This window comes from Sebastes umbrosus, chromosome 2 (genome assembly GCF_015220745.1).
Source record: "Sebastes umbrosus isolate fSebUmb1 chromosome 2, fSebUmb1.pri, whole genome shotgun sequence".
NCBI classification, from domain to species: domain Eukaryota; kingdom Metazoa; phylum Chordata; class Actinopteri; order Perciformes; family Sebastidae; genus Sebastes; species Sebastes umbrosus.
Genome location: NC_051270.1, coordinates 13,300,477 through 13,422,372, shown reverse-complemented (window position 1 = coordinate 13,422,372; position 121,896 = coordinate 13,300,477). Strand labels below are relative to the sequence as shown.

Here is a 121,896-nt window from a genome sequence, read left to right as displayed (position 1 = left end):
AGATGTAATCGATTCCCTCCAAGCGTTCCTGAGATATCGCTTTCACGAGAACGGGATGGACGTAAGGTCACAGTGACCTTGATCTTTGACCACCAAGATCTAATCAGTTCATCCTTGAGTCCAAGTGGACGTTTGTGCCAAATTTGAAGAAATTTCCTCCAAGCGTTCCTGAGATATCGCGTTCACAATAATGGTACGGACGGACGGACGTACTGTACATACGGACGGACGGAAAACTCTGTGCTGGCAACAGATGTCACTGGAACCATAACAAAAAATAAAAAATCACACCGAGCCCCGGTTTCTTCTTTTTTTGATGTTTATTTACAGAAGAGTAGTTTTCCACAGACATCTTGAGAGTTGCTGTGTGAGTTTTGACATTTTCACATATGGTAACACAGTGGAAATATTTCTACAAACCACAAGTACTACCTATCCTGTGATGATCCCACTGAACAAGCAATGCTTCTATCACAAATCATGACTACGGTCGCCATGACTAACACTGAGTAATCCATCTGTCGTTTTACAGACTAAGAAAATTGCACTTCTAGAAAATGTAAAGATGATCCAAAGTTGCTCATGGCCCAAGAAGAAGTGCTAATCTATTAAGTGCTCCTACAGTAGCGTCTTTTTGACATGGATGAGGTCTTGTTCAGCACGCAATGATTACAAAGGTGTCTGAGTAGCTGCAGAACGTCGCTGGTGGCACATGACCACAGAGTCGGAGTCTGTGCTTTCACATTCTGAGAAGCACGACTGAGCTGGTGCACACAAAACTAGAGAAGAAGACGTACAAAAAAATGCACAACAATGTGACATCACTGGACAAAGCAGCTCACCACCAAAGCACCAGAATGTACAGAGAAAAGCCAGAGAGACAGAAACACACTGAGCGATTTGTACAAAACAAAATCTTATTTATGCATAAAAGATTCCTTGATTTACTTTCCAGAAGAACAAAATGAGGCGTTGTTTGACAACAAATGACATGTATCTGAGTCGGATATGCTGGCGTGATCCTCTACAATTTTATGCAAAGATGGGGCACCTGAGTAGAGAAGAGACAATTACTTTTCAATGGCTGTCTGCACTGAGAGGTATGACCTGCCAGGGGAGGATGTCCCTTTAGTCCTTCTCCCTGCTTAGCACTTCAGTCGCCTGGGTTGTGTTAAAGTGGCGTTCTACCAAATAGTTTTGACTGTTGTGAAGCCTGTGGTTTACACTTGAAGCACGAGTACCATTTGAGTGAACCCATGCTTTAAGCTCTGTAAAAAGCTCGGTAATAACTACTATTGCAGAATAACAATGTAAAAGTCAATTTTAGGTTGCTTCCACTACTCCTCTTCCTCCCCTCATTTATTACCCCTTCACCACTACACTGGACCACGCAGGCCACCGTAATGAGTAGAACTCTCACTGAGGTAAAATGAAACAGTCGGTCCTGTCCTCTCTTGGCTCACAAATCAACAGGATGCTTACGTATATACGCTCTACTCGTTACAAAATGTGCAGTATAAAGAAACTGATCAGAATCAAATCAACAAGTTACCAACATGAGGTATACTGTTTTAATAAAACCCTTACAAAAGAGAATGAAATAAACAAAATGATCATCTCTACAAAATGGGAGCATGAGTAATTTTCCTCCCCCCAAAAAATCTGATTGTTCTACAGCCAACAGAAAGACGAACAAAAGGAAGAATGTATCTAAATGATAATGGTTAAAAGAGTTAATAGAGCTCCTATAAGGAGAGCATACATCCTTTATGCTGGAGGCAGGTTTTATGCTAATCCCCATTTCAGACCCTTTGTGTCGGCTCCACATACCATAATAATCCACTACTGCATCAAGACTTGAAACGCGAGCAAAACAGCGTGATTTGACTGAATATTTGTGAAAGCCCCTCATTTTAAATACTGTGTTACTTAAATGTGTGACATTTTGGCAGCTACATTATCATTAAATCTAACTCCGGCATCACAGATGTGAGTGTCTACTTGATTACCAAATGGCCATGGTCTGTCTGCAGCGACAATAGAGGCTTTTTCACAGAATGGTTTTGAATACTTTCCACAGTGAAAGGGTGAACCGCTGCTAAGTGGATGCAAAGCAATTGTTGCCTTGCACCCACTTAGAAATATACATATAAAAAAAAAAAAACTTGTGAAGGATTTTCTTTTGAAAATGGCTATATTGGGTGAGAGACAACTTTACAAACTTTGTACTCAAAAGTAGGGATGCACCGATACCGATATCGGATCGGATATCGGGCCGATACGGACTAAAATAGCTGAATCGGATATCGGTGATAAAGGGGCCGATCTATTCAATTTAATTCTATGTACATTATATACTGGAATTATATAGTTTTGACCAATTTGTTGCTGCATTAAAAATGTTTACACTAGAATTATAATTTGTTAATTTTTAAGATTTTTTTACCAAGTTGCTGGTGCACAAATTATTATTTTAATAATTTAGTAAATTTATATCTATGTATTTATTTGTCACATTTTGTTTTACAAAGTTAGGAAAGCTATGTTTAAGTCAAGCCTGATGTTGCCTTACACATAAAAGACACTTCAACACAGTGAGCCATACAGCTTATTAATTAAACACTGGTATCGGATCGGTACTTGGTATCGGCCGATACCCAAAGCCCGGGTATTGTATCGGTATCGGGACTGAAAAAGTCGGATCAGTGTATCCCTGCTCAAAAGATTTCAACCATCACAAGAAAATGTTTGAAAGGTCAATTTCATTTTTGTCACAGTGACTGACAACTTACTTGAAACATTATCTTACTGGCTCTGATTCAGTGACCTCCATCCACTTGGTCGTAGTCCAAGCAGTTTTGCACACACTGCAGCTCAGGCTCCAGTATCTGCAAATGGTGAATGGAAGAACTGAACCCAGGTCTGCATAAAACCTATCAGAGCAGAGCAGTAACAAGAGTCTGGGATTTTAGCACTTCTCTTAAGGTTCATCGTCACGGCTGAGCTGGACTGAGAGAGGTATGTTTAAGGTATCAAACTGGAATGCTTTTGAGAATATTATGCTTGTTTCTGGACACATAGAGACTTTTGAGGATGATGAGAAACAGCATCAATATAGAACAGTATCAGAAAAAGAACCTGGATCAAAAATATACACGCATAGTTTTGGTGGTTTGCTTTAGCTTACTGCATATAAAGGGCAAATGATCATCAAACCACAGGGCGGAAAGCTGCGGCTGCATTGCTTTCTGTTCATTTAAATTGTCACTCAAATCAATGATGTCACAGCAGATGTTTTATTTTTAACAGCTGATGGAAACCTGCTCTGGCGTCACTGAGTTGAATGGGGCCACAAGTAAACGCTTGTCACTTAGATTGATGAGTTGAGTGGTGCAGCAGCAGTTTCCTGCCATAGGTAAGCTTGCTGTCGAATTGCTCATTTGCCAAATAGCACAGTACAGTCAGTGCCATACAATTTGTTTTTTAAGTCTAATATTTAATAAACATTTCTGTCACTGACAGTTGGATTCTGATTCTCCAAACTCCGCTCATTCACCCCCAAAAGACCTTGCAATTAATGTTTGACCCAGGTTTGCTAAGAACACATTCACTTCTGTCCCTATATGACTGCTACTGCAGCAAAAACATGTTAATCTTGTTGTTAAGTACATACATGGCAAGGCTAAAAAAATAATTCTCTTTGAGGTACCAACCATGCATTTTTGTTCGGAAAATCAAGAACAATATACGTTTTTAGAGAAAACACAATTATGTTGGTGAGAAACATGTTCAGGGTGTCTCAAACGAGGAACCGTTTACATTTCTGTTGCTGATGTGATTGAGTTGAGCTGGTGAGATTTTGACACTTGTATGGACATGGGTAGAAACATGGGCAGGATAGAAGGGGTTTATGTCCTTATCCCTGCTGGATGACAAGAAAGCCACCTGAGAGAGAAGATCAGACATCATGTACAACACGGCTGGACTCAATGATCTGCTTAATTCTGTTGATCTTTGAAGTGGATATTATTATCATTATTATTATTAACTGATGGCACATTTTGCCATTCTCTGAGAATCACACAGATGTACAACAATTTGATCTACAGTTTATATCACACTCATACAGAGTAACCCTCGTCCTTTCTTTCCATCACATGTGAAATGAGTTTAAGTATAGTATTAAAAATAGTCTTTTTGATGTGAAGCACCTTGTGAAACCAGCTTGTAACTAACTCACAAACTCACTCTTTCTCATCAGTACAGACAAGTCCAACGGGCAAAGAATGTTAAAGCTGCTGTAATTTTAACACTTCTGCCACCTGCAGGAAATGAGTGTTAACTGGCGGCCACACCACAAAATGACATTCACTCCGTCCACGTCAAATAGATGGGCTGGAAGCTTGGTGACGTAGTGACTACTCGCAGGGTTGGTTGTGGAATTGTTATAGCTGGCGAGCTAATCATTAACTCGGTAGCTGTCCTAGCCAGGCTGGCGCTAGTATCTAGTATAGCGCACAATATCTCCTGAAGATTCTCTCCATTTTCTCTCTACTGTTCCGTCAACTTCCCCCTGGCATTTTGTTCACCATTGCACACCATTTTTTTCAATAAAAAACTAGATCTGTCAATCGATTAAAATATTTAATCGCGACTAATTGCATGATCTTCCGTGATTAATCATGTTGATTATTTTTAATAATTAATTATTAATTAATCGCACATTTTTTATCTGTTCAAAATGTACCTTAAAGTGAGATACACCGATCAGCCATGACATTATGACCACTGACAGTTGAAGTGAATAACAATGATTATCTCGTTACATTGGCACCTGGCAGTGGGTGGGATATATTAGGCAGCAAGTGAACATCTTGAACTGTGAAATTTGTGTTGGAAGCAGAAAAAATGGGCAAGCGTAAGGATGTGAGCGACTTTGACAAGGGCCAAATTGTGATTGCTAGACGACTGGGTCAGAGCATCTCCAAAACTGCAGCTCTTGTGGTCAGGACCTACCAAAAGTGGTCCAAGGAAGAAAAACCGGTGAACCGTCGACAGGGTCAGACCCAAGGCTCATTGATGCATGTGGGGAGCGAAGGCTGGCCCGTGTTGTCCGATCCAATAGAAGAGCTACTGTAGCTCAAATATGTCAAGTATTTAATACTCTTATCAACATGGGAGTGGACAAATATGCTTGCTTTAAGCAAATGTATGTAGCCTATATTATTGGAATTCAATTAATAGCACAATGACAAATATTGTCCAGAAACCCTCACAGATACATTTAGCATAAAAAATATGCTCAAATCATAACATAGCAAACTCAAGTCCGACAGGAAACAACAGCTGTCAGTGTGTCAGTGTGCTGACTTGACTATGACTTGCCCCGAACTGCATGTGATTATCATAAAGTGGGCATGTCTGTAAAGGGGAGACTCGTATAGAACCCATAGAACCCATTTTCATTCACATATCTTGAGATCGGAGGTCAAGGGACCCCTTTGAAAATGGTCATGCCAGTTTTTCCTCGCCAAAATGTTGTGCAAGTTTGGAGCGTTATTGAACCTCTTTTGCGACAAGCTAGTATGACATGGATTCTTTAGGTTTTCTACTTTCATATGATACCAGTATCTTCACTCTAGCTTTATAACCTCCAAAAGGTTGATTGCGTTAATGCATTAAATAAATTAGTGGCGTTAAAACTAATTTGTGTTAAAGCATTATCTTTGACAGCCCTAATAAAAACTTATTGAAACGGGAAAATAAATCTCTCTGAGCCAACAAGCTTACAACCAGTCAGTTACCATGGTAGCTTTGCAGTTACTAATAGAACAAGAAGTTTACACAGTTTATTTATCCATCCCCTTAAAGGTCAGCACTGTCAAGACGACTTGCTATTGGTCAACGGCACAAATTCACATGTCAGGCATTTACAGTATTTTTTTCACTGTTGCTGTTTTCGCTGTGTTACTGGTTATCAAAAATAGAAGTATAATTATTTAAAATATTTAAAACATTCAACAGACACACTCGAAAACTGTAGCAGTAACACTCATTGCACTCAAGTGTCAAATTGCAGGAGCTATTACTTTCCTTGCCCATAGTTGGTGCTAGTTTGACTGGAACTTCAGGTCCAAAACTGCGATTGGATGAAATTGGCTGGACCTAGTTTCAGGTGCTTCGTATCAAAGAGACTGTGTGTTGATGTTTTCTGTAGGGATTAAACGGTAACATAATACTGAGTGACACAATCTTTCAGAGATCTGAGAGGAAGCTGCAATGCACTAAAGCGATATAAATTCCTTTGACATAACACAAGAACGTACAGTCAGTGTCGGACGATTATTTCTGCAAGTACCAAATGCTGTAAAATCAAAGTTGAGAAAAAGATTTTTAAAAAGGTACTAGTTACATAGAACTAATAAAACCACACTGGAAACCGTCCTGAAAAGAAATGAGGTAGTGTTGTTGATAAGGAGTAGGGATGCACCATTTACACTGCCAAAACCAATACTGACTCACTCAGCTTCACGTATCAGTCAGTTATGGAAAGCAATCTGATCGAATACTTATGCGTTGTACTGTTTTGGGGCAATGTAAAAAAAATTGGAGCACATTTGTTTTTATTTTTTTCCACATCAAACGCCTTTCCTATCTGATAAATGCAGATTGGATATCAGCTTATGTTGATTTCCAGTATTGTAGCAAGAGTATAGCATTGTGGAAATGTTCAAAAGAGTCAAGTTGAATTCCACTCTAATTAAAAACATGGCCAGCGTTTCACGTAAGAAAATGATTATACTGAGTTTAAATGACAATTAATGGCACAGTATGTTATTGGTGCATCCCTAATTGGGAGCCAAATCAGAAGAGTGGTCTACAGATGGGTTCTTGTAACATCTTCTCAAGTTCTCCCACCAACATAATTAAACCAGTACCAACATGAACATGTAAATACTTTGATTCCAAAATGAGATATCCACCATCTGAAATACAGAAAAAACACTTTTTTTACTTTTCAACTGAGTGTCCCTGGTTTACAAAAATCACACCATGTGGATATATGGCATTTTGGAAAAGAATACTTCATGTGTACCAAATCTGTATACTCCATATCTTTTTTTACATTTAAGTGTTTTTTCTTCATGATGACTTTGTACTTGTACTGAATAGAATCATCTATAGAAATATACAGAGGTTATAAATGCACCTACAATAATTAGGCACCTGAGACCCCCACACTCCAGTCAGGAAATGTGTGTGTTAATGTGTGTTTTATGGGTGGGATACCGTTGAATCAGCTGTACTTTAGCTTTCTGTGTGTGTTTCAGAGTGTGTGTGTGTGTGTGTGTGTGTGTGTGTGGACCCTGAGACAGCAGGAGACTAGAGAGAGACACAGGTGTTCTGCACTCTCAGAGTGTGCGGATATTCTTTAAGGCTTATTCCTCAGTGCCGCGGTAAAGTAGCATCCACGCGGCAAAGCCCAGGGAGACCCGTCGAGCCTGCGTTTTCCGATCCTCCCATCCATGATGACAGCCTGTCTCACTCACTCACAGAATATTGCAGGCTTTCTCATATGTGAGTGGAACGAAGCCATGCGCGACACAGTGGGAATAGCCTCCTTCAATCTACTTCCATATGCTTGGTTAAGTTAAATCTCTCTTTTCTTTCCTAAAGACAGGAAGAAAAAAAAACCCAGAGGAAAATATGGTTGCGATGCCAGAGAATGCATAACCATATACTCTACCACTAAAAATATGTGTATACTGTATATACACACGTATGAAACAATGGATTGCCTATAAAAACTTTGCACAGAAGAGAAAGGAATCCAATAATGAGGTGCATAAAAATAATCCGTAGGGATTCTTCCTGGGTACGTAAAAGAAAAAAAATCAGTCTGATGTCTGTATGTGTGTGTAAGGGTCGCTGCCCTACATGCGGGGGCTACGGGCACAGATAACTGTGTGCTGTTGAGGTAGAGTGGACCAGGCCGGAGCTGACAAAGGGGGAAGGGGACAGCCCGGCAGAGATGGTCTTCCCTGGTGCCGAAGGACAATGTCTGGAGTCCCCGTTCTCCAGGTGCTCTGACCTCAACACAGAACGCACCGTCTTTGGGGAGTGGAAGCCATTGGTTAGCCCCGTGTCCTGCCGTGGCTCTATGTCTGCGCTCGGCTGGTCTCCCGTGCCTTGAAGCTCCCCGTTGTGATTGGCCATCAGCTTTATCAAGGGAAGACTCGAGGGGCTTTGGGCCAGCGATAGTTTTTCGAGAGCATCCCCCTCTCCCGGTGAGCTTGGCTGACTCAAAGGGGAATACCTGTCCTCTGATAATGAGGGTGCCCTGGTGGTGTTAGAATCCGTCTCCCTTTCGCCGCCCTCCTCCTCCTCTTTCTCCCTCCCTGGTTCTGACAGCTCTGAGTGAACAATGACTTCTGCCTCCACCTGGTTACTGCACACGGATGTACACAGATGATCTTCTAGGTCCTGCAACGAAACAATGTTACTGTTACTTCAGGTAGTTCTATTAGTTCATCTACAGGGGTCACTCAAACATTCAATGTTTTTTGGGTTAAGTACATGTACATAGATGAACATTTTACATAGATATCAGCAATAATCACAATGGACTGTTCGCTAAACCCCTCCCCCTTACACCGATGGGCCAATCGTAGCTTAATAACTGTAACCGGCCTGTCAAGATTTGGATTTGGCCACATGTCAAAGGTGTAAGGAATGGATTAAACAGTGCTTTTATTTGCTCTCTAACTCTAAGCTCGCAACGGTTTACATGTCCGACTAACTAGCTTACTGTCTACTCTAGTGAGTAGTGATAAGTGTAAGTAGTGACTGACCCGCGGGTCGGGCGGGTTCAGGTGAGCTTATTGGAAAATATCGTGGGTTCAGGAAGGCAGGTCAACGAGTGACAAAGCAGCATACCGAGTAAGTTATTAATAACTTACAGAAATATTGGTGCAATAGTCCACTTTCTTTTCCCCTCTCTGTCTCTCTCAGACACACACACCAGCAGTGGTGGCGGCATGTAATTTTAACACATTCCGTGCCACCACTATGTAATGCGCTGTCAAGAGGTCGTGGTCATTTCACGTATTTCTGTGAGATCACACCCACACACACGCACGCAAAAACACTGTATTGATTTTTAATTAATAGTCTATATGCAAAGATTAACTTAGTCAATACTTTATTTGATTTGCAAAGAGATGTGTCCTCTGTGATAAATGCTAATGCAGATCCCACTGTTCTGATTACATAAATAGTAAACTTTGTTTTGACTTTGATTTTATGCATATCGCGGTGTTTTCTCATTACCATGACAGTTTTCCTAAATTAGATTTTTTTTTTTAAATCGCAATATATCGCCTTGCTCACTGTATCACAATATAATGAATCGTAACCCCTGTATCATGATATGTATCGTAAGATTCTTGCCGATACACAGCCTTATCTTCAGCACAATATCATATATGTAGCGATCAAATGTATATCTAAGAACCATTACAGATTTTTTGTTTTAAACCAGTCAGCTGGAAAGCAGCCAGCAACCTCTTACTGACATCAGGGAGCTATTGTTTCAAAAATGACTATACATTTCAAGTGGTAAATCTTTGCATATGTGCCGTGCAAGAACGGAAATCTTGACAGGCATAGCAACAGTAACTAAGGAGGGGGGGCGTGGTTTAGCAAACAGTCAATTAGAAATGTCATTTGACCCAGTGATGCTACAGCTATGATGTTTGTCAGAGACAGGTTGATAGCTAAAAATAGATTAGTCATTGAATTTTAGTTCATTCATTTACCGTGCCGTTATCAGTAATTAGCATGTTGAGAGCTCCATTAATGAGTGTTGGAGAGTCTTCTGTTATGGTGTCTCTGTATCTAGTGATTCTGTTGGCCCAGTTATGACTCACAGAGCCATTCCAAGCAGCCTGCAAGACAGTGGATGCACCAAAATTACAACTATTATCCCTCTTTCAACACGTGAAAAAATAACAAGAGTAACCAAGGCCCATCTGGAGGAGAGCTCCCCCCTTGCAGGTTTTGACCTTGGGTTCAGGTGCAGGGGTATCCTCCCCTTCCCCTGGATTAGCACTTGCCATCAGGCTCTGCTCCTCTGGGGCCTCTTCTAGCGGCTGACCAGACTCTTGGCTGCCTGGGGGCATCAGTGTCTCCAGCTCGTGGCTATCGCTGCACTCTGGCACGTTGGAGGGAACGGGGCAGCCTCCTCGCCTGTACTGAGGGGTCACAGCTGTGGAGTCCAGGCCCCCAGACACCTCCCTATTTGGATCAGAGATGAGAGGAATAGTAGAGGAGTTGGGCACTACAGAGGACTGAACGTCAATACAGTTGCCTGGGTTGTTTTCGCTCGCTTTTAGCTATTAAGACAAGAGTTGTTCCAAGTAAGTAAAACATTAAACATTAGGGCTGTCAAAGTTAACACGGTAATATCTCGTTGACGCAAATTTGTTTTAACGCCACTATTTTTTTTAACACATTTACGCAATCGATCTTTCAGAGGTTGTAGTGGGCTACAGTGAAGATACTGGTATCATATGAAACTATAAAACTTAGGAATCCATTGGTACCAACCATGTTATACTAGCTAGTCGCGAAAGAGGTTAAATAATGCTCCAAACATGCGTTGAATTTTGGCGAGGAAAAACTGGCTTGGCCTTTTTCAAAGGGTCCCTTGACCTCTGACCCCAAGATATGTGAATGAAAATGGGTTCTATGGGTACCCACAAGTCTCCCCTTTATAAATATGCCCACTTTATGATAATCACATGCAGTTAAGGGCAAGTCATAGTCAAGTCAGCACACTGACACACTGACAGCTGTTGTTGCCTGTTTGGCTCGAGTTTGCCATGTTATGATTTGAGCATATTTTTTTTATACTAAATGCAGTACCTGTGAGGATTTATGGACAATATTTATCAATGTTTTGTGTTGTTAATTGATTTCCAATAATAAATATATACATACATTTGCATAAAGCAAGCATATTTGCCCACTCCCATGTTGATAAGAGTATTAAATACTTGACAAATCTCCCTTTATGGTGCATTTTGAACAGATAAAAAATATGTGATTAATTTGCGATTAATCCCGATTAATCATGGACAATCATGCGATTAAATATTTTAAACAATTGACGGCCCTATTAAACACATTAAAATGTTCTACATGTACCGTACGAGTACTGACACTAGAGTTACCTTACCTGGATTTGCCGTTTCGAAAGCTGAAACACATGCAGAGGAGGATGCAAATCAGTCCGAGGCACACACCGACTATGATGCCCGTCACTGCATGGATGTCCAGCTCTGTTCAAATATCATGGAATAGGAGAAAAACAATGTTAGAATTAATATAAACAACAATGAGGCAGAAATGTTGCCATATGCCATATTGGTTTTCATATGTGATCTGTTTCCAGTAGCTATTATTTAGCTCATATCTAGAACTCTATTTTTAAAAAAATACTAAGAATTAAAATAGCATATCTAGTTTGACATATTATTTGTCTCAGGCCTGATGTAAAGAGACCCTGCATATTGATACCTTAATTTAAGACAAAGTAACAGTAGTGAAAAGATATGAGGCAACATTCAACAAGGGACGGGAGACCTTCATTGATATTCATGTATGCTGGGTATCTTTGGCAGTCTGGACATAGAGAGGAGAGGAAACAGATGGCGGGAGCTCTCACCCACCCACTAGCCACCTCACTCCCATTCACACTGCTCACTGGCAACACTATTACAGCCTATGTGAACAAAATAAACCTGTTACTCTGTCTTATTAAGGATTTGGGTACAACAAAAATGCATTCTCGCTGCTTATTGCATCAGGAAAATTAAATGTTCAGATATTCCAGATATATGATCCTTTTGACAATCAATCCCCACCCGTTATGCACTAAACAAAGAAAACAAAAAAAACAAAAATACTATATGTGTAAGTAATACAAGTTGGTGGATAGCATGTACACAATATTCCTCTTAGGTACGTATGAGGCTCATGTTGGATAATAGTTCTGTATTTATAACTCACTCTGTTTAAAGACAAAAGGGGCATTTAGTAATTACAAGTAAAGCTAAAATGCTGCGGATGGTATTAAAAAGTGCATAATGAGATTGTATGCTTAAACACAGTGACATGAGAGTAAAGAAAGTGCTTTTCACAGCAATTCTGTTAGGCACAGAGAGCAGTGATTCAAAGATCTCCCCCGGGGGGTCGCTGATGAGGCGCCCCTTTGATACCCACACTTATAATTCTCCTCAAAATGCTCCAGAATAGGAGAGGCGAAATTACAGTGTCCTGCCGAGCCACACTTTCTCTGCTGGCAGGGACAAATTACCCACTTTACTGAAATAGGAAATGTGTGTGTGTATGTGTGTGCATGAGTATGGGTGTGAAAACACGTGTCCCTGTGTGTGAATGCATGGTGTTTGCATGTGTCTGCTTATGGAAGCAAAATGACTGTGATATTTTGAATCTTAGAAGCAACTGAATATCTTATTGTGACATTTAACCACTACTGAATACTTATAGGGGTAATTTGTAAGATATGGCCGGCAGGGAGCTGTAAGGGCTTGTCAATCACATTGAAGGTTCAGGGTCCGTGTGCGTTCTGGTAGTTTGTTTACTGAATTAAATCCAAAGTGGCAGAAACGAGAAAATGACTCACAACCTCCCCATGGGGACCGTGTCATGGAGCTGCTGCACGCTCTCCTCCCGGCGGAGTAGTCTCTTGGCCACAGGAAGGAGGAGACAAAGGTGCGGGTCGTTTTATTGTTTCTGCCAGTTTATCAAAATGTACACAGACTGTACAGCCTCCAGTTAGTTGCACAAACACAGATGGCTAACGTAAACTATAGGCCGACACCACACATGAAGATTATAAGATAGCAGCAGTGTTACTTTTTACTGTCTCTCAAAGTTTCAGCAGTTTGTTCGAATTTTGCGTGTTCTTGCCCTGCTGTTAGTTAATAGTTGTTGTTTTTTATAACTGATGACTGTAAATGTAGATTGTAGGGACCCAGTAGTAGAGGTGAAATGCTGCCCCCTATTTGTTTGGAGCATGTGGCTAGGCATTACACAGTGCACCTTTAATGTTAAAATCTAAATACCACAGAATTTATAGCACTGAATTATTTTACTTTCAAAAACATAATTTTTCTGAATTTGTCAGATTTGAATTATCTGCTTTGACATTTCCAGAAGGTTAAAATTTGGTGCAATTTCAAAAACTTGGTTTTAATAAAACTGTAATCAAGTTGCTTAAACGCAGTTAGTCAAATTCTGACCTACAAAACTTGAGTCAAACCCCAAAAGTCTTGTCTCTCAAATTAGATTAGTGAAAATTCAGATACCTAAAATGAAGTTTTAAAAAATCCAAACTTGAACATCTGGACAACCGAGGAGAAGCAATCAAGCCTGAATAGAAATAATCAGACGTCTGGTTATGTTCTGTAAGTCATATGATCTGCGTCTCAATCTACAATACAAGAGGAAGAAGTATCCTGGGTAAATCAAACCACGTACATTCAGATAGGTGGTTAAATATGTCAATGCTATACTTTCAGTGTTATTTCTATTTCAAATTACACAGTAGTGATTCAATTTTGCAATAAGGTATTCAGGGCCTTCTAAATTTATAATTATTATGAATTATTTGCTTCCATATCTTCTTGTGAGAACATGAGACATTTTTGTGTAAAAAAGGATGAAAACAAACAAAACCAAAATTATTTATGTTATTTCTGTTTTCTATAGACTGAAAGTCCAAAATTAACAATTAGCGATCATGTAAGAAGAGAGAGGCCACATTTCCTCAACATTGCCCACAGCAACAGAAATGCCTCTGACCCTAGTAAAGTGATAAGTGTTGTGCCTTTCTCATTAAGCATTTTGCATCCCTAAACCCTCCAGACACTGAGACTGTGTCTTTCCCAATCCTTCTGCACCTATAAATGTGCGATTTGACACATACCATATTTCTGAAGGGGGATGTGAACATCCTTTACAGGTGAATAAGGCCCTGGCCCCACCTCAGTAGACGCTCCCAGCTTAAAAAAGTAACGGGTGCCACTGGACAGACCCTGGACTTCCACACTGGTAATGCTCCCTGAGACAGAGAAACAAGGCCCATCGTAAATCGCGCAGTTTCACTCAGGCATGACATTTTATTAAATATTAAACAACATTATATGATTGTAAGTTGCTCTTAAACTGAATTAAAAGCCAAAAGTTCAGTAATTAACAAGTGCGGTGAAGAGGAGTTGTGTCGTGCCAGCAAACACCCACCGTCCTGAGAGAGGTTTTCCCACAAGTGCTCCGGCTGGCTGAGGTTGCCACTGAACAAGATCCTGTAGCTGACGATGATACCGTTAGGCTCCAGCGGAGGGCGCCAGCTCGCCAGTGCAGAGGAGGAGTCCAGAGCGCTCAGCTGCAGCTCCTCAGGAGGTGTGGAGGGCCCTGAAGGAGAGAGGAGGACTGGGTCAGTAATTAGAGCCCAGAAATGAGGCCTCACAGCTGTGGAATGTATATTGTCTTGGTGGGGGATTTGACATGTTGTGTGACAACCATCTGGGTCCTCGTGTCCTCGCCACCTGGGTACAAGAGAAAGGGGACGAGCAGGGCAATGGGGGGAATGGGCTGGGGCTCAGGTGATGATACATGGCAGTGGAGAGCGTGACGGGGTGACTGGTGGTAATAATGTCATTAAAAGCAGCCCACTCTGCGCTCTCCACCCTCACTTGGCTTCAAGACAGAGCTGCTGGCCAACACGAGAGCCACTACTACACCTGGGTATTTCATTACAGCCAGTTATCAGCCATCAATGCCAACTACTAATTCCCATTTCCACTGGCCACTGGCCAGGCAACACACTGATCCACACGAGTGAGCACACACTCACTTGCATGCACAGGCACACCGCATATATTACAGTATCTGCAGGCTTCAGAATGCAACACCTTTACCTTGCTAGCAGGAGACCAAGGTTAAAATAATGACATAAAACCCGAGTGCAGCTAATCAGATGATGAAGATGAAATACATTATTTATAAGGGAGATGAGGTAATATATTTTGGCAGACAGAATGCAAAAGTATTAGGGGCGGGAAAAAAAACGGATTTATATCCATGATTATTTTTTTTACGATTTTGAAATTGATTTTTTTAATGCCAGAATCAATATATTTGCTTCCTTTGAGTCTATGCGGAGGTAGAAGGAAGTTACTGCTTTTACTGTTGTGTTTTTATTGACATGTCATATGTCATATCCGTTCTGTCACTCAAAACAAACAGTAGCGGGCCGGCCGTAGCGAGCAGAAACCAGCAGATACGACAGTGTTGAAAACGGCGGAGGGTCCGCGTGGATACGACATGTACTCTCACATTTTAAATCCAAAGTGGTAAACACTAAACATACAGTAGAGTATGGAAACGCTTTGGGTTTCACGCATTGCCAGGAAAAGCAGAGCAAGACATCACGGCTAAAACTGCATGCGGACTCTGTCATGGACAGGAAACGTTATCGTATTGCGGTAACGCGCGTTCAAGTCGTCAATCTCATCTCCATGGTCAAATCAGTCGACGCTACAACTGCAGAGCGCCCATATACTGACATTTATGTTAAATGCATTCAAATGGCCCTGATGGGCTGACCGTGGATGTTTAAAGAGAACGGAGCTAACTGTGGCGATGGACTTGGCGAAGTTAGCGGGAGTATACACGTGACTTTGTCTGGTTTTCAAAATAAGGTGTTAACAAAGGGAACTGTATATACAAAATACATATATGGAAATAAAATTGATTTGATTATATTCACCAGAAGTATAAAACATGTCCCTTATAAATTAAATAGAAAATACCACTAATTTATGAGGGAAACATCTTCATTCTTTAATTTTGGGGTTGCTGGAAAAAAATGTAATAATAATTCCTGACAATGACTGATATATTTGATTTCGGGACATCTCTGACTACATACATGCTGAATATCCAACATTTTTACAGTATCAATTTAGATATTTTCCAAAGTAAAAGTCCCCAGAAGTGTATGATTCAACTTTTTCCCATGATCTAGTGTTAAAAAGTTGACAAAAATTGCAATAAATCATAATATTGAATCGCAATACTTGTAGAATCGTAATACGTAAAAATCGCAAAACATATTGAATTGGCACCAAAGTATCATGATAGTATTGAATCGGGAGATAGGTGTATCGTCCCAGCCCTAAAAAGTATACGTGTGACATATTTCAAGACCAACTGTAAGTTTAAGAGTAGACAGGCTAAAATTCTTAGGTCTCTAATAACTGTATTTTGAGTTGATTTTAAATTAATTTAAAAGGACCAATACCCTGAAATTTGATCCCTTACTTTTTTATTTGACCTTTATTTACAGGAAAATGTTCCGACACATTTACACATAACTACACCTAGTACAGTAGCTGCCCAGTAGAACTTCACTCTTCAAGTTCCCCTTGATCTGTTTAGAAGTGAAGTGATGCTCAAGGGCACTGCAAAGGTTGTGAAAGCAAGGAGAATGTTTTCACTATCAAGTGAGTGAAAAAAAAAATTGAAGGCCAAAAAATTGAGTGAGTTTACTTACTAATTTCCTAACCAAGTAAATGCAACAAAAAAGAAATGTCATAGCGAGTGTCAAAATACCTGCACCGATCAATAATAACTGTATTTACACAGCAACCTTCAAAACAAAGTTACAAGTGCTTTTCACAGGAAAAAATATAACATAATATAATGCTAACAATACCAGGCATGTTTTCGAGGCCACAAAATACTACAGGAAAATCTTCAGGGACTTTGATCGTTGGGTCTTTAAAAACTAAACGTAGCTGACTGCACTGATAGGAGCACAGCAGGGACTCACGGTCAGACAGGGTCGACTCCTCCACTGTGCCGCTGAAGGGTCCCACCACGTCCACTCCATTAGATTGCACCGCCAGCTCATAGCGGGTGAAGGGCCTCAACGCCCCGAGCAGTATCTCCTGAGCAGAGCTGTAACACACAAACACAGGAGAGTGTGTGGTGTAGGTTTTGTATTCTGCGCTGACGGAAAAAAATAATTGACTTTGTTCAATTTAGTCTTGTTAGTTTGTTCAACCTGTTGGACCACTCTAGTCTACAATATGTATTTATATTGTTAACTCTTATTGCCTGCCTCCTGCTGGACAATTATTTACTGTATTATTTTGCAAGTATGTATTATCAAGTATGCATGAACCTCTTTAACCCAAGAACTCCATATCCTTACTTACATAATTCTTGAATATATATATATAAATAAATACTGTATATATACATAGAGTAGTAGTACCAATTTAAGTGTGGAGGGTAAAATCAATGTAAGGACAATAGTGCTTCATTTTAGCCGTTTTTTGACCGCAGGAACTTTCCCCCTGAACTAGGAACCTTTTGAGGACCAGGATCTAAATTAAGTTCAGGGGACATTTTACCCGCATAGACTGTATAAAATATGGACATAGTCTCTGTGACGTCACCCATATGTTTCTGAAGGGCCGCTGTAAAGCTCGCCATCTTGGCAGTGACGAAACAGCAATTGACTCGTTTTGGAGCCACCCTCAGGTGGCCATTCGAAAAACTTTATGGCACTTTCGCGTTGGCTTCATTTCTCAGCACCGGAGGATGCCACTTGTTTACCCCCCAAAAAAAGGCCCTGGTCGGGGGCTAGTACTTTCTGAAAGTACAGGAACTTTCGGGGTGGGGTTTGCAGGGATGACCGTCAAAACAACAAAGTATTCTAGTATCGATTAAGGACCATTTTAGGACGATTTCTCTTTGTTATATAAAATTAAAAGTAGTTAGGCTTTGCTGTCTGCCTCCTGACTCATTTTAAATAAGACAGAGAGAAAAGGAGAGAGATTGAGTGAGCTGAGACGGCACGCGATAGAAGAGACAGACAGTGCGGTGGTGCTGTGAATGAGAGAAAGAAAAGTTATTTTCTGATTGTTTCACAGCGGTTACATTCTAAAGCACAAATAAATAACCCTCAGACAGTCAGCAGATGATTTATTTCGGAGACAGACGCTCTTAGTTTAATTTTCCTCCTCTGCATTTCATTCACTTTATTCAACGTGCAGCAGTAAATACTAAGCAGCAGTAAATATCGTCGCAGTGAGACAAAACATATTTTTTTATCCAACATGTTTTTTTTAAATGAAACATGCAGGCACAATGAACTGAAGGCTGCAGAGTGTGTTTACCAGCAGCCCTCTTCACATCATGTTGCTTTTTCATACGTCAGCGGAGTAATTATCTTAATCTTTTCAGGTCTTAAGACCGCTTTGGAAACACAGACAACAATGGGCTGAAGGAACCTTTTAGTTCCTTGAAAAGTAGTCCTGTGAAAAGTACCAGGAACTTCCTGGCGGAAACTCAGCTTTTGATTACTGTATAAAGGATGGTTAATAATGGAGCTACTTGAAATATAATAGGACTCTTACAAGAAAAATGTGTTGGTTTGTTTGGGTGTTGGACATAAAACTATTCTTTTATGTAGAGAAATGCAGAGGCCAAGGTGCTCACCAGACGTGTCACCTAAAAGAAATGCCCTTCTAGCTCTTCCAGCAGAAAAGGTACAATAAAAGCCGGACAAAAAAAGGAATGTCCAACTAAATAAAGACAGAGTGCCTGAGGAATGCATCGTTTTGGTGACCAATTTTTATAAATAATATCATGCTACTTGTAAAGATGTTTATTTCAACACAGTTTAGGTTTGTATCAGGGATTGGCAATGTAGACATGAATACATAGGGAGTTATGCATGAAGCAATATTGTTCAAATGTTGACCACGGTGATAAGTTTTGCAACATCCAGAGACATTATCGCTTTAACATTGCAGACAATGATTACGTTTTTGATGTTCAACCTGGTTTCTGACCTGGTGTAATAGGAGACCAGAGAGGCGTTGGTGGTTCCCGCTGGGCTGCAGCGGACTGTGTAGTTGATGATGCGTACGTTGCTGAACCGTGGTTTCTCCCAGCGCAGCCAGATGGAGGTGGAGCTGTTGGCCATGGCTTGGATGCTACTCGGGGGCAATGGAGGGGGCCGCATGGGCGGCAACGATGCTTTAACACACACATACGCATTACTTGCCTTGATATAATTTGCCATTATTTATTAGCCCATAAAAGTGATGGAGGGTATCTTTTTTTTTTACAAGACACTCATTCATTCATTTATGTATACATGCACCCATGTAGTAAGATAAATCTTACTTTTGTCATGGACCTTGTCTGTCCTTCCCTTCCACACAGCAGCTGCTCCATCTATCTGCTTGTTGAACGCCCAAACTCTCACCTCGTACTGCCGGTCAGGGACTGACACACATACATACACACATACGTACATACAGAGAGAGAGAGAGAGAGAGAGAGAGAGACAAAAATGAAAATGGAAAAATCTTTTTCCAAGCCATACATGGCGTATACATACAGTATGTTACATATAAACCTAGGCAGCCTCTTACAAAAACAATACATTTAAGCATTGACATCAGGCCCGAGATATAATCTAAATGCAGTAAATCCATTTGGGGTCTGATATTCTGTACGTATAATGTAGCACAAATGGTAAGTGAGGTACAACCAGAGAAATCCAGAGTTAAATCTTAGCATAAACGATGCGTCTATTGACCAATGTCCACTTATCTTGGATAGTAAATAATCATAGACAAAATACATAAATAAGATGGGAAATGTTATTTCTGTTATTAAAAGATGTGCACAATTTTTGACACAAAACTCAGCTAAACAGGTGATTCAGGTTTTAATATTGTCCAATCTTGACTATTGTTGAGCAGTATGATCTAATGCTACAATGGAGAAAATAAAGAAATTACAAATGGTACAAAACAGAGCAGCGCGTTATAGTGCTCCGTTGTGGATACAGAACCAATGTTGTTGCAATCCGTAACTGTCTAGCTTGGTTACTGTGTTAAAAATAGATTACTCTATTCATTACTTGTATTTATCCGAAATATTTCTGTTCATATTCTGTAACTGCGGGACAATGGAGTGTAACGGACTACTTGACATTTCTCTGATTATCTGATTGTCAGGAGCTTGTCTTGTCCGAGTGTGTTTCAGTCTTGTGCTTTTTATTCTGTGATGTTATGTTATGTTATTCTGTGTGTGGGTTTTTGCTTTCTCCTGTTTATTCTTGTACTGTCACATTGTCAGTGTGTTTGTGGACCCCAGGAAGCTAACGGGGATGTTAACAAACTAAACTAAATGAACCTGCAATCAAATGCTTTTGAATGAAATGCTGAATTATTAATTACATTTCATGAGAGGTGTTTGTCTATTTCTGATCCACATTTTTAAAAAGATTGCTTGTGAAAGCAGTCTTTGAATGAAATACACTCTGTCTGGAAAGGACACGGCTAAAAAAGCATTTCCCATGCTCGGAATTGAACGAGGCTGTTTAAAAGCTGTGTATATTGTAAGTGTTCAAAAAAATTTTTTAGCAAACAAAAATTTCTAAAGCAAAGTGGCCATCATTTGATTTATTATTCAGTCAAAGGTAGTTGAATGCAAAAACAGAAAAATGACCATGAAAATATGAAAGCAGAACACACACTACATTTGGAGAGGCCTCTGTCAACAGCTTACCCAGCCCAGTGAGGAGGTGATACCTGGCCTTCTTACGGAGCCGGATGGTGTGGGTCTGCGTTGTTCTTTCTCCGTTGGTTGCTTCGTCAGCCTCCACCTCTCGACAGGACAGCTTGTAACCGGAGACTAGTGTGTGATTGGGCGAGGGATGCCATGTCACATTGAGTGTGTTCACTCTGGCTCTGACTTTCAGCTCAGTCGGGGCAAAGATCACTGAAAACGTTTGGAAAAGGAAAAAGGAAAAAATGATGTGACCAAGAATTTCACAGGATAGCATTATCATAACCACCGGACTTTCACTCCAGCTATATTTCCCATTTGTATAGTGTAGCGGTGGTGCGATATACTGAATCGATGATATTTAAAATATCATATGACATATGACAATATCGTGTTAATAATCCAGCGCCTCTTAAATCCCTTTATATATACAGTTATGGTTACAGAGTTTGTCTTCACCTCCCTACACTCGTATGTTGAGTGTGATTCATTTGCCAAAAAAGAGACAAACACAATGAACAAAGTTTACAAAGATGAATTTGATTGATAGCATTATTTTTTTCCAAGATATTGCGATAATATGGTTATTGTAAATCCCACAATAATTGTGTAGTGGCATTCTGACATTGTGACAGCCCTAGTAAACTAAGCAATTCGCATTCATTCTGTGTCTATCCAAAATGTGCCTGTGTTCAAGTGTACAAGTGTTACGTTATGTCAGTGGTTCCTTAACTAGGAGGGAGAGGAGACGTTGAAGGGTGGGTGCCAAAACGTATCTCTTCCCACCTGGACTATTGTAACTTATTCTCTTGTTTAAGTGAGTCTGCAATTGCTCGACTTCTATTGGTTCAGAATGCAGCAGCCATGCTTTTGACCAACACTAAACGAAGAGAGCATATTACGTCCATTCTTGGCTTCCTGTACGTTTCAGAATTCAGCTCAAGATCTTGCTGATCACATTCAAAGCCCTCCATGGCATGGCACCCTCTTATAATTCTGAACACATAACCCAATACTCTACTCCAAGATTACTCAGATCTTCTGGCCAATTGCTATTAAATATCCCACGGTCCAGGCTAAAAAACAAAGGGCAACCGTGCTTTAACCATTTTAGCTCAAACACTGTGGAATTGCCTTCCCCTCACTGTCAGGTCAGCTTTTAAAATCCCACTTTTATAGGCTGGCGTTTATATACGTTTGGTGCTTGCAAATCCTTTGGTTTTATTTGTCTTTTAATTGTTTTATACTGCTTTTATTGTTGAGTATCTGCCCTTTTTTCATGCTGTGTACTACTAAGTATTGTGAAGCACTTTGTAAGTTTTTACAGACGTTTCGACCTGTCAAACACAGGTGTATCCAATAACATTATTTTGCTGCAATGCATTGCAGTCATTTTTGAAATGGGTTATGATGTGATACGTTTCACCTGTGCTTTCACAGTTTCACAGTGAGATGTCATGTTCCCTGTATGGATTATAGCTTTCAAAAATGATACTACAACCTCAATGGGAACCCCGCTTAAAACAAAACAGGAATTTTAGGAATGAACATATGCTAAGAGAGCCAGGTCTGGTGTCTTGCTTACCCATGCTGTGGTCGCTGTGGTTGTAGTGGGCTAATGTTTGGTGCTGGGCCCACTCGGAGGGAACCCCGAAGCCAACGCCTGTCCCAGCTGCTATCCTCAGTCGGTAGGCCTGGTTGGGCTGCAGCTCTCTTAGTGTGAACTGAGTCTCATTACCCGCCACTTCCACTGAGAACACATTGTCCACTGTGGGAACACACAACACACACACATATCTATATATGTATCTACTAATGGGGTATCTTATTATTATGATGTTCTGGATCTGAATTATTATCAGAAACATACAAAATTAGTAAAGTCGGCTGTAAATATTTGTCCTTTTCTATGAAAAACTTTAACCAAACTGGGTAAATATCCTAAGTTATACTCAGCTTGTTGCTAAATTGGGCTTTCACTGTCAGTTCAGGTTAACTTGATGTGCTGCTGGGATTACTCACCCTGATCCAGGGTGCTGTACTCAATGCGGTAGCGGGTAACAGCTCCTCGACTGTACAGCGAGGACAATGGATGCCACATCAGCCTGATGTCTGTGGGGGAGGTGCTGGCTATAGACAGCTGAGGAGGTGCACTTGGCACTGCAGGAGGGAATAAAAAAGACATAGTGAACTGTTTGATGTTGCACATTCAAGGCATACCCTCCAGCCTAGAGCTGCACAGTTACTGGACAGCTTTAAGACACAATATGTCTATCTATGCTTAGTAAACCTTAAAAAGTGTGCACCAAATCAGGGTTTTCTTGAAAATCTTTGCCGAGGAAATGGAATAAATGTCAGTTGGATTTTAAAGCAAAAATGCACAGTTGAGTCTCAAGTGAGCTACTACTTTTTAAATAACTATACACATAATGAACTGATGAAACTGATGATTCATGAGCTCTTAAAAATCCTGAGGAGTTACAAGGTTGGCATGCTATGATGTTTTCCTCTGTGAGTCTATGAGGCATCCAAGCCAAGGCTGGCCTTATTTAACCACCAGTATTAGTTTGATTACTCACCGTCCTCCAGCATCTCTACCGTAACAGGCAGGGATGGGCGACTGGCACCCATGGGAGAGTAAGCCACCACAAAGAATGTGTAGGCAGTATGGGGTAGAAGCTCTTTGACGTGATACTCTGTGGTGTCATTATTCATCGCAAACTGGTACTCCACATTATCTGAGCCTGAAAATGATGAATATACTCAAATCAAACACAATTTTAAGAAAATGTCCTGGCTACACACACATATGGATAGAGACACACCTGCGGTGCGTTGGCAGTGCACAGAGTAGCCGATGATTTGGTCCGAGTTGTACTCAGGTTTCTCCCAGATGAGCATGGCAGTGGTGCTGGAGTAGGGCGTGGCAGAGAGGTGGCGAGGAGGGCTGGGCAGACCTTCCCTCACAATGACCGTCAGCTTGGCAGTGGCACAGGCCGTGCCCAGACCGTTGTCTGCTATGCACTGGTAGTAGCCCTCGTCCTCCAGCGCCAGCTGGTTGATGAGCAGGACTCCAGGGCTCTGGGTCTTCACCCGTCTGAATGACTTCATGGGCTTACCGTCCTTAAGCCAGTGCAACACTGGAGGGGGCTCCCCAGAGCTGTTGCACACAAACCTGGCTGTGTTGCCCCGGGAGAGGGACACGGTCTCAGGGGGTTGGAGAATCACTGGAGGGGCTGTTGGAAGTAGGAAACAAAGCGCTGACTTCAAGGGTATAGGTTTCGTTTCAACATTGAGGGGGGACGCGTATATAAGGGAAAATGTACAGTAAGCCGGTCATTGTTTGTGAAAGAAACCCCTTCAACGGCATCGCCCTGTCGGGGTTTCTTTCACAAACAATGACCCGCTAGCTGTTCATTATCCTGCTTATTCCATGGCTACTTACTTAAGAAATCAATAATTTGACACAAAAACGGTCCGACAGAGTCCGACATCAGAACTTATAAAGAAATAACAGACCGCAGAACGCCGTGATTGACCAATCAGAATCGAGTAGTCAACAAAGTTGTGTAATAGTACATAGTGTCAAACACTTAATTTCCTGCATTCTGGTGAATTTTTATGCACCAATTTATGGTGGAAATGTCTTTATTTATGTAAAGGAAAACACAAAATTCTAGCGGCAGGTGACAATTCAAATATAATGCAGTGAAGCTCTCAGGCATAGTGTATTGCTTTCAAAAATGTATTCTCCTGTATCAACTTTTCTTATTTAATGTTATCTCTGCTGAGTTGTAGGCATGATGTTCTCTTCCCTCCTCTTTTGTGTCTTTTGTTTGGGGAAGTAACATCTTTAAATGTGCATGTGGCACATATTCACGTCAATGATACATAATGAATTAATTTGAATTAATTTACAAACTGCGGGACTTTAATAGCTCGTACGTGTTTCAGCAGGATTTCTGCTCATGTTTAAGATTTTCTGCAAAACATATCCCACATATTTGTGTTCTCTGAGTAGTCCAGAATAAAATTGCAATATTTTGAGGAAAAAAATTTTAATATTATGAGAATAAATTCGTAATTTAATGAGCATTTTTGCTAAAACCTTACGATTTAAAAACACTTCTGCATAATTAGTCTCACGCCTGCGCAGGCACACTACTCATCCAGACAAATCTTACATTAAATAGTAAGGTTTTAGCGGAAATTCAAGTGTTTGTGAAGTACATGGACCCCCTTTACTTCAATTCATCAACACTTTTCTCTGTTTTTTTATTCTTTGTTAACTGTGGAGGCATGTGAGAAAAAGAAAGTTTTGTTCAAGAATTCATGGTAACACAGGGTTGGTATACAAATGGTAATTTTGTGGGTGAATTTTTCCTTTAAGGGAAAGCTGGTGACAGAGACTACTTTCAATGAAGCAGCTCTCAAAAATGTCTAAGCTGTCATTATATACAGTACAAAACATGAATCCTACCAGGCACATGCAGCTCAGCGGCAGCAATGACAAACTCTCTGGTCTTGGGCTTGTTGGCCCGGCAGACATAGACGCCGGCATGGTGACGCCTTGTGTCCCTAATCACCAGGTTTGTTGCGAGGACGACCACATCAGTGGAAATGGGCTTCCCATCTGAACAAAAGAAGAAAGCAAAGAACAGAGATCAACAAGACAGTCTCAGATCACACAGATGAAGACAACGAGAGATCGGCCTTGAGGAAAAGCGGAGATCGTTTCTTTCAGTTGTCTGAGAAACAACACAAAGGAGAGAGGCGGCAGAGGATTTGACCTGTAATCCCACAAGTTGACCAACAGATGGCTCTGTGACTTTTTAGTCTGGGTTCACTGAGATGTCTGCATTGGCACACTCCTGCTGTGTGTAAAATCCTTCACTGTTCACTATATAGATCACTATTTAGTTTGTCCGCCATTTTGTGCTGTTGTTAGATGCTTTACGGAGAATGATCACCACCTGCGTAGTGAATTATCTCACAATGCCATATTAAAAAAAGTAGGGACTAAGCACCAGCTACCACTTTGCATTGCACATGACATGAATAACGTAGTGCATGAATCAATCTATAATATTTCCTGTGTAGTGAAATGTCAAATGTAAATGAGGGAAGAACTTCAAATGCAGCACTAGACTCAAAACAAATTGCAGAGATGTTGCCAAGTCGCAGCATCGAGGGAGTCCGAAAGTTTCACATGACATCATTCCAACCAAGAGAGTGTGTGTGCATGCGTGTGTGTGTGTGTGTGTGTGTGTGTGTGTGTGTGTGTGTGTGCGTCAAAGCTGTGGCGGTGCGAATTAATGAATGTAACAAATCATCTTATGTAAAGCATGACTCAGTGCACAATAGAACGACTGAAGACTGGTGTAGAGGGGACCGCTATCATCACTAAAACAACAACTTTACAGCCACAGGTACGTGAATCTGTTCCTGACGTGTTGATGTTTGTTCTTTGTGTGAGAGTGACAGATAGTTAGAGAGCGAGACACAGATAATGGGAATGCGTCAGATGAAGTAAAAAAAAAAAAGAAAAGAAAAAGAAAAAACAAACAGGATGAGAACCACAGAGAGAAAGAAAGAGCGAGTAATAGCATTTGTCAGCGTTACCTTGTCTGCTCCAGGACACCAGTGGCTTCGGCTGGCCTTGTGCCATACACTCCATCACAGCGGGACGGCCGAGCACGACTGTTGCATTCTGAGGGGGTGCAACAATCGCAACTCCGTTCAAGGCTTCAGAAAAACCTATAAGAAAAAAAAAAAGAAATGTATACTTTGGTATTACGGACCAGTGTCAGTTTGTGATTGTAGCTGGAAAGTTGCCTGTTTGAATCCACTTTTTAAGCAATTCAAATACTTCATTCTTCACCGATGAAGTAAAACAAAACGGCAGTTCCTCCTGATTATTGGGCTACAGTGTTATCCCATCTCTCACCAATTACTGTTGACGTTTCCCTAACTATACCTTGTTTAAACCCCGCATGTGGACACTACAGTAAGGGTGAGCTGAAAAGCTTCCTGGCCCTTTTGGGTGTAGAATATTTATATAAACTAAGAGCTTGCGATCTCAACAAAACGCTGATGATTATAAATGATTGGGTTAAGAAAGATCTACAAAGCAAGAAATCTCTGTCAGTCTGTCTGTGTGTTATTCGCATATCTCGAGAAACGCTCATCTGCTCTACTTCACACTTAGTGGGTGTATTGCTGGGGACCCAAGCGAGGGCTTTTTTGAATTTGGTGCAATTTGGACATGCGACACCTTCAAAATTAATAAACAAGTAAACGGCGCTCTGTTCAGCAGCGAGGGCTGGGCTTCGGGGCTCTGCGGACTGACAAACATGTCGTCTGCAGCAGGCAGACCGTGGATCATTGACTGCTATTCAGTTTTGCTGCTGGATCCTGGATATATCCTTTCTTCCATTTGAGGACGAGTCATCGGAAACTATAGCGGGCCCCTTCTGTTCACGCACTTCAAGTTGAAGTTAACGACCACAACAAGGGCATTCCTTGCCCAGTGGGTGACAGCATGCACGTGTGTGTTTGCTTGAGAAATAAGTTTGCTCTTTTCTATTTGAACAATGTACAGACAAGACGCAGTAAGGAAAATACCGACTTTCTGACCTACAAAGGAAATTGCAGATGATAACCAAAATACTAATTTGCGTTAGTATTTTGCTAGCATACCCTTCAGATCATCAGCCAGTATTTCACAGTAGTTCAGATTCTTTCTAACACAGCAAGAAACTTCACCATAAAAATAGCCCCTGTAGACCTTTCCTTTGTATTTCCTGTTGCAATGTTTGCTGATATAGTAGCTGACAGGAAGTAAACTTGGACCAAAGCTGTTGCCCTAGCAACAGAATGGCAATGAAAAGGTCTACAGCAGTTGGCTGACTGGTATCTGGTTGAGGATAAATCAATTCTTAGTGGATGGTGAATATGGATACGACCTGAATAGGAAATCTAAGGGTTTGTGACACAAGAACGAGAGGGAGAAAAAAAGAACGCAAAAGAAAGAATCTTTCTCGTCAGATGAAAGCGCGGCCTCGATTATGGAACTGTGTCCCATCACTGCTCTTGAGTGACTAAAGATGCTATTCAAAACATATGCTTCATGGGTTGAACAGGCACCAGACACTCATTTCTTGAGTGTGTATCAGTCCCCAAGGTACCGCTGATGTGAGAGGGCCCTACTTCCCCGCAATTCTGCTCAGCCCAGGCAGTCTCAGCAGCACATAATGCTAATGACCTCCAGAGAGAGGCCCAGCATTCTGTAAACACATTATAAATTAATCATTGAGATTACATACAGCCATCCTTGGTTATGCATAAGGCTTTAAGTGGGTCAGTCCACCTTTGCGGGAACTGCACTGCAGGGTGCGCCTTCAGAGGAGTCTTATGTGGATGTGGGTGCAGCGTAAAGCATGTAGAAAAATGAGGGTAAAGTAAAGAAGAAATGGAAGAGACTAAAAACTGGAGGTTTAAGGCAGCTGGAGTACGTGTTAAGTACGTGGACTTGAGCACCTCAACATCAAGGATGTCGAGGTACCTTTTTCAAAGAAGTCTGAAGTGCAGGCAAGTCAAGGGGTGGAATAAGATCGGACATACAGTGTGCTACTTGTAATAGCTCACAATAGAGCCATAAGTAGTTTCCTTCTAGGGTTCAATGAAAGCATGAAAATCACCAAGGGAAAATAGCTGGGAAAAATCAGCCTCTTTCTCATTACAGGTGTGAAAATCCATTAAAATATAACTTATATATTCTGGCAAACTCATTTCCAAAAAGCTCCTTGACTATTCAAAGAGTAGAGCACATGTTTTGCAAAAAAAAAAGATACCTTACCCTGTGTAAGACAAGAAAACTGAGGACTTGAATGTGGCTGTAAAGATGATGTACAAACTTTTAAAAGTCCAAACGCTGTTTCTGACTCACTTCCTTTGGCCTCATCTGTCTCCCTCCCTCTTTCCTTTTGTCTTTCTTTTTAAAAGGACACAAAGGCTGTGACTCAAAAAGGACACAATGGCTCCCACAGAGCAGCCAATTACAGTTGACTGATCTCTAGCTACAGAGGCAGACAATACGACATGGCTTTAATGTGGGCTGCCTAATGGTGAAATCGCACCTCACAATACTATTCACTGATTCACTGCCACCATGTAATCCACTAATGCAAGTCCTTGTAGGAAGCAGTCACCCTGGGATTTTAATCAAAGAGAGAAGGGCCTACAAACACTGTGGAGTACATAATACTAAAAGATATGCTTTTATTCTGTAAACAGCATTACTCATTTAATTTAATTGACAGCCTTGAGTTTCACAGATTGGAGCATAATTACACCCATGTAACATTTATCCTTTGTTTGTCATATTATTCTGAACTGATCTACATGACATTTGGAGGTTTTTGATTTCTTCTTGCCTTTGGTATCAAGATAAGTAATACTTTTGATCATAGCAAATTGAGGTAAATTGCAGAAAACAAAGGCTATGTGGAGTCAGGCTTCTGACCAGCGCTCCAACTTAAGGATGTCCCATTGTCCTGGGTATAATAAAAATGGGTGGGAAAAAAAAATCGATTCGATTGGATTTTTTTTCGCCGATTTTGTATAAAGAGAACGGAGGTAACGGTAAGAGGTAACGACGGACTTGGCGAAGTTAGCGGAAGTATACATGTGAGACTGCGTCCGGTTTTCAAAATAAGGTGTTAACAAAGGGAACTGTATATACAAAATACATATATGGAAATAGGATTGATTGGATTATATTCACCAGAAGTATAAAACATTACATGCCCCTTATAAATAAAAAAGAAAATACCACTAATTTGTGAGGGAAATGTCTATTGTTTGATTTTTGGGCTGCTAGAAAAAAATTTAATAAATAAATGCCTGACAATGACTGATATATTTGACTTCAGGACATCTCTGATTACATACACGCTGAAAATCAAACATTTTTACCGTATTAATTTAGATACTTTCCAAAGTAAAAGTCCCTAGAAGTGTATGATTCACGGATGAAGAGATGAACAAACAGTGCCGAGCACTAATGGGAGGCTCAAATGAACTGTCAACACTATTTTCTTGATAACTGTACAGTATATGCTGCAGCAAATGAAGTCTGAAGGACAGGCAAGGTAAATGCACAGCACTTGCAGTTAATAGAAAAAAACGCCAGCGCCTTAAAGTGCTTTGCATAATAGAAATGCTTTAATGAGAAACGAGGGTTAAGTGTATAGAAATAATATATAAGTTATAGTAGGCTGAGGTAATATAGGCAGTTTTCAACGTCAAGTAGTCAGAGTTCAGAAAAGTCTCAAATCTTTAGAAAATGTGTTGTGATTACATAACTGAACTCTGCTTCACTTTGTTTAGTTTTAATTAAGTGAACAATGGAGAGCGACCTTGGGATGACCTGAGTGTCAGACATCTTTTCAGACAAGCAATTTGGCTCGCAATCTTTTCCTGATTGTTTACAATGAATTACATAGAAAAATGTTTTACCCTGAGCTGAAGATCGACTTATTTCAAAACATGTTTTTATCTGCTGTCCAACTTCATGAAAGCAGCGGCAAAGGTATGTTTTCTAATAGAAACAGTTAGTCAACTATTCCAGTCTCACATTCGCAGGAACCTAAGCCACATCATAATACACAGTAACGACCAAGATGCTCAAGTAACTCTATGTGGCTCTATTAATGTACTATTTTCATCACATTTTCCCCTCTTTCTGGTTATATTAGAAGGGAACGGATAGAGATTGGTCTAGATACTGTACGTTCCCCATTCACGGAAACCGTCCGTGTGTGCAGCATCAGCTGTTCTTACAGCTGGAGTTACTACAGTCCTTAAAATACTCAGAGGAAACACTCACAAATGCGTTATCAACGAGAACAGAGCCACTCTATTCTTTTGTAACGCAATCCATGATAATGCATCCGCTCCTCAAAATATGTGTTTTGCTTCACTTGAATGTTTGACCTCGATTGTGCAGAATTTGACACTAGAAGGCTGTTTTCACATTAATCCGCTGAGGAGGGAATGTTTCTCTGTGATGATTTTGTGTGTTTGGAAGACAATAATGGTTCAAAATGCAACTTACACAAGTGTGATGTGGAGACTTGAATCAAAAACAAATTATTATTCAAAGCAGAGTATTTTGTCTTAAAAACATGTCTGGAAGGGATATTTAAATATAATAGCAACCTGCTATTATCAGTGTCCAAATAATGCAAATTCAACATCTGTTATGCAAAACGGTTTATGCTACTTCAGTCCACAAAATATTTGCTATACACAATATTTTTGGGATTAGATTAGATAATCACAACAACACAAACACACACTACACTGTGAGAGAGTGACATTTTGTTTGCACTGGAGAGAGACCTAATACAATTCAAGCATCTAGTCCTAAAACTCACATTAGGTCTCTTGAGGTTGGCCTGGCAGCTCCCAGCGGGGCCCGGCTGCCTATTCAAACACTATAAAGCACTGCAACAGACCTCACCTGTGGTGACAGTGAGCCTGGCTTCATGACTGATGTCCTTCCTGGCAGAGTTGGACGCGACACAGCGGTAGGCACCCTCATCCTCCTTGGTCACCTCCAGAATCTGGAGCACCCCGTTGAGAAGGGAAATGAACCTGTTGTACACGGGGGCGAAATAGAGGAGAGGTGGCAGGGGGAGAGAGAGTAAGGAGGCGAATGACAGAGAGAGAAAAACAACTGAATAAATGGCTTAGTGCCCTGCAGCATGAAACATCCAGCTGATCAACTCCACGGGGATCCTGCTGAGCCCTCACAGGACTCCATCCTTCTTTATTCAGGAGAGAGGCTATTGTGTGCAGCCGCTACAAGGAGGGGTTGCATTTACAAGTCATGCAACTCAAAAAGTGAATTAAAGCAGCAGTGGGTAGAAATGGAGTAAATATGATTAAAAAAAAAAAGTTATTTTTATAAAACGGTCACTATATCCTGACAGTAGTGCATGAGACAGGTAATCTGAAAAAAAAGCATGTGCTTCGGCGTCCACCGGTGCTCCTAATAGCATCTGCAAGTTTTCACAGAACGGAGGAAAACAACCAATCAGAGCAGAGCTGGAGCCTTGCCGTCTCTGAGCAGCTGTCAATCACTCGCAAACTCCGATCAACCGGTCAAACTAGGCAGCGCTGATCAAATATGAATCAATATTCTGTTACAGTAATGCCTATTTCTCGCTTCAAATTTTTTCAGAAACATCTTGTAGTGTACTGTTTAGCTCAGTTGAGGAAATACCAAGCACCGCCCGCCAGTCGGAGCAAACTTCCTTTGCTTTCTTTTTCTACCTGTGCTGTGATTGGCCAATGTCTCCTGTCAAAGCCTGAAAACAGAGCCATGAGGAGGGGCAGAAGTCTAGTTTTCTCTCAGAACACTTGAATAACAATATGCTGAAAGGTTATTATGGAATTTTTGCCCAATGATGCCAAAACATTCTGCCTACTGCAGGTTTAAGGGATAAAAATATGAAAGTTGTTTTCTAGACAAGCTCTCAAGCCTCATAGAAGCACAAAAAGCAGTATATTAAAAAAATGATTACATTTGTGTATGTTATCTTTTTGGTTACAATGTCTTTTTGTGCTGTTGATATCTACTACTTCTACTTTAATCTTACATATCTCTACTTCTCCCTCTCCTTATGGAGGTCATGTTCCAGACATATTACTCCAGGCCTCTGGGGCCTTGGCAATGTAATGCCATCGCACAACCTCTTATCGTCTTTATCACAGCCTATTAATCCCACCGAAATGTGACCAGTGGTAGCCTGTTCAGAAGGGAGGAAGAGGGAGACGTGGAGAGGAGTGGAGGTGAGAAAAAAGAGAGAGGCAGAATAAAGAGGCAGCGGATGGGAAAAAGAAAGAATAAGGAAAGAAAGAGATAATGAGAGGAAGACGGGGAGGCATGAATGAAGAAAAAAGGGGATAGAAGAGTAACAGAAATAGAGATGTAAAGGGGATGACAGTGAAGAGAAAGAGCAAGAGATGGCAGACGGGCCAATAGAGAAAGAAAAAGGCACATTAGAGCAAGGGAGAGAACGGAGAGAGAAAAAGACGGTGATGTATCAGCCATCCCTTGGCTCATCTTTGTGAGAAGCCATTAACAGCGCCTGAGGTCGGAGAACCACATCCCACCAATAAGATCTCATAAGCAGCGAGCTGTTTGCGGGTCAGGCAGGGCTACAGCAGCCATTAGCACTTAGTCCTGCAGCAATAAGGCTGGAAACAAATTCTAGGCGCCGGAGCCAGTAGAGTCACACTGAAATGTCAATATCGTTAAGTGGCCCCGTAAATGAGACTATCTGTGCGAGAGAGCTGACGGAGAGAGATCTGTCGAGAATGTGGTGAGGCCGTACAGTGTGAAAATGTTTTTTCTTTTTCTGTAAGAGCACAGTAGGTTCATAGTGAGCATCAAGGTGATTCTACTATTCTCTTCTGATAGTTGAATTCCTGAATATTTCATTTGAAACAGTCCCGTAGGCAGAGGAAACTTCTTGGATCGGCATCTGATTTTGCCAGGCAGCGGCCCTTTTTTTAAGCATTTATTAATGGAAAATAATGAAAATATCATAGCTATTTACATTTAATTTCATACATTTAATTTTATATATATTGTTTGACGGAACTCAAGAAGGAAGATATGAAATAAATTGAATTTTGTGTGAGGCTGTTAGATTATTTTTTCAATTTAATGTGATTTTCTTAATTTATGCATGCAATGAATTTGCATTGCACTTAATTAGACTTAATTATACTTTGGTGCAAAAGACTTTCGTAATGCCCTTGCAACATTGTAAATCACATCTTGACGGCATTATATGACATTTTGTCAGCGAAACAATAAGACTGTATGAAAGCAGCATAGTTAAGAAATAATCATCAGTATATCAGTATGATAACAGCAGAGTCGTCACGCATGACAAAACCACATTTATAACTGCTGCTGTTGATTGAAAGCTGTGAAGACTTTCCTCAATTCTCACATAGTGCAATTTTTAATCAGTCACTTTTTTCTTTTTACTTGAAAATATGTTTTTAGGAGGTTGAGGGGTGCGTAATGAGAGCATTGTAACCCAATGTCCCCCTTGGCAATGTGTCTGCTTTGAAAATAGTTCTGCACCTAGACATTTTATCTACTTCACTCTAAACCTACACAGTAAATCTAACATGACAATAAAAAAAGAGTAAATGCACGTGATGTGAGTGTATGCTCCGTTAATTGTTACTATTATTAGTAAGTCTTGCATTTTATTGTCGAGGTCAAATTAGGGTGCTTAGCAATCACTGCACTCTGACCTTTTTGCTGGAGCTTGTAATTGCACACAGTATGCTTCAGTGGAATATACATGGTAATGATGAGACTGTAATTAATCGGCACTAAAATGATTTGCATGTTCATGTATGTTTCATATCTCAAATGAACATAGAAAGAATATTTAAATGTCAAACTAGACGACTAAAAGGTTTTCTGATTTTCTAGGTTCCCCTTGTAGATGCAGCACACTCACATTCACAGCTGGGCACGGACAGCATGGGGGCATGTACAAGTCCTTGGCCCAGTTTCAATCAAAACTAAAGGAAATGTAAAAACTCAAATGTAATCAACAAGTGACTCCTCAATGCAACCCCTGCTCTACCTCTAACTTGACATTTTTTTTACCTGGTGCAAACAGGTGCCATTTAAGGATAAAGTTTCCAAAAAGGGTCAACTACTATCCCTTTAAGAGTGCATGACAAGTTCATACTTCCATTAACACCAGTGTGGTTGAGGGATGAAATTAAATTATATAAGAAGACTTTCCACTTTTCACCTTGAAAATCCAAAGCAACGTATTCCAGTGGAAAGGCTTTATTTTTATTTTTGTAGCACATGTTTTCAATGGAACAAATATAAAACCACAGAGCTAGATAAACAAGGTCATTTTATTGTGGCATGTGCTTCCATTCCTGATAATTTGTGGAACTCAGCATGTGAGTTTTTCCAAACGAACTGCAAACTGACTGTGACACTATGCCTGTTATTGTTTGATTGATTTAACCTTAAACCCGAATGTGGAGGGCCACAGCCAGCCTGAGTCATACAGTACAGTAGTCTTCACATCATATTCACTGAGGTCAGCTTGCATAAAATTCACGCATAGCTTGTGTGTGTTTCCCAGATTAAATATTTCACTACGCTATGGTTTAGTTTACTATTACAGGAAGTAATTAAACTAGAAAATCACATCCCATATGACTTATCATGTCAATCATTTAAATTACTTGAGGTTATGATGAAAAGTATCAAGTGAAAAAGAATAATAACAAAAAGAAAATGCACTCAAATCGTCCTTTCATTGATATATTGTAAGAAACTGAAAAGACAGACGAGAAGACAGAATCAGAAGAAGATGAAGGTCAACAATAACGCATAAAAGGTTCACCTTGTCTCCTCAGGGACAGCCACTGTGTCCTTTTCCCAGGTAATGAGAGGTGTGGGTACTCCCTCAATCTGGCACTCGAAGCGAGCCGCTCCCCCAGTGGGCACCGTTTGGGGTGATGGCTCCTGATGGAACTTGGACAGACCTGGGGGTATAGAGGTGATAGAGGTCAGGGGAGGTATCTATCAAAGCAGTCTTGGTGATTTCCCAGAGGATAGACACAAAAAGTGGCTCATATCTAAACTACTGTTTGCGCAAATGACCTTTTTTAATGATGTGAAATGTGTGTGTCCTGCCGTCTACCTCTAGGACACAGTTTATTTGACGTACTAGGTCACAGATGATGTGACTGACATGTGCAATTATCTTGAAGGCCTGGTCCACAGTTGGTCGACAGCTCTCTTTCTATCAGAGTCCACATGGATGGCATTATAGCACACATGTACACTAGATTAAGGGAAAAGCTTCTATACACTAAAACTGAGTTTTTGTTTTAAAATATCAAATTTATTGTAGTTTCTTTATTTTGCTTGGTTTATTTAAAAAAACTAATAATTAAGTTCAGAATCTGTCCATACAGGACTTTTTCAGGCCATTTTAGGGATTTCAGGGCGCTTTCACAAGCCATATTCTGTTTAGCTAGTCCGAATCAGAGTGAAATTGATACTTTTGGTTTGTTTTCTATTTGGTCTGGTTTGTTTTCACAGTGCACAAATCAAAGCGGACCAAATCAAAAAAATAAGTTAATGTTGTGGCGTGTATGTAGGAGCGAATTTATCTTTTTCATCTCAAGAGCTGCCGCTTCTTTGCAGGAAATTTCAGACTTTGATGCTGTTGATGTTTTTTCACTTTGACTCGGCTCTGATCGACTGCGCATGGATTCCTTCTCCTCCAGTTTATGACTTTATAAACGTCACTATTTTTGTGGACTTTATTTAGCATATTCTCTGTGCTCTTTTCGGCCGAGATGTCAAGCAAACATTGTAATTCTGAAAAAGTCAGTCCTCTCCCACTCATGTTAACCTGTTATCTCAACAAATGCCCACACAGCCAGCCTGCGTTTTGGTTCGCTGGAAACGGTCCGAGACACAAGTGGTCTCGGATCGGTTGTTTTGGTACGCACCAGAGTATGATTACTATGTCCACAACCGCTCAAAGGAACCGTACCAGAGTTTGATTAACGCAGACTAAATGTTGACTTGTGAAAGCGCCTTTAAAGGTACCGTTTACAATTTTGTAATTTAATTAAAGACTTGTTCAGACCATTTAAATACCATTGACTGTCCTGATTAGGAGAAATTTGGGGATTTAATCAGGCTTGGCTTGATTATTTCTCTCTCCAGGTTGAGTCTTGGCAGGGCTCCAATTTTCACAGCCTCAACACATCCACAAGCACAGGAAAGCTGCCTACTGGAGATAATACTGAGCACCAGGGGGCAGCAGTGAGCACTGTCTGAGGGCCTCTGACCTCTGACCCCAACAGGCTGTTGGAGAAGAGAACAAAACTGGTTGGCTGTCCCAGCCACTTCGCCTGTAGCTCTGACAGAGGAGTAGAGAGTGGGGGGTGGATCAAAGGAGAGAGCAGAGAAAGAAGGCAACCAAAGGCAGGAAGAAAGCAGGAAGGTATCAGAAGGAGACTCCAAATCCCAACTGATATAACTAGGCTAGAAAATACTATGTAGTAATGGCAGAAAACCAGCATTAGCAACATACTGCAATAGACTGTAAATCACTATATCACATACATTTTGTGTTCAGTAAAATGTACCTAGACAAGGTGAGGCGTCTGAATAAATAAATGCATCTAAACACAAAAACGTAATTTGTAATCAGTCACTCTTTCTGGTTTCTTTATCCAGTTCTGTAACACGTTTTCTCCTTGTGAGGCTAATCGCAGAACTGACTCAAACCAGATTTGCAATGCATGAAAACATGTAAAGATTATCCAACAGTGTTACATCCAGAAATCTACCTTGCAGGAAGGACAAAGCTGATTCATGCATTTCAAAGAGCTGCTGGAAGCAGAGATACTGTTGTATTACATGATGGATTAGGTGTGAACAAATTGCACTGCTTCTTTACAATAGATTTGATCTTACTTAAGGGTAACATGATAGTTCTGGATGCTCTTTAGTTTGTTTTACTCTAGTTTGGACCAAAAGAGCCATGAAATGTTCACGCAACACTAAGAGTCTAAGCAGCTGATCACACCGAGATGCGTCAATAGAAATGTGTCGCCAGCAAAACTATTGTTTTCCTGTAGCACGGCAGTTCTGCAGTGCACTCCTCTCTTGTGCCGTGCGTCACATTTTTATAACCGCTATTGCTGCTTTGTACATGTTGTGCAAGTCTGAGACACGTCAGAAAACCAAACGCCGTCATGTCTCAGTTCATAATATCATCCGGAGGCAATCTGTGAATTACCAAGCTGTATACACTGTATCTAGCAAGCCACAAGTCGGTTGGTTTACTACAGCGGTATGAACACCTACATATATACACACAGTTACGTCCGGTCTCTGTACAAATATAGATCTGGGTGCCCACAGACGACTACAATCCTTATTTCCTCCATTTCTGATTCAATGTCAGGATGTCAGTGACGACAGTAGGAGAATCTCAACGATGATAGGCTTTCGTGACACAGCGTCACGCAAATTCTCGCTAGAAATATTTCAACTTGCGCAAATTTGCGTCTACTCGCATCTTTGCATTGACTATGTGTGTAATCAAGCCGCCAAAAAGTTTGATTCGCATTTGGTGTGAACACAGAGTGCAGCAGTATACGAGACTGTACTTCGGCACAGTGGTGTTATGTGCTAAATGCTAACGTTTGTATCCTAAGAAGCATCCACTGACAATGCTAACATGCAGATGTTTAGCAAGTATAATGTTTACCATATTCACCATCCTATTCTAGCACGTAAGCATGCTAACATTTGCTAATAAGCACAACAAAAAGTACAGCTGAGGCTGAGGGGAATGTCACAAACCGGAACACTGGACAAAGTGAAATTTTGACCCGACGATGGCACCAGTTGAAAAGTTAAGGGATATTACAATTCATCCTGAGGGGGGCATAATGTTTGTACCAAATGTCATGGCAATACATCCAATGGTTGTTGAACTCAAAACCACTTATGTTCAACCTCGTGGGGGCACAAGAAGAAATGTCAGGGGGTCACGAGAGACATTAGGATAGATCATCTGGGAATCATGAATATCTGTGCACAGATTTGTGCCAATCCATTTAGCAGATGTTGAGAACTTTCACCTGCTGGTGGCGCTAGATGAAAAGTCAGGGAACCACCAAAGTCAGTACGATTCATCCGCTGGGCCCCATGGCCATACCAAATTTTGTGATAATCAATTAAATACCTGTCGAAATATTTTACTTAAAAACAAACATTTTGCTAGAGGTAAAGTTAGGGAATCACCAAAGTCGGAAGGATTCGTTCTCTTGGGACCTTGATTTGCTGTAAAAAATGTCATGGCAATCTGGCCAATAGTTGCCAAGATATTTCGGTCGGGACCAAAGAGGTGGACTGACCATCCAACCGGCCAAAAGACCAACATTGCCATCCACAGAGCAGCCGGCTTGCATGGCTATAAAGCTGTGTTAGAGTGGAGACAGTGAGATGTCATCTGACTTTAAACAAACAAAACTATGGAAGGGAGGACTGAGTGCAGAGCCTGACACTAGCTCCCAAACTTGTTGCTGTTTATGGGTGTTTTCAAACTTGCAGCCAATCACGTGGCTGCCTCAAGATTTCAAGCTACAACAACGTTTTGGACAAGATTTCCTCCAAACCACTGTAAGCTCGAGGAGACTCAGAGGCGGACTATCCGAGATTACCCTAACCCCGATCACACCAACTGTTCAGTCATGGCAACAAACTGGCCATCTGTGTTTTCCTACTGCGCCGAGGGAACAAAGTTTCTCAATGAGTACACACAGAGGCTTGGCCATAGTAGCAGAAAGCATTTGATTCATTTCAGAAACACTTGCAATGATTGTTGCGTAGCAAGCTTTGCAGGAGGACTTCGTGATTAACTTCTAGCCATTACACAGCATGATGTCCTTATGTTATCACACCACCTGTAACACTGCCAGAGAGTGCCTCTGACAGGGTGCCAGACTCACTGCATGTGTCGGAGTGTTTGCATGTGTGTAAACTTGGATGCATTTGTGCCGAGCTACTTGTATCTCAGTATTTGTGTGCCTTGATGCCTGTACGTGGACCGCTTGTGATTACATCGCTGGATCACTGTGTGCATCTATGTGTATGAGTGTCGGCAGGGGGGGGTATCTTTACATGAGCGGTGAACAACAGCTGATCAGCGAGAGTGCACATGAGCACACTTTAATGCAAAGGAAAAGACACTTTGCCCATGCTGTGATGGAACAATGGCGACTGGCTGGGCTTCCACCTCCACTCTGTCAAAGCATAATCATATTAGTCTTTTCCCAGGACTCTATGAGTGAACCCCCGCAATGAAATTCCATGACAGAGCTGCCCGGCACCATGCCGTTTTTCAGAGTAACACTGCAAACAAAATGTGACATATCAAGCCACAGGGTCAAAAAACATGTCCAATTGTTTCCTAGCAACAAGGTCGTTCTATGTTTTAAAAAAAACATTTTCAGGCAGCTCCTTGGGCACTGCTCTGTGTAACTCTTCGATGCACTACATAAAAAGTCCCCATCTTGTCTTTCTTTGCTCTCTCTCGTTTGTCTTTTTTCATTGCTTCTCTCTCTCTCCTGCTCTTGACTTTACCCCACACTCTTTCTCTGTCTTTGTCCGTCCCTCTATCTATGCCCCACTCTTTGGCCCCACAGCTATCAGATTGCAGCGTTTTTCCCCTCCCCTTGTGCAAGCAGATAATTCCTCCCGTGACCTCTTTGCTACCCAGCTTTCAGGCTGACTAACAGTGTGAAAACCCATCAAGCGTGCTCCCCCCGCCTCAACAGACATTTCTAATATCAATTGGGAAATATGTGCGGAATGACATTTTTATTTCCTATTTACAGTACACAGCCCTTTTTAGCTTTATAAAATGTGGTCACATCTGTCAGTTTGGGCATTCATGTAAAGAAACACTGACAAAAGGAAGCCATCTGTGGTACTTAAATGTTTCAGCCTGGAAATTTTCTTAAAGTGTTAGATGTACAATCTACCACTTCTCATTTTGAATAGTGATTCTCCTCATCAGTAATTCATATTTTCAAAGGCATGGGGTGTATAGAGTTTAACTAGGGCTGTCAATCAATTAACATATTTAATCGCAATTAATTGCCCATAGCTAATCGCGATTAATCAAAAATGAATCACACATTTTTATCTGTTCAAAATGTTCCTAAAAGGGAGATTTGTCAAGTATTTAATACTCTTATCAACGTGGGAGTGGGCAAATATGCTTGCTTTATGCAAATGTATGTATATATTTATTATTGGAAATCAATTAACAACACAAAACAATGACAAATATTGTCCAGAAACCCTCACAGGTACTGCAGTTAGCATAAAAAAATATGCTCAAATCATAACATGGCAAACTGAAGCCCAACAGGGAACAACAGCTGTCAGTGTGTCAGTGTGCTGACTTGACTACAACTTGCCCAAAACTGCATGTGATTATCATAAAGTGGGCATGTCTGTAAAGGGGAGACTCGTGGGTACCCATAGAACCTATTTTCATTTACATATCTTGAGGTCAGAGGTCAAGGGACCCCTTTGAAAATGGCCATACCAGTTTTTCCTCGCCAAAAGTTAGTGCAAGTTTGGAGTGATATTTAGCCTCCTTCCCGACAAGCTAGTATGAAATGGTTGGTGCCAATGGAATCCTTGGTTTAGTATGTTTAATATGATACCAGTATATATTCACTCTAGCTTTAAAACTGAGCCCGCTACAGCCTAAAAACACAAGTTGTGTTAATGCGTTACAGAAATTAGTGGCGTTAAAACTAATTTGCGTTAATGCGTTATTATGGCATTAACTTTGACAGCCCTAAGCTTTACATTTTGAGTCTGATGACGATTGCATGTATTAATATTAGGCTGCCTCACAATTAGTACTTACTAAAATCACGTGACTCTCATGTGAGTTGAAAATAAATAAGCGTAGGTACACTGTGATGAAAACTCAAAAATGTGTGGGCCAACAATGTGTGCAGAATATCCATCTCTGAAGCTTGAAAAAAAAAGGAAATGCACTTTCTACACTGCCCTTTGTTAATGAACATTAAAAACGTAAACGTGTCAAGCACACGCAGCTTGTTTGTACGGAGGAGAGAGGACATTTTTTATGATTATGACATTAGCTATTTGACTGTAATGGCTTGCAAAAGCTGGTAGGAATTAGGAAATATTGACATTCACCTCAGCAGTCTCATAATGAGAAAGGTTAATTGGTCTAATTAACATTAAAAGCGCTTTGTTTTTTTCTTGCATCATCATTTACCCGTGGATGTGTTTGGGAAATGTAATGTGCACACTGTACGCCGCCTCTGGTGAGCGAGTTAGAGGCTGAAATACTGTTAATCCGTATCTAGAGAGGGAGCCGTCCTCTTTCACTGTCTCTCTCTCCCTTTCCAACACATTCACATGCTTTTAGACGAGGCCACATGCATCATATACTGCGACAGGGAAACTGGAGCAGGTGGGTTTCGTAATGTGTTTTCACAGATGTGATCTCTGCTACGTTCTCTCTTCAGTCTCGTTTCTGCCGGCGAAGACGCAGTAGGAAATGAGAATGTCTGCTCAATGTCAACGTTGAGGCCGTTCGGCTTCGACCTCCCGCGCACTGGCCACATCTATCTCTACTCATAGCGTCTCGCCGCTGATTTAATTCAAAAGCCATCGCACACATACATGCATGTATGCACACACGCAAACTGAAGGTCATTCTTAATGGTCTCTGAAGCCTTTCCTTTCACCATCACCGCAAACTCTCTACCGGCCTTTTCCGCCTTCTCACCATTCATCCCACATCCCCCTCTCCCCCTCCTTTACTCCTTATTGTCCCTCAAACAAGAGATCCTCATAAATAGGCATGTGACAGCTGACAAAAGCAGGGGCATCCACAAAGGATACTGTCTCATTTTACACAAAGCTAATGACTAAATAAAGACTACCACTTAAGAGTGTGAGAGACAAGAGGCCTCCTTGGAGGGGCGATTAAATATCTACAGCCTGTCCTCTCCTCCCTCACATCGGCATCTTTCTGGTCATTTCTTTCATTTCCACCCACTCTCCCTCCTTCCCTCTGTGCCTTTTAACGGACTGTTGTTTAAAAGTGTACCTGTTCCCAGGACACTTGTTAGCGCTCCGCCAGAGGATAAGTCTCCTATCTGAGGCAGAGGAGAACCAAGTTCATCTCCATCCATGCAAGGAAATTCCCTTGACAAATCTGACAAATCAAATAGCTGTGTGTGTGCATGCATACCCAACTGAATGCTTTAAATGGATGAATGAATCAAACCAATATTCTTTCATGACTTCGGTGAGGCTGCAATCTACCTCTTCTTGCAATTTCAAGCATTTTGACTGCCCTGACACATACAGACACACAACAACACATGTATAATTATAATAAAGCAGCTGTAGTATTAGGGCTGCATGATTATGGCCAACGTGATAATCATGATTATTTTGATCTATATTGAGATCATGATTATTCATAGATTCTAGGGACAAAATAATTTTATTGCAATTTCACATTTAAATAAGCAGAACGCTACTTTCATTTCCATGTTGTACTTCATTCCAACTGTCAAAAACTCTAAATGTTATTATTTTACTTTGTTATTGTCATCTATAGTGGTTATTTGCGTAAAAAAAAAAACAAATAAATAATTGTATTTTTATTTAAATATTGGCTTTGATTAAAAAACTCTTGACATTAGTATTTCTAATTATATATTATAAGCTGCTTAGAGCTATAGTTAGTTAAACAGGTCATATTTCTCTCTATAATATCTATTATTATATAATTATATTATATATACTATAATCTACTATTGGAATAGTTGTGGATTAAGTTTCTGTCGATCAAATAATTGATTAGTTTACTAATAGTTTCAGTTCTGCTACATCTATTTAATTATTTTTTTTCCAAAGCAGCTCTGCTAATGAGAGTTTGTTAAACTTTCCATCCATCTATCCATGAATTCTCTAAACTTAGGGATTGGAGCCTATCCCAGCATGCATCAGGCGAAAGGCTGGATACACACTGCACCAATAAGCCAGTTTATCAGGGCTACAGAAAGACAAATAAACCCCTCATATTGCACAATTCTGTGCTTCTAGCTAATCCGGGGCTATACATTTGCAGCATGCATTCATTCTCACAAATCAAAACAAATGGCATACTCGGGCATGAGCATGCGAGAGCCCTGCAGGACTTATAAATGTGTCTGCTGGATACCTACTTGCTAGGAGAACATTTACAGTCCGGCTGGTCAGGGCACCAAGGGCGCTGGCAGTCACACAGCTGTAGCCCCCTTCCATGCCCTGGGGAGACCGGCCATCCTTAGAGGTCGGCTGCAGGAAGAGGGATCCGTTGGCCAAATACTGCAGGAAGTCAACCCCCTCCAGAGGCAAACGCTGGCCATCCTGAAGCCAGGTGACATTGAAAGGTGTATCGCTGGCCCCAAGGTTGCAGTCCAGCAAGAGGGGCAAACCTGGCTCCAACACTACATGGCTGGGCCCAGCTCCGCAGCTCAGCTCCACCGAAACAGGCTTTTCTGTGTGGGACAAAGACAGAAAAGTGTGTTCAAATGTTCACTTTCCAATTAATTTGTCAGTATATTTTGTGCGCAATACTAATAATTATAATACAGTTTATTTATATAGCACCTTTCACAACACAGTTCCAAAGTGCTTTATAATAAAAACAGAACACATTTAAAACAGAATAAAATGAACTAAAAGCAAAAACTAAAACACATAATAAAACACAGAGAGTAAAACAAACTAAAATTGCATAAGTCCTGAGTGCAAAAGCTCCATCACCTTTATGTAGGAATCTGGACATTGGAACCACAAGAAATAAATAACCTGAGGTGAGGCCCCTCAGGGCTTTCTAAGTAATCAATAATATCTTGAAATCTATCCTAAAAGCAACAGGTAGCCAGTGTAAGGAAGCCAAGATCTGTGAAATGTGATCATGTTTCCTAGCCTGAGTCAAAATCCTGAGAGAGGGATGTTTTACTGATGCCAGAGAGCAAGGAATAACAGTCTAATGGACTAGTTAAGGTGTGGACAATGGTTTTCAGATTTTTGGGAGAAAGAAATCGTCTATTTCTTCAAATGTTTCTGAGATGATGAATGTTAACCATTGATTTAATATGTTGGTCTAAGCTGAGGTTTTGATAAAAAATGACACCACGATTTCTTGTGACATCCACTTGAGGATGTCATGAAGGCAGTTTAGCAGGTTGAGAGAGTTATGACAGTTGTTTGAAGGGTCACAGCCTAGATAAATAGGAGTGTCATCTGCGTAAAAATGGAAACTGATATTATGTCCACGTATAAGGAGGCCAAGAGGAAGCATGTAAATGGAAAGAGAGAATTGGACCCAGCAGCACAGAGCCTAGGGGCATTTCACAGTGCACACCTGTTGCAGCTGGCCTGGCATCAGCGATACCAACGCAGAAACACCTGTGTTATAGGTAGGACCTAAACCATTGCAGAGCAGTGCCACCGATGCCCACCCAGGTTTCAAGACAGTCCAAGAGGATATCATGGTTAATGGTATCAAATGCTGCACTTAGGTCCAGGAGAACAAGGATGGATTTATGGCCAGCATCAACGGACAGCAATAAGTCATTTGGTAAATGGACTTGCATTTACAGTACATAGCGCCTTTCTAGTCTTCCGACCACTCAAAGTGCTTTACACTACATGTCAGCAGAGGAAAACAACACAGGACTTCTCAACCGTAACTGGAGAATCTGGGGGAGAAATTACACTCCTTATATTTGAGATCTTCTGTGAAAATCAGGACAGAAATTCCTCGCATTTCTCAGGGGCATCTAATATCTGGCCTGGGGGAGGATCACGGCTCACAATGTTGAACAACATTTTAGGATTGGACCGATCGTTGTCGATTAGAGTAGCAGGAACCTTTTTATTGCTCTGTGAACACTATGAGAGCTAAACTATAAATTAAACATTGCACTTTTCTTCTTCATCGATCCAATTATTCACACATATGCGTCATTTGTCATTTTTGGCTATTTTAGTCTAGTTTATCAATTTCCACGTTTAGCAATTTGTCATTTCATAGCATAACTCCAATAGAATCAATAGCGCTGGCAGCACAGATGGATGGGGGGGAATGTATTCCAGAGGCAAGGTGTTTTTGGGGACAGACAGGAGGCCAGACTAAGAGGAAGAGGAGGAGGAGAAGCTCTGAACATGAAAAGGGTGCAGCGGCATGAAGGGATTTGTATGTCAGCAGCAGGACATTAAAGTCTGTGAGAGAGAGGGGAAGTCCTGGAGTGAGAGGTTGATGAACTGGTGTGAGATGAGCGGCAGAGTGCTATATAAACTGCACTCAAAGGAGATGCTTTTGTTTAACCACAGCAATTTTACAATGCTAAAACATTCAAATTATCATTTTTGAAAGGAAGTTGCAAATGATTTAGAATTACAATGAATGCATTCATGGTCATGCTATGAATGGTTTAACACTCCAATCTTCATATGACTGTATCTCACCTACACAGCTAGTATTATTTCTCTGTTTTCGCACTCTATTTTTCAACATTCAGTTCTCTGAAGAACAAAATGGGTGGAAGGGTAAAAAGAATAATAAAGATCTTAGGAGAAAGAGAATTCGTGAAAAAAAAGAAGAGAAAGATCAAGAGGGAGTCGGCGATGGAAGATAAAAAGAACTGAAAACTTCAAACCTTGACTGACACGATGGCAGCCAGTTAATTGTCTTTCATGAAAAGGCTGGATAGCATTAGACAAATAAGGTAAAACCATGAAAAGTAAGAGTCAACAGTAGCTCTACATAGCACTACTTTCAGTAGACTACACATATTATTCATTATCAGATGCTTAGGCACAGTACAGTAAGTAGCAGTTGGGATAAAACACTGCAAAATATGAAAACCTTTATATTCTTGTCTGACCTCCGCTATAGACAAACCTGGCGGTTGATTTATGTGTTGTGTTCTCAAGTGCAGCCGCAATCACTGCGGTGTCAGAAATCAACTGAATGCATTTACACTGACAATGAAAGCAGAGATGTTTGGGTTGTTGCCCCAATGTCACATTAAAGTAGTCTGCTTGAATGTGGAGCTTTTTCCGTCTCAACCTTCACTTGTTTCAAATTAGCTTTGACACATAACCTTTAGGAAAATAACATTTAGCTATCGCTTCTCTCCCACATCCACAGTATGGATGTAAAAGTGCAGTGCAGCAATTAAACCCACCACGGATTACTTGCTAGTTTACGATTAAATGATTTCTTACAGTGTAATCTGAAGAAATGCATCATTTAATGAAAACATGATTTATTATTTCCAAAGTCTCAGTTTGTTGGTGGAGCAGCCCAGAAAAGACAACCTGCCATCTGTTAAAATAGGGCTGTCAATCAATTAAAATATGTAATCGTGATTAATTGCATGATGTCCATGATTAATCACACAGTTTTTTATCTGTTAAAAATGTACCTTAAAGGGAGATTTGTCAAGTATTTAATACTCTTATCAATATAGGAGTGGGCAAATATGCTGCTTTATGTGAATACATGTATCTATTTATTATTATAAATCAATTAACAACACAACACAATGACAACTATTGTCCAGAAACCCTCAGAGATTTAGCATAAAAAATATGCTCAAATCATAACATGGCAAACTCAAGCCCAACAGGCAACAACAGCTGTCAGTGTGTCAGTGTGCTGACTTGACTATGACTTGCCCCAAACTGCATGTGATTATCATAAAGTGGACATGTCTGTAAAGGGGAGACTCGTGGGTACCCATAGAACCCATTTTCATTCACATATCTTGAGGTCAGAGGTCAAAGAACCCCTTTGAAAATGACCATGACAGTTTTTCTTCACCATAATTTAGCACAAGTTTTGAGTGTTATTTTGCCTCCTTCAAGACAAGCTGGTATGAAGTGCTCATGGATTCCTTAGGTTTTCTAGTTTCATATGATGCCAGTATCTTTAATTTAAAACTGAACCTGCTACAACCTAAAAATTGCAAGATGTGGCAATTCGTTAAGGAAATTAGTGGCGTTAAAACAAATTTGCGTTAAAATGTTATTGTCGGGTTAACTTTGACAGCCCTAGAAAAAATTTAAACTTTTCAATTAATCTTTTACACAGTGACATCACGCTACCGCTGCCCGCTACCACCTCCATTATTTGCACCATGGATGTATACAGAGAAATGGTTTGCACCTCCAACAATAATGTCCCATATGTGTGTTAAAGAATTGATGAGTTTACATTTTTTTACATTATAACCTTACATTTAAAAGGTTCTACTGGATCGACAGATTTCTTGGCAAAGAAGTGAAATCCTTTGCACACATTACAGTGTTACACACATGGTTTTACAAGTGAGGTGCCACCACTGTATGCCTAATGGTGGATTGTTTACTTCCGCTTACAACCCGCTATCTATAGCTCACAAATATTATAAATTAAGGTTAAGTCACTTCAAATGACTATTTCATAAAGTCATCACTGTACCTGTGCAAGTAATATCATTTAAAGTTCCCTTCTACAGTTCATTTGACAAACCTCTTCATGAATCCGGCTTAGAAACACTATATTCTCACATACACGCACACACACATACACACACGGGCAAATTTCTTTCAGCTTCTCTTTCTCCAGCGTTGGATTAATTAAGTTAATGGGAGATGGAATTTTTTCCTTGATTAAATGAGGCCTGACCCCCCACCATCACTTCCTGATGAAGAGGCTGGGTAATGCTGAGAAAGGCTGCATGACGCTCTGGCACACACACACACACACACATACATACACTTGCCATGGAGACAACATCAACATGCATACACACACATGTACTGAAAAACCATACAAACAGAGAAACATAGAGACACACTTGTAAAGAACAGTAAAACACACTCACAATCTTGTAGGAACAGAAACACGGCGTACAAGCGCGCCAACACACACTGACACAGATCACCTCCTCTCTTCCTCACTCCCATTTCAACTAATTAGGTCTCATTAAGTCATTAAAACGTTAGCAGCCATTTCCCAGCTCACTGCCAATGGTTTCACTTGGCGAGAGGTGGGGATCATTCTGCGTTGAATATGGAAGCCATTACGCCTCACAAAACTGGAGCACAAGTGTGATGAGGAACATGCAAAATAGAAAAAAAGCAGGAAAACACTAATTTTCTTTCAGGGTTAGATCTAATTATATAACAAGATGAAATAAAACAGGTGTCCAACCTAAAAAAAGGTCCAGTTGCAGGACTAGCATGACCTGCTATCCTTTAAAAAAAAAATAGGCATGATAAGCATGTCACATATTTCAAGGGGTGGCTATTTCATCTGGGAATAAAACACTTGATACTGAGACACACATTCGCACATGCCCTAGATTTGTGGCCATGTGCGGCACATACACATATTACACACATACATTCACACGCTAACATGTACCCACACACCCGTTACAACAAACACAGGCGCATGCACGCACGCCCACAGAGTAACTGTCAGTGTCTCATGAGGACAAAATGTGGTAAAGAGGGGGGGGGGTCTGTGAAGTGGCCATTTTGCCATTTTACTGTACAAATGGGAGCTGCTGGAAAGGACGGGGTGCACTCTGGGATATAGTAGCGGCTGGGCGGTTTCACTGAGCTCTAGTGAATGGATTGTGATGGCACTGCGCCAAGAGGATCATAGCTTACTCTAAGTAGAGAGAGGACAGTGGTTTACAAAGGGGAGAGGATGAAATAGAGCCTGACAGACAACAGGAGAAAAAGAAACAACTAGAAACCATCTTGCGATGGGATCACACCGGCCGCGACGCCAAATCGGACCAGGTCTGTCAAGTGTTCCTTCCCCGCTACTTTCGGCGCCCTTGCTCGGACCACACCCATCTTCGAACTATGGCTGCATTTTGATCTCAACTAAACACCTGTAAAGTTTCGTGACTACATCTTACACGGTTGTGACGCTATCACAGTGACAAAATCTGTCCACACACAGACAGACATAAACACCTCATGGCTAAGTACTCAAAGCCACTTCTGTGGTTGTCACTGATACAGTAGGTGTAAAAGACACAAGGTGTAAACAATTACAGCATCACCAGAGCCGGTCCTGACCAATTTGGCGCCCTAGGCAAGATTTTAGCAGGTGCCCCTCCACCTTTCCTGGTGCGTGCGGAAGCACGTGCGACAATATTTTTTGTGCGCTCGCAAAACGCTCCCTGCCCAGAAGTTCTTAAACAGTGTTATTTTCGTGCATACAAGATTGACATAGCCTCTTAACCTGCTTAGAATATACCATATTAACCTTGATTGTGAGACATCCCCTTTTTTAAAAAGATTTTTTGAAGATCAAATATTGTTTATATATATATATATACATATATATATATATATATAAAAATAATCTGACCAGAATGCGCCAGTAACATTAACACATTGAAAAAGAAACAAGGTAAGCTGATATATGTCTTTTAAATGAAGTTGTCTTGTTTGAATAGGCCAGAAATGTAACTTTAGCCTACTGGTTGGCCTATTTCTAACATAATTTAACCATCTAAAAGAGAAAAAAAAGAACCATAGGTTACATTTTAAATAGACTCTGCTTGTCTCATTGATCACCATGATCTTAAAATTGGAATTATTCGCCTCCTCAGGTTTACTTGGCCTACTGCTAACCCTCTGAATATGGCATTAACATTACTGTCTTTTAAAGGTCGTTCCGGGTTTCAGTTTTTGAGACAGTGGCCATACAATGGTATCATATCAATCTTGAGATTGCAATGAATCCGTTGATACCAAACATGTCATGCTAGCTTATTGGGAAAAGGGGTAAAAGTTCAGCCGTCTTTACCGCGAAGTTTCGCGACACATCAGTGGCAAACGGCAGTGTTATGGCCAGGCTGTTTGTGCCCCCTCCGGCATTTTGTGCCCTACGCAAAGAGCGTTATGTGCGTGTGCCTAGCAGAGGTGCTGTTCATCGCTGTCATGGCTGATAAAGAAGCAAACATATCACACACAAATAATAGAGTGCCCTTTAGCCAATCAGTAACAATTTTGACACCTTATCTGGATTCGTAATAGCTTTTTAATTGCGCCCATTACAGTAATTTGGATAAAGAATACAGCTGTGGTAGGATCTCCAAAATTGTGTGAGATTGAATCAGATATTTGCTGTTAAATATCAGGTGGATAATTGGATAAATGGATAAATTAAACTGATACTGATTTGTAGTCCTATTCACAAAGAAATACACAAAAAGAAACACAGACAAAGAAACAGACTTTTCCTGTCTGTCACGCAGACAGAGAAGAAGAGAGAGAGAGAAAAGGCAGGGGAAATGGAGAAGTTAGGAGGGCAGTGCTCTCGATACCATCAACACTATTCCGCTGGTCCATTTCTGTTAATGGATCAGCTATTCACAAAACGTTTGGGAGAGAACAGAAGGAGAAAGAGGAGGAGTAGGAGGAGGAGAGTGACCCAACACAGTGAATATTTCACCCGGCCCAGCTCACTGTCAACAGAGACTGGACACCCCATGACTCGGAGGCCACGGCTCAGGTTTCCACAGCCTCTAAAGTGAAGCTATACAATACCTCGGGCCTTTCAGGAACCAGAGACACGCACAAAAGAGGCTCGGCTAAAAGAGTCCAAAATCTGGTGCTTCATTTACAGTAATGAAGTGAAGGTTCTTTTTACCCGGTGCTGATACCCCAGTGAAACATATGTGGTCATCTGTTTTGCCGTTATTACCTTCTCCTGATATTCATCATGTTGGCTTCTGTAAGCTATAGTTAGGCACAGTGGTGATTTAACATTGACATGCTAAAATGTTCACAATAACAATGCTAACCTGCTCAGCAGGTATAATGTTTAGTTACTATTTTCACCATCTTAGTTTAGCATTCTAACACCAGCAAATTAGCACTAAACATAAAGTACAGCTGAGATTAATGGGAATGTCATTAGTTTTGAAGGTATTCGTTCATAAATCAAAGTATTGGACACATTTTTTATTTGACCTGATGGCAGCACTATTTGAAAAGTTAAAGGTTCTCTATACGATATTCAGAGCATTAATATAGCGGCAAACAACTATTTGCAAAATAAAGACATAGTGGGGTAATGTCATCCTGAGCATGAAGTCACTGTTGTTGCTGCTGTTTTAACGTCTATTTTACTCTAAATGGGACCATAATTCACAAAATAAACATCATGCTGTATTGAAAATGACTTGAAACTAGCGATTGAGACCATAAACTCATGCTTACAATGTTTGCTGAGGTAATAAATAAAGTGAGAAGTAGGGTCATTTCCCCATAGACTTCTATACAATCAGACTTATTTTTGCAACCAGAGGAGTCGCCCCCTGCTGGCTGTTGAAAATAATGCAAATTTAAGGCAATTCCACATTGGCTTCACTTTTCAGACCTGGAGGTTGCCCCCCAGGTTAACACTGTTTGCTCTGTCAGCACTGTTGACGTTTTTTGCACTGTTAGCGCTGTTAGCACCGTTAGCTACGAGCCGCCAGCTCAACCATCGCCATGTTGAGAGCTGCGTGGAGGCAATAGATATCAATTTCGCATTGAGCACCTTTAAGGGATCACCAAAGTTATTACATTCATCCTAAGGGGAACATGGACACCTGTACCAAATTTCATGGCAATTCAGACAATATGTCAAGATATTTCAGTCTGAACTCAAAGTGGCGGAACGACCGACAGACCGACATTGCCAACCACACACTGCAAGCATGGCTTAAAACGAGTTCAAGCAGACTATACTATAGTGTTGTATTAACAAGTGCCAAGTAGGGTGAAAGAGGTTACAAATGAGAAATGGAAAAGAGAAGATGAGACAAAGAAAGAAACCCAGAGAATTAAAAGAATGAAATACCAGGACTGAATAGTGCTAGATAAGACTAGGGCAGCCTTGAGACTCAATTGACAGCGAGCAGCGAAATGTGATTACAGACGCTTTTGTGAGGAGGGACCACTAAAGCACTCAAAAGCAGGGATAACCAGATTGCTTCGTACCTCCTGCTAAATTGACACAGCAGCAGTAGATAATTGCTACGACTTGTTCCTGAATGATGTTAGCAATTGCAATGTTCGCAATGTATTGTATCATACTTGTAGGTTAGTACTTGTCTCGGTAAAACAGCGTTGTAGGACATCACTATGCACTGAAGCCTAAATAAAGGCTGAGTGGAGAGGGACAGATGGTCTGATTGATAGCACTGGGACGTTTACAGCGGGATAACTCCTGTCTGTGTGTGTGTGTGTGTGTGTGTGTGTGTGTGTGTGGTAGGTCTGGATGCCACAAACCAAACCTCAAATCAAGCTCAACTAGTGCTCGCATGTTGTTTCAGCACAGCCTTTGTTTGCTGATTCAATCACCTAACATCGATAACAACAAGGTATAAAATCGCCCAGGCACTTACACGAGCTTGTGGCCCGAAAACTATCCGGCGTGCGAATAAATCGATATTTCCAAGCCACAGTTGGGATAATCTGAGCAGAGAGGCAGCATAGCGATAAACCCTGCAGAGAGAGATTGAAGCTCTCAGGTTTCGGTATGCAGGTGGAAATGCCTGTGTAATAACAAGAAGCAGAAAGTCTCCCTGACAGACGCGCCTCACTCCTGTCTAAATATTTAGGCTTTTATCAAGTGTGCTTCATCTCTGGCATGGCTTTCCATGTTAAAAATGTTGCCTTGGGCATTGGATTCGGTCTGTGAAAAATGTAAAGCGGCGTCAAGAGTCTGAAGCATGCCACACATTCAACCCTCTTTATGAGTCTTAAATTGCTCTGATGGCAAATAAAACTCTGTTTACTAGTTAAGCAATGCTGCATACAGAGGGCTCACTGAATCCACAGCGAGGCTGTGAGTCACTCGACAATCTGAACAGCTGCCGTGTCAGGTGTTAACCGTTCAAGCTGTGTTTCCTCCCATGACGATACAGCGGGGTTCTTCTCACACCCCGTCATCTTAACCGCAAAACACACACTCACTCTCGCTGTCAGAAAGCTGATACAATGAATCAAAGGTTTTACTCTGATTTTGTGCATTGGAGAGTTCACCGGGTTTGCACAAACTGAGGGGGCTGCAATATTAATAGAAGCTGATTTTTTTTCACTTTTAGGGCTGCAGGAAACGGTTTAAAGAGTCTTCCTAAATTAAATATTCAGCCACTGGCCTCCGGATCAAGTGGCATATTGAAAATCTTTAACTTTAAAAAGACAAATCTAATTTATTACCATCTAATCACCTCCCAAAAGCACATTATTGACATTTCAAGATGAAAAACAAAGTGTCATTTTCATTATTAATGAATGTGATGATTATTTTTGTTTGCTTAATCAATTAGTTCTGTGCCTAGATCTATGTCTATACAATGCTCCTATAAAATTTCATTACATCACCATTTCCTTAAAGCTGCAGTGGGTAGAATTAGAGCAAATATGGTTAAAAAGTTATTTTCATAAAACGGTCACTATATCCTGACAGCAATACATGCAACAGTTAATCGGAAAAAAATCATGTGCCTCTGTGTCCTTCGGTGTCCTCCGCTGCTCCTAATGGCGTCTGCAAGATTTCACAGACCGGAGGAAAACAACCAATCAGAGTCGAGCTGGAACCTGCCGTCTCTGAGCAGCTGTCAATCACTCACTAGTCCGATCAAACGGTCAAACTTGGCAGCGCTGATCAAATATGAATCAATATTCTGTTACTGTAATGTCTTTCTCGGCTCAAATGTTTTCAGAAATATCTTGTAGTGTACTGTTTAGCTGTAAAATGAGAACATTTGTGGCCCGGCAGCCATGTTGAGATCAGTTGAGGAAATACCAAGCAACGCCCACCAGCCGGAACAAACTTTCTCATTTTAGAGCAAAAACTTCACACTACAAGATGTTTCTGAAAAAATTTGAGGTGAGAAATAAACATTAAAGTAACAGAATATTAATTCATATTTGATCAGCGCTGCCTAGTTTGACTGTTTGATCAGATTTTGTGAGTGATTGACAGCTGCCTCCGTTGAATGAACAGCCAATAGGAACGCTCTCTCACTGAAATGACCTGTGATTGGAAAGTCTCCCGTCATGGGCTAGATTTTTTTAATCCCTCAAAACACTTGAATTACAATATGCTGAAAGGTTATTATGGAATTTCTACCCAATGATGCCAAAAACATTCTGCTTACTACAGGTTTAAGCCCAAGATTACATATTCAAATTACTTGCTTTGTTCCACAAGTAAAACACAACAACAAATGTTTAATTTACTATCGTAGAAGACAAAGATATCCAGTAAAGATTCACATTAGAGAAGCTGGAACAAGTGGATTTTAAGCATTTTTGCTTTAAAATAAAATAATCTACGTTGTTTCAGCTCTACATGGTTCTCAAACTCGTGTAATGATTTGTCAACCTGCCTTTGCACCTGTCACACTGTACTTAGATGCACAATAGCTCTACTGTCCAACATCTAATATGAAAAGTTTCCATGTTTTGCAGGCACTAATGAACCGCTAAGTTGACACGATCATACAGTGACTCTCTTCTCAAAGCCAGCGGAACAACAAATGGCATGAAAGTGTAGAGTGAAAAGAAGAGCGGTTGTGGTGAGACAAACATGGCTCCCGTGTCCCACTGAATGTGTGTGCACAAGAGGGAGAAAGGGAGCAGAGCAGAGAACAAGAGGGATAGAGAATGAGAGAGGGGAGGTGGGGGCGTACCAGTGCAGTCCCTCATGCCTCCTGCTCTATGTACAGTGCTCATTCATCCCAGCCTGGCCTCCTCCAATCACAGAGCGGCGATCCTGCATGCAGGGCCTCCCAACAGCATGGGGCCTCCACATGGCCATGTCAAGTGCCAGGCCCACTTGCGTGAGTCAACAAAGCGAGCAATAAAACCAACATGGGAGTAACACGGGAGATCCAAATCAGAATCTGTTTGTTCGCACAGCGACACGATGAATGTACAGGAATTTGTTTCCCGGCCGGTGACGTTGGCGAATGAGACGGTTGCACTGGTGATGTAAAGGTTCCCAGTATGTAAGAGAGAAAGGCGGGGCGTACAGGAAGGCATTATATGGAAATACACTCTCCTCTTACTCAACTCTGTTCTTTGAAGTGAGGCACATGTACATTATAATGCTCATGTGCAAGGATCAGGGTTAAGCATCTCCCACAAGGTCAGAATGATGAATGAGACTGCTATGTGACACTGCTTGGTACGTGCACAGAGGAAGGGCATGCTGCACTGAGCGAGCTTCACGTATTATTATGCGCACACCGGGGTTCTCAATAATGACATTTTCCATCACTGATGATGTGAGAGAGATGTGCTGTGATCTTTGCGTATTATATACTGCCTCTGAATGAGAACTAAAGGGCGAGTTTGCTCAGTATGAATGCACAAATGATTCCAGAGATTCCTAAATGTGTGTATTGTATGACGGTTAAATGTGATATGAGTAATCCAGGAATTAAAGCACAGTCTGCTGCACTTGCACTAAAATTGTCAATCCTCCTTTTGACTGCTATGCATGTGAATTTCCTGAACTGCCTTTTCCCTCTGCAGCACATACTCATCAACGTACCATAACTCTACAACTCTCGGTAGTGGCTTTGCAATATTTATCTATATTTACCCACTTCTTCCCACCTGCAGGGCCGGCTTCAGTGTAACTCCTCTGCACTCATGTGACCAAGCAGACAGCGGGGAGGAATGGAAGGAATGTGAATGCAGGTTAGTTGACCAAATGAGCGCCGCCAGACTGCTGCTGCTTCTCTCACAATAGCACACACACACACACAATCGCACATACAAGGATTAAGCTACACTGGTAGAATAAGAGCCACAGTCATGAAAGCAAGTAAGAAATCAAGTTGTTTCAGGTATATAGAGCTTATCAGTAGGGCTGCACGACTATGGACAAAATGATAATCACAATTATTTAGAATTTGTGGAATGACAGGATATAACCACTACTATAAGGAGTTTGTTGACTGCCTCTCTTGCTGCAGCTTCAGCACGAAGATGATGTTCAATACTGCCACCGCTGTCAGTGGAGTTGGAGCTATGGATACAGCAAGTGCTGGGATTCAAATGAGGTTATGATAAGGCCTTGGATTGAGGTTAGTGCTGGCTCGCTTGGATAAAATACTGTATACCACCCTGTGTAGGAGCTGTGACCCCACCCCGAGCATCAGCTCAAATCACATTACGTAATGTTATCAATGACACTACGTGGCAAACCTCAATGACCTAAGCCAACAGGATGAAATATCACAATCCATCTGAGTTGCATCATTGCGGTAGTAATATCCATTTATGCTCCTGGGATCAAAGAATTAACAGACAGCATTACCAAAGACTTTGTAGGCAAAAGAGGGACAACAAAAGCTGCTATAGAAGAACATTACTATTTGTCCCATAAGACTTTCTCTGTAATGTAAATGCCAGTTTTACATGTTAGCGTCATCTGAAAAGTACTACCGTGTAACATTTTTCACATGGCTCAAGTGTGAACAAAAGCAGTAACATTGCTGGTAAAGGCACACTCAAGATTACAATGCTCTTACATATCACATTTTTGTGTGCAAACCGCTCACAAGAGACTTTAAGGCAAATCTTTTACTCTGAAATATGACTTCTGCGAGCTAGAATGCAAGCTACACTGTTTTGGTAAAAATGGCTGGAATTTGGTGTGATGGCCAAATAAGAGAACAGCTCTCCTTCAGATGGCAAGATAACAAGATAGCTTAGCAGCACATTGCAATAAACAATCTCTCACCTTGGCACCTGGCTTGTCTCGTGGGCCAAATTCCAAATACCATTCTAAGCAGCTCTATGTAACCCCCTTGTCATGATTGAAAGGAGTCAAATGGCAATTTTCCAACACTGACACCCACATGTGGATGCCAAAAAGCCATTACTTTAGCAGATAGACAACCCCTGAAATGTCCCATACCTGAAAATTACATCATATTGAAAAACAATAAAGGCCAGAACAAATGGTCTTTAAATATATTTGATTGGTTCATTATATTATCATAACTCTGTCAAAGGTTTTAGATGGAAAACATATTTTCTTTTACAACCTATACAAATTAGGCTAGTCATAACTACATGCATGTATGCTTATACTTGTGCAGAATTAAAGGTACAGTGTGTAGGATTGGTGGCATCTAGTGGTGTGGTTGCAGATTGCAACCACACCACTAGATGTTTTTGCAACGCGAAAGGCTCTCACTAGAGCCAGTGTTTGGTTTGTCCATTCTGGGCTACTGTAGCAACATGTCGGACTCCGTGAAGAGGACCCGCTCCCGATGTAGATATGAAGGGCTCATTCTGAGCTAATGAAAACACAACAATTCTTAGTTTCAGGTGATTATACACTAATGAAAACATAGTTATGAATATTATATTCCATTTCTGCTACTAGATCCCCCGAAATGGTACACACTGTTCCTTTAAACACTCATTAGCTCACAAGGTTTTATTTTCAGATATTTCTAAGAGGTTGTGCAATTCACCGCTGAAAAAAAAAAGCCGTAAAAAAATAAATTCAACAAAGTTCTTTGAACATCCCAAGAGAGCAAATCATTTGAATTCATTGCAGACAAAAATCGAGCTCAAGACTTCCTCTCCTTTCATACAAACACTTCTGTGCTTAAGATTCCCTCCTTGGCAGCATGAATAGGCGCACACAGGGCACCATAAAAAATCAACATATTCACTGCACAAATATACCCAGCTGAAACTCAGCCCAGGGCATCTTTAAATAATATGCATCCTAATTTAGCATGGACTCTCTGGGGAGGGGATCAAGATGCACTCACAAATCGCGGCTGACACACCCACGCTTGCACACAAGCAAGCAGGCAGGCAGGCAGGCAGGCACACGGGGTGAAAGTACCTCGGCAAACACACACACATACAGATACTTAATTTACCGCTAATGTGTAATGAGTTATTCTACACAGGCGCTGCTGTCCGACCAACTCTCTGGCGTTAAGTCTCAAGAGATCTGTGCATGTATGTGCACAGACATACTGAAAGAGTGGGATAAGTTGGGGTTCAAACAAGGCTAACAACTAGAACATAGTCATTAAAAGTACAATTTACATAAGTACATCATTTATCCATCAATTAAATTAGAAATGCAATTAAATTAAGTCATTAAGGAGGGAAGCTCTTAATCTGCTACAGGACATGGGAGAACGGAAGGTGAGAATAGATGTAATTATATTTTTCTCCACGTTACCAGTGGGCTACCTCTGGGTCTGAAAAGAGAAGCCAAAGCAGAAATGCCTTAAACTTGCATTCTTTCTATTAGCCAGCAGGGGGCGATTCCTCTGGTTGCAAAAGGAAGTCGGACTGCATAGAAGTCTATGAGAAAAAACAACCTCAGTAAATATTGTAAACATGAGTTTATGGTCTCAATCGCTAGAGTTTCAAGTCTTCTTCAATACAACATGATGTTCATTTAGTAAATTATGCTCCCATTTAGAGTAAACTGGATGATAAAGCAGGGTATGCTTTAGGGTGTTTGGACCAGGAGTTGTCTGTGTTTTTGTATTCAAATTTTTACCATTTCACAGTGTGTTTTTAGTTCATGAAAGGTAATTATAACCTTTTTGGTCGCCAAGAAATGTCTTATACAGCGTTCGGTTGTACTTAGCTCCACCCTCTAGTGTCACTTCTGGTTGCAAAAAATTTAACTGGCGACGGCCAAAATGCCGAACTCAAGGCTTCAAAATGGCAGTCCACAAACAAATGGATGAGGTCCCAGTGACTATACGTCCACTCCTTATATACAGTCTATGCATGTTACCCACTGCAATTGCTTGTTAAAGTAATAAAAACCTACACAGAAATATTGTCTGGTGACCTCAGGGCCACACTGATATAAGACATATGAGTAGTGTAACAGTAAAGGCTAATGCAAGTGGCTCCACAGACAGCATACATCCGTCTACAAATTCAATGTTTAATATTCTGTAGCTGCCACTATACGGGAGGTTGAACAGCTGGCCCTCTGGTGTAGACACAACAAGCTGGAGCTGAACACGCTCTGAACATTAGCCTACAGATAACACAAGAGTTCAGGAGGAGACATGGATGTCAACTCGTAGGGACCTAAAGGTGGAGACCAACATTGACTCCATCTTCCTCCAGTGGTTAAGGAAGTTCAACGCGCCAGAGGGGCTGTTTATTCAGTTCTATATGACAATCTTTTTTTTTTTTCTGTGACTATTTCTGCATTGCAGCTCTGTTTGTTTGTTTGTTAGTCTGTACATTGAGTGCCACTGGCATGCATACTTGGCTGAAAACTTGACTCTAAACTTCCAGTTCTGGTACCACTTTGATACCAAGTATGTGAAACTGTAGAATGAAGGATAACCTCCGAAATAATACCACTCGATCACTGGCGTACTGATGCCTTGTGGACTGGCGCAACAGAATCAGATCATTAGACAAAAACTGCAGTCAGCAGGGAGACAACTAGTGCCGGAAACAAAAAACAAGCTTTTAAAAGAAACTTTAATTTCCGAGCCAAATTTTTTTTCTCAATATTTGGAAGACAAATAGAGGCCAATAGACAAGAGTATTGGACTTACATTAAAAATGTGGTGGGAAAAAGAAAAACGTGGGATGCCCATGCTGCTTTGTTTCTGTGGTAAATGTTACACAGTGTTAGCTATAAGAATGTGATTGTAATTTTATGAATTGTACTTTGATCTGTTTCTTTATATTCTCATTATTACTTGACTCTTTGGCAATATTGTCATTGTTGCATTTGTGCCAATAAAGCATTTTGAATTGGATTAAATGTGTCTAAAAGGAAAGGAAAGGCTTGATGCTACCCACAGCTCTTGCTGCACTTTCTACTGACGTTTCCAGCTTCTATGATGACACAAATGTAAGAGCTTATCTCACAGGTCTGTGTTAGTATTCTTGTTTGAATTGTCCAACAATCAATTATTCATTAACACACGGCATTTCAGCATTTGTTCTGTTTTGCCTTACATTACTCTGGTGTTTTGACACCCCTATAGCTTGAAGGCAACATAATGGAAGAACAGCAATATAGAAAAAACGAACGACGAAACGTGTTGGGAAGAAATTGTTATTGCCGTTAAATGTAGCGCAGGTATGATTGTAATGCAGAATGTCATTCAGCTTTATTGCAGTCAGTGATGCAACTTCTGTGAGACTGCGACCTTCACTGTGCTGCAAACTTAAATTTGTACATTTTGTGGAAAAACTTGAACTTGAAATTCCATGACAAATAACCTTGTTCAGACTTTATTTTAATGATACAATGTTTGTAACACACCAACCTCACTAGATCCAAAATATCTTCCTCTGACACTGTGCCAAGCCGAAAATGTAACCCCTTGTGTAACTTTACATTTCCATGATATTTAAGCTAGAGAAAGAACTTTGCCCCCACAGTACCCTGGTGCAGTGTGTGGAATAAATGGTTGACTCAAAAAAACATTTCCCTCCCACCACCATGCCTAACACTGCACAGGGTCACCTCAGCAGTAGGTTTTCTACGGCTAATGTTCCTCGGGTGTTCAGTTGAAATATTAACTTTGTATGAAACAAGCTGCTACGATGACCATGTCTGACCTGAGAATATTGCGTGTTTATTCCTAAAACAGTAGCTAGTTGTTTAGTTGTAGACTTATCCATCAATTTCACAATAAAATAATCTAATTTAATTCCTCCTAGAGCTGAAATCACATAGAGGTAGTCTGAGGTGATTTCAAAGCAATGGGCTGGCTCAAAGCCTCAAGAGCAAGTGAGCAAATGCTGCTAATTTGGATTATCTTTATTGTTATTAAAGGTCCTAATGGTATTCACTTAGCTATACTGGGTTATAGCAAATATTCAAAAACCTGTGGTCGGCCATTTGTCCCCTTTCGTTTACTTTTATTTACAGTAAGTGCACATTAGCTATTCCCTACAGTCTACATCAGTACTTTGTCGGTCTGTATAGGGTAGCATAATAAGTTATTATAGGGAGGTGGAAGCTGTGATTAACACATAATGTAATCAGAGACACATTAATACCACTCTAAACTTTAGACCAGTGGTTCCTGACTTTTCTTGCCTCAGGGTCCACATTTCTCCTCAGTCATTAAGTCACGGCCACACAGGCTCTTCAATTTTCTCCAATTTAATTTCACAACATGAAAATAAAACTAAAGGAGATGTAATTTGGGCTTGAGACCCAATTAAATAAAATGCAACAGCAAGAAGAAAATGCCATTGGGGCTTATAAAACAATGGCATTAAAGGCCTTGCAACAGCAATTAGACCTAAATCATGCAGGCTTATTCTGCTCTTTTTGGACACCTTAACATGTTAATAACAAGACAGTAAAACTGTGTCTCTGCTGAAAAGGATAGAGTAATCCTGGCCAGCATTTTGCTGGATACAATATTCTTTTATTTTTTACATTTAAAGCAGCTAGAATCTAACTTTACTGTTTTGGTTCACTCTCAAGTAGGGCTGGGCGATATGGAGAAAATCAAATATCCCAATATTGTTGAACAAATACCACGATATTGATACTGCAACGATATTGTAGGGTTGACTATTGGTGCTTTCACAAAATATTTACACAATGATATTGTTGATAAATAATCATCAGTAATGTGGATAACATAATGACTAAGTGGGTAAAGGCAAATAATTGAACAGCTAGAATAGTCTGTTAAGTTCAGAAAATTACATCAATTACATTACTTAAGTGTAACGCAGCCTTTATAACCAGGAAAAGACAACACTGATGCCATTTTACAATATCCATTTAGTCAATATCTAGTCTCTTATCACGATATCAATATAATATCTATATATTGCCCAGCTCTATACTCTCAGGGCTCTCATAGCGTCGTTTTCAGCTGCAGCAAAAAAGCTCCAAAAACCCATTCTAGTGTACCCGCTCAGCAGCAAACGGTTAGCGACTGTAGCTGCTAAATATATTGAAGCATTTAGCCTCTAAAAAGCCAGATATTTCCCTCAGGTGTTGGTAGAGACCAAAAACAGAGCTAAAACAGAGTACACATTGATAGCTGGACAGAATCACGACTCCAAATGAATGATAATGTTGCTGCTGTAAATAAACAGCTGTTTGCAAACAAGTTTGCCATATCAACTTTAAAGGTGATGATATGTCAACGTTGTGTTCACAACTTCTTTCCACTGCCCCCAAGTGGACAAAAAAAACCTCTTCATCTGCCACTAGGGGGGAGTCATTACAATGTACAGAGTAAGGGTCATGATAGTAACTGAGGAAGCCAAAAGCATCGCTTGTTTTGATCTATATGCTGGCGACCTAGGGCTTTCCCGATTACCATTTCTTGGGCTTCAAAGCTTCGGTGAGAAATATTCTACACGGCGCTACAGGCTGACATATTCTTCTGTCTGTCTCCGTCTCCCCCATTTCAGTGGCCAGGACTGACAACAAACAGCAACATCCGTCTGAGAATAACTAATAATAATCAATGTTGGATATGAATAATGAATAATGTTGTGGGATTATTCCTAATTTCATGAGCTATTTTTGGATTTATACATTATTATGCATAATTATATATAAAAATGAATACATAAAAACAAAGCATTGGAATAACGATTTGGAGGTTGAATACCATGGCAATGGTCGAAGCTTCGAAGAATTCGGGTCAGCCCTATCGCGACCCCTCAGAATGGACACACAGTCCACTTTTGGACCACCAATCACCAATTGGAAGACATTGTTCTAGACAAAGTACTCCTAAAATATGTTGCAGCTTAGTTTCTTCTTCCTGGTTGAAGGTTTTAAATCTATGATACCACCTGGTATTGGTGAGATCAACTTGCATATATGGGCAGCACGGTGCATTTCTGTGCGGAGTTTGTATGTTCTCTCTGTATCTGCTGACTACTTCCCTGCAGGCACACTGGTTTCATCGACATGCAGAATAAGCAGTTTACAGAATGGATGGTACTTGGTACAGGAAATGAAATTAATGGGAAGTACCTTTCCCCTAAATCAAGGCATATCACACTATGCTGCTCCAGTGGAAAGCCCAACTGTGTAACTGTGTAAGCTGGACAGCGCAGAAAACCATCATGTGAGCTCAAACAACACTTGCTGGTACAAATCAAATAACTAGGAGGACTGAGATTCTTAATACGAGTTAATGTGAACTGTTAGACTGATGACACAAACAGTAAATACTAATTTGGTGCATCGAGGGTAAATGATGTGGTGACAGCGTCAGTCAGTGTAGCACCAACTCTTCATTGTGCAACTGTTGCTATGTTTATGCAGTTTTCATGTGCATATAAAAAGGCCAAAGGCGTTACAATAATCAGATTAATTTGCTCATAAAGTCTTGCAGGGGTGCAGATGTTTTCTTTTATGATGTCCATTAATAACTGTATGGACTGTGAACCACCCTGATTCAATTGCTGCCCCCCCCCCCACTACCACCACTCTCAAGTCGCATATGCATAAAATGTGAGGCCTCTGTGTGGTGTTTTTAAACTTGTTTCCAGCAAATGCTTTGTTCCTTACAATCAATGTACTCCTTCAAATTAAAGTTGTATATTTATCTTTTTAAGGAAAAGGACAACGAGACTATTTGAAGATGGTGGATGGGTGCAACAAACACAGGCCTTTTCAACCAGGACATCGGTGTTCGAGACCAGTGTTTTGTTTTGTAAGCTACGTTAGTGAAGTGTTTTTTGGTGACGTTTGTGACGTGTTTTCTGTACTTATGTTACGTTGTTTTCATATTTATTGTAATTAGTTTACGTACTTATTTTAAGCCCAACCGAGATGTCTTTCCTAAACCTACTGAACCTTCAAACATGCCTGTAATACTCACACATCAGTGAGGAAAAACATGTCACTGACGCACTCTCCTCTGGTCGACAGGTGGGTCTATTACACGCTTTGGCGTGATACCGGGGTGCAGCATTAGTCAATGCACATCAGATAATTAGTAACATTAATTGTAAAATTATAAATCAACGTATCAGTATGCGATTCCTTAACTCTCAAATTGACAGTTATCAACTATCCCATACACTACAACAATATAATAGAATTCCTGAAATTCAGTTATGGCTTTTGGTTTTGGTGTGCCACCCCACAACTTTCATCTCACCACCCCTTTGAAAACTTTCTGGGGGCGCCACTACTGTGAACCAACAAACACACTTTTGTTTCATTCATTTGCTTGAGATATGTTAACTGAAGTTGACGTACTTTCATTTGATCTTCAGAATGGACAAAACAAGCTCTTTGTTTGTGAATGTAGCAATGGCCCTTGCCCTCAAATTCGTCCCACCAGCACCCGCTAATTCATCCATGTCCCAGAATCACCCTCAGCCCCCGCTCACCAGCCTCCGTTCCCACAACCACCGACACCCACGACATTCATGCTCCACTTTCTAAAACCAAAAAAACACACACACACAGAGAAACATGCAAACACCGAGTCACCCTTAATGACTGTGTTGTTTACTGGTCCTGATGACTAATAACAATGCAAAGTAATTATTTAGCAATAATACATGCAGGATGCTGCTGTAAACGCTTGCAGAGAGATACAAATGTGGCTTCTGCCCTGAAGCAATGCACGTTATGATGACAATTCTTAAACATTTAAATTAGGGCTGTCAAAGTTAATGCGATAATAACACATTAATGCAAATTTTTATTTTTAGCTTGTAGCTCAGTTTTAAAGCTAGAGTGAATATATACTGGTATCATATGAAACTAGAAAACCTAAGGAATCATGCATACTAAATAACGCTCCAAACTTATGCTAAATTTTGGCGAGGAAAAACTGGCATGGCCATTTTCAAAGGGGTCTCTTGACCTCTGACCTCAAGATATGTGAATGAAAATGGGTTCTATGGGTACCCACAAATCTCCCCTTTACACACATGCCCACTTTATGATAATCACATGCAGTTTTGGGCAAGTCATAGTGAAGTCAGCACACTGACACACTGACAGCTGTTGTTGCCTGTTGGGCTTGAGTTTACCATGTTATGATTTGAGCATATTTTTTTTATGCAAAATGCAGTACCTGTGAGGGTTTCTGCACAATATTTGTCATTGTTTTGTGTTATTAATTGATTTCCAATAATAAATATATACATAGGTTTGCAAAAGCAAGCATATTTCCCACTCCCATGTTGTTTAACTCTGTTCTAATGTAAATGTTCTTTTAGTAATTTTCTAAATGTGATATTTTATAAATACAAAGGCTTTTTCGACAGCAACCAAATATCAAAAGTGTTGGGCACCAACTTTCAATGATAAATCTCGACGCGCAAATAAATCAATTTCCACTTCACTCTTATCACAGACAACCTCCATCACAAACGCCATTTACCTGTAAGAGATTTCATCATCAGGATGTGATCGCCCCCAGTGTGGCACTCACTCTCCTGTCAGGAGGATCTCAAGGGGAGTAATTCCTTACTCTGTCTCTGCTGGAGTCTGCGGGCCACGGTGATCTAACTCTATATAAATTGTATCCTCTGACCTTCTACCATTATATCAGATGGAAGTCAAGGAGGCATACCTCTAGTTGCCTTCCTTTAAAGGCCTTTATATGCATAATTGAACAATGAATAATGGGACTTGTGATAGAATTACAGTATATCTCAGAGGGAGGTGGTGTCTACCTGGATGTGCGAAAGTGCTTTGCAGTTTCTGATATATTCATTCCGCCACCCTTGACTTTTCACCGCCACACCAATCCTTGCTCACAATATTCCTATATTTCTCATCATCGTGCTGGTAGCAATTACTGCGGAGTATGTCACACTAGAGGTGCAGCAGCAGCAAAACTACGTGCAGGCAATCTCCAGACACAAGAGAAGGATAAAATACTCTGTGAAAAAACTTTAATAATGCAGCAGCTATACACACTAAACACAACTCCACTGGCTGACGAGTGAGACAAAAGGCAACGGCGAGCAAAGTCTGTGTTACATAATGTGTTGCAAGAAAAGAGACAACACCCACAAACAACGTTACGGTAAGACAATGCAAATCTTTAAGCAGAGATTTTTTCAAAGAGATGTACTTCAAAATTGGACAAAAGCGTCTAAGCGAAAAATACTGGAAAATAATAGCTTGCATGAGCTATAAAATATTACATTAGAAATTGTAGACATCACAGTTATTGGGCACAGGTAGTCCGATGTGATGGTGTGCCTGTTCTCACATCAGGACATGTTAAGATTTTAACTGAAGTCAAAAGTTAAATTGACTTCAGTTCACTTCATTTGGGGCCCCTGTTCCACAATAATTGGGTGGCAATTCAAAGTGGGGCTGCAACTAACAATCATTTTCTTAATTGATGAATCTGCCGATCATTTTCTTGATTAATCTATAAATTCAGGAATGTCAGAAACCAATGTGAATATCTTTAAATTCCTTCTTTTATCCGACCATCAATCCAAAGATAATAAGTTCAGTGATGACAAATAAAAGCAACAAATTCTCACATTTGAGAAGCTGGAACCAGATAACGTTTTGTCGCATTTTTTGTCAAATAGATTATTAAAATAGTTGTTGATTAATTTTCTGTAGTAGCTGTAATTCAAACGATGGAGTGGTATAGATTTAAAGCAGCAGTGGGTAGAATTGGAGCATATTATTAGAAAAAATATGTTTATAAAAGAGTCACTATATCCTGACAGTAGTGCATGAGACAAGTAATCTGAAAAAAATCAAGTGCCTCAGTGTCCTCCAGTGCTCCTAATGTCATTTGCAAGATTTCACAGACCGGTGGAAAACAACCAATCAGAGCCGAGCTGGAACCTTGCTGTCTCTGAGCAGCTGTCAATCACTGGCGAACTCCGATCAAACGGTCAAACTAGGCAGCGCTGATTAAATATGAATCAAGATTATGTTACTGTAATGCCTATTTCTCACATAAAATGTTTCCAGAAACATCTTGTAGTGTACTGTTTAGCTGTAAAATTATAAAGTTTGTGACCCGGCAGCCATGTTGAGATAAGTTGAAGAAATACCAATAACCGCCCACCAGCCGGAGCAAACTTTCTCATTTTACAGCTAAACAGTACACTACAAGATGTTTCTGAAAACATTTTACTCGAGAGTATAGGCATTACAGTAACAGAATATTAATTCATATTTGATCAGCGCTGCCTTATTTGATCATTTGATCGAAGTTCACGAGTGATTGACAGCTGCCTCCGTTGAATGAACAGCCAATAGGAACGCTCTCTCTCTGAAATGACCTGTGATTGGCCAAAGTCTTCCAACACAGGCTACATTTTTTAAACCCTGAAAACAGCTAAGAGGAGGTGCAGAAGTCTAGTTATCTCTCAGAACACTTGAATTACAATATGCTGAAAGGTTATTATGGAACTTTTGCCCAATGATGCCAAAAACAGTCCGCCTACTGCCACTTTAAATAAGTTACATGCTTTCAGGAATTATTTAGTCAAACCATTTGCCCAGCCTGGACATGAATGCCACCTCTCGGAGTCCAAAGAAGATAAGTGTGCCATCTCTCTCACACACACATACACACATTCCACTTATCTGGTCCTCATTATAGGCTCTTGACAGATAAATACCAACCTGTTAACACTTAGTACTTCAAACTTTTATACAGCTATGAGCATTTTGAGCCTAAATGTCAGTCACACAGTTAAAAGTTGAAAGCAGAATACCAAGGCTGTGTGAGAGTTTGCAACAGTTTTACAAAGACAGTCTGATGACAACTGGTGTAATTTCAGCCCTGTTCCACTCCCTCAATGTCTCTACAAATATGTATATATTATGTATACCAATGAGATTATTTTCTTGTTTCAGTAGCCTAATAAAAAGATGTCATTCCATTCTACAAAACATCTGTGCATGCATGGTAGAAGTTTTGAGAAATGCATGGCAGGTTCACTGTTTCTTATGTTATATTTTATTCCCCCTGGCCATGAAAAGCATTTAACTGTATGAAGTCCTCCACTGCACACAAGTCTTTGTCATGTAAATCCTGTGGTCGGTTTTTCACCCTCTCTCTATAGACAGACTTTCCTCTCCAAACCAGCACGCTTCCTCTCTCTCTCTCTCTCTCTCTCTCTCTCTCTCTCTCTGGAGCCACACCGCAATGTCTGGGAAATAAAAACTGTGCTACTGTGCATGTTTCATCATCATCAGCTCTCTTAACACACGTTATTCTTCCAAGTTTATCAACATCGTGCATGGATAACAACGTCTTTTTTATGTTGACATGATTACCCGTGCCTCAAAAAATCCTCAACTTTCTGCATGAGCCAGTCAGTGGCTATAAGACTACAGACGTCCCATGCGCAAAAACTTCATTTTTGTTTATTATTGGCAATGCAATCGACACATTTTAAGACGCTCCTCCACTCATATTAAAACACCAAAAGCCCAAGCCCATGTATGTCTTCATAATGAGCCACTATCCCATGTTTGATCCGCAAACTTCCACCCGGTCGGTTCACAAAGCCCCCCCCCCCACCCCCGGGCTGGCAGGCTCCTCGTCGGGGGTAAATTTGTGCTGCAACTCCGTACTGTAACGCCACCAAAAAAAAGCCTCCTCTTGCAGCAGCAAGCAGCGCGTCCTGACAGAGACACACGCACCATGGAGTAACAATACAAACCCTCTACTACTACCTCATGCGAACCGGAGAGGAGAGGCCACATGAGGTGAACACAGAAACACGGAGAGAGGGGGATATTGCACTCACCCAGCCAGCCAGCTCAGCTCAGCTCAGCCAGCGGCAGCAGCTCAGCTCCTCTCTCCTATATCTTTTATCACAAGCCCCACTTATGTTCTGAGTAAACTGCACTTCAGTGTAATACGAGTGGCCCCGCTGCTGCTGCTACCTCCTCGCACACACACACTGCACACTGACACACGCTGGAAAAAAACAACAACATGCAGATGATGATTATTATTAAAGTGAGTTTTTTTTTTTTTTTTTACCTTGCTTGGATGGACCACAAAACAGCGAAAACAGAAGACAGAACAGCCAAATTGTGCTCTCCACCGCCATGTACAGCCCTTTGATATCTCCAACCAGTGGGGTCCTAGCAGCAGCAGCAGCAGCAGCAGCAGCGTAGTACACGTCTGTCTACAGCTATATCCCGTTATAGCGACATGCATATGTTGGAATCCGCTATTGTCTCCAGCCGCACGGTGCGTAAAAAGGACTCTCTGACAATGTTTTTAGGGTTTCTCTCTTTTGGCTAATAACAGTCCCCCTCCATGGCTTTTCCACTAACAATCAGCTGGCATTAGTCGGCTGGAGAGCCGTCGTGTCTCTCGGCGCTTCCAACGCCATGTTGCGAACGAATGTTAAGTGTGTGTTAGCTGCCTGGTCCACACACACACACATACGCATGCATGGACGCACACGCGCGCGCGCACATACACGCACACGCACGTTCACCCAGACACTGGCTGGCTGGCTGGCTGGTTGGTTGGTTGGTCGCTTGGAGTCCTGAAAAAGCTGCTGGTCGGTGGTGATTCTTTTTACGCACACAGGCTTCTTCTTGCCTCCTTTTTTTTTTTTTTTTTTTTTTTTTTTTGGTTCCAACTCCACGCTTCCACACAAACACTTGGGGGGAAGATTCATTCACACGCTGTAAAGAAAAAACACTTGCAATACCAAAAATGTGTCAAAATTATATTTTACCCCAGGCGCCCTCTCTCTCTCTCTCTCTTTCTCTCTCTCTCTCTCTCTTTCTCTCTCCTTCTTTCTCTCTCTGTGTCTCTGTCTGGAATGATGAATTCGTTAGGGATCTCTCTGCTAGAGCAAAAAAAAAAAAAAACAAGTGTGGAGAATGGTCTGGCTAAGCAGTTATCTGTAATGACTGCAAATGCGTTGCCCTGCATGAACCCCAATGTTGCAGACAACTGGTTATTTTTAATGCTCCTAGATTACACATGTTCCAGTGCAAAAACCTTATGGTTCCAATCATGCAAAAAAAATCTACACTCATTCATTCATTCATGTGATTTAATCTTTTTTTCTTCATTGTATGTGTGAGCATGCACCTTTGTTTATACACATGCACAGGCGTGTATTCATGGTGTGTAATAAAGCAGGTCTGGGTAAAAAAAAAAAAAAAAAAAAAAAAAAAAAATGGAGAGTAGGAGAGGCACATGTGCTCCCTGAGCAAGAACAGGCAGGAGGAGGAGGAGGAGGAGGTGGTGGGAACGAAGGGGTAGATGGGGGGAGGGGGGGCATTGGTGGTGTGCATCCCAATCAATCAACCAGCTCGCCTCCTGCACTGAGTGCTGAGGGACCCACTGACTTTTGCACATAGCGGGAGCCAGCTGGAGCCCAGCCTTCCCAGAGCAGACAAAGACTCGTCTGGTGCAGCACTCTCAGCATCACCGATACCAGCAGCATCCCCACATTCACCAGCATGCAGCGACAGAGCAGGGGAGGGAGGAAACCGCAAGCTGTGGCTGTTGTACGGCGGTCTGCATGTATATCATGGTACTTTGTAACACTGCACCGAACAAAGCGTCGTTCTTTGAAGTTCCAAAGTGCGATATACACCTTTTGATGTGACATCTACTTAGAAATTGCTTTTTGGGGATGAAAAGAAATGATGGGAGTCATCTTGCACCATTTAAATTTTAGTGAAATGAGAGGTGGACTTTAAAATACAGCCTCCATTTACAACATGAAGGAGTATAGTGCCTTATATATTGCCCACACCGTGGAGAATAAAGACAGGCAATCATAAAAGGCAGTGATGAAGGAGTTCCCTTTTGTAATAATATCTTGTCCATCCCGATTTCTCGTCTCAGCATATTCATTTAATGCTGATAGGAGATTGATTTGAGCTGATGAAATGAAATGGGATGGACGCATTTCCCAGGTGTCTGATTAAAGCAAATGTCTCGGGCCATTGGATTATGTGATTGCATTGGAAAACTAATAGCATTGCTGTGTCCTCTGTGATTGTGGTCAAGCTGTAATTTCCCCGCTTCTCCTTTTTTCCTCCCCAGCTCCAGTAAAATAATGAACACAATCTACCAGCTGCTCGCAAATCATCGTACAAAAGTGCCATGATCTGAGTGCACAAACCATCTATGAGAAATAGCTTTAGTTCAGTTTTATCATAAAATGTTGACACTTCACTATATTTGCTGGAGTTTTGTCTGTGTGCCTCTACCCATCACACTGTGTCTGTGCTGTTCTCCTGGATAGTTAGTGTAGAAAGTGTTAACAAATAAAGCAGTACAACTGTGCAATGCAGGACATGATTACACAATGTGAATCTAAGTTTATTTTGCGGTGCTAACAGTCCAGACAAACAGAAGTTAAATGACTTGTGTCCCGTCAGAACCGCAAAAGCTGATCCGGTGGAGGGTACGACCTGCTCCGAGCTATGTTCTTAATTATGAGTAACCCGATTCCCTTCAACCACAATCCCACACTGAACATGCCGCAGCAACAGTTGAAACCCCATCTGCAATTTGTTACCCTCGACAGCCATTGCTGGCTGTGCACTCTGGTTGATATGTATTATAAGATTGGTGGCTCTGTGATTGAACATCGGTCTCTCATTACCATATTTAAAGCCGTTTTGTACAAGATAAAAACAATGTGCTCTAGGAATTACGGGACAACGTTCCAACAGGCACAGCTTGCTGTTCACAGTCAAAGAAGGAAAGCCAGGATAGCCAAAGATAGAGCAGGCCAAGTGCTGAGAAAATTATTTACACATTTGATGCTCTGCCCACTGAGACCAATTAGGATAGTAAACTTGTCTGGCTTGAGTCAAACAGCAAGAGGTTTTAGTAGTTTCTCTTGGCAGCGAACGCTAGGTTGGTGTTGCTGTTTTTCTTTGAAAACAAATTAGATTTTTCTACTACAGACAATATTGTAATTGGTTGACGAGGAGCTGAGCAACACCGCTCTAGAAAATGTCCATCTTGGTAACTGTTGTATTTATGGTGAGAGAAAATGCTTTTCTTGAAATAACTGCATGGGATGAGATCAAACACACTGGTTTCCAGTGCACTTACTTAGCTTCAAGAATATTCTTGAATCAACTGACAAAATGCAATTTGCCATCATTGGGTGTTTCAGGTCTTTCAACATCATACAAGCTCCTCCAGGTGACCTAGCTGAGGCTGATCCGACCTCAGCTTGTGTCCAGATGGCTATCTGAGCTACTTGCCCCATGGTTCTACTCTCTTGAGCCGCAGCCCTCTTGAGACTCTCTCTGCCTCATCTGTGGTGTCGTGGAGGGCTGTACACTCGGCATTGATTGCACGTCTGTCCGTTCTGGGAGAGGGATTCCTCCTCAGTTGCTCTTTCTTGGGTTGTCTTCCATTTTTTTCCCTGATAAAGAGTATTTTTGGGGCATGTTTTTATCTGAATCAAGGGTCTAAGGACAGAGGGTGTTGTATGCTGTACAGATTGTAAAGCCCCTTGAGGCAAATTTGTAATATATTGGGCTATATAAATAAAATTGAATTGACATGGCTCTTCTGTGCTGTAGACTCTGGCCAAGGATCGCGCTGCATCCAACTTCAACCTGGAAGCACCTTGTCCTCCGGCATCCTGGCCTGCAACCAGCTACCCATCATTGGTGAGCTTTCTCTCAAAGGCCTCGTCCAAGCAATCTTCCCATGTGACTGTTGGCTCCAACATGAAGACTTGTCCGGAGGATTCGGACAAGAGAATGATATCCGGTCTCAAGGTGGTGACTGTGGTGTGCTGAGGGAACTTGAGCCGTTTCTCCAGATCCACCAGCAGCTTCTTGCAGAGGCCAAGATTCCCTACTGATGTCCTAACTGAGGGTCCTGGCTGCTCCCCAGCCGTGAGGAAGGTGATGGCCTAGTTTGAGGGGTGGGACAGCTTGCTCCACTCAACCCTGGCGCTGATGGTTTCTGTAGTTACTGTACCTTCAGGACTCATGGCACACACAGTATCGGCCGTCTCGCAGTGCTTTGGGGCAGCAACTCAGGGTACGCTCAAGGGTTCCCAGTTTGAGCACAGCAGGAATACCAGTGTCTAAGCTTTGCCTCATGTGTGGAGATTTGACGGACTGGGAAGCATGTTGTACACCACCTGCACGTGGGACTCAGCCAACATCACCGACCTCTCCAGTGCGTTGTCCGACCTTGTCCAGGCACCCCGCTGCCCTATGGCCACCATCCTGCATGACCTCTCCGCCTCTATTGCTGCTCTCACCTCCCCCCTGTGCTTCGCCTTCTCTTTGAGAGTGTCAATCTGGAAAGGTTGAAAAGATCCCAGCCCCAATCTCCCTCGAATTACAACTCCCACCAGCTTGCTTTGGTGCAGTCTTAACTTTGTCTGTTGAACGGCCTCCACTGCTCGCCATTTCCTCGCAGTCCTCAGCTCGATTCCGGCTTTGGCCACCTTCGGGTCAAATGACTCAATATACTGCAACACCTCCCTAGATCTTGTCAGCTTGAATTTCTCTTCCAAGGATCTTACTGACAGCTTGTTGTTACGCTCGTGTAGTGTTATCTTCTGATGTGAGAAAGTATTTCACTCTCGGGGCCTCAACTGTCGAGACCGGCACATCATGAGTGGCCATGGCATTCTGGGCAGAACAGCATGCTGGTCCATCGCTCTCAGCCAACTCAATCAAGGTGGATGGGATGGATGATATATCCCTCAGGGTGCTGTCAAACACCATGCCAAGGCTCTTTACCAGCGTTTCTGTGATGGTGTGGATGGTAATGCCTCCAATGCTCAAACGGAATGTGTCGTCAACCTTTCCTCTCTTCAGCACCAGTGATCTAGACATGGCTGGTTTGAAACTCATCCAGGCCCACTCCATCAGTTTGTCCTGCCGCTACAGTATTCACCTACACACTGGCTGACTGTGGTTACTGTGAGATGTGCACGCTCTAATTATTTGAATTTGTGCAAGCCTGATGTTACTGCTCCAGAGAAGACTTTCGCCCTGAAGTAATTGTACTAGTTAGTGATTCGATTTTGGGTTCTGCTGGGTACATTTTGCCAGTGTGATCTGTACCAGCTTGTGTGGTATGGAAATCACAAAAGCCAACATGTAAATTAGTACTGGATCTAAAAACTAATTTACATTTTTAACAGACACAAAATAATTTCTTTTTGATTAGCATTTAACTTATCTGAGCACAGAGTATGTTATTTTAGTTTTTCTACCGGTTGCATGCCACTACAAGAGACTAAATTAGGGACTCTTTAGATAACATGATAAAATGAACAGTTCAAATCTTCCGTTATCTTTCAAGCTAATAGCACGTTAAGTGGGCTGTCTAATGATGATAACACACTTATTGGTCATTAACGCCATTCTTAAAGAACACATACTGTATGCTTAGTGATACATTAAAGTCATTGCCGAAAGACATTATAGGTGAAGCATCATACATGTAAGCACCATTAGATTAGATGAGTGTATTTCTCCCTAAGGAATAGTGTAAAAGAAATGTATGCAGATGATGTCATTATGAGGTTCATTAGCCACTCTGTGGTGCAGGGATTATAAAGTATTCATATGACAAAAGTGATACATGTACCATCATTTGTTGGCATTTTGGGTGTTAAATAAGTGGCGACAAGATCATTATGAAATCATTTAAATTGAGTCTTACAGTTTTTAACTTTTATATGAAATGTATTCATGATGTTAAAGAGTTGGAAAGGAGCATTTCACTAATTAAAACACTCACTTTCATTACTGTCATCCTTACAGCGTGGGATCCTACAGTTTGAGGTTCAGTGCTGGATTGTATAGAAATCATTGTGGCTGTGTGGCAGTCAGTCACCGCTATAATTACGGCCCCAGTGAAATATGTTAATGACGATTAGCTGCAGTTTCTTTCGTTCCATTATGCACTATTAATCTGTGAACCTTTCCATTTCACAAGTATTTGAAAGGAGGAAGAAAACAATTCTGTTTCCTGTTATATTGTTATATTAGGCTTTTCATGTCAGTTGTAAAAAGTTGTGAATGTGATTTGAAATAAAGCCAAAAATGATGACCAATTCACAAGTGCAGCTTCAAAAGTAGCTTTTAAAAGGAAGTAGTATGAAATGATAGCGGGTAAGAATGTGGCTAGAAATGAAAATTAAAAAATAATTTGTCACCTTTCCTTTTCTCCTTTTTGTTTGTGTCCTTGTCTCTAGGCCACCAGCATGACAGTCTTCACTCTGTGAGGTTTGTGCATTTGAATGCTGAGTACAGTAGCCAGTAGCCGTGGTGGCTGTCTTTCATCTTCCTCAAGGTCAGAGACGCACAGCTCCATCTGACAGCAGAGCGTCTCCTGAATAGGTAAAGAAATACCACAGACTGACTGACAGATAGATAAAACAGTGCCCCCAGCTGGAGGTGCTGAGGAGTGACAACATAAGGTCCAGACACAAGCATGCATCATTCATGTCAACGGTACAAAGGGAGCAACGGTGACCTGAATGCTGAGCAATCCCAGTGCACGATGAAAGATGTTTTCTGCATACTGAGAGAAGAATAGTATTTTACTGTAACTTTCTATCATTTGTTTTCTTCAGTTTGCCTTTATTCACACACTTTGAGAATGAACTCAACATTTCTGTCAATAAAAAGATAATAATCATATATCTGGTCACCATTTCCAGCTGGGTTTCATCAATTACTGAGAAATGTTTAGTGAACAAACACTGTACGCTACGGTCCATGGTTCATGTTTGGATATGCAAATGAGGTTGGTGTATGATTGCCTCGCCACAATGTTATTCCACCTCCTTCCGCTGGAGGGGTGCCCTCCACATGCTTGGTCTGGAGGAAAGCGTCTCCATAGAAACCAAGACAACGGTGCCACATGGGCTTAGAGGGGGATTGGGCAAATGGTGTTTCTTATGGAGGACAATGACACTAGGGTGCACTGGCACTGGGCCGCAATTGAGAGCATCAAGCAGGGATATTGAGTGTCGAACAACAGACACTTATTTTTATCTCATTTAAAGTGCATTTACACACCCAATGATGAAGATAAATAAATGTATTCATGTATTCAATGCGAAACAAGTGGACTAACATGTGCGTGTGCGTGTGTGTGTGAGAGAACTTCCACATTTAACTAACAAAATGTGACAAAATTTTATGAGCACAAAGTGATTTTTGTAACACTTTTAAAAGGACAATATCTAACTTTTTTTTCCCAAAATAACCTGGATGCTGAATATAGATCATTAACGAATAATCAACTTTTTACTCAATTCAAATGCAATTTTGTAATCTTTAATTAATTGCAGGTTAAACCTGCAGTAGACAGAATATTTTTTGGCATCATTGGGCAAAAATTCCATAATAACCTTTCAGCATATTGTGATTCAAGTGTTCTGAGAGATAACTAGACTTCTGCACCTACTCAAGGCTCTGTTTTCAGGCTTTAGAAAATCTAGCCTGTGACGGAAGACTTTGGCCAATCACAGGTCATTTCAGAGAGCGAGCATTCCTATTGGCTGTGCTCCAGCTGGTGGGTGGTGCTTGGTATTTCCTGAACTGATCTGAACATAGCTGCCGGGTCACAAAGTTTCTAATTTTACAGCTAAACAGTACACTACAAGATGTTTCTGAAAACATTTTATGTGAGAAATAGGCATTACAGTTACAGAATATTGATTCATATTTAATCAGCGCTGCCTAGTTTGACCGTTTGATCGGAGTTCGCCAGTGATTGACAGCTGCTCAGAGATGGCAAGACTCCAGCTCGGCTCTGATTGGTTGTTTTCCGCCGGTCTGTGAAATCTTGCAAATGCCATTAGGAGCACCGGAGGACACCAGAGGACACAGAGGCACATGATTTTTTTCAGATCTGTCTAATGCACTACTGTCAGGATATAGTGATCGTTCAATAAAAATAACTTTTTTTAGTCATATTTGCTCCAGAGAGGAAGCAGAATTTTCACCGATACAAAGTAAACGTTATGCTCCAAAAAAAATAAGACACTGTATCTCTCTGCATCTGATGTTCAATAAATGTTGATGCTAATATGTCAGGCCCATCTCTCACCCTTCATTTCCTCTTTTCTTCTCTCTGTCTTCTGTCTTTTTCCCTCTTACTCTTCTCATTCTCTCACTACACGCGATACTTAATATCCTGCCTTCTGTCTACATCCCATCCAGGATGATGACAAAGCACGCAGCAAAGAGGAGCCAGAAAAGACTCATTGTGTTGCATCAATGGTGTGTTGGGAAAGCTCATGGGGGGAAATCTGACTTTCCCATTCTAATCTATGCAGAGTGAAGCACCGTTGGTGAGCTGAAGTGGGAGGGAGACGGCGGGCTCTGTAAATACAGAGTGGGACCATTACTCGCTGAAAGAAGCAGCCCTTGTCCTAATTAGCTTAAAAAGTAGATTCTGAATCTCAGTTGAAAATTGCAAGGTGTTGAAGAAAGGAGCTCATCTCAATGGTCCTGTCAATAGTGGCCTTGTTTGGGGTAGAGACGAGAGAGGCAGAATGAGAGACGGATAAAGAGGCAAGAAAGAGAGACCACTTATAGCCAACTCTTCTGTAGATTTCTGTATAAGGCCAATGCCATGGTGGCCTCAGAACAACCTGTCAAGAGCTTGTAGACTGAAACTAAGCCTAATAAATATTAATGGAGAGGAGGAAAAATGAGAGACTGGCTGGAGTGACAGTGTGAGGCAAAAGCCAGCTTTACTAGCTTTCCATACTCAGTGGCTTTGATTTGACAGATGATATAAAAAAAAAGATTATACAACTCTTCAGTTCCTGTAGACTTTCATCAGAGCATAATTTCTTTGGTAAAATGACAAAGATTAGACTTACTTAAAACTAGTAGGCAAGTTGGAACAAAAGAAATATATTCTTATAAAACGGTCACTACATCCTGACAGTAGTGCATGAGGCAGGTCATCTGAAAATGATCATGGGCCTCGGTGTCCTCTGGTGTCCTCCGGTGCTCCTGATGGCAGCTGCCAGATTTCACAGACCGGAGGAAAACAACCAATCAGAGCCGAGCTGGAGCCTGCCGTCTCTGACCAGCTGTCAATCACTTGCGTACTCCGATCAAACAGACAGTTTGCTCCAGCTGGTGGGCGGTGCTTGGTATTTCCTCAACTGATCTCAACGTGGCTGCCGGGTCACAAACTTTAATTTTACAGCTAAACACGATGTTTCTGAAAACATTTGAGTTGAGAAATAGGCATTACAGTAACAGAATATTAATTCATATTTGATCAGCTCTTCCTAGTTTGACCGTTTGATCGGAGTTTGTGAGTGATTGACAGCTGTCTCCGTTGAATGAACAGCCAATAGGAAGTCTCCCGTCACAAGCTAGGTTTTTTTAAAGCCTGAAAACAGAGCCATGAGGAGGTGCAGAAGTCTAGTTTTCTCCCAGAACACTTGAATTACAATATGCTGAAAGATTATTATGGATTTTTTGCCCAATGATGCCAAAAACATTCTGCCTACTGCAGCTCTAAGCACCTACGCTGCACTGTAGAATTCACTAATAGATGTGAATTGAAGTGACGGCACTGATTAGATCTGCATGAAAAACACTGAACCTGATGAGAAGCCGTATATCTAATAAAGAAACAATATTCGCTCATTATAACAATCTTTAAAGGGGTTACTCAATATCTACAATAAAATCTTGCCTTGCAAGCCGGCAACAATTATGAACTCTCAGCAATCACACACTTTTTATTCATGGCTCATTTAAAAAAAAGTATTACTGATTTTCTATTGCTGATACTGCAATATTGATGACTACACTTAAATGCCTCCCCTGCTTACTTTTGTTCTTTTATTGTGGTAAGTAAATATCAATGTCTTATCATCTTGCTTTCATTTTCACAATAAAATCTTAGAATACACACCCGTGGACAGATTCTTAGTTATGTATTTTCCATTTCGACTAGAGGAGTGACTGACAATGACTTTTCATTGTGAGGATATTGCATTTGGTAATAGCAATACTATGAAATATGAATAATATGATGATAATGTAATACATTATCCGTATTATATAATATTATACTCATACTGCTCTCCAGTTTTACTGGCATATCAACACTATCTCTGATTTTCTAATGATATAACCTTGAGCTTGGAGCTTAAGTTTGTGAGAGTTGGTGAAAATTTTCATTTACATTATAATATATTAACATACACATTGTAGCAGTTTGATTTCATCATTCAAGTCAGTGTATTACCATTTCAATTGAAACCATTAAATTTAATAACCAGATGGCTTCCTGTGAGCAAGGTGAATCCTCTATTTCAGGTCGATACTATTCTGGACATGCATGGAATGAAACCTACATAGTTTTAAAGAAAACAGCTCCTACTGGTGGTATATCATTTCCATTGATAACAATATTACAATATATGACTATTATCTGTGATTTATGTCTGTTGCCTTATTTTTAGTGTGACACACTTTGTGTCATTTTCTCTTGAAAGGTGCTTAAATAAACATACTTATTTACTTAATTAAACGTGCAGTGTGTAGGATTTAGTGGCATGTAGTGGTGTGGTTGCAGATTGCAACCAACCGCTCACTCCTCCCTTTCCAAGACTGCGGTAACGTGAGCCGCAGAGTGGAACAGCAACCTTTACTATCAAAAGAGCCATTTTAGGCAACAAAAAAAAAAGATTGTTGATGAGAAGTTTACGATAATAAAGTCAGAAGTTTATGAGAAAGAAAGTCGTAATTTCATGAAAATAAAGTCATAACTTTACGAGAAAAAAAGAAATACGTAAAATTACTACTTTATAATAGTATGACCTACAACAATTATAAATAAAAATGAAAATTTAAACAAAAAAAACAGTTATTCATTTCCACTCATTTTTTAAAAATCCACAGAGAGCCACTGGAGAGGGGCTAAAGAGCCGCATGTGGCTCTGGAGCCGCAGGTTACTGACCCCTGATCTACATTAAGGATCCAGCACCCAGTATTCAAGGTCTAATCCTGAGTTGAACATGTTGTGTCTTAATTAATGTAAAAGTTAAAAAACTGATCCTATAAGAATCCTTTAATATTTTCAGTGATAATAATTAATACATTGAGTGTCACTGCCATAGTGTCCTGGCACTGGTATTTTATCTGTTTAGTTGTCTGCAGTGGTGGAACATACATCTACTCAAGTACTGTACTTACGTACAATTTTGAGGTACTTATCTTGAGAAATTCAGTTTTATGCTACTTTATACTTCCACTCCACATTTCAGAGGGAAATATTGTACTTTTTACTCCACATTTTACTATTTATTTGATAGCTTTAGTTACTTTACAGATTCAAATTGTTTACACAAAATTGTATCAATTATTATTAACAAATACAATATGAGATATAATTATAAATTAAGCTACACAGACGTATATAAAGTAATTAAAATTAGCCTCACCTTTACCAGCTGCAACGTTATTCTGAAATGGGCCATTCTGCATAATGAGTACTTTTTGTACTTTAAGTATATTTTGATGCTAATACTTTTGTACATTTACTTAAGTAAAACACATTTTGAATGCAGGACTTACTTGTAACAGAGTATTTATACACTGTAAATTTCTAGATTGCTATTTTTTTCTACAGTAAATGAATTAAGTACCTCTTTCATCACTATGTCCATGAATATTCTTATCAAACCAGTTTGTCATCTTTGAGACCTGCTCCTCTCCAGTGAACTTGTACTGCTGTAACATACCAAACATATGTGACTCTGTTGTTGTAGCATCAACCAAGTTTCCCTCACTCACCGCAGTGAAACAGCAACCCCAGCTGGAGAACTGGAGAAAACTTAGTATTTAGGCCAGCAACAAACTCAAGTCTCATATTCAGGTTTGGACCAGTGGCTTGGGTACTGATTTGACTGATGGACCTGTACCAAGCGGGGTGTTGTATAGCTGAATTTGCATAAGGTAAAGGAAATTACTTTTAGCCTATTTAAAGCTGCAGTGGGTAGAAATGGAGCAAATATAATAAATGAAAAAAAAAGTTAAAATAAAACAGTCACTTTATCCTGTCAGTAGTGCATTAGACAGGTAATCTGAAAAAAAAAACATGTGCCTATGTGTCCTCCGGTGATCCTAACGGCATCTGCAAGATTTCACAGACCGGAGGAAAAACAACCAATCAGAACCGAGCCGGAGCCTGCTGTCCATCTGCCGTCTACGAGCCGGCTGTCAATCACTCGCGAACTCCGATCAAACGGTCAAACTAGGCAGCGCTGATCAAATATTAATCAATATTCTGTTACTGTAATGCCTATTATTCGCCTCAAATGTTTTCAAAAACATCTTGTAGTGTACTGTTTAGCTGTAAAACGAGAAAGTTTGTGACCCGGCAGCCAAGTTGAGATCAGTTGAGGAAATACCAAGCACCGCCCACCAGCCGGAGCACTGCCAATAGGAATGCCCAATAAGAAAGCGCTCTCTCTCTGAAATGACCTGTGATTGGCCAAAGTCTCCCGTCACGGGCTAGATTTTTTAAAGCCTGAAAATGGAGCCATGAGGCCGTGCAGAAATCTAGTTTTTTTCTCAGAACACTTGACTTACTATATGCTGAAAGGTAATTATGGAATTTTTGCCCAATGCTGCCAAAAATATACTGCCTACCCCCACTTTAACCCTCATCCTACCAACCTATTTAACATACAAGGACTACCGACTGGGGTCCCTGCAGGACTACTGTAAGAAACAACCATCATAGCAAAATGTTAAAAAAAGATTATTATTTTACAAAAGTTACAGTTAATTTGCATATTGTGTAAAATTAAAATAGACAGAGCCCATGAGGAAATCTGTGTCTGCTGCATCCGTGTCTGTTTCCTTCAAGATGACTGACAGAGGGCCCCTACCCACCTGATAGTGTGTCATACTTTTAATTAGAACCCAGAGCAAACATTGTATCCATCTATTCTATTGTATCTATTAAAACTGCATAGGCTGCAATTGGGTGCTTTTGGATGGGTCCCCCAGGACCCCTATGCATCAAAATAAACCACAAGTCTCCCCTTTACAGACATGCCCACTTTATGATAATCACATGCAGTTTGGAGCAAGTTATAGTCAAGTCAGCACACTGACACACTGACAGCTGTTTTTGCCTGTTGGGCTGCAGTTTGCCATGTTATGATTTGAGCATATTTTTTATGCTAACTGCAGTACCTGTGAGGGTTGATGGACAATATTTGTCATTATTTTGTGTTGTTAACTGATTTCCAATAATAAATATATACATACATTTGCATAAAGCAAGCATATTTGCCCACTCCCATGTTGAAAAGATTATTAAACACTTGACAAATCTCCCTTTAAGCTAAATTTTGAACAGATAAAAAAAAAATGTGTGATAAATTTGCGATTAATCACAATTCAATATTTTAATTGATTGACAGCCCTACTTTTTTTATAATTAATACAACATAAAATAATAATTATTGACAATAATATAATAATAAAAACATAATAATAAAACAATTAAACAGAAAACAATGATATGAAGTCATTAGAAACAAACTGATTGACAAAGTCATGACAAACTGCAGTGATAGAATAAAGCACCTGTGAGAGATGACGAAACGTATACCTCTGAGGTCTGTGGGGACCCAGCTGGTACCGTAGGATGAGGGTTAATTTAACCAGGGTTACCATATATTTCTATTATAACATTGCTTCTGCTTTGAATATATCGGCTAACTTGCTATGTGCATTTTATATATTTTGTTTTTCTATTTCAAAGTACGTTGCTGCACTGGAAACCCCTAAAGAGCACATCTCCCCTATTCTGGCTTCTCTTCACTGGCTCCCTGTGCGTTTTAGGATTGATTTTAAGATTTTATTATTAACATATAAATCGTTAAATGGGCAAGCTCCAACTAATCTTGCAGACTTTTTAAAACCACACCTTTTTATCAAGGACACTCAGATCCACTGACCAGTTGCTTCTGACTGTCCCTAGGTCAGGGGTCAGCAACCTGCGGCTCCGGAGCCACATGTGGCTATTTAGCCCCTCTCCATTGGTTCCCTGTGTTTTTTTAAAAAAATGAGTGGAAATGATTAACTGTTTTTCTTATTTACATTTTAAATTTTATTGATCATTGTTGTGGGTCTATGGTACAAGGGTATGACCGAGTATTAGGGCCACATTGAGGAAAAAAAAAAATCGGATCCTCAATGTGGCCCTAATACTCGGTAGTACATTTGCACTAGACTATAAACTGTGTTACCTTCATCACAATGCTCAGATGTTTTGCGGCTCCAGACATATTTTTTTATTTATCTTTTGGCCAAAAATGGCTCTTTTGATAGTAAAAGTGGCTGACCCTTGCCCTAGGTCTAGGTTGAAGCTCAGGGGTGACCGAGACTTTTCAGTTGCAGATCCAAAGCTCTGCCTCCACATCTTCGGCTGTCCCCCACACTGCCTGTTTTTCAATCAAACCTCAAAACGCACTTTTTATTCCTTGGCTTTTGGCTCGGCATGACAGTTGCCTTTTTTAAATCCTTTTTCCTTTCTTTTTGGTCCTTTTATTATTTTAATGTCCTGTTGGTTTTAAATTGTTCTTAGTGTTTTATTGTGTTGTTTGTTTATGTTTAATTGTACAGCCCTTTGGTCAACTTTTGTTGTTTTTAAATTTGGATTGGATTGAAAAAAAACATATCATCACATCCCCCCCTCCCTTCCCCTCCTCCCCTTTTTATTTTCTATTAACTTATTTGTTGATTTAATTTGTTATTACTCTTGTATTTTTGTATTATTGTTTGTTTGTTTTTTGTTATGTGTGTTTTGTTTTGTTTTTTTAACTATATTCTTTCTTTTTATCATTATTATTATTATTTATTTTCTTAATTTTATTTCAATTTTGAATGTTGAAGTTGTTTTCTCTAGTGTATTTAATGAGTTTGTCTATAAGCTCATCTACTTAAAAATTGGTTTATAAACTATTGTAATTGCGACTGTAAATAGCATGTATGAAAACAACTTTGAAAAAAGAAAAAAAAAAAAAAGAAAAGACATATCATACAACAAAACAACCCAACTGTGTGATTAGAAGTGTGACAACATAATTTTAGATCAATTGTAAATGCATGTTGGTTATCATAAATTATATTGTATAGGGGAAAGGGTCAGATCGTAGATCGTAAATTCATGAGCTTGTTTGATAGCTCAGGGCTTATGCCCTTTTCTATTCATAGGAAATCGTTGGAGGGAGGAGAGAGGAGATGGTGGAGGAGACCAGTTGGTGCTGATGCATCATGGCCAGTTGAGGAGGGTTTTTTTCTTTCTTTCTTGTTTTTTTCTTTTTTTAGATATATACATTTATTTTTCCTTTTTTTTCCCCTTTTTTTTTTCTTCCTTTTCCTCAAAACAAAATTAAATTAAATTAAATATGGATAAAACAAAATAGAGAGAAAAATAAATAAATACAGAAATACATAAATATAGAAAGAAAACTTTAAAAAAAGCCAACATAACTGGGCAGGATCAATATCATGTGACTGTGTGTGTGCGCTTGAGAGGGGTGGAAATGGTCATGAATGAGGCTGATGGTTTACAGTTTAACGCCACACTATTTACCTCAGCTGGTGGTCCATGATGGTTCAGCACCATGGACAGAGACCTGAACTGTGATTGGCTCAAGAAAAACGACGTCACGGATTAGAGTAATCAGCCTATTGGTCTGAATCAAAGTGACAGCAGGCTCCCTGCACGGTGATTGGTCGAGGGGGTCAGGATAGTTAGGATTTATCGCTTTGGTCATATACAGAAGAAAGTATTATACTAGTCTTAATAGTTTGCTGGCAGATAATCGATACTGTTTTGTCAGTCGTGAATCTATTCACCTCGCAGCTGAAGCGTCCACTGGAGACTGTGACACTTTGAACAGAGAAGCTGTGTGCTCTCTGGAGGAGGTAAGCAGATTACGTTTCCTGTGTAATTCCTGCCTATGATGACCTGCTCTCTGCACATATATCTCTATACAGCGAATAGTGCGGCTCATTTCATGCAGTGGGAGCGGAGCTTGCGTGTGATTGCAACATGTGCATTAACATTGCATTTTCTGGTTGGTATTCACAGAAAACACTGGAAGGATTCAGTAGTTAAAATCTGATCAGCAGTATGGAGACGACGCCTGCAGGGCTCACACGTTAAATCCATCCGGCAGAGCGTCTGGACGGCGACGCTTTAGCTTATAGCACCAGATCTGTTAAACCCATGTTGTTCTGGTCTAATGCTCCCACATATAGGACATGCAAAATCATTTTGGCTTTTTGAAAGTTTTCTTTATTTCTTTATTTCTTTCTTTATTTTTATTTTTATTTTTATTTTTATTTTTATTTTTATTTATTTTTCTCTCCATTTTGTTTTATCCATATTTCATTTTATTTTATTTTGTTATGAGGAAAAAAAAAAAAAAAAATATATATATATATATATATATATATATATAAAAAAAAAAAAAAAAAGAAAAGAAAAGAAAACAATTTAAAAAAAAAAACTCCTCAACTGGCCTGAGCAAAATCCTGCAGGCCCTCCTACCTGACCCTTGGGGACATGGAAACAGTCTGCTGTCGCCACCCAGTCACACCTCACACCCCAGTGCTCCCACCCTTTTTTAAAAGAGTTTGCTCCATCTGTCGGTCTCAGAATAAGTAGACTTATAGGCTATACACAGAATAGAATGAGGTATGAACAAACTATTTATTGAATAGCACGTTTTCTATATAATCTTAAAAAAGTTTGGATTAATGATCAGCCTGTTGAAACAGTAGAGGAGTTTAAATATTTAGGAACATTTTTTGACTGTACTTTAAATTTTTACAACAAAGAAAAAACATGGCCAGTAAAATTATTGGGAAAGAACAAAAACAACTGAGATGTATATATAAAACACTTTATAAATAATTTATAAAACTGGTACAATACTGGTGTACAATAAAGATTATTATTATTATTATTATTATTATTATTATTATTATATTATGATATTACTAATATTAACATAAATACGAAATTGCAGAAAATATAAAATGTAGGAAATAACAGTGATCTTTGGCTCTCCTGGATGTGGATCAACTTTTTGTACTGGCTGATGATCCAGCATCCCTCTACTGACAAACTGAAGCGTAGCACCTGTAAATGATAGATACTTGTATCAGGCCCTTTCAGACTGGCTCCCCATGATTTCCCCTTTATACATTTTCAAATATAAAATGCTATTCTATGGCATGGCTGAATAAAAGGGTACTTGATGGTTATGATTTACTGAGAGATGTGCATCCATATCTCCCTGCAATATATGCCCAGCTAATCAACATTTTAAAATCAATATTTAAATCAGTAGTCAATGTCAATCAATTGCTTTCCATCTTGCATTAGTCCAGAGACAGACAGACAGACAGACCAAGACATGCACTGCACTGCTAGCAGTTAGCAGACAGACAGACTAGAGAGATGCTCTGCAGTCCAGCACATCAACTAACTCTTCTGTTATTTGCTGACATCAAACTTGGAGAGGAGAAAACACAAGTTTACCTGGTTGCTGTTCCCGCAATTCACTCCCATGGTTTCTTTTCTCCTTTCACTACATCCTCTAATCGAAGTTGTAAACATTGACACCCGTTTTGACCTCTGACATGAGGCGGGGCCTTTACGTAATTTGTGTGACCTTACGCCACTTGCATAAGTGAGCACATAGAGCCGCTCTTAAGATAAGATAAGATAAGATATTCCTTTATTAGTCCCGCAGTGGGGGAATTTGCAGTGTACAGCAGCAAAGGGGATAGTGCAAAAAACAAGAAGCATCAGCTAACACAGTAAAAAAAAGAGCTAAACAAAGTGTAACAAAATATGAACCATTTAGGAAGTATAAAAAAAAATAGGAGCAGTATATACAGTATTGACAATAAACAGACTATTAACAAAATTGCACAAGTGGAAAATTATATTGCACAGTGAGAATGAATGAATGAATGAATGAATGAAATTCCACCTGAAAATATCAGGTTATTGTCAGTTTTTTGGTGTGTAAGTGGTCTAATGGGAGCAGTGCTGGTTGTGGAGTCTGATAGCTGGGTGTTAATACATCCATGGAACCACCCGGCTCTGTGTCTAGTTTATTTTTTGTATTGCACTATCAAAAAGGCACTTCATATTCAAGAGAATACAGTTCACAATCATATAACAACCAAGCGAGCAATAACAACAAGAAGCAAAGAGAGAATTACATGACACAAATAAATGATAATGAAAGAAGAAAACAAACAACAACAAAAAAGAAAACTTTAGTGGTCAATCAGGAATTAAGGGACATAGATATTCTTGAAGCTATAGGACTTTTTTAATTTTACAACACTTTACATATTTTTTTGTAGAGCATTATCTTGTTTAGATATGCAGCAAATATAGGAGTAGTTTTTAAGAAACATTTGTGTATGAAATATTTTGTCAAAATAATTCAATTGTTAATCCCAAACTCTGTTTTCTTGTCCTCCATTTGGAGACCAAACTTTATATTTCCAAATGTTAGAATCGCAATACTTTGATCATTATCCAATATTGAAAAGCATGGCTCTGTGTCAAGCTCTCTTGAGGGACATTTCAGGAGCTCTTGGGGGCCCTAAGCATCCGTTTAGTTCGCTTACGCGTCTCTCCAAGGCAGTCGAGGTGCAGTTCTGTAAGTCAGCCCATGGTCTGTCTCACTGTTAACAGCAACGCTGCCACAACTACCACTAGAATAGCCTACTACAATCCCGAGCACTTCAACTAGATCACAGGTATTAATCAAATGCCTCAAAATATTCATATCATGTCAGCTGTTTAAATACCAAAACATAATTGTTACCAAAAAAATAACAAAAATAAGTTGTTGTGATGTGAAACTCTTCATTGACTTGAGGAGGATGAACACTTGAAGTTTCTTTAAAGTTTTTTTTTTTTTTAAATAACCTTCAGGGAACGTTACCTGAAGGTTCTCTGTTTGCTGGTTGGGTTACACATGGGCTACAGAAATAAGTCAGCACCGACAACAAAGTCCTAACCTCCATTTTCTTCTTATTTGACAGGCTCAAGAGACTGAAGGAGTAATTCAAAACAGTGATCTCCACACTTCATCCATATGGCAGGTCAGAGATTATAAAGTAAATACACTGGGAAAGAATCGCCATATGCAAGCTGCTATATGTCTAACTGTTGTGAAATGATTTGTCTCAGAGCCCAACTTCCCCCCGCTGCCGGGATTCATTCCACTCAAGCCATGCTTCTACCAGGACTTTGATGAGATCCCTGAACAGCACCGCAGCATGTGCAAGAAAATGTACCACCTGTGGATGTGTGAGTGGCTTAAAGTGATGGTGTATTGTTATAAATGGGATTTCCTGTTACATTATCCTTGCATCAGGCTACTATATAGACTTTGGAGCTTAAATTCCAACTATGAAACTTTAAAGGTGATAAATGTGAGATTGGGAGCATCATGAGAGTAGTGCAGAGCGGCAGCCGTGAGCTAGCCAGTGGGGCACGCTCACATGCACAAAGCACAAACATGCACTAAAAGCACGCACGGTCGGCCCAACTATATAAAAAAAGCAAGCTCAGATTACAACACACCGTACTTGCCAACCCCCCGATTTTCCCCGGAAGACTCCCATTTTTCATTGCCCACTCCCGGTTTCCTCCCGGGGTCACACTTCTCCAATTTTTCTCCTGATTTTCACACCTTTTTTCCTTTCATTATCTAAATTCTAAATATTATGTAATTTCCTGGTGGAGGAGAGCTGCTTGCGACCATAGATATAGCCTATATACGCTGGCGACCGGCATCCGCGGTTTTGGCTGCGCTCACCGCACATCACATTGTATAGTGCCCAAGTTGGGCTTTGCACAATGCAGCAAAAAGCCGTTGTGGAGCGGCACAAAGGCATTAGAAATAATGGGTTTCAGAGCATAAGTTGTACTGTTGTCGTGTTGTGTCTTAAAGGGCCTTCAATGAGAAAGAGACAGAGAGAGAAATGGAGAATACTAAGAGAAAGAAATACTCTAGCAGTGGCAAAAAGTGAATGAATCAATACAAATTGATGAGTATTAGTTTATACAAGAGATTCACACAAGTTAATGCCAAATTACTCAGTTTACTTTCATGAGAATTAAAAGTAAAATTAAAAGTAAGCCTATTTAACATAACAATTCTGTTGCAGTGTAATTATCATTTTGTTATTTCATTCTTTGAAAGTCACCAGAATACAGGAAACAAAGTCTCTGAAACTATTGTTTCTGGGGGAAGACCCCCCCACAGACCCCAGCTTTGCCTTTGAAATCCTTCCTATTTTTGAGGTCTCAAGGTTGGAAGTACGCAACACACACAGAGGGAGAGTGACTTCATTCTCTGCTCAGGTAGACATTACTCCTCTATATATTTACATAGCAAATAGTTGTTTGCTGCTATATTAATGCTCTATCATATAGAGCACCTTTACACTGACTTTTTTTCTGCCTGACTCTCCAATATAACAACAGAAGCCATGATTTTCCTGGAGGTCCCATAAACTATCTTCCCCTCTGTGGTTAACTCATAAGAACTATGTAACAGAAGGGCAATGGTTTACAAGGGTCCCTTTGGTCCAAAAATATATTCTTTTTATTGGCCGTGGCTGTGTTATCCTGACTGGTTTATTTGCTAATGAGTCATAACGCTGACCAGATGGCCTTGGTTTGAGCAGGGCAGTTAACATTGAGATTGTGTTAAACAATTTTTGCCAGAGGCACTTTCATCAAAGTTTATTGCACCATAAACAAGCAGGACAATGATGTTTGTGATATTGCTCTGGTCAGGAAGCTCCCTGCCCGTCCATGAAGGCATGCAAGGGAGCCGAGTACAGGGAGAGAGGAATAGCTCAAAGCTGCTGCAACATTTACACAGGTGCAATGACACTGGTGGTTAGGAGGAGGGCAATAAGCCAATATACAGTAGAGTAACATGAAGATAATGAAAATAAAGGTGAAGGTGGCGTGTCGATACAGGGATGCAACTGATTTTGGTGTGCAGAGAAACCTCTCCACTCTATATACCTGCTCTAAACCACGGCCTGATTTTCATTGTGTTGCAGTGCCCAGTCAACAAAACAAAAGATGCTTTTCATTTAAAATAATCATTTCTACACAACAAAAAAGATGTACCTATTACTCTGAACTAGCGACTGAACTCCTTTCTTTCTGCAGGCGTCGTCTTTTTCAGTAAACGGTAAACAGAAGCAGGTATTCAAAGTCCCAATCTGCTTTTGGATGTGCTGTTATTCTCTTTCAATTTTCTGCATGCATGGCATGCACATTGCTTGCATATTTGAGTGTTATTCAGCTTCTTTTTTTGGAGCATTTTCTTTCTCATTTCATGTGTGAAAGTCATTTGAAGCCAACCGTATTTGTGTATTCAAGAGCGTTCCTCAATATCTGTCATGTTGCAGCTGTGTTTGGCCTCATAATTCTCTTGTAAAGCACTCTCGCATTTTCTCTATAGACCAAAATTTGAGGCTGATTGGCCTTCTTTGCTAGTTTATAGAAGAAAGATGGGACCAAAGCACAGAGCTCCAATTAGAACTAAGTGCAACTTAAGCGAGGAGTACTGTAGCCTCATAACATTACTGAGAATTAATAGAAAAGGAAGCCAGCAAAAAAAGGCTATTCAGGGAACACAAGCCATTTCGGTGAGTCAAGCATTGCAATTACATATTTCACATTAATGCTGGCTGCCTTCATATCCACACATGAATCTTTTTTCAAACGCTGTTCTAGCATGCGCATGTCAGTGTACCACCTTGATTCGTTTTTTTTCATCTAAAACACAATATGTCTATTTGGTGTTACAGTGAATACCGCTACTCTTGCGGTGAATCTCATCGCTTGCTTTGCTTGGATGTTTGCTGGAGGTGGCGTGACCAACTTTGGACTGGCTATCATCTGGCTAATCATGTTCACTCCCTGCTCTTACGTCTGTTGGTTCAGGGCCATCTACAAGGCCTTCAAGTAAGTCAAATATGAAGTACTGACATTCAGAAGATTGTTTAGTCAGCGGTAACTCATTATAAAGTTGTTTGGTGTAGCTGCATTTTGCTGGCACAGTCGTTGCTTTAAGTATAAAGCAGCACAGTGATAAAGTTATAAGTAGCACATTCACACCTACGGGTAATTTAGAGTCAACAATTAACCTAACCTGCATGTCTTTGGACTGTGGGAGGAAACCCACGCTAACATGCAAACTCCACACAGAAGGGCCCCAAGCCAGATTCGAACCTGCAACCCTCTAGCTGTGAGGCACCAGTGCTAACCACTGCACCACTGTGCAGCCCGATGTTCTCACATGTTTCTGCAACATGAAAAAAGCATAAAAAACGACTATTCGACTAAATAAATCTTTTTCAATTGAGATAAAAAAAACGACCGATGAAGTTAACTAATCGACTAACAACAGAGACAATAACTGCACATCACATACAATATAACGCATACCATGTCATCAAGTGACAGAGAGATTATTATTATTCCTGCTTTTTAATCATGGTTACATACGGTATTAGTACTTCTGTGATCTTTGCCATAGCCCTTTGATAGGGCTTTTTAGGTTTCCTCTCTTCTTTACATATCAAATTTGGTAGATCAGAGGACTACTACAGATCACAGGATATTGCCTTCTAATGCCATGTAGGAAACATTTAAAGTCCCAGTGAAATGGAAGTTAGAGCGTCTTTGGCTTCTGTACTGGGATGTAATCCCCAGTGAAACTAAATATTCGAATGGTGTACAGTTACAAGATGGATTTAAATCAAATCCTTAACATTTGATAGGACCGCTAAAAAGTGGGCGGGCTCTGAATGTAGTGCGATACAGAGCCTCCACACACACCTCCCTTGTCGATAAAAGTTGCAGATTGATTGATCGATGGATGTCATGGTATTATTGGTTGAAATTTGTTTGGTAGGTTACGTATGTCTGTCCCGAGGGCTACCTGGTTGATCCTGCCAGTAGCATATGCTTGTCTCAAAGATTAAGCCATGCAAGTTTAAGTACACACGGCCGGTACAGTGAAACTGCGAATGGCTCATTAAATCAGTTATCGAACCATATGCGCAGGTCATATTTTGTTCTACAGGAAGAAAAGATCATTGGATGTTGATATGAAAATATAAAGAAATTTATTTCTTTTTTAATTTTTTTTGCATATATTGTTAAATAGTTGCACAATGACCGGCGATGTGATCTAAAACGGTTAAAAAGGCATTTTTCATTTCATCTTGACTTTAATGTGAAGTTGCTAAAAAATGATTTCCTCTCCATACTTCGTAATTGAGATAACTCATTGGGTCCACATCGTTTTTTTTCCCTTTTGCTGAGTCATTTCTACATAGTGTACTTTGACAGTTTGCCATCCTGTCTAGTATAATGTATGTGTACTCATCTAGGGCGATGATCCATTATAGATGGTGGCTTTAAGCTAATTTCTCCATTCTCTGAAAGTGTTGAGTGGCAGCAGAGATAAATGATCCAATCATTCCCTCTGGAGACAGAAGGACACATCCGCTCTATCCCCTTCACTGAAGGGCAACGTAAAATATCTTCTTAAATCATCCCTTTATCTTTTGGGCTTAGGTGTGCTTCCTGCTCCTTGACCAGTTTGCTGAGTCAGGGACAGACAACGTTTTGTCTAGTACAGTAGATGATGCCTTGATACAAAATATGGGTCTTACCCTCCACTCTGATCAAGATCAAACCAGAACGACCAAAGTACCAAGGCAGGGCAAGGAGCCTGCAGTCCAGCACAGTCCTCCGACAAGGCCCTCCATGGCTGTGTTGTCATCACTGCAGAAAGGCAGATGTAGGAGAAGTGATACCACGGTTATAGTCGAGGCATGTGATTGAATAGTTACGAATAAACCTGGAAATGATCAGTGTGTGGATTCCTAAACACAAGTGAAGTGTGAATTACTCCTCATGGTGCCTATATCACCCTGTGGGCTTGAATGCCTTGAAACCAAATGTATAGATAACATGAATAGCATCACACAACATGCAAACACAAGATTAGATGTATAGTAGTGATATATTTTGTATGCACATGTAACTATTTCTTTGTTTTTTGTTTTTTTCTCAGGACTGACAGCTCCTTCAACTTCATGCAATTTTTTTTTGTATTCATGGCCCAAACTGGCATCAGCATCATCCAATGCATAGGCATCCCTGGATGGGGAGTATGGTAAGAGTCAGAGATTGAAAATGTATGGAAAATATTTCATATATATTTTTTTTTCAAATGACTTTTAGGCATAATATTCAGAATACAAAGAGATTCAGAATCCAGACTGTTGTCAGGCTATTAAATAGGCTTTATCAGCTGCTATAAGCCCCATAGATGTGGGCCAATAGGGGCCTACTAAACCCACTAGTAGGTTTTATCATCTATTCACATGGTAGATCACTGAAGAACAAGACAGCGACTTCTAGTGACCGTAGTAATTACGACAGGAGCTTGAAACTCCATACAGGGGTGAAGGTTGGGACTGAGGGATGGGACACAAAACACAGGTTTTTCAACCAGGAGTGTTCAAAACATGACATTTCATTCAGTTTTACAATATGTTGCTTTTAAGTTTCACTTTCACTTTTACAACATAGCAGGCATAGTAGGCCCCTAATGACCCACATCTATGGTGCTTATAGCGACTGATAAGGCCTATTAAATGGCCTCATAACAGTCGAATCGGGTGCAGCATCAGATTTTTGTTTTTGCATGTTTATCAATCTTTCATTCAAATGATTTCTTTTTATGTTGGATTTTCACTCAATTAGAAAAATTGACTTAAAAAATAGAAAATATAAAATAAGTTCTGAAGTGAGTGCCATTACACTAAGGTACAGAGAGTCAACCAGTCAAATGCAACTCAAGTACCAGAGCTGTTGAAGTTCAGATATTTCTACAAGCGTTTAGAAGTGATTCATTCATTGTTATGCATTAATTAACATGAATTATCAGAAGTTGTTTTAATAAGACTACAAAATCTACTTTTGACTGAAATACTTTGAGGTCAAGCAATAAGTCCTGTCAGGAGGACTATATTTTTAAAGACCTTGCTCGCTGCTTTCATTAACACGACAGTGATGGAACATCAGAAATTGCCCTCATATAACTTTTACGATGGTCCTGTTATTAGATTTTGAGAGGCCGTTAAAAGAGATCCTCAAAATGTCACCTCTCTGAGGCTGATGATCAGAAATTAATATTATGACAGCCTCCATAAAGTTTATAAATGTCACCATGTGCAATTGGACGTTCTCATGTATGAGCTATAAAACTTTTAAACTTTATACGGCGGCACTTAAAGTCCACAAAAATTACTGGCATTTATCGTCCAGATGTTCCGCGGTGGCATCGTGATGAGGGACGACAGACAATCCAATAACAGATAATTATGGTTCATGTTGTGTTCGTAATCTGAAATTAATTTTTTTTTTTTCTTTTATGAAATTGTGTTAACGGTCATCTGTGTATTTTTCAGCGGTTGGTTGGCAACCATCTCCTACTTCAGCTATAATATTATCGTTGCGCTGATCATGTTGGTCCCTACTATCATGTTCACTGCAGTGGCCTCGCTGTCCTTCATTGCACTCACTAGGGTAAGGATTTAACTCATACAAAGGGAAATGTAGACAGGCTATTTATTACATTACATTTTCTGTTATTTTTTATTGTCGTAGCAAATCATTTTATAAGCCTTTGTCAATCCAGGATTTCATTTTCTCTCGTATCAACAAAACAGAATTGTTAGGTTTAAAATGATAAATACCAGAATTCCATTCAATCATTTGCTGAACCTAAAAAAAACTGTATTCCCCAAACAGATTTATTGATTAGAAATTACAATTGTATGACTATAAAAATCTACATGAAAACATTAACTAAACACTTCCACACGTGAAGGCTTGTCGATAATAACTTGTGAAACCACCTTGCATACAGATCCATAATTCCTACCGTGGCAGCGGGGGCAGCATGTCCAAAGCTCAGGAGGAATGGGCCACGGGAGCCTGGAAGAACCCTCACGTCCAGCAGGCGGCCATGGGGGCAGCTGCTGGAGCCATGAACGAACAGTACTCCAGCCCACAATACAACGACAACTCGATGTAGCCTCTTCAAGAAAGAGGTGTCAAAGAAGTGATGTGACAGTTATGCCAAAGTTTGAGCAACAGGATTAGGAAGATTTTGACCATTTCCCACAATATTGTTGATTATTAAGTTAAAAACACTTGCATATTTCCACGTATCTAATTTTTACATTTAGGACAAATCACTGATTCAGCAGAAATCGTCAGTGATTTCAAGCAATTTCATCATTTTACAAACAAATAGCTGTGGGAAGCTGGTTTTCGCCTTCCTGTATTAAAGGGCAAACTGATTATTTATTTGTAGTGTTTTATATCATTTCATGTGTTTTTTTTTTTCTGTTTGGGAGGTTGAAATGAAACTAGTTTTGAATGTGTAATATAACTTTAGGGGTTCTGTGAGAGCTGTATGCTGATGTTTGTGTTGATCTGCAGTTTTAGCCATTTTTACACAAGAAAGCAAAAATGATTTTTTTTCGATGTACAGTAACTTTTTGTTGTGATGAAGATTCAAATGTGTAGCATTATGTTATTTATTTACCCATGCACTATTAGAATGATAAATTATTGTGGATGCAAAGTTACTTTAGTTTTTCTTGTGTTTTAAATTCAAAGGTAAACCAAAGATCCAATGTAATACTGCAACTTGAATCGTCAAATCATGCCACTTTATGTGACCTCAGCATCATTTCATCATATTTCTATTCAGTTAATCAAAAGTTGCGCTGTAATGTTGAAAGGAAGTCACAATGAGAAACAGTATTACTGGATTTGAATAGAAACAGAACATCTTTACTTACTTGAAACCGACTCTTTGATGTACTTGAAGCTTCCTGTTGACATGAAAGCATCAGATTTACATCACATAAGAATCAGTGTTATTTAAATTCAGCAGAAAACAAGTGAAATATCTGAACCATATGAGACAACTTTTCTCCTGCAGTATGGCTATTTGACCACAGAGAGGCGCTGATGGTTTTAGTATGAAATAAAAAGCTCCAACATGTACAGATTACCTTCATTCATCCTTCACAGATCACAGTCTGCATTTATGACAGTCCCTTCTATTTCCTGCTTCTCTCTTTCTTTGTGTTGCTCCCTCTCTATCACACTAAATGAGCTCTATGGAAGTCAAGGTAATCACTACGCACCAACGCATAGCAACAACTATCAAGTATTGTGCTCTATTTTAGTAGTATTTTGCATTACATCGTTGGGTGCTAAGCAGCTCTACAGGAACAGGCGGGGGTTAAAAACCTTGCTCAAGGACAGTTGGTAGTGAATGGCTCACTCACTCCTCCCACCAAGCTGGGGTTTTGACACAGAACAGTTTGTCTCTGACCTCTGGTAGCCAAACCACCATGCACATTTTGTTTTTGCCAGAAGATGTTGTGTTTTTTTCCTGGAACAAATTGCATATGAAGGTACTGCACATACCGTTATACTTAGGCTGAGATCAGGGATCTTTTGTGTATTGAACGCCCCTTATTGTTTGCATAAAATCTCGAGACAAGCTGCTAAGTTTAACACCCACAGACTGCAAACAGTTCATTGTATAATTATTCTGCAGTTACTCAAGGAGGATGCTTTGCATAGAGCCGCTTTGTTTCTCGTTTGAGCATTTAGTTATATTTGCCCCATTTAATCAAGACATTGTACTCAATCATTAAAATGTGATTTCAAATTGTTTCCAACACATTACACACAGCAAATGGTTCTGCAGCCGTACTTGAATAAAAATAGGAGGCACATTCTTTGCCTCCAGGTGGTAGTGTTGGTTCTCTGTGGCCGTCTAATAGTCACACCGACTGTCCACCGGGGGCACTATATGACCTTTGTTTTTCTCGCCAGTGATCTGTTTTTAAAGTCTGCACAAGTGCATAAGAAATCTGAGATACTGCAGGGTGATGGATACTTGCCTGACCAAAAATTTTTTTTTTTTTTACACAAACACAATTTCTCCCTTGACATCCTGTGAGCAGGTGACCATCATAGATTAGATTCAAAATACACTTTAAATGGATTTATCTGTGGATGTCCTCTTCCCTACTGTCTGCCTCTCCCTGTGTTGTGAGAGTGATAGAATTACTTTGTGGAGAGGGGGGGGATGAAATTATACAAGCGATATAGATACCCAGAGGACCCACCAGCAGCCACCAACAAACACTGTAATTGCCATACGCATGGAAATCTCTTGTGACAAGTGGTGACAGCAAAGACTTGTGCCTTCAGGTAAACAGGACTGGTTGTCAGCTACAGAATATAGTCATTGATTCGTAACAAATCAAGACCGCACAGATGCTTTTCCTTTTAAAATTCAATTCTGTCCACTTGTAAAACATGGGTGGAAAAAACACCCAACTGCCTCTCATCATTTCATTCTGGCTGGAACACAAAAATGCAGATCTGACCAAAGTGCCAAATGTGTTACAGTGGGCTATTTTACATGTTGAAGCCATGTAACAAGCAATTAATCTGGTTTGTTAATGTTGGTTTGTTTGTGACACTCTTGTTTTGGTAATGGAAGAGGGGGAGGCATTTTGTGTAAAGAAAGCAAAGGTCTCAACCCACTCTGTCTTGTGTTCGACTGACCTGTGTTTCACATCATTTATGTATAGAGGGTTTCTTACATTGGTGCCTCTAAACCTCATAATTTTGTAGCAACTTTCATCTTGTTAGCATCCAATAGCTCTTATGAGTCTTTTACACATAGGCACAAATGTTGCTGTGTCTTGAGTGAACCAAAACAAGAAAGTCGCTGGCCTCAAAACCCAAACTATGAGTTGAAAGACGCTGAATCTCTACAGAGTCGGATAATAATTCTCTGTGGGCAAGTCACTATAAGCAACCTCTTTCACTTAGAAATGGTCATTTGATCCACGGTTCATATAAAAATATTGCTTAAAGCAGCTTTAAATCATCTATATAAAGGGCGGTTCCATTATTATTATTATTATTTGTTTTTTTTATATCATTCTGTAGTTTCCCAGTGGTGTTCCTTATGTATTCAAATCCGAACATTAAATAATTTGGTCGAAGTACGTATGTTTTAGCATCAAAATACTATTTATTATATTTATATATCAATGCAGCAGTAGACCAGCAACTCCTGTGTTCTGCGAGGTAAGATTACTGTTTTTGTGAATGTATTCTAGTGGCTTTGAAGACAGAGACATTATGGCTTCTGTTCCCCGTCGGAAAGGGCTGTCAAGGAAGTGATGGCAAAATAAAGTGGTGACAATATTCTAAATATAGCATACACTTAAACTGATTGATTTTTTTAGGTGGCTAAAATGTGTTTTTCTGTTGCTCCCGTCCACAGCCGCTTTACCTCGCCGTCAGACAGCCCTTTCTGATGGGGAACTGAAGCTGATTTATCACTCTCTTCAAATCCACAAGACCTCATTAACAAAAACAGTCATTTTACCTCGCAGAACACAGGAGTATACATACAACCCCACTTCAAAAAATCCACCCTAACCCTTTAAGTTATTTCCAAACTAAGCACAACTAACATTGACTCAGCTAGTGCTGACAAACAGAGGAGAACGCAAATGGACCCGCCCTATAATTTTGAAAACCTGGTGTTTTGATTGGTTAAAGACATGCTAATGGTTGCACGACCAGAGGAGAAAAGGCTATTTAAGTAAATGGAGACTGAGGTATTTATGACTCCTCCTAAAGCTAGGGTAGGCAACTTTGGAGAAACCAGCAAGTGTAAACTAGATTTTGAAAGTATCCAAGTGAAAAAAATTCCAGGCCGTCCCTTCATGCTTCCCTCTAAAGGCACACCTCCAAAAAACATGAAAGAGCACGGCCTGACTGGAGGACGAGTCCACGAAAGAGCGTTGGAGAGAGGAGCGCAGTGCATCGTTATCATCGCTAACCGTATCCAACTACCTCATGTCTCATAGAAAACACCTACCATTATCGCCACGGACGTAAACAACGAACATGGCTATTGTTGTGACATGTTAGCATTGGGAAATTTTGTCTGCTAGCCTTGGGGAAGACTCCGGTCAAACGCAATGAGGGCTCGGGCAGAGTGCATGCAGTTACGCAGGTAGGTAAGTAGGCAGGCTCATTACAGGCCTGCTACAGCCACAGATGCCGGATTTTTTTCTTTTTTTGTGAGAGAATTTGATTTATTTATTGCTGTCGGGATGATGAGAAGTGCTTCTAAGATAAATTACCTACCCTAGCTTTAATGCTACATTTACACCAATACAAATTCTCAGCTCTTCCTCATTATCAGTCGTACCAATAGGACAGAACAGAGAGGTTGGAAGAAGGACGGAGGAGCTGAGGTCCACATAAAGGGCACAGTATGACCTAAAGTTGACGGAGCACAGAGGGCCTTTTTGTTTAATTTCTCAGGAGAGATGGAGATAGAGTGCCCTTTCATGCTGTTAAACACACACACACTTTACCATCTGGACAAAGGTGTAAAGACGTGGAGTCATACACTCACACAGGCATTCATTTATGCTTGTGTATCACATACAGAGCACATGTGCACATGGAGCAGGGGTCCCACCACGTAACATGTATCCTATAAAACTGTTTTCTGAGGTCACAGACCCACTCAGAGTTAAGACGAGGAAGAAGGCTAGGTAGGAAGTGCTCTCTGCTGAACGTGGTAATTCAGACAGGGTTGGAAATAAAGCTCATTGGCCATTTTTGCCATTCACTATAGAATACCTGTTAAGACTTTCCTTTTTTGTTCTAGGGGAGACAAAGTTGACTAAGACTAATGGCGAGAACATGACAAGAATGTGAAACCAACAAACAAAATGACCTAAAGAAATGCACTGGAATCAATGTCTGTGAGTGAGTCATTTACCTCTGCCTCTGTGAATGTGCATCTGCAGCCTGAGGTTTTTGCAAATTGGGCAGTTAATGATCAAGCTGGCTTAAAATAGAATAAAAAATTAAAAGGGAGCAAAAAATAATTATCTTCATAATTGTTTGCAAAATCGCCCATTTGCATCTCTGTAAAGTGGCTTCTGTTAATTATGGCCCTTAAAGCTGGTGACCTAAAAAAAACCCTCTCTGCATTTGCACGATCACAATGCAAGGTGTCATTAGCCACAAAACAGCAAATAAAAACAAATCATTTCACCACGATCATCAAAAGTTTGCTGTGACTTGAAACAGTCACATATGTCAGACTGTTGAAAAGTTGAAATCTGGTAATGGAAGATGCTAAATGATACAGCAGTGTCACTTAAGATTTTCCAGCTTTATAATGTTGAATATAGTTTAACTGTGAATTACGTTTTATTTTATCATGGAGGCGGGCTTCCATTCATTCCTATGAGAGTTGCTCAGTGGCGCATGAAGCCAAAATGGCCCGACTGCTGAGTGATAAAGTACGGATCATTCGACGATCTTCCCGGATCCATTGGGCCCATAGAGCAGGCGCAGTAGTGTTTCCTTTAACTCTGCCTCCCAACCCGCGGTCCAGCCGCGGTCTGGGGCTCATTCAAATAAACCGAGGAAGAGAAACAACTCTGGATTCTACCATCAGCGCATTTTACAACTTTTAGGACCTAATGATTTAAAGATAAGGGCTATTCAAGTGTTCGTACTGAGAAGTTGTTTCACCTAAAAAAAAAAATATCCGCCGAATTACAGACGTCTCTTCCCAAATGTAAGTCTACTGGAAAAAGTCTTTGGCGCACCCTCTCAATTTCTATTTCCCAAAATGTCAAACTATTCCTTTAACAGTGACTTCTGGCATTGTCCAGCTTTGGGAACACAATGGTGCAGTCCCAGCTGACTCTGATATGTGTGCTGACACAAACTCAATCAAACACACAAATCAGCAGCTCCCAAAAGCTATTGGCATCATTCATCAAAAAAAAAAAAAAAAAATCCCACCCTAGATCATCTCTACATGTGCATGATGAGAGCATCCAGCCAGCTACTAAGGAGGGGTCACCCAGCTGTCTGGAGCGGGGCCATGTTACTCAGCTCCAGCAAGGGAGTGCTGCTGCCACCAGCCTGTGAAATCACCGATCTGATGATGGGAGTCGTCCCCCTGACAACACAGGAAACGGTGACAGTGGAGGCTGCTGAATGAGTCTGGTGAAATATGGGCCTGTCAGAAGGGCCTGAGCACAGCAGTGCAGGGCCTTCGCTCCCCGTGGCTGACTTCATCATTGACACTCCCCATGGAGCCAGTGCAGGAGTGGGTGGGTGTTTGCGGGGCTTTTGCAGGGACCCGATTAAGGTTGGAAGCATATCTTCCCTCCACAAGATCTCCTCATTTGTTCCAATTGCCTGGGACTATAAACACGAATATCCCAACTTCAATTTCTGCCTTTCAAGGAAGCAAAGCCTTAATGAGAATTTATTGCCCTGTTGTTGTAACCGCGTGGACTCCTACAGTAGGGATGCTGGAGGAATTGCCCATTTGCATACTCCTTAAAATTGATGAAAGTGAGGGAACTAAGTTGTAAGAGAGAGCGCTTTTTTTTTTTTTGCTTGCAGCCGACACCAAATACAAGCCAGATGTTTCAGTGATGAGGCAGGCGGTATTTAAACTGTCAGGCAGTGCACTCGAGTGTGTCTTGTGCCTATGACACAAGCTGCTTCTTTGTCTCGTATAACGCCCATCGCTTTCGATGTGGAGTGTTAACACAAGAAGTGAAATGTTTGTTAACTCGGATATACAGTATATGCTGGAGTCAGCTCTGCATAAAGTGTGCGCAGGATGAGGTATTATCAAAACAAATGAGCCAGCAAGTGCAGCTGCATGTAAATCATAGCACAGTTTTTCTCTCTCCCCTCACTATTCAAATGTCTTGAGCCATTCGCTATCTTCCAGCCAGTGGTTTTCTCATCTGCCTCTATTCTTCCTGTACAAAGCCATCCTTTCCTCTTACCTTTCCCATACAGCAATGTGTTTATCCCTACGGAAATGAAGATTTCTTCACATCTTTATTCATTTAATTAGGTCGCAAAGCAGAGCTAGAGCCAGAAGATGAATTACCTGTGGCCTTGATATTGTGCCACCGAATCTCTACACAGTAGGCTCTGCAGAAATTAGACCTCAAGTCTGGAGGTGGGCTTTCTGGCAATGTCGGCTCACAGACTAGTCCCTATTCTCTGTTTCTACTAAATTCAATTATCCTCACATAAACCTGCTGAAGTGAAGAATGAAGGTCTCAAGTCAAGTCTTTTAGCCCGGTGCCAGCTGGTTAAATTAGAGTGGAGGGGTTTGAGTCTTTGTCAATAGTTAGACTAAGTCTAACAAATGTTTTAGAAATAGGGCTATCAATCAATTAAAAATATTTCATCATGATTAATCGCATGATTTTCCATGATTAATCACAAATATTAGCACATTTTATCTGTTCAAAATGCATCTTAAAGGGAAATTTGTCAAGTATTTAATACTCTTATCGACATGGGAGTGGGCAAATATGCTTGTTTATGCAAATACATGTATATATTTATTATTGGAAATCAATCAACAACATAAAACAATGACAAATATTGTCCAGAAACCCTCACAGGTACTGCATTTAGCATTAAAAAAAAATAATGCTCAAATCCTAACATGGCAAACTCAAGCCCAACAGGCAACAACAGCTGTCAGGGTGTCAGTGTGCTGACTTCACTATGACTTGCCCCAAACTACATATGATTATCATAAAGTGGGCATGTCAGTAAAGGGGAGACTTGTGGGTACCCATAGAACCCATTTCCATTCACATATCTTGAGGTCAGAGGTCAAGGGACCCCTCTGAAAATGGTCATGACATTTTTTCCTTGCCAAACTTCTGCTCAAATTTGGAGCGTTATTTAACCCCCTTTGCCACAAGCTAGTATGAGATGGTTGGTAACAATGGATTCCTTAAGCTTTCTAGTTTCATATGATGCCAGTATCTCTCAGTATCTTTAAAACTGAGCCCTGTACAACTTCAAAAAACAAATTTGCGTAAACGCGTTATTATCGCGTTAACTTTGACAGCCCTAGTTAGAAATCTTAGAAAACTGTGCTGGACAAAGATGGTGTTAGTAAGTTGAGCACTCTGCTCTGGAGGGACTTGTGTTTTTAAGATTACATATATAAATCTCGCACATTACCATAAAAAATACAAAACTGCCTGAGAGATAGTCCAAACTATTAAATAAAGATGCATGCGTTCACTAAAAGCTTAATTAAGCCCTTTCACATGCTACATGCGGATTATCGAGGCAAAGCTCCCCCAGACAAAAAGTCTGATTAAACACAAATAATAATTATAATTTGAGCACAAACACTCCCTCGCGACGTGACCTCGCTGTGAACTAATACACACTGTGGCTAAAATGGGACGGGGGTTGGGGAGGGCGAGTAAATTACTGAAGCTGAGTGTTGTCACCTTGTCATCAGTGTCACCGCAAACTTATGATTATGCGCCGCGTGAGTGAAATAAATGTCAGATCAACTAAACTATCTGGTGGTGCAGACACAGGGGAGGGGGAAATAGAAGGTAAAGAAGATAGGAGCAGGAGTGTCATTTTGTAGTAATATTTTTCAAAGTGAAGGGAAAGGTTACAGGACATTGGGAGGACAAGTTTGCTTTATCTATTAGCTTTATTTATTGTATTCAATTAATTATTTTTTGTTCAATATCATTTTCGCAACTAGTGCCACCTAGACTACATTGTGATCACATCTCAGCAACGATGTGATAGATGTTGGAGAGGGAAAGCACAGATTCAGTAGATGATGATAGGTCAATCATGACAGGCATAACAACCTCCAACAATCTGCCTGAACTCATCACAGATCCCAAAGGTCCGACCTCTTCCAGCTTCATCACTGTGCAGGCAAATGTAATGGCCCACCATCATCCCACTTTAATGCCAGAAATTTAAGCCAAAGGCCATTCACGATACCCAGCCCTCATTTGGTCGTGACTGACGACTTCAAACCCCCGAAAAAAAGGTGTTTCCTCGTGTTTTTCCATTTCCAGCATCAGCAGCATCACACCCATGGCTCCCGTTCCCGTGGGGGTTTTGTGTATTCAATGACGTCTCGCCACTGAGAATGCTGCAAGATCTAATCAGTCCTGCTTCACTTCACTTGATCTGTTTCCTCAATTAGGTTGCAAGCTTGCAGCTGCAAAACGGTTGTTGCTTTACACAGGTTCGCTAGTAAAGTAAATGCGGCATGTTGTAAGGGGAAATATTTGTCTCGAGGTCCTTTACAGCCCTCCCTACAGATCTTCTGCTTATCGACGATCAGACGTAACATTTTGCCGCCCAAAGCGGAGTATTTACATATGTAATGGATTTGCTCTTATCATGTTGCAACCTCATCCGTGTGAGACTTTCCCCATTCTCGGGATACTACTACGCCATCTTGCCACATGTTCCTTCTTTGATCAGGTGCCAGCATGTTTGCAGAGCTACACGCACTGAATGAGAAGAGGCCTGCAACATTCAAGGGGAATTACAACATGCCTGTTGCTTCAGATATAGTCAGAAAATGTATTATTAAGAGGGTAGTTTCAAGACCTTTTCTGCTGCTTGAATTCTCTTGGGATGGAGCCCCAAGTGCAGAATCTTTTGCGCCACATAAAGTACCGTACCATGATTTTAAAGAAACCCTATTATGCGAGTTTTCAATTTGTATTTTGGGTTTCTACTAAAACATGTTTACATTAGGGCTGTCAAAGTTAACGCGCTAATAACACGTTAATGCACATTCTTTTTAACGCCACTAATTTCTTTAGCGCATTAATGCAACTTCTGATTTTTAGGTTGTAACAGGCTCAGTTTTAAAGCTAGAGAGGACATACTGGTATCATATGAAACTAAACCTAAGGAATCCATTGGTACCAACCATGTCATACTAGCTTGTCGCGAAGGGGGTTAAATAACGTAAGCCTTTGTTTACATGCTTCATGTTCAAAAAACGCTTTACTTTTCTCAAACCGGTGGTCAACCGAACCAAACTCTTTGGGCTCCAGCTGCACTATAACTAGCCTTGCTTGAGGGCGTGCCAAACTAGCTGTTATGCAAATGTGTTAATTGGTGACATCACCATGCTACTGAAGAAAAGGCAGGACTTCAAGCAAGGTGTTTCAGGCAGTTCAGGAGCAGTGTTTCCGTGGGGGAGAGCAGGCCTTTTACATGCACAAAAAAAACTATAAAACACACTAAAGGAAAAGGGAAAAGGCACAAAATGATAGGTCCTCTTTGTCTCGTGGATCAGGAAGAGCGGTGACGCTGCACATCCTGTCAGCTGATCTGAAACATCTGACTCGTACAATCACCTCATTGTCTAACAAGCTGTTCTGACCATTTACACTTCCTCCTACTACACACTGCTAGCTGTGCTGATTTGTCCCCCCCAGTCTCCTCCTGTTCTAGTTTCTTATACGACCAATGCCTGCGTTGGCATCTCTGGCACTCTGCATCATGTATATTTCATATCTCAACGATACAGTACGTGTGGGATTTTGTTCTGTACACCCCCCTGGGGTTGTTTTCATGTGCTCCACTCTGAATCGCACACTGTTTGGATTCACTTGGGAAACACCCTCTGGCACATTTCTGATAAATACAATTGCATATTCATTTGTTGCAAGAAATTGTCCTGAATCATTTACGAAAAATCATATGCTTTGACATCCATTGCAGACACTGACTGCAGTTGGGAATGTGCTGCAGTATGTCCTTTTCATTACCAATAACAAGAACACGAAGGCAGCGGTGTAAAAGAGGCTCCTGGTGGACATCGTGCATTACTGCCTATACCCCACATAGGAATATAAAGGCTTCGTTTAAGCTGCTTAACCAGCAGCTGCATGAGTATAAGCAAAAACAGACGCAAGCTTATCAAAAATGGATATATGACAGTGAGACTTTTCAAAAGGACAGGCAAAGACGGTCCATTCTTTTTTGGAAAAGCAATACCTCTAAGTAAAACAATTCGTTGCATCATTTGGCTTCTCCCTCCCTCATTAGGAGTTACCCCTCTGTCTTTCTCTCTTATATACACACAAAATATACACAGACACACACAAACAAAGACATACGGTCAAAGTCGAGTGCATGGCAGCGCGTACTGCAGCACTTTCACAAAAACAACATAATGTGGCATAGAGAGCTGGAATGGGGTGATTTCATGTGAACAGCCTGAACAAACAGCCCGTACCAAGAGGAAGTCCCATCACGGGGGTCAGCGTTTTGTTAGGACGGACCAAATATGAGAGTGAGAACAGCGTATCAAAACAACCAGATAATGGATTCTCACTCTCCTGGGGGGACAGGAAATACTTCTACGAGGAATGTCTGTGTGTTTTCCAAATATCATATTTCACATCTGACACTAGCTACACTGTTACCAGTTTATTAGGTACATGACACAATTGAATACAACAGCAATCTCACCACAATGTCCATTAGTAACTACTCTGGAGCTCAGGAGCAGATGAAGTTTGCTCAGTTGTAGAGGAATTAGATGTTCAAATTTCTATTTTTTGAACATATTAAAGGGAGGGTTCGGGTGTTTTGAAGTGGGGTTGTATGAGGTACTTATACATAGTAGGTGTATTACCTACAGTAGATGATGGTCGACACGCCAACAGCTTGGGGAAACAGACAGAAGTACCGGCACAGGAGCAAACATTACAGTGCTGTGGACGGCAGAAAAACTTATTTTAGCCACCAAAAATAAAGGCCCACCTAAAAAAATCAATATCCATTTAAGTGTGTGCTATATTTAGAATAATTTCACAGCTTTAGCTTGCCGTCAAACAGCTCTTTCTGACGGTTCTCAGAAAATATTCGAAATATAGCGTACACTTATACGTATTTTCATTGTTTTAGGCGGGCCTTTCTTTTAGGTGTCTAAAATATGTTTTGCTGCCGGCCCCGTCCACAGCAGTACATTACTTTACTCCCGTGCGGCAACTCTCGTCTATTTCTCCAAACTGGGTGCACGTCGATCATCATCTACTGTAGGTAATACACTGGCTATGGATAAGTACCTCATACAACTCCACTTCAAAACACCTGAACTATCCCTTTAAAGACTTTTAGCTTATGTTGGCTTAAAAAAAATGTTTAAAAATTAAGTATTTATCATATGCTCATCTTCTTATTTATTTATCCTTATCGTGTCAAGACTGAAAATAAAAATGTGGAGAAATGAACAATGTTGTTTTGTTTTATGTTTCAATGAAATTAAAAGCTAAATTAGCGTTTGGGCAAACAGCTGGGTTGAAGTTGATTTTGAGAGGAAAAAAAACTTCTGCCTCTTCTCCAATCGACTTTGTGCTTGTGTGTGTCTGTGTGTGCTGTATTTTCTGTCATCCCTTTTTCAGAGACTGAATCAATGTTTTGGAAGGCGAATCCTCATATTTGTATTGAGGTGGATTATTTCTTTAGAGCTTGTGCTTTTTGTTCCCACTTGAATGGTTTTCTGTTAAGAGACTACAGATTATCTTGAATTTTAGTCATAAAAGTGTGATGAAGCTTGTAATCACCCCACAAGTACTGTTCATTAGTCTACATTTTCCATTTCCAAATGACAATGTGGCACGTTGTTCACTCTTTTCCAGTCATCGTTACAATTTGGTTTTGAGAAATTTGCAACAATGTTGGAAGAAAACAAAACAGAAGATAGTCAATGAATCACTTCCTTTCCTGACAAAACCAAAAATATTACTTTTTGTGTAGTTCTATATTTAGTTTTGATAACATTATAAGCTCCTCTCTCACTATTGCAACATGGTGTTGTGTTCCATGTAATGACTCTTCATGCATAATGTGACTGGTCTGTGTTTGCTACCGAAAGAAGTCAGATTAATTGGCAACAAAAAACTTTCTGAAGACAGTGAACTTGAAGAAATGAATGGATCTTTGGCCGTGTGGGGATCAAGGTTATAATAGTTTTAAATTCTCAAATAGTTTTAATTTCATGTTAGTTTTGATTTAATTTAAGTGTAGTTTTAGTGCGTTTGCTAGTTTTAGTTTAGTTTCAGTTTTTCGGAAAGGTTTAGGTTTAGATTTTATATATTTAATTTTACAGTAGTTTTAGTTTGTTTTTGTTAGGGCCAGGTATAATGTCTCAGAAGTATGTAGCTACATATACACAAAGATACATGGTTGGAGAACTGTGTGATGTTTAATGTTTAATCTTTACGCTACTTTAATAGTTGAATATAAAGTCCGTAGTTCAATGTCATGAGAGTTGATGGAAATTCAAGCTGGCAGTGATGTATTATAGCTTAAAAACTAAAACTGAAATGAATTTACTATCATTTTTATTAGTTTTTAACCAGGCAATATTGTTTCAGTTTAGTTTTAGTTAAAGGATACAGTTTTTTATTTAGTTTCAGTTAACTAAAACTATTGTTCACTGCTCATTTTCATTTCAGTTTCACTTTAAGTTTAATATAATAACCCTGGTGACAGTGTGCGACCCAAGCAGATTGTTTTTAAGGACGTCTACACACATCTCAACATGTCAGATTGTGGAAAATAGACTACAACATAAAAAAAAACTAGTGTGACTTCATTTATGCACAGCGCCGGTGCCACCACCCAGTTGTTTGCAGGCATCTTATATGCAGTGTGTATTTTTCTGTATTCATAAAGGTCAGATTTGCATTCCTGCCTGAATCATGCATGACAAAATGACACACAGTACCCGGGAAAATGCCTTAATGAATTAAACATATTACACCTAATCTCTTATGAAGGGGATGATTTCAGTAACTTGTCACACCTGTCACACAGCATTTCCTCAGAATCCACTGATACGTATCCTGTGTAAACCTCCTATAAAGCTCAGGGATCCACTGCTGTAGAGTAGTGCATATATTGCGTTCATATTCCATTCAGTGGGCACAGCAGATGTGTAAATGTATTTATTGTATATGACATTTTTGACAGGTGTGTTCACTGTTAGAAAAATACAAATTTCATCACCACATGTCAAAGATGCTGTATAACTGTCACCTACTCTTGTGCTGTCGTTCCAATGAATGTCAGAATCACATGTTGTTGCATCTTGTCAGTGAGCGTACAGTATGATAATGAGCTACCCACATAGAAAAAAAATGCAGATCAAATTAAAGAACTGTCTATTTACAGTAAAAAGGGCAATACATTAGATACCAAAGACTAGGCCTATTATGCATTTAAAGCACTCTACTTAAAAAATAACTTTGAAATTGCAGAATGAAAATAGAGTAATAAACTAATTTGTTACAAACACACCAACCTTTGCACAGTCTGTATTTTTCATCTGAAATTATCGCACACTTAAAAAAAATATGACCTCATGTTGTGTCAAACTCCGAAACTTTTGTCCGTCTTTAAAGTTTTCGGAACAGGTTTGATTTTCTGTGTTTTTTTGCATCCGTCAAAAGGCAAAAGAGGGTTGTTTGACCACTCAGATCAACTGTCTGTTCAAACGTCATCATCCAAACTGGCATTTGATAAACATTCACTTAGTCTTCCAGCGCAAAGCACTTTACAATGAACAAATAAAAGAATACAGAGATGCAAAATTTAAAGATAGATGGTGGCAGGTATTTGCAAAACAGCCTGGAATCGAGGATGGTCGCAAAACAAAGGATGTACGAAAGAGTGGACAGTAGTGTTTGTACTCTAAGCAGCTAAATGATAGCTTCTTGCTAATGTCATTCATTCATTAGCCCTGTTTGGGATTAGCGCTATCCATTGCACAGGACCCACGTAGTTGTCTCGTATTGCGAATTTTTGCAACGAATAGAAAAATAAAAAGCATCGGACTCAGTGTGCAAGGTTTCTGTGTGTAATGTTCTTTTATTTAATTGGATGACGGATGAAATAAACGTATAGGAAAAATACGGACTTGGTTTGCAAAGGCCTTAAATAAAGTTTGGTGCTTTGTTGGATCAATACATAGAGATTGTTCCTGGAAAGCTAAACTTCATTAATCACATTTATAGATATCAAAGTTATAATCCTTAAGATTTTCATGTAATCGCAGTCCCAGGAAACGCAACCACGGTTAACTACTATCTTTTATCCAAAATGTGTCTACAAGACAAGACAACAGCAAGTTTGTGCAGCAGATCGGTTTTAAATATTGCACTGATTAATGGAACAAGAAGGCCCCATCACAGTGAGCTGTTGATGAAAAGCTGCAGGCTGCACAACTATAAACTTCTCAGCAAACAATTCCTGTTACTTTGCCCTGTTGTTGTGTGGAAAACTACTCGCCCCACATTGCTCATAGCATGATGGAGGAAGGCCAATTATTGACTGACTTCTTTATTGATTTAGTTTGGTTCCACTGTAAACAGGTACACCAGCTGCTCTTCTGCTGTACTGTGGACGTAGTCTCCCAGACCGGACAACGCAAAGGTAGCGACCTGTCAATCACAAGGTAGCCACTCCCTAAAGCATACCCTGCTTAATCATCTATTTTACTCTAAATGTGACCATAATTTACTAAATGAACATCATGCTGTATTGAAGATATACAATCAGACATCTTTTTGCAACCAAAGGAGTCGCCCCCTGCTGGCTATTAGAAAGAATGCAATTTTAAGGCACTTCCGCATTGGCTTCACTTTACAGACCCCGGAGATGCCCACTGATTTGATTTAGTATTAAACCGCACTTGCTGTTACCATCAGTAACCACAGGTGTCGCCAAACCAACCAATCTTAAGGATTCTAATTTTAAGTCTTTTTCCTTAATTACTAAATCATTGTTTTCATCCCAGATGATTTTTGATATATTCAACAGATTTGTGGGTTTTAGCTGTGTGCTGCAACACAGTGGTAGGAGGCTACAGTGAACCACTGCAGGGATTTCCAATGGAAACCAAACACTTAACAGGAAACAACAGCTGACTCAGTTGGAGAGGTAGGTGGAGACGGCTTTCTTACGCTCTGCATTATAATACTTAGTCTGTAGCAGTAGTGTTTTTTTCAACAACTATTTTGAATAATTCAGATTATCAAGAAAAAACATATATATAAGTTCATTGAATTTCACAAATTACAGTATCAGGTCAAACTGGATAAACAAAGTACAATCAGTTAAAACAATCTCCATCATTAAAGTCATGCATCAGTGGAATATTTGTATACACATTCTTCAAAAGGTGTAGATGACCTATGTGCCATCTGACCAGTGTTGGTAGTAGAAGAAGAGACCCCAAGACAGTGTAAATATACAGCTTACATACTGTGAGTCTTGTTTTCTGGAAAACACCCTTTTCTGCCATTTGAGCTTCCTGTTTTTACTGAAATAAGAGAGGACGAATGGGGACACGACACAATTATGCAAGGATTTAGAGGAGTGCAGCGCCCAGTACTGACAGTCTGTTTTTATGTTGACTTATAATTTGATGGAGTTGACAAATGCAAATATGACCTGCTGTCTTCCTCTTGCTGTTAACACAACATTAAACAGGATGTTCCCAGAGAGTCACAGTATCCCAGCCTGACCCACTGAGGCAGTGAAGAGAGAAAAACTAACACATTATAGTTCTTCTGAGTCACTGGGCATCTCTGTCTGTCCCCACACAGCATGGATGAATGCAGCCGGGAAGACTTTGTCCCCTAATTTTATTTGTTGGATCGCAGCTGAACCCTGACTTGTCTGGAACCGCTCATTTCAGCAACCGGCAACGTTTCACGCTATATTTATAATTCAAACGGAGCCACTCTGCCGGGGGTGTGCAAAGATGTTTGTGTGCAGATACAGTAAACAGCTCTTTTGAAAGTCAATGATGTGTCCCAGCATTAACCAAACCAGACTGCAATATGAGAAATGTGTAGGACAATATTATAACGTATGATCGCAGGGATGTGAACTGTTGATTCATTACTGGGATATCAACGTGCAATATATGCATTATGCAAAGGTGTGTGTGCGTCTACTTTAAACCCCCACATTCTTTTCAGTGCCACTAGAAGCCTTGTTTGCCCTGGGCTCAGGATACCGAGACAGCACAAAAGAGTAGAGACAAACAACATCAACAATGAACCAACAACAAATGGATTCCATTCACATTTCAATGGAATAGCAATCAGGGTCACTCTAGTGTGGCAGACTTCCAGTGCCTGATCAAGACCTGCAAAACAAACAGACAACATATTAACACTGTTGTTAGAGGAGCTGTAACACTCTAGACTCAGTGGAGCATTTCAATGCAATATGAGATACTGTACATAATGAACAACTTGACTGGGCTCAAACTAAATAACTGCTCAGATAAAGTTATTAATAGTCTTTGCCCCATGAATTACAATTTTTTTTTTACCTAAAATGCGCTGGCTCGCAGCTAATGGAGCTAACAGTTCAAACAAACACATACACAAACATGCACTAAAAACACACGTAGCCGGCCCGGCTATGTCACCAAAGCACAGAGAAACTCTGATTACAACACACACAGAGGGTGAGCGACTTCATTCTCTGCTCAGGTAGACATTACTCTATATCTTTACATAGCAAATAGTTGTTACTCTGGATATCGAATGTAGCAGCTTTAACCAAACAATCAAATTGCTGAGGAGTTTGGCTCTTCGCTACGCACCGCCCCCTTTACTTGCTGCTGCTATGCCTGTCAATCTTTACGTTCTCGCAACGCACATAATGCAGTTTACAGTGATAACAGAGAAAAAAGGCTTCTTTTATTCCAGCTGATAACCATTAATTTCGCCAGCTGAAGTGACAACTGTCACTGGTGGACTTCTAGTTAGTTAGTTGAAAATAACGAGAATTTTGTAATAGTGTTCCGTGATCCATGTAGAAGACATGTAACGCCACATAAAGTAAACAGCATTGACAGTTCTGGTATTATTCTGGTAAGTATTATGAGTAAAAATGTAAGATCAGACTGTTATTTAATTTGAACACAACCCACTTTGGCTGGATAACTTACAGGCTTGTTCGTATTTTCAAACAGTATGTCTCACTTTTAACGTTCCAAGAGTAAAGGCTTTAATGGTGAGGTCTAACTGATGTGTTTAGTGGGGGTTGTAGTAAATCTGTTGGTTGACACAAGAGCAGGACAGAGTTGATAACAAAACTCTGATTAGCTTCTAGGATCAGCTGTTGTTGATTGGCCAGTAAAAAAAATAACTTAATTCCTGGGCTGCTGTATTGAGACCTTTAATCAAATTAGTTTTTCATACTTGTGTAATTATTTTACAGCAGACATTGAAAATGATGCCATTAACAACGCCTCTAATCAGCTACAGCACATCAACACATAATACATCAAAAACTATTTTCAAGAGCTATATATTTCATCCTAATTATATTAATTTGAAGTTGTTACAATCAAGACGTGCTGTTATCAACATGTGTGCTATTTGGTTTCAAATTAAAAAGTATTTAATTTATATGCAATGATGATTTAGATAATTTGTTTTTAATTTGTTATTTATTAGATGACTCGTTTCAAACTTTAACATCTCATACCACACTGGGCAGAAAATGTCTGTTATACTGTAACCATATTAGTGTGGACATAATTACACACATTAACATGGTGTGAGTGGATTTTTCTTTTTTCAAATATATAATCTTTTCAAATATCAGACTTTAATGATGAGAATAGGGCTCATGGCATCTGCTAATGCAATTGTTTTATTGGCATCACTACCTAACTATTATATTCAGCTTTCATTAACTCCGGAAATGCTTTGGCAAACATATTTTTAAGTGTATGTTTCACTGTGCCAGTGAAACTAATATAAGGGAGAGCGACTAGAGCACTTGAACCTAATGATGCTTTCCTCATGTATAGCCACTCTCTATATAAAGTCTTTTCAAGAGGATATGATAGTAATTCTGAGTGCAATGATACACTTCCTAATAGCGCTATTCAAAAGTTCAACACCCCTACATCTCCCGTAGAGGGAGAATATGAAAGTTTCAGAGGCTATTAATCTTAACTGTAGAATGAGAACATAATTCATTAAATCATCAAATATTTCAGCCAGGAACCCATTAAGTCCACTAAGTAATTCAAAACACTACGAGGCTCTTCATAAAACTGCATTTAGCTGCCACCCTGTCAGCTGGTTCAGTGTAACTCGGTGGTGGGAACATGACACAAAATCATGATTTATGGTTTGCCTTTAAGTTTCTACAAAAACACAGTATCTGTAGATTTTACTTGTACAAACAAGCAGCGGATTATAAGAAGACTGCAAATGAATGTAATGCTCTCCCAGTAACTTATTACTAAACAATTACCAACTATGCAATAAAAGTGTGTCCATTCTGTTCTACTTACTGTGCTATCTTGCAGTTGGTTGTTGTAACAAACCGTCCTGTGTAGTGTATATTACACCTGACCACGTTGTTGGTGAAGTCTGATTCCAGCACCAAGAATTTGGGATTAACCGTGAGCTGAGAGGCAAAGAACAGAAGGGACATTACAACTCACAGTAACTCTTCATATTACAGGTTCCAATAGCTGGTAATTTAGCTGGTAATTTATTTAATACATTTCCAGGAAAATAATACAAATTAATTGATATTCTTTATTTCCATGTATACTGATAAATAGATAATAATCAGCAAATAGACGTAGACAATAAGTCACACAACGGTGAGATTTGTGCCTGATCAGAATTGTCTTTTATTAGTTTTGGTTTTCCACCACCAATGAAGAGCAGCGCACAGCTGCTTCTCAAGCCTAAAGGCCCTATTTTAACGATTATATGCTATTTTAGCATATAATTATTAAATAATGTTTATAATAATGTAATTTTCGATACATTTTGAGGTAATTATTGGGGTAATTTGGAAGTACATCTAAAGAAATTTCAAAAAGGTTACTTAATTACCATGAAATTTGCAGACCTGTAAAATAAAATGTTACCCAACTCACCATAAGCACTAAATTAAAGGAGCAACATGTAGTACTGACAGCTGGCGTTTTAAAATGGGTACCGCAGGCCAAATTCAAAATATTGGAGCCGTGGCCCGTCGGCTCCTCTGGTGTGACTGATAGCAGTTAGCGTGTGTAAGCATCACGACCGTGTTCGCCTCTGGCCAGCAGCAGTCGGAATCACTTCGCCAGCTGTGTGTTTCAAATACTCGCTGCCTTGATAACCCAGCTGCACGCGGACCACAAAGAAATGTGCCGAGGCTATTCGGGTCGGGTAGAATCTAATGTTATGTTATCTCTGTTGGTCCAGTCCGTTTGGTCGCTTGCATGGCTGCAGAAGGCTGTGTTTGCATTCCATTATGTTTCATAAGTGGCAACGAATAGAGTGCTACAGGAATGAGTCTTAAAACATGGAAATTAGTTAGCGTTTTAGCACTTCTGGTTCCCTCGTCTGGAAGTCAATGGGTTTTTTGGAGGGGTTTTTATTTAGATGCCTGAAATAAGATCTGTGGTTAACACAAGCTGAAGATATTTTAACTTTTTGTCCTACAACATAAAATACATCAATAAATACCCCACTCGTGAATTCTGAAGCTTTTATGTATCTTAAAAAAGCGGTTGCTAACAAGTGGCTAAATGAGACTACCTAAGCCTCGTCGTGTATACTCGCACTCATTACTTTTTACCTCTGGCGATAGCATTCACACTTCAGAAATCATAAAAGTGGTGTTCATTTGTGAAGATTATCTTGCTGAACAAAATGAGTAAGTATCATAAATATTTGTTTGCCACAGAGTTTATTTTCTGCAATAAAATCCCATTGGCTTTTTGTCGAGGGAACCCAGGACGATGCTAACTTCCTGGTTGGTCTATGAAAATACGTCATTCCTGGAGCACTCCATTGGGCAGTGGACGGGATCACACCGGCCAAAACAAAAACAGACGCTCCGGAACGAAATGGAAATTTCAAAGGAGAACATACTGACTGTAGCATTGTCGTCAGAGAAGCCAGTATTTCAATTTAGCATGTTTCCTTCATCTGTGATGATATATTATGATCATTATATGATTTATTACAATAAATATATTATTTAATGGTCCTTTAAGCTAAAACAGTTAATGGGCCCAATGCTTTTAAAAATGAAGGTATTTGGGATAGATAAGACGGAACACAATCATGTATGGATCTTATCTGTGTATATCTTGCAGCCATACTAACCAAATAAAATATGCATGAAAAATAAACAACAAGATGGATGGGAAACCACTAAGCCATGAAGTGCTCACATGCCAAAAAAAACTAAAAACTTCAGTAACTTTATTACTCTTTTATAACCCAGATCAATTTGTTTTCCATCGATTTTGCGGTCCACAAACTCGCCGTGTCCATGCACACTAGATTCTCACTTGACTCCCACCTTTAGTATGTAGTTTCCAGGCTGGATGTCTGTGATATCGATCCACTGGCAGTCAATATCAGCATTGTATGTATCGTAGCAGCCCGGGCTCAGACCCTGAAGAGACAGAGGGGAGGAAAGACACTCATGAGGAATACTGATCTATCCGAGTCAAAAACAGTTGTGATTTTTAATCAGTGATCAAAAAGTTAAAGAGGACCTATTATGCTTTTGTGCTTTTTCCCCAGTCTGCAAAGTTAAAAAGCCCAAAGTCCACACCAAAGGGAGTTACTCTCCCCCACAGAAACACTGCTCCTGAACTGTCTGAAACACATCACTGAAGTCCTGCCTTTCTTCCGTAATATGGTGATGTCACCAAGTAACACACTTTGCTTAGCGGCTAGTTTGGCACGCCCTCAAACTACTGCGGGTGAGCACCAAATGAAGGTCCAAATCATGATTTCACATTTTGGTTTGTTGTGTTACCTGAGTGTGAGTGGTGCAGGCGTAGCGCTTCAGGTGACCAAAGTCACAGGTGGTGTCTTCCAGACAGAAGCTCGCCTTGTGTCCCTCCGCCACTTTACGGCCGGTACTGACCTCCAGTAAATCATAGTGGCTGAACTCATCCATACTGTGGTAGTGCCTGTCGGAAAACAAGCAAAAGACTGTGAATGTAGTCAAAAGTGAAACAAACATCTTAGTTGGCAATCAAAGAGTTTGTTCTAGTGTAATCTGTTATGCCATGTGTGCCTTTCGAAACAGGATCTAAGCAGATACTATTATTGTCAGTTTATCAAGTTTGTTAATCACATTACCATTTTGTTTAAATTTAGCAAGTTAAAGTGTGACTTTAAAGACAAACAGTGAATTTATGGACCTGTGACCTCATCTGCTAACAAGTGATGTTGCACCTTGACTGAACACATCGTAAAGTATCAAAGGACAATGCTAATTAATGGCAACAATAAAGTATCGCTGAAGCACGACATTAACACCCTAATGATGTATGAATGCTGTTAATTAGCTTGTATCAGTCGCGAGATCAGAGGTGTCTGTGTGTGTGTGTGTGTGAGCGTGTGCGATGGTGTGTATGCATTTATCTGTGTGGCTATCTTCATGTGTTCATGCACATGTCTGTGTGTGTGTATCACAGTATGTGTGTATTAGTGTGCTAGTTGCGGTTTGTGTTTGTTTGCACAGCTTTAGCAGCTTAGGAGAGCCTGGATGCGCATGGCCACTGATCATCTCAACTGAACCTTTCACAACAATGACCGGCTCGCTGTACATTATCCCTTACTGACAAGCCTGCATTTTCACACAATATAATATACAATAATATAACAAAAATACATTAAAAAAGTCCTTGTATAACTAAAGTGAGAGCTGCATCCGTATACTCTGCACAAAGTCAAACACGTTTCCGGTGGGTGTTGGCCTCCGTCAGGTTTGTCCCTTGTCACCGATCCTGTTTGTGATTTTCATGGACAGGATCTCAAGGCGCAGCCGGGGGGAGGAGAGTGTCCGATTGTGGGACCTCAGAATTGCGTCTCTGCTCTTTGCAGATGATGTGCTTCTGTTGGCTTCATCGAACCGTGACCTGCAGCACGCACTGGGGCTATTTGCAGCCGAGTGTAAAGCAGTCGGGATAAGGGTCGGTACCTACAAGTCTGAGGCCATGGTTCTCTGCCGGAAACCGGTGGATTGCACCCTCTGGGTGGGGAGTGAGTATTTGCCCCAAGCGAAGGAGTTTAAGTATCTCAGGGTCTTGTTTACGAGTGAGGAAAAAATGGAGCGGGAGATGGACAGGCGGTTCGGTGCGTCGTCTGCAGTTATGTGGGCGCTATACTGGACCGTTGTGGTGAAAAGGGAGCTGAATCGGAAGGCAAAGCTCTCGATTTACCAGTCCATCTACGTTCCAACCCGAACCTATGGTCAAGAGCTTTGGGTAGTGACCAAAAGAATGAGATCACAGATACTAGCGGCCGAAATGAGCTTCCTTCATAGGGTGGCTGGGCTCAGCCTTAGAGATAGGGTGAGGAGCTCAGACATCCGGAGGGAGCTCGGAGTAGAGCCGCTGCTCCTTCGCGTTGAAAGGGGCCAGCTGCGGTGGTTCGGGCATCTGATCAAGATCCTCCTTTTCCGGGCACGTCCAACTGGTAAGAGGCCCCAGGGTACACCCAGAACACGCTGGAGAGATTATGTACTGTATCTCGTCTGGCCCCGAGGGTCCCCCAGGAAAAGCTGGAAAACGTTGCTGGGAAGAGGGACGTCTGGAATTCCCTCCTTAGCCCGCTGCCCCTGCAACCCGGCCTCGGATAAGCGGAAGAAAATGGATGGATAGATGGATGGATAGATACATAAAAAAGTATATATTCTTTGTCGTGGTATTTCTCTGTAACCTTGTGTGTAGAAAAGCAACAGCAACATTAATATGTCCAGGTGTTTGTGTGGACCTGAATACATGTTTCATTCAGTGTGCAGTGAAGGCGTGTAGGAAAATCTATTTCTATTTCTATAGTTTAGTTAGTTACCTATTTTACTGTATATGTTGCTATATCATACAATGATTAGCCAAATAACTATTCCGAAACTTCTGATGACACTTTAGCTGTCATGGTATAAACGTTTTCACTCCATCCACACTGATGATTAGATTAGAAAGCAAAACCCAAATGCAAAAATGGCCTACATCAATGCGACAATGTTCCTAGAGCGGACACCCAAATAAAATGATAAATTACAGGATTTAAATACACCTTCTAACATTTCTTGAAAGTATTTATTACCATTATCCTTTGATTCTTAAATTGCCCCGTACAGTACATTTAAGTGGTGTTGACTTATAGTCAAACTCAGACTATATAAACGTCATGGCTCATGTTTCAACACAGCACCAGCTTTTACTGGAACAGTCATTAAAGATTAACGGATGACTTGGAGGGAAACGTTGGTACTTTCCACTAATGGAGCAAGTGACCACTCAAGGACTCATTGTTTCCATAGGAGAGGCAACCAATTATGAGCTGCTCTCAGGTAGACACATGTCCGTTGTTATCTGCCGCTGAGCTCTATCTGTATTGTGACTATTGGCATACATTACTCTGCTGTCTCTGTTAAAATGCAAATGTACGTGACAGAGTGTGTTTACAGGCTTATTTTATGTGGGGAACATATGCGTTTTGTACAATGTGTGAGTGAATATATTCACACATGTATAAACCTGGGCGGGAGGACCTGGAAGGTTGAAACAGTCTTTGTTTGTGTTTCCGAAACTGGCATTCATTTTAGTGTCAGTCTTGAGATGATTATCAGCAGTATATGTGTGTGTGTGAAATAGAAAGAACGAGTGCGGGAAGCAGAGAAAAAGATTGAGAGTGAGAGGTGCTGGATTACGAGGTGCCTGGAAGGGTCTCCTGCCTCCTCGGATTCCTGGATCCCCTCACCAGACTATGTCAACTACAGAGAATGTAGTGTTGGAAGGACACATAGAGGGTTTAACAAGAATAATTTGTAATCGTAATATACAAAACATTCCCATCCTTCATCGAAGTCATGAGTCATTTTCCACTTGTGTTGCAACAAACAAGACTTTCAGGGTTTCTCAGATGATGGCTCGGGGGTTGTAAAACACAGTGGGTTCTTTGAGAACTATTTAGCAGCGGCCTGACGTTTGCCTTCCACAAAGTGCAACCAGGATATGAAGACCAAGCACCTGCACAAATAGCAGCTGTGATCCCTGACCACAAAAGGTCACATACTTTAATAAAGTTGTACCGTAAGGGACTGAGATAAATAAAGCAAAAGTTGAAGAACTCAAATAAATCAAAAAGTTCTACCAAATAAGCAGAGCATTTTAATGACTTCTACTTGTTTCCCTCACTGATTGGCATAACAAAACAAGCTCTACATGGAATTATGTGTCCTCATTTGTGTAAAAAAAACATACATAATTCTAACATTTTCACAGCACCATGATACTCAAGAGGATGCTGTTCCCTTTCCTTCGTCCAATACTCCAGTGAGGAAAAATAGGGGTGAATGTAATGAAAAGCAAAACTGTCAACCGCACAGCTTATTCAACTGAAATGTAGGGCAGGAAAGTTTATAGTGAGAATCTGGGCTAGAGATTTTCTTCCCCTAAAGAGATTTCTTTGTTAACAAACACTCTGTCCCAGTAACCCATATCCATGCCATCATACTTTAGCAGCTGTGTGATCCGGCGTCACAGATTTGACAGGAAAAATGGATTGATTTGTCATTCCGATCACACAGCCAGTGGAATGATTGTCTTGGCTTTCTGCCTCCTGGGAACCACTGTGTAAATGCAGACTGATGTCAGACAGAAACAACACTGCCAATCTCCTAACGGCCAGTCAACATTCCTCTAAGATGAGGGTAGTAAAGCAGAGCCTGGCACTAGCGGCGGTGGGCGGACTTGCAGAAATTGAGATAAAAGCCAGTCTATGGAATAAAATGTCATAAAACACTGATGAAACACTCCAAATCACGTCATCAGCAGTCCCCCAGAGCCAATCAACTAAATTATGTCCACTGAGAAAGACACAAGGAGAAATGTGATTGTTAAATTAATCATACCTACATAGTTATATACCATTATTTTTAGGTAATGTGGAATTTTGAGTATGTGTCCTGTTGTTTTACACACACAGGTTTGGTTCTCTAATGCACTCCATAGGTTTGACCTCTTTAGTCAAGGGAACTGAAATACACTCAGTGGCCACTTTATTAGGTACTATCGCAATTCAATACAACAGCTCTGCCATAAATTTTAGCATGTTCAATTTGACACTGTCAGAAAAGGGTAAATTCAGTTAACTGTCTGTTACTGAGGTCATAGTTAAAGGAACAGTGTGTAGGATCTGGCAGTATCTAGCGGTGAGGTTGAGATTGCAACTAACTGAAACTTCTCCAAGCGTGTTGGAGAGCTACGGTGGCCGACGCAAAATCACGAATGGCCCTCTCTAGAGCCAGTTGTTGTAAAAAGTAGCAAAGGTCTATTTTCTCATATTGCAATAACCTTGTTATGGGTAAGGCAGATGTAGACT

At 40.4% G+C, this 121,896-nt stretch overlaps 3 protein-coding genes across 7 annotated transcripts in view; 1 reads left to right on the top strand and 2 right to left on the bottom strand.

Moving 5' to 3' along the window:
• Positions 1 to 6,606: 6,606 nt before the first annotated feature.
• igdcc4 (immunoglobulin superfamily, DCC subclass, member 4) lies at positions 6,607 to 70,867 on the bottom strand. 3 transcript variants are annotated; one of them, XM_037757674.1, is made up of 20 exons: positions 69,403 to 70,866; positions 43,585 to 43,899; positions 35,157 to 35,298; positions 31,211 to 31,344; positions 26,308 to 26,442; positions 25,166 to 25,318; positions 23,511 to 23,921; positions 23,265 to 23,429; positions 22,708 to 22,845; positions 22,271 to 22,453; positions 20,686 to 20,898; positions 19,291 to 19,392; positions 18,954 to 19,140; positions 16,922 to 17,049; positions 14,329 to 14,499; positions 14,015 to 14,149; positions 11,240 to 11,342; positions 10,065 to 10,296; positions 9,819 to 9,947; positions 6,607 to 8,484 (listed from the first exon to the last, which is right to left on the bottom strand). In XM_037757674.1, the coding sequence occupies exons 1-20, from the start codon at positions 69,470 to 69,472 to the stop codon at positions 7,948 to 7,950; spliced, it is 3,783 nt and encodes a 1,260-aa protein (XP_037613602.1). In that variant the 5' UTR covers positions 69,473 to 70,866; the 3' UTR covers positions 6,607 to 7,947. The 3 variants fall into 3 exon arrangements, with proteins under 3 accessions (XP_037613602.1, XP_037613612.1, XP_037613615.1); XM_037757684.1 differs by having other exon boundaries at positions 10,116 to 10,296; positions 69,403 to 70,865; XM_037757687.1 differs by lacking the exon at positions 9,819 to 9,947 and having other exon boundaries at positions 69,403 to 70,867.
• Positions 70,868 to 85,138: 14,271 nt separating this feature from the next.
• On the top strand, positions 85,139 to 96,575 carry LOC119481206 (secretory carrier-associated membrane protein 5). Its single transcript, XM_037757951.1, has 7 exons — positions 85,139 to 85,335; positions 88,489 to 88,548; positions 88,637 to 88,756; positions 91,285 to 91,441; positions 93,564 to 93,665; positions 94,966 to 95,083; positions 95,427 to 96,575. The coding sequence occupies exons 2-7, from the start codon at positions 88,542 to 88,544 to the stop codon at positions 95,592 to 95,594; spliced, it is 672 nt and encodes a 223-aa protein (XP_037613879.1). The 5' UTR covers positions 85,139 to 85,335; positions 88,489 to 88,541; the 3' UTR covers positions 95,595 to 96,575.
• Positions 96,576 to 111,033: 14,458 nt separating this feature from the next.
• Positions 111,034 to 121,896, bottom strand: part of loxl1 (lysyl oxidase-like 1) — a 20,486-nt gene continuing 9,623 nt past the window's right edge. For 2 of the 3 annotated variants that reach the window (XM_037754081.1, XM_037754088.1), the window contains exons 5-8: positions 117,317 to 117,473; positions 116,852 to 116,947; positions 114,834 to 114,949; positions 111,034 to 112,658 (exon numbers count right to left, since the gene is read on the bottom strand). In XM_037754081.1, the coding sequence (XP_037610009.1) occupies positions 112,652 to 112,658; positions 114,834 to 114,949; positions 116,852 to 116,947; positions 117,317 to 117,473 (376 nt within the window). In that variant the 3' untranslated portion in view covers positions 111,034 to 112,651. Of the gene's footprint in view, positions 112,659 to 114,829; positions 114,950 to 116,851; positions 116,948 to 117,316; positions 117,474 to 121,896 lie in introns of those variants that run through there. The other variant, XM_037754070.1, reaches the window with a different exon arrangement.

Bases quoted from the DNA above. Each gene is read 5' to 3' on its own strand.
- LOC119481206 (XM_037757951.1), top strand. The intron at 88,757-91,284 runs GTGAGTGGCTTA...TTGGTGTTACAG, and splicing joins AATGTACCACCTGTGGATGT to TGAATACCGCTACTCTTGCG. The intron at 91,442-93,563 runs GTAAGTCAAATA...TTTTTTTCTCAG, and splicing joins GCCATCTACAAGGCCTTCAA to GACTGACAGCTCCTTCAACT.
- igdcc4 (XM_037757674.1), bottom strand. From the start codon at position 69,472: ATGGCGGTGGAGAGCACAATTTGGCTGTTCTGTCTTCTGTTTTCGCTG. The intron at 23,922-25,165 runs GTAGGATTCATG...TACTTCCAACAG, and splicing joins CGCTGAGCTGCATGTGCCTG to CCCCTCCAGTGATTCTCCAA. The intron at 8,485-9,818 runs GTAAATGAATGA...GTTTCGTTGCAG, and splicing joins TAATTACTGATAACGGCACG to GACCTAGAAGATCATCTGTG.